The 126,470-nt window shown below is 37.3% G+C and overlaps 1 protein-coding gene across 3 annotated transcripts; it reads right to left on the bottom strand.

The window, feature by feature from the left end:
• Nucleotides 1-56,670: 56,670 nt before the first annotated feature.
• On the bottom strand, nucleotides 56,671-119,726 carry RAB28 (RAB28, member RAS oncogene family). 3 transcript variants are annotated; one of them, XM_088163157.1, is made up of 8 exons: nucleotides 119,294-119,726; nucleotides 112,207-112,303; nucleotides 106,938-107,026; nucleotides 98,372-98,501; nucleotides 66,330-66,433; nucleotides 63,513-63,590; nucleotides 58,224-58,321; nucleotides 56,671-57,347 (listed from the first exon to the last, which is right to left on the bottom strand). In XM_088163157.1, exons 1-7 carry the CDS (start codon nucleotides 119,369-119,371, stop codon nucleotides 58,229-58,231), a joined length of 669 nt encoding a protein of 222 aa, XP_088019283.1. In that variant the 5' UTR covers nucleotides 119,372-119,726; the 3' UTR covers nucleotides 56,671-57,347; nucleotides 58,224-58,228. The 3 variants fall into 3 exon arrangements, with proteins under 3 accessions (XP_088019283.1, XP_088019284.1, XP_014738684.1); XM_088163158.1 differs by lacking the exon at nucleotides 58,224-58,321 and having other exon boundaries at nucleotides 56,671-57,344; nucleotides 119,294-119,724; XM_014883198.2 differs by lacking the exon at nucleotides 58,224-58,321 and having other exon boundaries at nucleotides 119,294-119,724.
• Between the last annotated feature and the right edge of the window lie 6,744 nt (nucleotides 119,727-126,470).

Below are 126,470 nucleotides of genomic sequence, written 5' to 3' on the forward strand. Positions count from 1 at the left end.
TCAGTTACCATGCCAGAGTCATTTGAGGTTTCCATTGTCTCAAACCAATCCAAGGCTTCTCTCAGTCCTGTGTTGCCATCCCAGCTGTGTCAGATTTCTCCACAGAAATCATCCTGTTCTGCTGTTCTGCTGTTCTGCACTCATCTCTCAGCAATGTCCACGAGCATCCAGCACGTACAGGAGCCCACTGCACCTGGAACCCTGCAGATACACAGAGACAGAGCTGCCACTCAGATCCACCCTGAAATTCAGTAAGCTGTGTTAGTTCTTAGAAATGGCATTGCAGCAGTGCTCTAGGAACTGTCCTGACTACTTCCCCATTTCCAGAGTGAGCCAAGGTGGAAATGTTGATAGGTAAAGGCCCATGAGACTCATATTTCTCCCTTTGTCTTTTCTGAAGCTGTTGATGGCAGAAGTAACTCAAAGCAAAGTCTTGCTGCATATAAAAGAGAAGGTTTATCTAGTCACAGGGACATCCTTAATTTGCTTCTTGCCCCTGGACCAATATACCAGTCCATTCACTGGGAAGAGACTGGGATCTTATAGTGACTTTGTAACCACAAACAGCAGAGAAAGGTGCAGAAAAACTAAGACTCATATCCTTCTCAGTGATATTCTATTACAATTTTCCAAGTAGGACTCAGATTTCTAAGTTTCCCCTGGATTACATGTCCCTGAAAAAAAATCTCAGAAGCAAGAACAAGCAGAAAATTGGCTACAGTCTGAGAAGTAAAAGGGAGGAACTTTTATAGCCCTCTTCAGTTAAGGTGCAGACAGCAGTTAACCCAAAGTTTCTCTCCCCTTGCACATAAGGGGTCATGGGTAATCACTTATGACTAATTGCACACTTGTGTCAGGGAGATGCCTTTTCACATCTGGTTCAGATAATCCCACAGTCCTGAAACGTTCCACCAAATGTTGCAAAAAAATACAACCTGTGCAGTGGAACAGCTGGCGGATGACCTGAGCCTGCAGACTGACACCTAATAACACATTTGTACCCTGCAAGAAGATCTTATTACAGCATGGTCATTTTACATGATGAAGGATTATCATCTTCAGGATGAGAATTCCACCTTTAAAGTAGAGCCATAAACATTTGAGGAAATGCTGACTGCAAACTGACCAATGTGCTATAAAGCCAAATGCCAAATTTAGGGAGAGAGGTCAGGACAAAGAAAAGATCCTCATTAGGAAGTTTGAGTAGCAGCTTCCCAGTCAGGGGTCTGAACTTTTTGACACATCCACAGCTTCAAGCTGCCCATGATTTTTTTTGTAAAGCACTCCCTACCCACCTCAACTGCCTCCTTTCTAATCTCTTCACAAAAAGATTAAGAACAGTTAGATATGACATTCCAGATACATTAAAATGGTGACATTTTTTTACTCCAAAAGAACTTGTGTTGCAGATTTTCAAATGGCTTCACCAAGACATCCTATACTTCATTCACAAGCACTGACCACACTTTGCCAGTCCACCCTCAAAATGTTTTTAATTATTCATTAATTGTGAACTAATTAGCTCTCTCTAAAGTTTATTAACTTAGTGTTCCAGAAGTTTGATCCATATATGACTTCTGTATGTATAACACGAGTGGTATATAACATGGTTTGTGCCCAGTCACAGACTGCTGAGTTTCAGTTCATAGCACAACCTTGCACATATGACATTGAAGAAAAGTGTCTCTGCACCACCAGCACTCTTCCAGGACACTTCCAGGCACCTTTTGAGAAAAGGTAAAAAGAATTCCCTAACCTCCAAAGACACAAGCAACTAGCCTTCTCAACTTTAGAACACCTGTCTTCCAAGACAATAGTATATTCAAATATATATGAAGATTTTGTAGTGTATCAGAAAGAAAAACAACTGTGGGTTTTTTAACTCCAATGTCTCAAATGTTCAGTTTAATGATGTGGGATTTGTATATTCAGTGAACTAGAATCACAGTGGATGTCTAGAGCTACAGAAGTAGCTGCAGAAATGTTAGTATATACAGTTCTGTATTGCAGAGACATAGTGAGCCATAGAGTTCAAAGCTACTTCCTCTTTATTTGTGTGTTCTAAGAGTAAATTCAAGCTGACTTACAAAACTAATTGTTGACAATTCTGCAGCCAGGACTCCCGTCCTAGGCCTCAGTGTTTTAAATACTTTAAAAAGAGACTATAACAGCAGATGTATAAAATTGTATACTGGTCAAGAATCGTGGGTTTTGTGAAAGTGAGAGGAAATAATGTGCAAAGACTCTTGCACATTAATAATTAGTTAATAATAAGGTAACAATGATGAGTTTTAATAATGTTAAAATATAGGGAAAGACAAAAACTACATTCAATTCCAGAGAAAAGCTATAGCAGAGAGGAAATAGAAATTAAATAAATCACCAAAAGTGAGAAGATGTAATATTGTAGCCTTCAGTTCTCTCTACTACTCCTTTCACAAAACAGTCCTGCTGGTTACACAGATTTTGCTTGTGTCACGGATCAGGAAGGCACATATATAAAAATATACTGAATCCTGAAAGACAACCTTGTCCGACTTTAAGTACCCAAATTGTCAAGCTGTTCTTCAGAGCACTGCATCCTCTCTGTTTATGAGGTCAGCCTGGACACATTGGCTAAATGACCCATTTACCTCCCTGGTGTTCTTGTAGAAGCACCCCACGTCCAATTTATCTACCTGACATTGAGACATATGAGAGCAGCACAGGAGAGTTCTGACTGCAAAGCACCTGGCGGGTCCTCCCTCCAGAGAGGGACAAACTCAGGTCTGTGCTGACACATATCATAGCCCCAGGATGTGTCAGATCCCTCATCTGGCATGCACTGAGCCTGACTTCAGGCCACCCCAGTTCATGGGCTTGCATTCACACTGTTTGGAAAAAAGATATATTTGGGTTTGAGTCCAAAATAAAAAAATCAATAAAGTCAGCAAGACTGAAGTAAGCTTTGGAATAAGGTAAGATGTTCTACTCAAAGTTCTTTATTGCTTAAAGAAAAATTAAAAAAAAAAAAAAGGAAAAAAAAAGAAAAAACACATAAAAAACCCACACATGCAAAACAGAGGCAAGATTGACTCTTTTCCATTAAAAAGTATGGAATAAAGGCACAAAGTTTTGGTACTATTTTCTCTTTTCATGAGAGACCAATTAGATTTAAATGCAAAATGTTTCTGTTTGCTGTGCCAGATACTGTTTCATGGAAGTGGAAGGCCAGTCCTTCTAACCAGAGGAGAGGGATCAATATATGGTGAATGATGCTTCCTTTACAAGACCAATAATATGACTCTTGGAAAAAAAAAAGTGCCTTTTTTTTTATTAGTATAATCAAGAATAAATTCCACCATTTAAAAGACTTAATGTTAGAAGAGCCAAAATCATTGCAAAAACATTGCACAACATGGACAAAAGTAGATCTCCAACATACAAATGGAAACCTACATTAATGAAACCAGCTGGGAGTTCCATACATCCTCCAGCACATGGGCTGTATGTTCCACAAATCGTGAACTGCAGATGTAGGATAAGTCCTAAAAAGTTTATGTTAGGTGAGAGTCCACTTTATGGGTAGCACTGGCAAGACTCCACAAACCAAGTCAATTTTGCATAGTGAAATACACTCCTAGAAACAAAACCCAGCCCTAAAGCATAAACCATTTTGTCAGAGCTACACACTATAGACTGAGACAGAGAGCAACACCTCTTACATTTAACTAAGTTAAAAATATAACAAAAATTACTTTTAGAAAACAGTAAGGAAAATTAGGGAAAAAAACTATGTAGTAGTTATATAATGCAACAATAATTCCTGCAGTTGGGACCCTGTTCATAATCCCATCCCTTCAGCAGCTCTGCTAAGGCAGAACATGCTGGCAGCTCCAAAGAGCACACGTGTTTATTCACATCATATTGTGCACTCTACCTCTTATTCATGCTAGAATATTTTATGTCTGGAAAATAGAACCTAAAAGGCCATGAAGGGGGCAGCTCTTCAGGTTTTGTATAGCAGAAGGCTGCATGCAAACACACTAGGCACATTATCAGCACCTAGCTATTTCAAAGAGCGCCTTTAGAACTTTCATATTGAAATATGTCAGAGGTATAGGCACATCTTTTACTTACTAAGTTCTAAAAACACAACATATCACAAGATACACCAAGATTTAAAACACTATTTCTTTGACTGTTGTAAAATATTATTTTCCTTTTCTTCTGATCCTGGAAAGGCAAGGCAAGGGAAAAAATAGAAAAGCATAAAGTCACAGAAAGGTTTTTGTGTGAAGGGACCTTAAAAATCATCCAGTTCCAACATTCTGCTACATGTAGGCACACCTTCGGGTTGATCAAAGTTCCATCCAGCCTGGCCTTGGACACTCCCAGGGATGAGGCATCCACAACTTCTCTGCATTACTTGTTCCAATGCCTCACCAATACAGCAAAGATTTCTGCCTAATATCCAATCTAAGCCTGTCCTCTGTCAGTTTAAAGCCATTACTTGTCCTGTAACTACGTGCCCTTGTAAACAGCCCGTCTCCAGCCTTCTCACGAGTTCACTTTAAGTATTAGAAGGGGCTCAAAGTCCTTGGAGCCTTCTCTTCTCCAGGCTGATCAGCCTCAACTCTCTCAGCCTGTCATGCACCAGCCCCCTCACCACCCCCATGGCCTCGTCTATACTTCTTCAACACGTCTATGTCCCTCCTGTGTGAGACCAGACCTCAATGCAGCACTGCAGGTGGGGTCTCACCAGAGCAGAGAGGCAGAATCACTTCCCTTGCCCTGCTAGATGTACATCTTTTAATGCAGCTGGGCTATGGTTGGCTTTCTGGGCTGTGAGTGCACATTGCTGGGTCATGTTGAGCTTCTCATTAGCCAACACAACACCCCTGAATCAGTCTCCTCAGGGCTGCTGTCTATCCATTCTCCACCCAGCCTGTATTTGTGCAGCCCTGACTCAGGTGCAGGACCCGACACTTGGCCTTATTGAACTTCATGGGGTTCCCATGGGCCCAACTCTCAAGCCTGCCAAGATCCCTGTGGATCCCTAAGTCCAGTGTGTCAATTCCACCACACAGATTGGTGTCATTGGCCAACCTGCTAAGGGTGCACTCAACCCCACTGCCCATGTTTACAACAAAAAAAAATATTTCATGAAAAAGCTAATGATGGCTTAATACAAAATTATTACAACTGAGTGTCATTTTCTGGAACTATACAGGTAAATAATTCCATCACTCATTGTGCCCTTTTTATGCTGTGCTGATAAAGCAAAGGCAGCATAAATTTGCCTTGAGAAATTCCTAGATTTCAGGAGTGACAGAGAACCAGCACAGGCAGAGCCATGGTGCCATGTTGCATTGGCAAGCAGGGAGGATGCTGGTGCAAGTTGCCATTTCCTCAAACTGCTCTAATTTGTGCCATGGACTGGTCCTGACTCCAGTTCTGGCCTCAGGGTTTTTTTTGTCATGCTTGTCTCCCTGGAAATGGAAATCTTTGAACCCTTAATCAGCATTACCGACATTTTAGTTGGAACTAGGAACAACTTCTAAATCTCACCCATGTTTTCTCAATTTGGAATCACAAAAGGAAATTTTAAAAACCTTTATGAAAACCAGAGACAGGCTGGAAAACTTTTAAGAATATGTGTTAGTCCCAGTGGTGTTCTCTAGTTTTGTCTACAACCATGATATATAATTACATGAACAGTAAAATCCAGATTGACAAACCTCTCAGCCATAGGCTGCCTTGCTGAGGTAATCAGGTAAAATATGTATCCAGGTTCATGCTCATCCTTCAAGTTTTGCTTAGTGGTATTATTAAATAGGTTTAACATTGTTCCCCCACCCTTTGCCCTAAATTTTGGGTACTCTTGGCAGATAGATTGGGTTGCTGTGGGAATATTTGCAGTGGAAGACAGAATTTTTTCCTATATATTCCTGTTGAGACCTTCAATAAATTAAATTGGTGGTTTTGAAGTTTTTCTGCCTACTTGCTACCATAAGTCTCTAAATAGAGCCTCTATAGTTTTTTCTGTATAACCCATCTTAGTGTTTATAAGGTGGTAGAAGTTGTGGAACTTACCTGCAGGCTTGCCAAGGTCAGTGTATGAGCATAGCTCTGCTTTATTAGACTTTGGAAACATTCCCATTTAGAGGTTCATTTTCAAATGTATAAATCTCAGTTGGTAAAATACCATGACCTTCTAGCAGCTTCTAAGCAAAAACCTACACTCACCTCATACATCAGCATAAATCTAACTCATATCACCTTTTATTCCTCCTCCTTCCACAGCTGGTCCAGGGCTCAGTGGGAAACTGCTGAGTCTCACATCTCAAGGGAGCACTTTGCTTTGCAGTGGTTGCCACTGTACCAGTGTGGCAAGAGCCATTTTTATCTCTGTGGGTTCTTGCCAGAAAATAAAAAGATCCTAAAATTACTCTGAGCTCCCCAAAATAATTGCTATAGCAAATAATTCTGAGCTATAGAAAATGTGGAAAAGAATTCTTCTTCTTCCCCTTACAGCTGAAGGCAATGAGATTAATTTTTCTTTTGTGATTTCTGCAGAGCTGCTACACATACATTCAAAGAAACTTTGGGGGAAAAAAATCCAAGACCAGTTTTATTCCAGCAGGTGCAGGGAGAAACAGTTTGCACCTTCATGCATGATCCAGGACTACTGCCCTATGTGATGGATCTTCTCTCTGCCCCAAGAAAATCACACCACACTTCCCTTCTCCCCACACTTTAAAACTTCTTTGAACTCAGAATCATCCCCAAAGAAGCTCCAGAGCTACCCATAAATCTTCCTGGAGGATGTACAATACAAGCCTTGTCTACTGGTACCAGCCAGCTTGGCTTAGCTGATCCTTATCTGAGCCAATTCCACTAACTCCTTGAATGGTGGCAGTCTCCAGAGGAGGAAAGACTGCAGGCATCTGCATACTTACTCAGAAATTCACATTATGTAGAGGTCCATGTTGGTGGGTGTTCTTGTCAGGATCACGCTCAGCCAATTCATATCAAATGTGAGTGAAAATGTGAAAATTCTACCGTGTTGCCTCTTGGGCTTGGAATTTTTCCTCTTAAATCTTGAGGATTAGGTTAATTTACCTCCAATAATGGATTCTTTTATTCAATCAGTTCAAAACTGAATGCTTGCACCTTTTCCACTTCCACAAACAAACAAAAATAGAAAGAAAGAACAAAAGAAAGGCTAAGAAAAAAATAGTAGCTAAGCAATACAACTAAAATGTTGCATTTACAACCTCTTTATTGCCACCTATAACCCAACATTTCCTCCAGTCCTTGTGACTGAACCTGTTCATGACACACCATGGGCTATGTCCACTAATAGTATTGTTCAATGCAAAATATATTTTTTTATGGTCAATACAAATGTGAAAGAGGAACAAAAGACAAATGCATCTACTAACTTTTCAGTGTAGAAACCATTTTTATCATATTTTTCCACAGCATTCTTGTGGAATGTCTGCTTATATTACAAACTAAAAAATGTTGGGAAATAAAAGAGGAAGACAGGAGTAGAAGAAATATTTTAAAGAGGAGGAAGTAAGACAAAATAAAATAAATTGGAAGTGCAGAAACCTACAAAGCACAGGAAACCAAGGAAAGGAAAGCAAGAGGGAAAGAAGGCAAGCATTGCACAGGAACACTCACAGCCAGTGTAAAGACTGGTCAGTAAAAGTGTATGCAAAGATATTTCTAAGCCTTTTCATGTGCAGGGAGAGTAACACTGAAAGTGGTGATGAGCTGAGGGGACCCTCCATCAGCAAGAGCTCTTATTCCTCAGAGTGTGGAGTTTGGAGCAGGGGCTCCCCCAGCTCCTCACTGCACCCTGGAGCCCACCACCAGCACCCCCAGCCCAGCAGCCCCACACAGCACAGCTCCTGCTGGGGACCAGAGGAGTCCTGTGCACAGTCACACACACACAACCAGAGAGGGAAACTTGTAGTCAAGGCTGTTCAAAGCATTCTTTTCTGAAAAGCTTTTAATTTTAAAAAGTCACAGAAATCCTAGTCCCCTGCACTATTCTATTTCTTCTGCCTCCTATGAACACCAGCATACACTCAGTCAGTGTGCTGAGAAGTGCACTCCTACCATCTTGAATGAAAAGATTAATTTAAAGATCCCCAGAATTCCCTAAAATCAAAATACCTCTGACTATTAAGCTGTCGGAAACATTAGAGTCAATTGCTCAACAGCAGTATTATGGTTATAAAATAAATAGCATACTCTTTTAATTAGTTTAAAAAATGCCATGAACATTCTAGATGCTCAAAAAAGATCGTTTCCTACCCAAAGAATCTACTTCATGGCATCATGACAGCACACTGGGTCGAAATGAAAGTAAATTGAGAAAGCAAACTGCAAGAGAGGCACCATTAAAACACGAGACATTCTACATTGGCTAGGGATAAAGTGGGAGACAGAATAATAGGCCTCCTAGCACTGAATCTACACATCTCTTAAAAGAAAGGTTTTAATTTAAAGCCAGTTCAATTCACCATGGTTAAATCTCACTGAATTACGGATTCGTACAAGCCAGATATTTGTGCGCGTGCTGCTGCTTGTGTAATTTACACTCCAGCCCTAAGTGATTACTGGATCAGCCAGCTGACATATGGGAAATATTTGCACAGAGCTGTGACACGGGGAAGTTTGTGGTTTAAAAAAAAAGGGACACACACACACACACAAAAAAAAAAAAAAAAAGGTGCTGTTAGTACAGAGCCTGTGCCACTCCAGCTGAGTGAAGCCAAAGTTTCACTTGGAAGTTTTCCCATCAGAACTTCCATCCTCTCAACAGTGTTAGTTAGAAAAGTCTTTTGCATTCATAATGCTTTGCTTTCACAGGAAGAGAGACCTATTGCAGCAGAGTAGCAACTGCATCTCTCTCTAAAAACCTACCTATTCAAAGAAGTATTACCAACTGAAATATTACTAAATGAAAATAAGAGTTGTCAGGGGAACTCAGATGTTGAGCTCTACTTATGTTTGCGAGGTCTATTTAAGAGAAATCTCAGCTGCTCTCGCTCGCACTGCTGGTGACATATTCAGGTTTCTTTTCATTTTCTGCTAACTGTGCTACTCTGCCACGCTGCAGTGCCAGGGAGTGCCAAAGAAGAGCAGTGCTGCCTCTTAGCCAGGCTCAGGTTCCAGCTTATCCTAATCACTGGTCACTAACCACTCCAGATAATTTTTGCCACAAGTCACCTCAAGGTGCAAGTCATCTCTGAGCAAGCATTGTACAATTTCATTTCTCCCTCCTGCTGCTCTCTGAGCATCTTCAGATGGAGATGTTTGCTGTGCTCAGAGCCTGCCATGCTGCAATTTGCTGCTACACATTGAACTGATGCCACGTTTCAGGCCAGAGGTGGGAGGCTTTTCAGGCTTTCAGTTGTGGGAGAATTAACACATTGTATAAAAGAGCTAGGCTGTAAAGCCCTTTTAAGCCCACCTGAATGATAATTGCTTACATAGCAAAGGAGAGAGAGTTAATTTAGTTTGTCTTTTCTGTGTTATTACCCTAATGCTGGGTTATACTGCAGAAAAGGCACAATTTTGTACCCTGGAATACCAGCTCATTTACATGCTTTTGGCCTCATCCTGTCTCATTTATTCAGCTTACCTCAGGAGGGCAGGCACAGAGAGGGGCTACCAGCCCTTCAGGCTACATCTTTGCCAAATAGGATTTTGCCATTACTGAATTACTTCTAAGATACAGCTTCTACTCATATAACTAGCTTTTAGTAGGGAGAAAACTACTCAAAATTCTTCCAATGTTCCTCATGCTTTCAAAAAAAAAAAAAAAAAGGAGAGATTTGACACTTCATGCACGAGATGAACCAAACCAATTCATGGAAATGTACATCCCATAACTAGGGAAAGTATTTTGTTACCATTGGTGTTAGTAGCTTATGAGAACTGACAAGATCACAGCCCACAGTGGTGTGGCTAAATGCCTGCAGAAAGAAAAAGGCTTTTGTAAGTTTGTTGGAAAGGACCTACTTGCAGCCCTGACTTCTGACTGAAATGGAAGAAATATTCTACTTTCAAATGTGAATCAAAAAAATATTGCTAGCATATTTCTCTTCATCAGCCAAATGATTTGTCTTATAAATACGCTTTTTTGCTAATTCCTCAGAGGATGACAGCTGGGTGGTAGATTTATACAGCTAAGAAAAAAATCTTGAGAGGAGTCCAAGCATTTTGAGGCATCTGAACTTTTCCAAACTTCCAGACCTTTAGAGCTTCATTCCTCACTGCTAAACACACAGTAGATCCTCTAACCATGTCATTACAGCTTACCATGAATAAAACCACCCAAACCCTACATGTTTAGGAATGCAAATCAATAATATCTTGCAATTTTATCTGAGGTAAGACTCTACAATTAATTACTTCTGAACATTCAGTGGTTATTATCAAGACTATTCTTTCACGATTCAGGGAAAATATGGTAGAGGGGGAAAAAACATGGCATAATCTTTGACACTCTCATCCCCTTAATTTTTAAAAAATAAAAACACAGTAATTTTTTTCTTTTTACATTTTCCATTGGTTTCCTATAAGTAAGGGAGGAATAAATGGATAACATGCTGGTGGGAGGCAAAATTCAGTATTCATTAAATACTCAAATTCAAGCTTTTCATGCTGGATTCAGAACTTAGGAACAGCTATAAGTTAGCATTGGCAAGAGAGTTTTCAAAAAACAAACCAGGACATCTTCCTATAAACTGAACAATTGGGATAGAAGTGCACATATTTACACACAAGAAAGAGAAATAAAAACTGAGGAAAATATCACTGCATCTCTGGCCTCACTGAAAGAAATATAGATGTGGAAGAACCAAAAAATACCAGGATTTTCAAGTAAGAGCCACCTGCATTTAATCTGAGCAAATGCAAGCAAATAAATTTTGATTACAGGCAGAGATCACTCTGTAAAGGAGTTCCAAACCACCTGAGGAGGGCTGTGCTGAACAGTGTGCTCACAAGCACGAGCAGGACAGAGAGAGGGGTGCTCAGGTGATTCCTGCCTTGGGCACCAAGAGCAGCTGAACTCTGGAAGCACAGAACTTCAGGACAGGCTGTTCAAGCACAGCTGAGCATCAGGCTCTTCTCTGTGGTGTTTGGCCTTCATACTTTGTTGGCTACTGGTATCCAAACAGATTGATAAAATGAACAGGTTTCACCAGCAGTGCTACAATTGCTTCTTCAGGTTTGCCCAAGTTCAACTACTGGTCTGGATTACATTTCAGGTATGCACAATGAAAGTAGTTCAGCACCAAAAATAAATAAAAAAATAAATAATAAGGCAACCAGGGGAGAGCAAGAGAAGTCCCTTGACTAAGTGACTAAGGACTGATAACAGAACCGTTTTCTGCAAATTTGTTTCCTGGCTCTGAAGTCAAACAGCAAGGACAGACATTCATCAAAAAAGATGTAACCCACATTCCATAACGCTTATATTTTACATCCTTAAAAATATCCTGTAGTTTTTACCGCAAATATTAATTCCTGCCCTAAACACTCTGTAATCTTGCCCTGTGCTTTTAAACAGCAGCCATGTTTTGACACAGGATCGCTGTATTCCAAGGGTGAGAAAAATCAATGCACTACTGTTTAAGTGGTCTGTAGACTGCTTTGAGAACCAACCAGCAAAAGTGCCCTGCATTTATTTCATTATTTATTGTTATTGTGCAGAGGTGCCTATAAAGTCTGCTGGAATTCAGTCCTCATGTGTGTTTGATTGCTGGGCTCTGTACATGGACAGAGGGCACCTCTGTCCAATTAGGAGCTTTCCAAGGGAACATGGCAGAGGTATCCACTCCAGGGATTGTGTTTTATTTACTTTGCTTCTTAAACAGAAATATCAACCAGTTTTCCATTGCAGGACCAGACCTGACGATCCTCAGGCACACTGGAAGGCAAAAGAAGTATTTTTAAAAAAATATATCTGCTACACAAAGAAGTAAAATACGCAAAAGTTCCTCTTTGTTGATATCAGTAATACACATATTAAGAATGACAGAAACCATGTGCATTTCATAAGAATAATTAACACTTGGTTTCCTTAACAAATACATATCTTTCATGTAAATCTGGCCAGGGATACATGATGCTGAGAATGTATTAGATCTCATGGATTTATTAATAAAATATATATTCCAACTACTACATACTACACCAGGAGTTTTGAGTAACTTGTTGAAAATCCCACTTATATGTGTACTAGAGCTAGAAAATTAGCTCGTTTGCCCAAATTAAAGGCCCAGAATTTAGCTAAAGTGATCAGCTCTCTTTTACAGTGATAAACATTTGGAAAAGCAGATTGGATTCCATATCGTTCCATTCCATTTAATTTCAGAAATCAAATCTGTAAATCTTTATTTCTCTGTCTGCAAAGTGCAGCTGACAAAGAACATTTCAGACAACCACGTTTTTCATGGTCTAATACTCCAGAGAGCAGTGACAACTCTAGTGACAAACTGCTGTCATCTGACAGTCATCACCATCCTCTAGTATCTAAATATTAGCAAACTGCCTAGGAACTTGCCAAGAGATAGGCCACCAGTCAGCAGTAAAACAACTTGAATGAAGGATTCTAAGATTGCCTACTTACTATGTAGGAACCCTTTTAAAATGCAGGACTTCTGGAAAGAATTCCTGGACTCTTGCCTTTAGACTGGATAAACTTGTAAACTGTCTGACAGAAAGAGAGAAGCATCAAGAGATAAAAAGGATTATGAAATTTCAAGGTATTTTAAATTATTTCCTGTTATTTTTTTCCTCAAGAAATACTCTTATGTTCACAGATAGATGTTTTAAAAATAGCTGAGTGACTTCCTGGCTGAGGGAAACAGAGAGATACGATTTAGGGTTATTGGCTGCCTAGCAGACGTTACATTCTGGTTTTCTCTGTGCATTTGCACAAGTAGTTGCTGGTATGTACAGTCATAGAATTAGAGAATATGCTGAGTTGGAAGGGACCCATCAGGGTTATCAAGTCCAACTCCTATCCCTGCACAGGACACCACCAAGAATCACACCATGTGCCTGAGAATATTGTCCAAACACTTCCTGTATTCTGTTAGGCTTGGTGCTGTGTCACTTCCCTGCGGAGTTTGTTCCATTGCTAAACCACCCTCCAGGTGAAAAGCTTCTCCCTGATATCCAGCCTAAACTTCCCCCAACTCACCTTCCTGCTGTTTCCTCTAATCTTGCCACTGGTCATGGGCATGAAGAGATCAGTGCCTTCCTCTCTGCTTCAGCCCAAGATGTGAAGATATCTTCAAGTTAATGACAGGCTTGTTCAGTTATTTTGGTGCCCAGTGGTTTAAGGAAGCCATTGTATATTCCATCAAATCCTACCCACCTCTTCAGAAAAGTCACTACTTTAAATATTCAGATATTTTGCCACTCACAAGAGTAGAGGCTGAATCCATTGATTTCTGTTTCATTAGTATCCATTTATTGCTGCATCATATACAACATTTGTAACAAAAAGAGTGGCTTTTCTGTGCTTGGTTGGTTGGTTTTTTTAATACCACTGCCAGAGGACTTGGGAAACTGCTGACTTCAACCCCATGCAGTAATGTGCAAAAGAAATTTATGTACCTTCTATGGGCATTGGAAGAACACCTGTAGGAAAACCAGAAGAGCAGAGTATTTGAAACAGGCTGAAAAGGACAAACCTCCAGGACTTCATGTTGTGTTTAATGATATATTTGCATGTCAAGGTTACTCTGCTAGATGTGGCCACTGCTGATATTTGAGACATGGTGCAGAATCCATGCAAAATCCCACTGGGAAAGGGGACCAAATACCTGTTTTCTCTTCTCTGTGCTGCTTAGGCATTTTAACTTGGCTTGAAACAATCACGTAAATTAAACCAATTCTTCATCTCTGCCTCTGCCTTTACTCTTTATTCCCAAAGCTATGCCCAAAGCCAATTATATAGAATCCTATAAGGTAAATATCCCTGGTTGTACAAAAACAAACTCACTACATGTTGTTTATTTTTAAGAACTGCTAAGAATCACAAGAAAAGTTGTCTTCTCCAAACACACTCAAGAACAAAAAATGGCCTTATGAAATATTGGCAAAAAGCTGATACAAGAGAATAATTTAAATCAGTCACAGAGTTCATAAGGAAACAGATTTTACAAAAACATGACTTAGTCAATGTGTCCCAGATTTACATTCTCAAAGTAGCATTGTAATTAGTAGAATGTAATGCTAACAAGGAGCAGTCATAAAAAAAAAAAAAAGCCACTGGAATCTGAAGTTCTTTTGGTCACTCACAGTTAAATACCCTATTTGAACTCCTAATTCCTCAATTTTTACTCAGACAAAAGCAAGGATATGCCTCACTCTGAACCAGTTTTGTCAGGGATTATTCAATAAATGTTTATGCAATGGACATTAAGAGTTTTGAGGGAACTTTCACAACATTTGTTTCCTTCTTTTACCTCTGGAGGGAGACACCTCAAGTCAAATCCCAGAGCCAGGGAATACCAGAACCTGGATTTCACTTTGTTCTAGTAAAGCTGTGATGTTACATGAATTTCCTCAGAGCAGGGCTCACAGGGAAAGCATGTGTGGGGTCCCCCACTGCAAAGGAAAGAAATAGAAAATCTCCATTTGGAAGGCTCTTGTAGGCTCTAGGATCTCACATCCCAGTGAACGTGTCCAAGTGACCAAACTCACAGCTAGAAACAGTAACTTAATCCCCTCTTCCAAACACATTTTAGCAACATATGGAAGTCACTAAGTGGGTTGCAACAGATAAGTGACCACACATAACAAAATGAGGCTCTTCAAAATAGTTGCAACAGACTGAGGAAACAACAACAGAAACTGGAGCAAATAAAAGAAATTAACAGAATGAAAAGAAAGCATGTTAGACCAGGCCTAGAAGGTCAGAGTGAAATCCAGTTCACCATATTTATATAAAATTTTGTTTGAAAAAGGATGTCTGATTTCAGCAGACCCATCAACTTTTAAATGAGCGTGAAAAGGGTTTATAGGAAATAGGTAGTATCAGTGTCCAGAGTTGGTATCACAAATCCCAGTATTAGGGCAGAAAGCTTTCAGCTGGCAGGGAGACTGAAGGAAGTGAGTTCTTGAATGAGTAAATCCATGAATGAGTAATCTATCTTCTTAGTACTGATAGGAGTCAGTACAAGTAAGCAGAGAATCAAATCCATGCCTTTCTGAATCCAAATGATTTTCAGTAGAAACACAAACATTTATGGAAGTGAAAGAGTGACTCACTGCTTGCATGTAAGTTCGATTAGGAAATTATTGTCTTACTTGCAGAGTTACATTTTAAGTAGGTGGTCTCCCATTTTTGAATTAGTATTTGCTTCCTTTTTTTAAAGGCAGCTACACAGCCTATAAAATGCTAAAGCTTGTTTCAAAGTCTTGCCATTCTGTGCTGTTTAAATAGCACAGCTCTAGAAACCAACACATTTTGAACACATTACCCACCCACATTACCAGTCACCCCGGGAGCAGCTGTGTCCCAAAGTCTCACACAGACTGGAGGAGTTTGGAGATCCCAAAGACAGCGTGGGACCTGCTGACCCACACTGCTCCTCATCTGGTCACTCACACGGGAGATGAGGCCACTGTTTCAAACACAGCTCATCACCTCCCTTTGCTTCATTCTTTGTGCTTTCCACAGGGTGACCTTTTCAGTCACCTGCACATTTTAGTTTAGAGGTCTTTGTTTGTTTTCTGAATGGCTCATATTTGTGGCTCTCAAGCATGTGCCCTTTGACTCCATCTTCCCAAAGGACAGTCATTTTGGTCATACCTACTTGCTTTTCCTAAACCACAAAACAACACTCTGACTCTTCTGATAAGGTGGTTACTTCTCCAGACATACAGCTCTCTACATCTGTTGCTATTGTGTCAGATCTCTTTGGAGGTGTTTTATTTATCAATGCTGATTTTCTCTGAGCATAGCCAAGAAAGATTTCTTCCAGAACTGGTCAAATCAAAAGGACTTTTTGCTTTTTCTCACCTTAAGAATGTTTTCCTGATTGTTTTAACTGTTGGAAACTGCATAATTAATAAATGTTTGCTGGTATGATTTTGAGGTGAGGGTGTCACACAGTACTGAGTGCCACCAGAAATACCTTTGGGTATCCCCTGGTCTACAATAGGAGAGCTATGTCTTCCCAGGGACACATGAGACCTCCAAAACTTCTGTATGATGCCTGCCAGTCCCACAGAACTGTCACAGGCACACCCTAGGGAATCCTTACAACATGGGTGCCTGTGGCTGGGAGCAGAATTGACTTCTGTTACTTATATCAGGCTTTCAAAATGCCATGCAAACAAAATAGGCTCAGGAACCTTCATCCCAAAGAGTGCACAGCACTAGAATTTATAGCTGCAAGTCTAAGGTGTAATATATTTTGTATTTATACTCTGAAGATTACTGAAGGTGGAAACTGGCCAGGAAACAGCAGTCAATACAAACATTCAGAGAACAGAGAGAGCAGGCTCTAACCCAGAGAGGAAGACAATTCTTGACATGAGTGTGAATCTAAGGGAAAAATAAAGGAAACTTTCAGAGAGGCTGGATGGAGAGATTTCTAATAATTTAGAGGAAAGACAACAATCATCTGAGGTTAAATAAGTGTTTGCCACAACAACCTCCAGAGTTAGAAATCTCCCTGCAACTTGTGGATACTTCAGATTGAAAGATTGATTAACAAAGATGAGGGGTCTCCACGGTTTTATGTTCTATGTGTCATATGTAAACACACATATACAGACTATTTTTTCCTTTCTTTTAAGTTTCTTAAAAATCTCAATAGATAGAGATACATACAACAAACTAATAGCTGTTACAAGTTAGTTTTACACTGAATAAACCTATAGTAGAACATGAAACTGTACTCAAAAGCCTGAGTACCTGGCAAGTAGAATTTCTAAGCCCTAGACTAGAATAACCCATCTCCCTAATACTCCCTAATACTGTTTTTTTGCATAAGCACACACACATATGTCTAAAACATAGGACTGAAATATCAGAGCTCCGTTCTTAGCTGTGCCAAAGCTTTTCCACCTGACACTAAACATTAGTTCCAGATAGATTAAATCATCACAACTACATTGAAATCATTAATCCTTGTTAGCAATTATGTGTAGAATCTCCAGACATCAATTTATAGTAAGCATGCAAAGCTGAACTAAAAAAAAAAAAATTCATGTTCTGTGTCCATGTTTGACATAATAAGGTGCAATAATTTTTTTGCATTAAATAACACTCATGGGAGTTTTTAAATTATTAGGTTAAAGATTGTCACCTATCACCCTTGGTTTTTCAAACAAGCTGAGCATCTTTGGCTTGCACTGATTTCAACCAGAGCTGCACTCCCTTAGTTTGTATGAAAACTTCACACCCATGTAAACACAGGAGTAATAGAGAAAATAAGGATGAAGAAAGACACCTAAAAGGACATAAGTGAAATATCTATATATTAAAGTAATCTAAATTTGATCTTCTTTGTATTCAAATTGACATTGAGAGGGAAGTCTTGTTGTATTTTTGAAAATAGCTCTATTGGTAGCTGTAGAAAAGCTGTCAGAGGTACCTGGCCTTCTGCTGCTGGGTCACTCTTGCAGAAGATTTTTGAGCCAGTTCAGCCTCTCACTAATAACAAACAGATGTACTTAATGCTACTGAATGTAAATATTATTCTAACGCACTTTTGGCTAGTTTTCCATGAGGCCTTATTTTGAACTGCACATGCTTGTGAATCCCCCTGCCCAAGGGTTCTGCAGGTGGCCTATCTCACAGTGCCATTAGAAAGTTAATTACCTACAAGGGAAGTTTAAACAAGTTGTTCCAAAAGCAGTGGAACTAATAAAGCCTGGTTTCCTAGAGATTTGTGGCTTGCATCATTCCCAGCTCTGTAATGCTGCAGTCCAAGCCCCTTTTCCATACTCCTTTGATAAATTCCCCTCTCTGTGATCCACAATGCTCTCCTCCACCCCTCCTACATCCATCAGCTTCAGGTCAAGCAAAAGGCAATGTGCTTGTTTCTGAACACTGAGCATGCCAGTGGCTTGATCAGGACCCTGCTGAAAATTTTCCGTCCATCCATGTACAACTGTCTTTCCTAGCTCTAGTTTTCTCATAATAAAGAGGAACTTCACAGTTTTGAGAAAACATTGGCCCTTAAATTCAGTAAAAATTTCATTAGAATAAAAATATCTAATCATACTCAGTGAACGATTTTATTAGATATATTTCTTTAGAAATTCAGTCAAAACTGTTCCTTCCTCTCATATCATCTGTGTATATTTTCACATTGGTCATCTCTTAATCTTCTAAATGGTATCAAATCTTTAAGATCATTCCAATCAGTGTCTTCCTAATTTCAAAGATAATTAGGGCTACAGAAAGATAACTGCACACCTTTCAAAATTTATCAAGTAACATGTAATACTAAAATTAAAATGAGAATTTTAATTTCTTACTGCTGCAGGGAATGAGATTACAGTCTGAGCTACTCTCAGATACCTGAACTCTTCAAGGACCAAAGTGTTTTATTTCCTTTTGATAAGCCTGTCCCACAGCTCTCATAGCATCTTTTCTTCACTAAGCAATGGTCTAAAAGTGTAATTTTCTTGGACTTTCTACTCAGTCCTCCTTATGACTGTTGTGAATACCATGGGTCTGTAATCTATACAGTGCAGGTTTTCTAGCCCCTCACTCACACAGAGATTAGACTTTTACAAGAGAGACCTTTCTTAATAGCAAAAATAATAAATGTACCTCCTAAAATAACATCTGTGAATCTGGCCCAACTCACCCAAAGATATTTTTCTATCACCCAGTAACTATAACATGCATGCATATTACTATCCCTGAGCTCTCTGGGCCCGTTTTGATTAATCTTTCCCCAGGACACAGAGCCTTCCAAGCCATGAATCACTTTGCTTGATTTTGTCTGCACTTTTCCATGTCAGCAGTTTTGCTGCCCCACCACATGATGACAAGAGCAGCATGCAGCGTTTGTTGACTGCCAAGTGTTACACTCACTGTCACACAAGTAGAAAAGATCTGGAAACAGATCTGCTTTATTTAAAAATGAGCAGTGACTTTGAAGACATCTCTAGATTCATCTATCAATACACCAAACCTCTCTTCCAAAACAATCCCCAAGGTTCCCCACAGACCGTGTGAACATTTGAGGCAGAATTGCTTTATCACAGGTTGGTATGACACAGCCTACAGGAGCTCAAGTGGTCACTACACACTTGCAACACCCCAGGGGTAACTCCCATTTCTGTGGGCTGATTGCATCTGAAGATCCTGACCAGTAACACCAGAAATTCCCTGTGACACCCCTGCCCTCCCCAGCACACTTACATCTCTCTCTTTAATGAGCACAGAGCTGCCCAGCTTCTTTCCAGTGCCCACCAGGTTTCATATCAGCCTTGCCCTTTGAATCTCTCCTTGCCCCTGTTTTGATGTGTTGCTGACTCTGCAGCAAAGCTACACCCTTCTTTTGGTGGAGAATATGTTAAATACTTTTTCATTACAATAGTCATTAAAGATCTATCATGAGTCAAGCCTTTGGTCAAGGCTTTGTTTATTCTGCATGAGAGCTTCAATGGAACTTGTTCCAACTGTGTGCATTCATCTTACAGCTGATGAGAGACATAGGGAGAATTTTGTTTTGACCTTCCCAAACTAAACACTTTCAAGAAAAGAGATACAAAATAAATAGCAAAAAGACTGTAAAATATTGAGGAAACTTGGAATGTCTTAGAAGATTACATAGTGTCTTCCCATGTAAAGAGATTAATTTCTTTTCAAAATCCTCTTTAAACTGTAAATTATCAAATAAACATCTATTTCAGCCATTATTTAGAAATTTAAAAGCAGAAGGATGAAATTACTAGAGAAAACTATTAAAGGAAGAGGTTAAGGTTCTAATTCATTTTAAAATTGGTTCTAGCTGCAATCTCTGGCAGGATATTGTACAGAAACACATGGGCAGCAGCAGAAGAATCTAACCCTGTGCTCAGGGTCTGGGAGAAGACGAGTCCTGGGGTGGGCTGCAAGCCCCAGGCAGAGACACATTTACCCTGCACATCACAGTGCCCTGCTCTTGCCTGTGCTCAGGGAGTTCATCTGGCTCTGCCCCATGGCTTGGGACCCTGCAGGGAAAGGGAGTGAAGGTGTTTTCCCTTGCAGTTTTTCCCACTTCTTCAAGGAAAAAAAGAGAGGCTGAGGCGAGGAGGAGGTGGGAAGAGAAATGAACGCCTAGTTGTTCTCTGCAAGGGAGGCTATGAAGAAATAAACAACTCACATTACTCACAGGAGGGGGTGAAAGGAGTGGAGCCAGTCTGCAGGAGCTGGATTTTCCTGGCTCCAGGAAACCCCTGCTGGAGTAATATATTTGAGCCACCTCACACCCTTCATTCCCTTATCTGAAACAAACTGACCACTGGCAAGAAGCATTTTGCCTTCCCTTGCTGACCTGTCCCCAGCTGCTTCACACAGGTAAAGAAGCAGAGGAACCAAGAAGTGCAAGGCACAGCAGAGCCACAGGAGTCACAAGGAGCAGGAAATTCCAGTACCATCCAGGAAAGAGATGGGAACAGGCTACACTGTTTGCAGAGAGGTGTCCTGGCTGTAAAGGTGCCAGCTTTCCTTTTGACCTGCAACAGAGTCGGTGGTGAGGCTAGCACACAGCAGGGAAGCTGCACTGGGACTAAGGAAAGTAAAAACACACTTTTATTTACTGCACCAGATCTGAGATTTGGATGGCAGCATCAAATGGAACACACAGGGCATCTGCTGTAGCTTCTGCAGACACAAATTGTTTGAACATGCTTAATCCAAAACATTTTACCAGTTTTGAGGGGAAACTAAGAGAGGTAAAACACACATCTTCTTAGAGGCTTACATTTAAAATATACAGTTTCATGCACACGGGATATTCAGAACTCTACATATTTTCTTTGAAACCCATAGGTTAGATCATGCCCATGCTAGAGCTCAAAAAAATTTTTTAAACTTCTAACTTATTTTACATTCTCCTGCACTCAATACAATTTAAAATTATCTTTTCAACTCTCCCATTTTTTTCAGAAGGATTGCAGACTATCATCTATTTCTTTATACTTGCAGTAACTAACAAAATGAGATTGCATCCAAAGTCACAATTTGACATAACCCCCCAAAATTATGGAACGTACTGTGAGTAGTGGAAATTTCTGGGAAACATTGCTCTAATATGCAACCACCAGATGATTGCATAACATATTTGTAACTGTATTAGGAGAGTAACTTAAAATCTGAATATAACCATTCAGATGAATGATGGTATTTGAATTGTCTTAGAAGATAGATTTCTCTTCCACTGAAGATATATCATAGGGGAATGATTTATGGAATTCACTTTTCATTCAACCCCAGTTTTTCTTAAAGCAATACAGAGAAACAAACTCCAGGTCAGCCCTGAAAAGACTGCAACCCAGTGGAAAGCAGAGGCAATGCAAACTGAGCAGAGGACATACTGGGAGCAATGTTGGGAGCATTTTGCAAGGGCAGGACACTGTGCGACCCCCCTGCTCTCAGGTCACCTTGTGAGTACCTCTAACACCAGCCTCCCCCCCATAACCTCATTAGAGACTGCAAAACTAGGAATCCCACATCCAGCTCTCAGGCAGGAGCCAAATTACAGCCTGGTAGGCAAATGGACAAACCCATCTCTCAGTCACTTTCTTCAAACCTATCGTTTGGCACCTTTATTTAATGTCTGCAGTGGCTTCTGGCCCCTACCTTGAATTTGAAAATTTCTATTCCAAAGAGTAGAGCCCAAAAGTCAGGCACAGACAATGCACAGGAACTCTGAATCACCTCTTTACATTTGTTTATCAGTAGATAGATGATTTTGGTGTCCAGCTCCATTCTTTCAGATATAAATTAGACATCAAGAACCTCAAGATTCTCTGGTCTGCAATAAAGTTAGATCTAATCACCGCTGAGACTTTGAAAAATTAGTTAAGTTCCTTATCTCAGAATTGACTTTTATAAATTGTTTCCTTCAAGCCATTTTGGAGACAGGCACATGTCAGAGGACCAAGCTGAATGAACTGAATCAGCTCTGTGTGTGTGTCTCTGCAGAGCAGCATAGAGCAAACCCTCATTCTGTTAGAGATCCAGAGATTTCAGATCTCCTTTCCTGCGTGATCCATTATCTCTGCTAGTTACATTACAGCATGGTCAGATATCCCAATACTGACCAAGGCTCTTTGTCTAACATCGGGATCCCATGCAGGAGCTTCCCACTTGTTGGCCAAAATTTACAAGAGCAGGCTTTGACCCAACTCAGTCTAACATAATCCACTGCCTAGCAAATGTACAGACTTTATTAGTGGGCCCCAGTCTTTCATCACAATATTGCTGTGCTTCAGCTAACCAGAGTCCATGCTATGATCATCAACACTGTACTTTCCAGAAAGAAAATTTCCTGGGAGTCATCTTGCAGTCTAGGGCCAGGGATGAGGCAACTTGCAGTAGTAAAAAAGAAAGGCTGAAATGTAGCTCCACTGGAGCTGGCCAGTGACTGAAAACCTGAATATTCACAGACAAAATCCTGGCCCTGTTAAAGGCAATGAGCAAATTTTCACTGATTTCAGTAAGATCTGGATTTCTCCCAGATGTACTCAGAAAAATGTTCAAAAAATCAGCCTCGAGACTGAGTCAAGTATTCATATTCTTGCTTCTGTAAGGAACCAACATTCCCTCGACCCCCAGAGCATGAAAACCACCCCCATATCTAGTGTAATTGCTTTTATCTTCAAAAGCAGGGCAACTAGTCCAGAAAATGGATCAAGAGACTTGTTAAATGTTAAACAAGTTACACTCTTCTGTCTCTCCCCTATGTTTCCTCCTGTTTATTTTAAAAGGGAGCTTTATAATCCAAGAACCTAATTCCCATCCTGCAATGTTTCCAGCAAATGAGTTATGGGCATTACTAGGCCGATAAAATACTTACAGGATTTCAGAATTAGTTTTACCTTTTCTAAAATCATCAATTCTTAAAATAAAGTAAGAGGAATATCCGGTGGAAATGTGTTTTATCAAAAAGAAAAAGACTGCACCTATATTTAGTCCCATTCAATACAGAGAGTTTCAAAGGAGTACTGTAAGTAAAACTCTTAGACAACACTATATAAACACATTATTTAAGCTACATTCTGGATCTGATTAATTATAACAGGAGATCAAATGTTAACAACTTAAGAATCCTCACTCCCAACTATACATATGGAGTACTTTAAAAAGTACTATAATTTCAGAGTAATAAATAAGAGCTCTCACCTAAATTATATGGACATTATCTTTTGATTGCTTTAAGGTGAATACACAATACAGAGTTTTTATTGCAGGCTCATTTGGTAGAAGTTGCCCATATATGGCTGCTGAGAGAACCAAAGAGGAAAATTATGTCCTTTGTAAGAACATTTAATTCACATTCCTGTTCTGTTTTCTGTTCAACAGTTATGCTTATGACAGGTATGCATTCCTGCAGTACTTACAATGTGTTTTTATATGAAAAAGACATTCATATTCATCCTTAGCTGAGAACACGTCTTGCATTGCTCTGAGTGTTACAGTAATCCTGTTTCTTAAGAGAATAAGCCAGGCCAACTTTCTCAGTATTTAAAGTCCAAATTCAATTTGTATCCTTACCATTTTGCTTCCAGCTATTTTCTCAAATACTGGAAAACTTCCACTAAGCTCTACTTCTTACCAAAATATATTGAATGTTTATTGCCTGATAACAATTACAGCAATTTTCAGTATGATTAGAACCGCCACATCCTGTAGTCACCAATTTAAGTGAAAGGGAAAAACCAGCTCCAGTCCAAACCATAACACAGATAGTCCACGCTCAGTCCAGATGAGAGAGTGCAGAAACACAAGCATGTGATCCCAAGCTACCAATACAGGCTTTTATATGCCACGTATCACCTTATAAAATTCAGTAATGGAAGTGAATCCTTTATTTGAGGTTTCAGCTATTTTCCTTTTTCTTTCCCTTTTTCAGAAGCAGACATACTGGTCCAGAGTTTCATTTTGAATTAATAGTCAAAGTAGTCAACCTTAAGATGGAAGACTTACAAGGAAAGCAAGCCCAATTTTTGGGAAAATTACAGCTTTAAACTACAGCTGAAATCTACTTCCATGAGTTTTCCTGGTGCACAATCAGACTTTTGGGAGAAACACCTTTTGCTTAACATATATGAGTCTGGCATCAATCAGCAACCTACCCCTGTTGCAAGAGTTCAGCAGTAACCCAGGCCCTGAATTTGGATAACTTCAGGCCATGAAACATGGAAGGAGCAGGGGAACAGACACACAGCATTGCTTTTACTCTTGCTTCAATGTCACATTTGAATCAGAAGCAGGGAGGATTTGTACCAAGATGCCACAGCATTCTGGTAATTCCAAAGCTATGCCATCTTTATATGTCACTGTATCCACCCTCTCTTTAAAAATGGACACCAGAAACCAAACCTGGTCTTATGCATTCTGATGTTGTAATAAAAAACAAAGGATGTTCCAGAATTCAAAATGTTCACTTCCCTAGAATACCTATCACATCTTTATCCCATTCACCACAGGTAACTCAAAGAAAAAGTTTCACTTTTTTATTTGCTTTTCTTCAGAAAGCAGCAATTGTACAGGTCATGCTGTTTGCTGTTTGACTTGTTAAATATAAGAATTTTTTCACCACAGAATTCAACTAAAGTTTCAAAACAAGCTTACTATCTATTGGAAACATGCGGGGAAATAACTAAAAAAAGAAGACCCAATGTTTTATCTTGAAAATAGCTAAATAAGAAAAATGAAAGTATATTTCCTTACAATTGCACTACTTAAAGTAACCTTATTCTTTAGAGAAGTTCATTTGTTTTCCATTATATGCTGCTGTTTTCCAGTAATAAATGGATAAACAGAATCTATCTAAGGAGATGTAATTTTTATTTCCAGAACTGACAAAGGAAGAGTTTAGATATTTGATTGGTGTCTGAGCTCAAACGAGCAGTGACTCAACCAACTTCTGTCTCCTGAAATGAGACTCAAGCCATCAGCCCTGGGCTACTGTCCCACCCTCTCCTCTACCCTCCCCAAAACCATCCCATTGCACAGAGGAATCACCAGAGCCTCATCTCATCTGAAACATGACCTTTCATTTCAGCACCTCCATTATCTCCTTTGCTTCCTGAACCTTCTATTTCTCACCAATTCACTTTTGGTCCATGAGCATGCACCACGTTTTCTTTGGACATGAACCTAATGTTTCCTCATAAAGATGCAATGAAGAGAAACCTTCAGAAAGAAAGGAAGATGATATAATAAACCTCAGGAACCTGGGGTCTTTTGCATTCTTTATCTTACTGCTGGGAAAGGAAATTTGTTGTAGGTCTGAAGAGGCACTGTATTATTCCTTGGCCTTGACCAGCTAGGCACATAAAAATATTTCTGTATTGTATTATTTCTGTCTAGGTTATGCTTAATATTTAAAATGTTTATCACACGGTTAGGATGCTTTGTGTATAAAACAGATATGAAATGCTACAATGATGATGGCAGCATTAACTGCATGGAAAACTATCAGTTAATTTTTCCACATTAATCTTATTATTTTTCAATACTGTGTCAGAATGATTTACCACTTCAAAACAGCAAACGGATACTCCTGTAGATAAGCACTTTTTAGATTTCAGCTGCATGAACTTCATAAGAAAAAGGCAGTAAACCTTCCAAAATGTTAGGTGATGTTTCTAAAAACATCTTTGTTGTTAAGGAGCTTAAACATATACCTTTTGAACTTGCACTTAAGCAATTATGGAAAATATCATAAAGCAAATATGAAGAAATTGTGAAGTGTTGGAGTCTAACACCTGAACTAAGTTCAAGCCCTGTGGAATATGTTCATTCTTTTAAACTTAGCTCAGGATTAACAAGTAACACTAGTCAGAGCCAAGGTGAAATATGGAAACTGTCTTGTTGAGAGATGAATGCATAGTACAAGCTTACAGTAACAGGTCTGGACTTTTTGCTTATATAATAGGTCAACCAGACAAAAGCTGTAACTCCAGGTTAAAGGTACATATTTATGAAACAGGTGCCACTTTCCTCCTTTTCCCCTGGTCCCAGCGCATTTCTCACACAGTGGAGTTTTGTCTGCTGGTTTTCACTGCTGTGACACTGTAGTGACTTGAAGGATGGAGCTCTAATTCTTCAACCTGATGCAGAAACCTTTGGGAGAGAATCAGCCTCCCAGCTTTTTTTCTTATTTACTCCATACATGACTCATAGCTAATAACAACCCTGTTTTATTCTCCCTTCTCAATACTGTTCAGAAAAAAAGAGAGCATATTTCCTGTCCAGCTAAACCCTAAAAGAATTATAATCTCTTTGGCCTCCTTGAAATAGGACAGGGCAAGGAGTCCTTTGACTTTGAGGGTTTGTGAGTCTTGTCACAAAGACAACAAATCAGCTCAGAAGGTATAAGCAGTGGTGCTCTGTGTGCTGAGTAGTTTATCCAGGACTGGTGCCTGCCCTGAGACACTGGAACACGTGGCTGGCCCCTGGTCCAGGACAGCCTCAGAGTGCTGGGCTCGCAGGCTGGAAGCTCTTGTTCTGTCAGCTGCTGCACTGCCTCACCCCAGGATGTAGGAAAAGCAGGATCCCAGCCATGGTCAGCAGAAACAGGCTCACCCTGTTCATTTCAGCTGCAGCACACTGTCACAAATCCCACTCACCGTGTGCAGGTGGCCAAGTGCCTCTGAATGCATGACCTGCTGCAGCAAAAGGCAGAGCCCTGTCTGCAGCTGGAAACAGTGCCCCACGTCCCACAACTCAGCAACTCTGAGTACAAGGATGCTTGGGTTAGGTGAGATGATGAGTCTCCACCTTGGAGCACTTGCTGCTGTCTGTGTCCATGAAGGGGTTGGGTGATATTGTTAGACAAATAGCTTAAGTTCAAGGTTGCTCTGTGCAAAGATGAATTTGGACTCACTGATCTTAAGGGGTCCCTTTGAACTAAGGATGTTATTAATCCAAAGAGCTGGGACTGGGGTGACTTGGTGGTTATGGAAGAGATCTTATTCAGTGCTCTAGTCCATTAAGAGAGCTTCATATGATCCTTTCATGAGAGAGATGATTGACACAAACCCTGCAAGGTCTGTAATTTTTAAAAGCTGCTTTTAAAGGGAACAAACTGCTGAGAAGGAGAATCAGCTGGGACAATTGTGTCCCAATATAAATATTTTGCTATTATATGTGGACTGTCATTAACTTCTATATGAATGAAAGTTTCACAAACAGAGGTTCCACCTCCTTCAAAAAAATAAAAATAAACAACTCTGGGTGAGCCAGGGTAAAATTCACATTGTAAGCAACAGAGTTCAATGTGCTAAAAACCATTAATCATGCTGAGGTCAACCAGTGTTTTACATATTTCCTCCCCAAACTCTGTCTTGTGGGTGTCTGTCTCCTAACAGGTTTTGTATTGCTGAGTTGTAAAGCGTTCCTGATGAATTGTTTTTGGCACTCAATCCAAAGTCTTGAAAGCCCAAGTCCTTGAAAATAAAAAGCAGAACCTTTCTTTAACATCACTGTTGGACAGAGCACTGGAACACACTCTACACTGTGCATAACAGGAGAGGAGTCCATGGTTTGTGCATTGGTTTGTCTGTGATAGCAGGGAGGCACGAGGCTATCAGCAGTGTTATAAAGCAAAGCCACTGGAGAAATGAGAGCACATTTGAAAGAAAGCTATTGATATTAAATTTATTTCTCCTTTACCACAGTAACTCTGGGACTTGTTACTGCCTCTCTAACTCCCACCATCAGACAGTGATCCAATACATTCTTCCTGCTGCCCTGTTACTCTCCCTACCTTTCCTTAACCTCTCACTCTCATTAGTTTCCTCACACTTCTGACATAAATGTACCTTACTCTCCTTCACTCTTTGAAGCAGAAATGCACAAAACCCATTCTGGCTTCCATCCTTTTATCCTGCCTCTTCAACAGTTGCCATGAACAGTCATTCTGAATTCTTCCCCACTGACCTCATTCTTTACTCAGTCCAGTCTGACTTCTCCCTTGAAATTTCATACTTTAAGATACAGTGAAACACCTCCTACCTGAATCCAGATATTCCACCTTTACAGTCCCTCAACTTTCATCTCTTTGTCATGCTTCTAGTCACATCCAGCCTTCCTTTGCTATTTGTGTTTTGATTTGGCATTCAACACATCTCTTTCCTTTTCTTTCCGACTTTCAACAAAGAATCCAAACACTCCATCTTCTGCTCATGCCCTTTCTCTTTCAGTTTCCATACCTTCCATACCACCTTAAAATTGCAACTCACACAATTTTTTGAGCAGAATAATTTTATCAGCTGTATATTAAAGAGTCAAATTCATTACATTCAAAATAATTAGTACTGAATTCTGTCATTCTGTAAACAGCAATGTTCCTAGACTGCAGAGAAAGCAGAGCCCCTCTTTTTCTTTTTTTTCTCTTTCTATTATATAAAATTATTGTCTGAGAACTGCTATGGTATTTTTAAGCAATAAGTATCAAAGCAATACATAATTCACTGTCGTATGGCACTGTTATGGTATGCCATACAGTTATACCTCATCTACACATACTCTGTCATAATTTATTTTGTCCTTCAGAGGACCACTCAGAACTTCCTAAGTTACTCATAATTAATAATATAAAAGGACAACTCTTTTATTCTCAGAAAAATAAAACTTCAATTTATGTCCCCTTTCAGGTGTAAAAGTTATAGTACTAATGTGCCTTGTGGCTGGGGGTTTCAGTGGGTTTAACTATGCAGGATAATTTTTCATAAAGCTTGTAACTTGAATTGAAAGATCATTTCTCTTTTTGTTTTTACAAAGGTCAGTAGGAATCTATTCCTGGATTTCAGCAGAAACTTGATCAGACACCTGTTTTATGTGATACTCAGCTTCATTCATCGCTGTTATCTACTATTTATTCTGCACCACTTGACTAGGGTTGTGATTAAAACACAACTAAACTAAACAAGTCAAAGAAAGTTAAGAGACATTAAAAATCAGACAGCTTTAATTAAATAATAAATGCAAATAACTGTTTACAACATAAGAAAAATATAGTCTCCATAAGAATTAACAAACTGTAATGAAGAAAAGTTTAATGAAATTCTGCAGTTTTCATTCCAGCAGGAATTTGTCTAAATATGGCATACAAGCATTTTTAAAAAACAGTTATAGGCCGTTCAATGGGATTGAACTGTGAGTAAAAAAGCATATTAACATAGGGCTGTGAGGATCATCTCTTTCATTCATGTGATTACATTCACATAGTTATTCCACTTTTTGTTGGATTATTTCTCCATGTCATGTCTTGTCCTTTTCTACCATTAAATGCTCACTAATGGAATTTTCGACTCCTTGTTTATAAACAACCTAGCACAACAGGACCTCAACCCTGGTTATGAGATTCAGAAGCAATTCAACTTCTAATTATAGTGACTTCATCATTACTCGTGGCTGGCCACAAGAACAGTCTCATTTAACTCTGGTTAAATAGGTCTGCGAACAATATTGCTGTCAGCTCTTTGTTTTTGTGATAGAAGCTGTAGAATAAACAAATGAATGCTTTAAGAATTATCATTTTCCCTCTCATGTACAAGACAGCATGGTTTTATAGAGCTTCCTCTGTCAATAAACTGAATGTACCATTCAATTCTTCATGGAAATCAGTGATCGATGTTCCACCCTGAAATTGCTAAGGAGCACTGTGCTGGCCTCTAACCTCAGCTGCCCCAGTATCTGCTGGGGGTAAGTGGGTGCAGAAAAAATTCCTTGGTCCTTCGAGCTTGCCCGTGGTCTGATTTAAAGCAACCCACGCCACATCTGAGTAGCTGTGACCCCAGAGGGCTGCCTGCCAGCTGGGATCTGCCAGAACATCGTGTGCTTTGGACATTCCCCTGTTCCCACAGTAACGTTGCAGTCGGGGGCTGCAGGGAATGTGCTAAGCAATGAGAATACCCAGCTGAGGAGACACAGCAATTTTCCAGACATCTACAGTGTAGAATAAAGGAGCCCAGACTGACACACTCCAAAGCTGTTTGCAAAAGCAAACTCTCTTACTCCAGGATTGAAAGAGCACACCATGCCATCAGCCATGGCTCTGAATGGGAGAAGGGGCAATGTTGCCCATGAAGGCATTTCTATTTTAATTTATAGTATAGCTAAGATAAACACTGCAAAACTGCAGTTATATTCAGACAGAGAGCACTAAAATAAATCCAGACAACAAGGATTTGTGGTTTCAGGGCACTATTCTGTCTTGAAGCAGTATTATCTATCTTGTCCATGATTTTACATGTGTGTTTAAAACTGTCCATCCATGGAACTATAATTTTCATAAAATCAATGTATTTAAATAAATGAGATATATTAATGAAATAGTTTTGCACCCCACTGTTTTTGCAAGATACAATACATACTTGGGATGGGCCTAAACCAATAGCCATCAGCATGTTAAATTACATGTCTCTTAAAAATAACTTTTTTTTAATGAGGCTTAAAAGTAAGGCTCTAACTGCCAATAGCACTTAAAATCCCAACCCATTTCCAGTGAGGACTTAATCAACTACCTTGGCTCATGGTCTCCTGCTCGTTCCCTTCATGTCCCAATCGACTACCCAGAATTGCTCAAGAGCATTGGATGGTTATTGAATTCCCCTCCCATCGATCATGGTGCTCCAGTGCTGGGTTTCTGAAGCTGTGAATAGTTTTGCAAATCCCTGATGAAATGCAAAAAGCACTTTGGGGGAAAGTTGATAAATGAAAGCTCCATAGAACTTTTTTGTTTAGCACAAGAGCTTAATGGAGCATGATCGTGGTGGGTGGTGTGCACCTTCAATGGGGGGTGAAGGGCAAGCCAGAAAACAATCCTGCTGAGAAAAAGGAGGAGACAGAGACAGTAAACATGCAGCCATGGGCTTTGTAAGAGATGATTTTTGAAACAAGCATATTCCAGAATGCAACACATATTTTCTATTGCTTTGAAATTGCATCTGTTTTTTATAAGATTATTATGTAAGAAAAGCCTATTTGCCTGAATATGTGGTTACACATTTTCTACTGACTTTACAAATTGTTCAAATTTCAGTATTTGTTGGCTTCATTATAGACCAGTGTTATTACTGGCAGCTACTATGAGGTATTAAAAAAACTTTTTTTATTGTTACTATAGTGTGGCATTAAGGATCAGGAACTCATCTGAAATAAGTGAAAGCTGAAAGGGCAGGAGTCAATTTACATAGTATTACATTTTAATATCTTACTAAAATAAATTTTATTTTCCCAGAAGGTCAAGGTACAAACAGATCTCCCAGATGTGTGATGGCTTCTGAGGTGTCCTAAATAAGAGCATTCTGTTTCAAACCAAATCCTGCCTGATTATTCTGCTCAGTTGAAGAGGCTCCCTTTGACTGGCCTGTGTGCTTCAGCTCACTTCCTACCCAAGGCTCTTTCTGGACTCATGGAGAGTTGATCTTCCCCCCATACTTTCCTATTTTCTACTGGTTTTGATTTCATACTAACTGAGCACAGATTTTCCACCACAATCACCATAAACATAAGCAGTAAGGAGGAAGCCACAGTGTGATGATCCATGCACAGGGAAGCTGAAGGGTTGGCCTAAGTCAAATCAACAATAACCAGCCCTATTCTTGACAAATTGCCCACTGCTGGGTGAGATGTTTCAGTGTCACATTTCTGCCAGTGTGGCACACTCTAACAGGCAGAGGAACCAACAGATTTCAACCAATTACACATCTAAGTGGCTGCTAATCTAATTTAATTGCTCAACTAATTGCCCATGTGAGTGGCACCAAGCACCAGGCAATCCTGTGTCAGAAATGCAGGCTCCTCTGTAGCATCGGTGAGGGAACACATACAGCATTTTGAGGAAACAAGAAAATCAGAAAAAAACTCCATTCCCAAGTGAGATGGGTTAAATCTGTTCATTGTTATGTTTTTACTTTGTTTCATCAGTAAACTGAAACACACAAAAAAATTGGTTTATAAAATCTCCAATTATACACTCAGGTAATTGTTTTCCTTCAAAATACTAAAATAGAAATGTAGAAGCATGTAGAGCTTTAGGGCAGCAAACCTGTGCCTACATTCATCTTGATAAACTGAGACCACAGAATGCTCCTATATTAATTAACAAGCAGGAAAATTTCAGACTGAAAAGAAAAAACACACGTGTGAATGTTACACAAGCTGTTGATTTTGAAAACGCTACAAAAACATCAATTATTTTTCTGTCTTTGAAAGTGAAGTGCTCAAAGAACATGAGAATTGTTTATAATCTATATGCCCTGAGTATGTACAGGAGTTCCCTAACTTTTCAGTGACATGCCAAGTGCAGGGGCTGAACTATTTCACTTCACAGAGTTGCATTGAGTGCTAATGTCAGCAGAAGCCACTACACACCCCTGAGGGCAAAACTCATCAGGTCTGCTCTCAGGTCAAGACATTCAGAAAAATCAGGTTTAAGATCAGTCAAATGTGGTGGGACAAAAGGACAGAAAACAAAGCCAAGAAGCCAGCAAAATGAAGCTTTCATCTCAATTTATGGCAGTACTACATGCAGACTAGTAGAAAGCATACATGCAGTTTGCCAAGTTTTACTGGAGGAGAGGGAAGGTCAGCAGAGGAGTGCATGGCTTTCTGCAGCACTGCTAGCCTGAGTAAATGTCCAGTATCTACTGGTTTCACTAGATTTGACACAGCATCTGTAATGCAATCACTTACAGCTTTGCCACACTCGATAAACTGCCACAACCTCAGCTCCATTCTTGGGTAAGACACAACTCTCTCTCTGAGCCCACTCTTCATAAACGCTACACAAAAGAAAAGATGATCACTCACCCATCGGTGTCACACTGCAGTTGTACAAATGACAGGTTATTTTGACACCTACTGGCCAGCTCCACGTACAGCATTGTTAAATTCCCAAATTCCCAGGCTGTGAGAATGCCAAAAGAAGGCAGATGTTTAAGCCAGACCCAGTACAATAAAAACTCTTTTTATTTCCTTTTAGGCTTTTTTTTTTCTACTGGAAGTCAATGTGAGATTTGAAACTGTAAAGGCAGGACTGACTGCTAAATATCCTATGCTAGTCTGAATCAGTCAGGTTTACTTTAAAATAATTTGAGAAGATAAGGACAGGGAGAGGATAGGAAGGAAGAAGAGCACAGGGACTGGGAAGCAGAATGCTTCTTGGCAATGTAACATTTACTTTGTAAGCACCGGTGTGGTTAATGGCTCTAAAATAGCTCTTAGGCATTGAGGCATGAAATCCATTGCCAGGTCCAGGTGTTGAAAAAGGACTTTACTGATAAGAAAAGGCTGGCCAGATTTGAGAGCACTACCAATGATATAAACAGCTGTCATTTGGGGGGAAAAAGGATTAATCACCACTGGAAGCTAATCAGAACACCATTGCCCCTAAATACTGTTAGAGGATTATAGTATCAGGATCCATACAGAGAGAGGGTGCTGTTACATTAAAAGTCAGTTAAAATACATCATGAAAGTAAAACTTGTGGATTCAGGATGAAAAGATTAATGAACCTCACAAGATTTTGACACTGGGAGTCAAAAAGCATGGTTACTGTCAATCTATCCTGACAGGCTGACACAGGTAGAGGAGCCGTAGATGCAGACACAAAGTGATTATTCTGCTTAGGAATTTGGATCTACAAAATGGAGAAATTATTAAGGTCCAGAAATTATAATACTTTTTGAGAGAGGAACCGGGTGCATTCATTTAAGCACTGATCCCTGGATTCTCCAATCTTCTGTGCAAGAGCTTCCACACTCCATATTTCTCTGACTGCACCTGAACAAAAAAGGGATCCCACAGTCCAAAGCAAAGTTCAGAGAAATGATCAGTTGAAAGCACAACGAATTTTCCATCTTTCTGCTGTTCCCAGCCAGTCCTTTGGATTGAGCTACACTGTGGAAAGCTCAAGCAACAAGTCATACCATATTTTTTTGTAAGTAAGGAATACAAGCAACATAGAAGCAAGAAAACAAGACAAACATACTTTCCAATTATATGTTTTTAACCAATGAAATTTAATAATTAGCACTAGAGTCACCATGTAGCACATTATGCACCAAGGAGAGGTGAGAAATGGGCAAAATAAAAGATTCTAAAGTGTTGAGAGCTAATAATACCCCACCTTAGTCAGCCAGACTTGGACATGCATCAGCTGTTCAGTCGGAATACTGAAAAAGTAAATTAATGATAAGAGATGGAAAAGTTTTTCCAAGCTTAAAAGTTTGTGAAAAATCATCCTGGTGAACATAGATAGTAAGAGGGATCAGAGTCTTAAACATTTTTCTTCCCTCTCTTATTATGCTAAGGGCAATTTACTTTAGCTGTGCCATTAAATGGAAACTTGTCCCCCATGGATAAAGAAACTGATTTAGACCCAGCATGGTGATTGCCCATATAATACAGAGAGTGCAGGAATTTTCGTACAAATTTCTGCCCTTCCTAGTCCTATTTCTTTATCACTCTCAACTTCCATATTTTTTTTTTTTTAGACAGAAGCACTCCATTACCTTTTTTTTGCTCTATGTTTTCGCTGATTTTTTCCCTGCCCTTTTATCATATTCTTGAAAAGAAACATGAACCTAGTAATATTCAAGGTTGAGCTGAACATTGAAAGTGATGATTTCCGAACAGGTTTCAAATTAGACAAAATGAATTCTTCATTCAGTTGCTTAGGAAAAGATACTTGTTTAGAGAGATGTGGGGGCTCACATGTTTTCAAACAGCACAGAATGGTTTTACCAGAATTCTGTGCAGTATTTGGGATACTGAGTCATTGCAGAAGGATTTTCTACCCTACCACACAAAGGGGTCCTGTGTTGAGAGCACTCATACAGAGTTCATATTTTACACGGGACTCAGGGAATACAGCCACTTTTAGGCAATCAGTTTATCAGGTAATATCACCTCTGTATGGTTGCTATAAAAAAAAAAACAAAGCAAAGCCAAAATTGAAATACTATGATAAACTTTTTTGAAGCTTGTCCTTATCTGGCAAAATGTGTCTCCCCAGGCTGTTTATCCCACCGAGATGGGGAACATCTTTTTGCTCTCCTCTGAAAATTGTAGTCCCAGTAATGTAAAGCATTGCAGTGAGAGTGATACAAGCGGATACAAGAGGAATTACAGCCTGAGGATTTAGCCTGTGCCTGTAAGCAAGAGCAATCATCAGCATCTGCAGAGTAAGACGTGCTGACTGCAGTTCCTCAAGTGTTGTTAAACACATTTTTCTTTGTATTTGACTTTGCTGCAGAGAAAAAAGTGCTGGACATGGACATCAGTGTGTTAGGTGTAGCCTGACCCTGAGCAGAAGAACGACCTCCAGAAACATTGCAATTCCAGTATCAGACAAGAAGGTACAGAAACTGCAGATGCACAGTGAAAGAATAAAGAAAACTGAACAAGTCCTCTTGAAGGGCAGCAATCTCAGCTGCCAGATGATAATATTCTTTTTGTAGGCTTTTTGCGAAAACAGAATTCTAAGAACTGATACTTAAAATTCATCTGCATGTAAAGCCAGTGTCATTCTCTCCTACCCAATAAAACAACAAGACAAATTTTTGAGTTTATGCCCTCCAGCTAATTCAGCTAAGGAGCTAGAGGGAGCATCCATTGCATCTCATTTTAGCAGTGCAGAATCAAGGTTCTTGAAACTTTATACCATCAAATGATGAAGTTAAAAGTCTCTGGTAGCCATTGTGCCTGAGGTCAGATATTCCACAGCTGCACTCCAAACACAAAAAGAACTTTTATCTTAAGCCTCCCATGATACTTCAGATGCCTTAAGCAAAATTCTCCCCTTTCACATGCACACTGGGTTTCATCTCTACTGGTTTTTGCTCTCCTCCTGTGGGCAGATAGTGGGATTCCCACTTGAGCAGAGCAGGCAGAATAGCACAGACAAGATCTCTTGATTCCTCAGGGAAAAAAGTTTTTTTTTAACAAGGCTGTCCAAGAAGATCAGAAGGGAAATTATTATTATTATTGTTATTATTATTACTATTATTACTATTATTACTTTATTGACACATTCAGCTCCCTCCAGCATCAAGAATGCATGTACCCATTCCTGTTACATACATAGAAGAACAGAAATGTTGTGAAAAAATTTTATGGCTTCATTCCCCTACCTCACCAAGATTTTATCTCCTCATTATATCATTAACAAGCAAACACACCACACTTTTCCTGGATAAGGAAAGGTACTGCCCTGTATGTTAACACATACCTGAGTGTAATAGCTCAGAGATGGGCTAAGAATGACGCCTAAAATTACTTAATAAAGCCTTTACTTCCAAGGATGAAGGCTACATGCAGGTACTGAAGAAAATAAATACAGGGATGGCAAGGCTAGTGTAACACTAGCATTAGTGTTGTATGCTACTTGTTGTGCAGCTGTAGTTTGTCTAAGTAGAAAGAAGCCATGTGTCAAGAGAGGGGAGAGACTCAGTAGTTATCCAAACTAAGGCAATTTTGCATCAGTATGGGTTGCAGATATATATATGGGTAAAATGAAGGAAACCCCAGAGCCCACTTTTCCTTCCACTAACTATCTGGTCTTTGAACTGCGATCATCTGCTCCCCCTACAACTATGGTTCTCCTGGCTTGTTTGAGGATTTAATTTCAAATTATACATGTGCAAACCCAGACTGAAATCCCATTTTACCACTGGTTTGATCACTAGTGTCTAAACTGTAATTCTAAAATATAGTGACTGTAATGTAGTTATGTTTCTTGTTTGCTCTTTGTAGTATAATAAGATACAGAAGCCAGGAACCCACTGTGTCAAGCACTGTGCAAATATATCCCTGTACATTTCTTCCTCCATGAGTTTACAATTCAAATACACAAGGGTTGAACTATGTTAACACTACTGCTACTTCCCTTTTTTTTAACTAGGCTCTGAAAGAAACACCAAGTTGACTGTATATGTTATAAATATTTTCTAAACATTATTTACGCAAAAGGCAGGATAGCAGCTCTGAAAGTATAAGTACAATGTAGAGTCACTTAAGACACACACAGCTTTCCCATGCCTCTCCCTTGCAATCCATTTAACACAAACACCCACAACTGTTTTCTCCTAACACCTTTATGTTAAGTATTTCCACCAAAAAATGGAGCTTCCCTTTACCCTCAAGGCATCAATTGACAATCACCTCATTCCTTTGCCCAGACAGCAGTAGCTTCTAACTGCCCCGTTTCTGTCTGTGGCTTTTTTCCACACTGTCATAAGTTTAGCTGAACTTCCAACTAGACATGGCAGAATCCACTTAAAAATATTTCTGTTGCAAGCTAATTTCTCCTTGCTACATTCAATAGAGAGCAGTTTCTGTGCTGTGCTAGATTACCTTTTTTTCTTAGCTGATGCCCAAAGATGGCAGGTCCTGTAGGGCCTACGACTGAAAGGGCTCCAATGGACAGCTTGACTCGTGTTCTAAGACAGAAACAAAGCTGAAGTTTATGATAAATATAATGCCACCTTCACTTCTGAATTAATTCCATCTTCTTCTTCCCAAATATGTAACTGGAAAATCAATCCTTCCAGTGTATTTCCCAGTGCATATTCTCTTTCCACCTTTAAACACTAAACTGAATGAGCAAGGGAATGGTTCTGTTTTGTATCTCACACAGAACTGAGCAGTTCTGTAATTTGTGATGAATATGTGAAAGTGAACAAGGGAACATACCACCTGAACTTTCCATTGCAGACCACTGACTAAATTTGTACCCAGACATTAAATACTGATTTCCAGAACAGACTGGAATAGTTTCTCCTTCATGACCCACTAACAGACCTTTTGTAATTTAGCTTTTTTCTTTCAGGAATCATATTTAGACTCAAGGTATAACTAGTTGATTGAAGTTGCATAAATTTATGACCTTGATGGAGATTCTCATTTATTTTAAAAATATATCTTTTCTTGTCCTGTTAGAGACGCTATTGCAGTCACAAATTATTTAGAAGTCATTATAATTAAAGAATTCCTCAGAATTATCTTTCTGTCACATGTGCATTGCTCAGGAAAACTTTCCACATTTTAAGCAGTTTATCCTTATTGCCCTCAGTGGCTTCATCTTCATATATTGAATTTTAAATAACTGATTAAAAAGATCCAGAAATTTATTTAATGGACATTTATTTGCTGAAGAGGCTACCATTTTAAAGCTATTCATCATGTGTTAAGTGGTTTATTACGTGTAACTAGCCCATTCAAAATTCAAGGAGCTTTGATTTCACTAATATTAATATTTGTCCTAAGTTACTACTAATGATGGATACCAGTTTGAAACAATCTCTTTTCCTTTATATATATGACCTGCAACCACCCAAGCTGTGAGCCCACTGCAGATGCACCAAAGTATCCATCTTCTAGTTACAGTCATGCCTAGGTTTTCCTCTTTTCTAGAACTTATCAAAGCAGCTGTAGGAGTTTGGCAAGAAACGAGCAATCTGATTTTATTGTGTATTCTAAATAGTCGACTACTCAGCCAAAGTAAACTTTGGCCTTCTAGTAGCTTAAAGGCAGTATTGGCACATGTAAAACAAAACATACAACAATACATACCACGATGAGTGCCAGATGTTCATGGCTGAAAACACACAGCTGTTGGGCTTAGATCACCTGGACTCATTTTAAAGCCAAAGACACCGGTCACCTTTGTTGAGCTGTCAGATTAACAGAGGGACTGCAAAGACTGGAAGCAAGGGTGGGTCGTCTCAGTTACACTGAAGAATGTCAATTTATGCCTCATCAGCCAGCTGTCATGCAAAATTCCATATGATAGACAGAACTAAAAATAACCCGTTTGTCTTAAATGCACTGTTATGTACTTTGCAAATATCTAATTATAGCTACTCTTCTATCAGAAGTTGAATATTTCTCAAGTTAACTGTAAAACCCAATTGACTACAATTCTTCTGTTCTTCTATCCAGAAATATCAATGAGCAGTTCAGAGAGAACTTATTCAGGAAGAGTAAATATCAGCATGCCACGAATTACAAGCAAATGGACTGCCAACCCTGAATTCTATATAATAATAAAATAATAGCTAAGAATTACTATTATCCTGCATACTCAAGCTCAAGATAAATATTGGGGGATACATATCCCTGATATGGAGCTTCAATAAAGATTAATAGATTACAACAAACAATTAAACTATTAAAGGTGTAGTTACCCTACTGCTGAAAGAAACTCTGGCAAAACAAGTCCCCAGAAGAGCACTTCTCTTAAAAGGATATAGCTACAGGATTTTAAGTCATTTTGATGAAAAACAGTTGTAAGACTAAACACAATAGTTCACTCCCATTGCTGAATTACAGGAAAAGTAATAAATATTTTCCTCAATTTTCTGAGCCTTCAAACAACAGGACTGTGTATTCTATAAGGATTCAGGAGTTACAGAGTTTGGATCAGTGATCTAAAATTCTGCTAGCTTGCACAGACACAAACATAAACAATTTGCAAATTACAATAACAAGTGAATAGTCTATTTTTAAACTTATTTTTGTTGATATTTATCCTATGAATTTATCCTGTGAAAGACACCTAACAATCTGTTGTGTTTACACTTGTTTCAGTTCTTTCTCTGAAATTCAGTCGGGGCCAATTCCACACGTATGTTTATCTGTGTGTTTTATTTTCTCATCTTCTCACTACTTGACAAAATCTTCTTTTGCCCTTTTTGATTACATTAATACATAGAATAAAAATCCGTTTGGCAAGATATTCTTGCCCATAGTAAGTAAATATAAAGATGTGTTTCTGATTACATAAAGGAGCAAAGCTTGAACAAAAGCAATCCTAACTGGCTGCCATCATTCTACTAAAGACACGAGAGCACATCTGGGATGTTTTCTCTTACTGAAGACCAAATTAAAAGTCACAAGGTGCTAGCTCACTAAAGATTTGGCTCCTAGAGTCCTCACATTTAGTTCCTTCTTCTCAGTGTCCACATGCACATCCATGCTGAATTTCCCCAGGACAACTCTGTAAATGGTAAAATTATCCACTTAAGTTTTTCAATTTTGTGTCTCTTACTTAAGAGGACTTACTCTGACCTCACTCAGAACCAATATGCTCTAATACTGATACGCAAATTAGGTCATGGCAGAAAGTTCAGGATGTATTAAACATTTTCTGAGAAACTTAAATCAGCCTCTTTGGAAAGACTTTATGCAAAGAATCTATAAGGTCCATCTGCTTTCCATAGGGTATGAGAGCCCATGAGATTTTTATAGTTTCATATTCTGCTATTAGTTAAGGGCTTTATTGCTTCCTAAATAAATACAGCAATTCAATCCATAAACTTACCACTGTATAACATATTTGGTATGACAGGCCTGACATTACCCATCTGATCATGTGATTACCAAAAACAGGTGAACAATTCTTGCTTCAAAGCTCTGTATTTCTACATGCAATGAAAGAAACATCACAAATATCTTAAATATTTTCATTGCTGTAAAATCACTTGGGTGGTTTCATGGAAATACCCCCTTTTTATTAAGTCTAATAAATTCAATGCTTCCTGAAGTTGTACCCTCAACTGAAAAATTTAATTGCTATAATAGCACAAAACATTTATTCACACATCTGGTTGGAATTCCTTTTCTCTGACAAATTTAATCAGTATAATTATCTATTTGACAGACACATAGACAATGAGAAACCTCAACAAGATACATGCTTCAATTAACCTTTCCAAAAATTTGTATAATCTAACAGATGGATCAAACTTTAAGCAAGTATTTGATCAAAGGCTATAAATCAACAGTGACATGTTTTCTTTCAGGCAAAGAAATTAATATTGTTTCACAAAGTTAGACAAAGGAATTGTTAATCGTACATTGTTCCCTTCCTCATAAAACTATATACTACACAGAGAATATTAATGATACAGCTTTCTTAACCGTGGCAAAGAAAGGATAGGTTTAATATATGTTATTCTTGTTAAATCATTTTCTTTTATTAATGCAAAGAACTTCATAGCTTTGTGCTACAGCAAATTAATTCACAGTAACACTGATGAACAAACAGTAAAACTCTCCAAAGAGCAGACCCCACAGTCACCATCTAATGTCACAGCACTCTGTCAAAGCAGAGACACTGCTCTGGTTTCAAAGTTTTCATCGCATTTTTAAGAATGCAAAAAATTGTGATATGAAAATAAAATTTGACCAGGGAAGGTGGCAATATGCCAGGAAAAGCTCGGAAGGATGATTTGTGCCGTACAGGAGAGAGACCTGTGTCACTGCTGACCGTCCCCGTCACAGATGTCAGCACAGATGTCACCAGTCCTGCCTGTCCCTGGCAGGGAGGTTCTGCTGCTGCCGTGTCCAGAGCATTGGCACCACTGGGGCTCGGCACACCTGCACCCAGCTCTCTGCTCTGGCTCTATCAGCTGAAAGCCTCTCAGTCTAAACCAGCCTGGACCTCCCAAGCTGCCCTCAGAAGGAAAAGTAAACTCCCAGCTTCCCCCCCAGTAACCAAAACACAGAGCGGCTGAGGAGCCGCGGTCTGCACCAGGTCACCGTGTCACCACCCTCGCGGTCTCCGTGCCCCGTAACCCACCCGGCCACGCTGACAGCACCCACAGCAGCCCCTGCCATCCCCCTCAGGACTGACACACCAGACACACGGCACATCTCATCAGGGAACCGGGTCTATGATCAGAGCTGCTGCTGCCTTGTACACAGTTGCTGGGCGCTGGCATCTTCCTACAGAGCAGCTCAAGCAGCGTCAAACAAAGGGAAGAATTAAACCTGCAACTCTCTCCTGCTATGAGAGAGAGCACCATAGCTAGGAGGAATGCCAAATTCATTCATTACTTAGGCAACCTGCAAAACGAAGCCTTGTTCAGCAGCAGAGCATGCTACCACATTGCTGTCACAGTAGGCTTTAAGATTAGTACCTTGAAGTGGCAATACTTCTTACTCTTCTAAGCACAAGTGAGAAGCCATAGGAAGAAAGTTTTGTCTGGCATAAAAATATAGTCACTTGGTTATGACCTTCAGCATTCTGCTCTGTGAGAAGTAATAGGAGCTTTGACAGCAATTAAGAACTGGCAACATGCAGAGCAATCCAGACAGTGTAGTGTAGAATTGGGTGGGAGCAAGAATTTCATTTAAATCTTCCACTTGTTAAATACATCTTTCCATCTGTCTTTGAGTCAGCAGCATCCCCCTCAAGGCTGACACAAAGCTCAAGAGGAAACTAAACTGCTCCAAAATATTTTTGAACTTAACCTATCAAGCCAAAATTTAAAACCATCTGAGGTTCACTGACTCTAAAAGAGAGGGTGGGGGTATTCCTTTCTGAACCATGAGTGGACTTCAAAGGTATACTCTTTTCACTTCAATGTGAAAAGCAGACCTAGTCCTCTAAAGCTACAAAGCCCTAACGCCCTTGATGTCTTAAAGATTATTTCAAATCAAATCGAAATTAATACCAGATGGGGAGGGGCAAGAAGGCCAGAAAAAGTGAAAAAAAAAAATTAACTTTCTGTTTTATCTGCAGTTATTTTTGGCATTTCATAGAGGTACTTTAATTTCTTTACCCTTTAGTCTGCTATGACTAACTAATTCCAAGCTTAACTGGTAGTGACTATTGGCAATTTTGCTCACTTGTCAGATAATCACAGCAGTTAATTTTTCCAGATTTTTTTATTGAATAGTGCTAGGCAAATACATAAAAATTTATTTGCAAATACTATTCCCTCATCAATTATGTCTTCTGCTTTTTCATTGCACTGGTATTTGCAACCTGCTTCTTTACTTAGGCCCTGGATCCTGCTGGAGCTTGTGGACAGAACTTGATGCTCACATGGAGCCAGACGGTGGGATTGTGCATGAATCAAAAGCTATCTCATACAAACCATGAATACATGTGGTCAAACTTTACATTTAGGAAAAAAAAAAAAAACAAAACCAAAAAAAACCAGCAGAAAAACCCTCTTACTTCACAGTGTAGAAAATAGCTATTACAAATTCAACTTGGAAACAGTGAACAAGATAGCACGTTTTTCAGTCTTATGCTTTCCATAAGGAAACAAAAAGAATAATGTGCAAAACCAACAAATGATCCTATGGCATGAAAAACTTGCAGTAACCAGCATAAGAAAAAAACCCACAGACTAAAATTAATTTGCACGGATTACTGATGGAACTCTAAGAACATGAACTCATTCCCAACACAACCTGTTTGTGGTAACTTGGAAAAATCTTGAGGGATATATTTTAAGAAGATGAAAAGATCCCTTTTTACAATGTTGCTAGTTCAATCTAACTGAAAACCCAACAAAAACGTAAGATAATTTGCTTTAAAATCTACTAAACTTCTCTTGGCAGCCTTGGCTTCACCATAGCTTATTTATTTATGCATGTATATTATATCCAACATATATATTACATTATACTATATTATATTTATTATATTATATAATATAATAATCAAGAAAGCCAAAAGGAAAAACATTAAGGCTCCAAAACCAGAAACAGGAAAGTAAGCAAAAAAAGCAAGGTTGCCTGTTCCACCATAGTGCAGTCTGCTTATGCCTGTACATTTTGACACCGTCTCCCATTACACAGCTGCTTACTCTTTCTCCTAAAGAAACTCTCACCCAGATATTGGATATTTTCTCCCTCCCTCACCCAGAAAGGTGTGGCACATTCTGTTATTTACTGCCTGAAAGCCTTGCTGTGAGGGCAGGATTCATTTGCTCAGTGGTGGATGTGGTGTTGCACATCCCCATAGTAACTGACTGCTTCAACCACGTGTGTATTTTCACAACACCCCTGTCTCCATCCTCCACCACTCTGCTTGGTCCCAGTCCCTTTGGCAGCCAGACACCTTCCACAGTTTCATGCCCCAGTCACCCAATTCCTCACGCAATCTTGGTCTCAGCCACACCTAGAGTGAGGTTTCCATCCAAGTCATAACTCCAGCAAAAACAAGATTTAGAAAAGGTGGTTTAACTCTGACTTCCTTGAATTCCTTCTGATGAGCTCCTCTCCAACTCCTGCAGTCCCACTCCAGAGGGGAAACAACCCCAACAACCAATATTTAGCCAAATTTTTTAAAACCCTGTGCAGGGAATTGGAAGGGGAATTTAATATGGTGAATCATTACAGAAGTTGCAGCAGCTCTGCCAATAATTTTTATACAAGAAGAGACCAGTTTCTAGGAAAAATGAATTTGAACTGAGAAAAAAAGAAAGAGCACACAGGGTTAAAAACACCCCCTGGAGTAGAAGGAAGCACTCACAAACACCACTTATTAGGTGAGGTATACTTCACTCTGCACTACTTTAAGGGCTAGTTCTCAGCAGAACATGCCAAGGAGAAAAAAGGTAATTTTATAGAAAGCGGACAACATTAACAGTTGTAGTGAGAAGTGCTGTTTATGTGCATTTTCTAGTGCAAAAAAGCAAAATATATTACATTTCCTGAATTGACTCTTACTATCTTTTCAGATTTGGGTTTTTTTTTTTTTAAATAACAGTAATATGAAATTACACTTCATTACTGGATTTGTTGGGGGGCAGGAGTTATGTTTAAACACAATATTAAAACTTCTTGTCTCTACAGTAACTGGAAAAATTATTCTTGGAAACTTTTTCCCATTAAGATGCATTTCGGCGGTTAAATCAACACACTCATGAATGTTGAGGAACAACCTCTGTTGGTGAGTTGGTCACTCACAAACACAAATCCAGCTTCTCATTACTAATGCTGTGTTCCTCTGCATCCCTGCCAGCAGGCTCTCCTGGAACTGACAAACAAAGCTGCATTACAGGATGTGACCTGGGTAATTCAGGCAAACCAGGTGTGGCTGCACACCTGGGATCAAATATATCTCTTCTGCACTATTCCAAGGTTGAACTCAATGATCTTGGAGGCCTTTTCCAACCTTAATGACTCTACAATTCTATGATCTCTGAGCACCAGCTCCTAAGAGGAGACCATAGAGCCACATGGGAATGCTACACTAATTTTATATTTTACTGTCCTAAAACCCAATGGTCTGTCCTCTGTTGGCTTCTGAACAGATGCCTCCCCAACCCTCAGAGTATGACCCTGGTACTGTCTCTGCATGTCAGAGTTCCCAGTCTGAGTGCAGATGCTCAGGGCCAGGGCTGGTGGCCTTGGATCCAAGTGCTTGAGGCTGGAGGCTTTGCCTGCACCCCACGGGTCACTGCTGTCCCCTGGAGCTCCCCTGCTGAGGACAGCACTGCAGCTGAGCTCCGCGTACGCGCTCCCACGGCCAACACCAAAACATTTCCTTTTCTGTAGACTGAAAAATGTCACAGCAGCATAGACATACTGGCCTTTCACTGTGCAGTTTCAGCTCTGTAGAGCTCTGTAGGTAGAAAATCTCTGTTACAGGTAAGAACAAAACTAATCTTTTCTTTTATCAAACAATTTAGGCAAGAATTGCACCTGCAATGTCAGCTTCCAGAGAAATCGCAGCAATCAGGAGCATTCAGACTCTACAGGAAGCCTCCTCACCTCCAATCATCATAGAACAAAGCAGATAAATCTTTTCTACTTGCAGCTTTAAGAGCAAGTACAATATGTCAAGTAAAAAAAAAAAATAGCTGCATGCAGAAAAGAAATGGACTGGGGTTTATTTCAGTTTTATCAAATCCCAGTAAATTTCTAGAACATTTACTCAGCTGTTCTGGATAAAAAGTAATATCTTAAATATTTTGAAGTATCTTCAGATGTAAGACTCTCTCATAAATTACAAATTGAAAGGTCAATGACTCTGTGAGTGTAAATGGTAACCAATTAGAAATCAAAGGCAGCAGTCCAACTATTATGAAATCCATCTCCTGACTCTATTAAGTAGGAGATTAAGTACTCTCTAGCTCCATGGATAAACTCTTATCCTTTATGCATCTATTATTTATTAAAATTTAATAAATGTTTTGAAGGCCACATCACCTTAGTATAGAAACAACCTTGAATCAAGGAGCCTCTGCTTTTTGTCCATAATTATAATTAATACTTTATAATTGCTCATAGTTTTAACACTTTCTAAAAGAGGCACTCTGCAGGTGAGGGACATAAACCATCCTTAGGGTGGTGCCAGCCATCTCCTTGGGTTGTGATGTATTGATCTGAAGGAATGGAAAACTTGCAATCTCACTATACAACAGGTATGGATTTCCTGAGCCATTGCTGCATGTCTGTAACAGAACCAGGGGAAAGTCCAGACCTCCTGGCCCTGATCCGAGAGCTCTGCCCATGGCTCCCTTTTTAAGTGCCTGATGAACAGCATTGAACCAGAATTCCTTTCTGATGGGGATCTGCCTAGGTGCCACCATTAGCACTGAAGCAGGGATTTTTCAGTAACACACAAATTCCTGCACAGCCAAGGCACCCTCTGATCCTAGCAGTGATGGCTCAGGCAGTGTCACCAAACATGACAGTCATGTTCCTAGCTCTTACCTCCTACTCAGACAGTGGTGAAATGCCACCATGTAACTTCTTCACATTGAATATATAGTGACATTCCTACTCACACTGCACATGAATGTACCATTCTGAAAAGCAGGAATTTATGGACAGACTCCCTTTGCTTTCCCTGGGAATCCAAGAGGCCTTGTTTGGCCTCCACCTTGAGAGCTGGAAAGAGAAGGGCTATTCAACCTTTATCATCTGAATAAGCAATTTTAATGAGAAAATTCAATGTCAACAATTATCACAGATCAAAGAAGAGTGGGCTGTCTTTGTCAAAATCCAACCTATAGAACTTTTCATTTCCACCTATAAGGGTGCATCTGAACCTCTTTACCCTTATCTTTCTGCATCCATGTTTGGCTCCTGAGTCCTACTTACAATGTGAACTATGTAACAAGGCCATCATTTGTTTCTGCATTTGAACAGCATCAAGTTTTGCTCATTCCAGAACATTGGTGTTTTAGCACTTTTTGATAAAGATAACAAATAGATATTTTTCTGTTTCCCTAGCAAAGAAAAAAACCCTCCAAATCACAAAGAGGAATGTCTAGATTTGATTGACTTGACTAAATGTATATCATTGACATGGCATCTTCACCTATGTGGCACAAACATTTATATACATGACATACTCACATGGCAAATACAAATTAACAGGCTACTCCTAAGGATGATTCTCCCACGTGGTTGATCTTGATCCAGCAACAAAACTATACAAGAAAACTTCTAACCAGTATGGAGTCATATATGCTATAAACTTAGACTCCCTTCCTCAAGTCCCTTAGTCACCCTCAGATGGAAGAAGAGAATAGAAAGGTACACTGAAAACTGCAACTGTTCCTTTTGTGAAAAAAAGTGCCAGAAAACTCAGGGAGGAATGTAAAGCGTTTCTTTGCAATGGATTCCAGATAAGCTGAAAGGGGAATCTGTGCACTTCCTCTCTGTTTCTTCTCTGCTGTTTCAAGAAACCACTAGAGTTATATAAAAGGGGTAGGTCACTTTATGCTTAAGGTAATCATATTTCTTCATTGAAATTTATATTTAAAAAGAAAACACAAATTATTTTATATAGAAAGAAGTTAAAGATATCAATTTTCAAAACCTGAGGTAAGCCTAGCCCTGCAATCAGATGCTCAAGTACTCGTATTATTTTAGGCATCTGAAATATCTCCTATATGGAACACAGTCAGGCCTGTCTTTTGGTGCCAGATATTCTGTGATGAGGCAGCTGGTTAAAAAAAAAAAAAATCTTGAAAATCAAGATCTGTTCTGTTTATGCCATTAACAGCAACATGAAAAGGAAAACAATTGATGGTTTGAATATTTAGGAGCCCAGGAAAGGATGTGTTTGCAGACTGGCTTTCTGCAGGTGGAACTGATGTCAAGAGGAGGTCAGACAGTGATGAGCAGGATGAAAAAAAGGTCACTTGTCTTTACAACCTTTGGATGGCCTGAGGACAGCAGGTCATAAACAGTTATACACTTTCCCAGCTCTTTGATTTCATGAGTTGTCTTCACCTAAACACTGACCAGTGGTGCTTCTGTGCTCCAGTTCACTGTCACCTCAGCCATGCTTAAAGAATGCATGCCAGGCCACATTGATGCTGTCTTCTAATGCTCCTCTTTCACATTTTTTAAGCTGGATCATTTTCCTAGTCTAGATTATAACATAAATAATTGTGCTGCCTTAATGACAGTGGAGGGAGGATTTGAAATACTGTAGATTGATACTGCTGTGAACATTCAAGTGCTTTGGTGAAATGACAGAGTTGGTTTGCATTCCTATTCTCCAACCATCTTCCCATTGCCCCACTTCCCACTGCAGCTCTTATTGCACCATGTGAATAAAAGAAGGTGAGTCCAGGTATGCCATTTATGCTTATAAGCAACAATATTCCAGTGCTCTGCAAGGCTCCTTGGACCTGCTTTATTTATTGTATCAATGTAGTCAACATAGCTTAGAGACAGATATATCTAATCTTTATCACTAAATATTGGAGGTATTTCCAAGTTTTAGCCACGTAGTCTAATAAGTGCTTCTAGCAGTACTGAAACACTTGGCTTAAAAGAGTAGAGAGAGGTGAGGAGAGAACCCAACACCTAAAACTCTGCTAGCACCAACTACCAAGACACTCATTATGTGCCAAGTGTATGGAGGCTCACATATATTTACATACACAGATGTACAGGTGTGTGTGAGTAGTACAATGTCCTGCTTAAGCACGAAGGGATAGAAGAAACAGCTCAGAATGACTGCTGCTGAGGATAACTGCAGATGTGAAAGGCACAACAGAAACCACTGCTTCAATGAGTGGAACAGTAAAAGAAAAAGATATTTTTAAAAAGTAGTTTTGGTAACTTTTTGGTTTTTTACAAAAATAGTTAGGGAAAGGAACAGATCAGAAAAAAAGACTAATTTTTTCATTAATTTAAAAGAATCCCAAGACTGATTAAAGTGATTAAGGCACACTTAGGCAAAGCATTCATCTATCCCCAGGCTTTGCCAGAATGCCTCAGTGATCACTTGCATTAGCCTTCAGCTGCCAGTTACGTGTCTTCTGAGTAGAAATAGACAACATCTTTTAATGTTTATGACTTGCATTATGTAGTCAACTAACCTTGCTGGGATAACTTTAATAAACTTGTGACTATTTGTTACCTGAAATACATCTTGTCCAGGTCTGCTCCAAATATTTGGCTGTATGAGGGATACCATCAGACTGTACACTTGCACAATGGAAGCATTGACAAGAATCCTAGAAAATATTGCTTGATGCCTCCCATGCCTAAACAAGGAACCAGTCAAAGCTACCACTCCATCACAGTACACAAGCATAGGACATTCCCACAAATGCCCACAGCAGCCCTGCTGGATGGAGTACTGTGGTCAGCCTGCAAAGAGTTCCAAGACACAGACAGCTTAAGTGGTTTGTACAAATCACACAGGGAGAATTTGCAGCTGCTCCAACTCAGAGCCAAAGATTCTGCCAATTTCCATTGAAAATGCTGGTCTGCATGTCCAGTTCCAAATAAATTCAAAAACATTGTCATCTGAATTTCTTGATGAATAGGTGCCAATTAGACTAATAAGATCCTATAAACAGGCAAAAAAAAAAATTCACCAATTTTCATTGCCCAGCACTTCTACCATACTAGGGAGTTAAGAGTAGAGCAACAATCACAAAGACCAGAATTATCATGAGCTGCTTATAGCACCCCCTTTGAATGGATACTACAGCACCATACTGAATGCTCCTCAGAGAGTCAGCTAATGAAGTGCCTGCACAAGGATCTGCATTCAGACTTTCTCAAAGCTGCATCAAAAAGGACTGTCCAGTATCAGTATGGTTAGTGAGTCTGCACTGCAACAAGCTTCTCAACCAAAGAGGAAAGACTGCCCACAGCAGGAGGATGCAGAAACATCCAACCTGTTGCCACAACTAGAAAAACTACAGTAAGCTTACACCCACCTGAAAAAAATAATAGTAATTTTTAAAAAGTCAGTTGATGTCTTATCCAAAAAACAGGGAAAGACATTCAACTGCTGCTGACATGTACAAATCAAACTAATTGCATTTCAGCCAACTAACTTACACTTCCCCAGTTGCAGTATCTGGCTGAAGCTTGTCCAAGCTGCTCAGCTGCACTTCAGTGTCACCACTACCTGTCACCTCAGTCTCTGCTGCTGGGGACCTGGCTGGCACCAGGCGCCCTTGACACAGGAGACTGGGAAGCCACTTCATCAGTTCAGCAGCTGACCATATGGAAGCAGAGTTATATTCTGAACTTTCAAAAGTTGGTTGTTTATACAGGAAGATTAGCAGAACCACAGTAAAAATAAAAAAGATAGAGCACCCTCTTTAAGACTCCTGATTACATTCAAGCATAATTGGCACAAAAGTTGCACTTTTCAGAATGTATAACCTGCTGAGTACAGGTTTATGTGCATCCCTGAATTTCTGGGTGATAAAACCAGTAAAGAGGTTCAACTGAAAAACTTCCATTTCCTTTCTTACATCAGTGTGTGATTCCTGGGGGATATGATTCGTTTTCTTGTAGTTTATGCTAGGTTGTGAGCTCACTCCCTGTTATAAATGGGTTGTCTGTATAATTGTTACCAATTACATGCAAATTGCTCCTAAATGGCACAGACAGCCCATTTGTGCCAAACGTTGGTTTACACTTTGCTCTCTTTCCAAGACAGTGGAGAGATAAAAAAGCAATTGGATTGATGAGTGGGATGTCAACATTTCTCTCCAGTTTCCATTATGCAGTTAAACATTGCCTCACCATTCTTTGACAAATACTGGAGTATTTCCAGAAATCACACTTCATTTTTTCCAAGATGGTGATCAAATACCTCCCCAAATCCAAGTAAGAAGTACCAGCTCATGTTTATCCTCCATGTCAGATCTGCAATTCAGACACTACAAATGGGAACTTGATATGTTTTCCTGCACTATCAGTTGGAATTCAGTTTGCAATGAGACTTGTCAAGCGCCTCCAGATTCTTTTGTTTCTGGTTCATTATGGATCTCAGAAGCATTTGTTCCAAAAACAGCTACTTGCCCAATATCAAGTAAATGTTCTGCTGACAAAACTGAACCACATTTCAACTTCTTTTTTTTCAATTTCCGTATCATTCATGCTAGAGAAAATATCAGAGAAACAATTGATCACATGAGAAACATATATTTTCTTTTTTTTTTTCTTTTTAACTTGGGAGTGGCTTTAGTTTATACCCTTCATAATGGGTAGAAAATTTAAGAAACAACACTGAAATTCCTGAAAGAACTTTAGCCTCAAAGGCATTTATTTCAATGGAGCCAGAACTTCTGTGTCAGCAAAGTATGACAGAATGTATTTAGCTTCAAGTGTGTACTTAAACAGCAGAGACTTCAAGGGAACTTAAATACATGCTTAATTTTGAGCATATGCTTAAGTGTTTTTGGTGAATAGTATTGAACCACAGCATTCACCTCTTTTTTAAAGGAGAGAATGCTTTCCAAAGCAACATTTACTTTTCAGGGCACAGTGTGTGTCTTTTAAATCCTCCTTTGATGTTTCTTGGTCTACTTTGTTTTTAAAAGCTCACCAGAAATCAAAAAGGATTAGTAGGTCATGATCCTCCAAGCTACCTGGTATGGATCAGCCCAGGAAAGGACAGAAATGGAGTTTAGCTAGAAAAGAAAAAATGTTTGCCTGAAGCAGTTTGAAGGAGTTTTTCTGAGGCACAAATTAATTAAAACTGCTTTGACATATTGTCTTCTATTTATAATCATTCTCATTTTAAAGTATACTTTAAATAAAAAGTAGAAAGCAGAATATAGGATATTAAACATTATAACAACGAAATATGATAATTAATGTGTACTAAATATCTTCAACTATGCCAGTGATATTTCATTCAACAAGTTTTTTCACTCATCCTTAAAAGAAAAACTTTCACGAACCAAAGTATACTTACCACATTTTGTTTTTAAAATGGGGACCTGAATTAATATTTTTAAAAGCATTGATTGCTAGTATAACATTACAGAATACAAGCAGAGGAAGTTTTGAAAGCGATATTAAAAAAAGATCTGGATCCCTACTTCCTCCAGAATTCAGTGCTCTAAATGTGGTATCTGAGCAAACACAAGCTCTTGACCTCAAATCTATATTCTTCTCTGAGGTTCATCCACTAGGATAAGGACTGCTGTGTAGCAGTTAAATACAAAACAAACCTGAAATTTGTACCTTCTGAGGTTTGATTCTGACCAGCCTTTGAAACAAGATTGCTTTCAGTCAATCGGTTATTTCAGCACTTGACATCACCCCCACATAAAACAAGGCAAATGGCCAATTAGCTAACTGGAAGTTTTCCAGTTCAAAATGGTGCCAAAACGAATGAAGATGAAGTGGAGTAGAAAAAAAAAAGAGTTTAAATTGGCTGAACAGTCAGCTCTCTATGGGAAGCTGAAAATAGAAATCAGTTCATGGAACTCAGGAGCTTCACTATCTTCTATTTGGGGAAGATCAAACTTCGGCATTTGCAAGTTAAACAGGGATCCCCAAGGCTTCTAGAGAGTACTTTATAAAAAGAGGTTTTATACAAGACCTGTGTATTTTGCAAATAAAACTGCAGCACATTAAATTCTAATCATATTCTATTCATAGTACCTGAAATCAGAGTATAAATTTGCTTCCTACAGATAATTATCTGGACTGGAGTTTAAATCTTATACGTATGCCATTACCCCTATGCAAACATGGATAACTTTTGGCTTTTTCTTTTCAGCAACATTCAGCTATTTTGACATTTTAAGTGGTTATGAGGTGGTTTTAAATAAAGACAGCCTAAAGAAAGCAGATTATATGTTAAGCAGTAGTATTTGAACTGAGAAAGAAAAGAATACAGCATTGTAGAATAACATCTTTGCTTGGGAAATAATGTGCAAATTCCAGAAAGAAAAGTAGTTAATCATGCCAGCTTTGTAAATATAACTTCTATAAAAGTCAATGCTGTTTTAAATACATCTATCAGGCCCCTCATGCAAACTGTAAAGCTACATCAGAAATGCATGTAAGTATTCTAAATAGGAAAAATTCCCCTGCAGAAAATTTCCCATTATTATAAACTTGTTATGTTACAGAACAGTACTTTAATCTTCTGTCAAAACATTAGCAGCACAGTCCAAGTTAGATATACCAATGTTTACCTACTAAACAGTACTCTCTCTACTATGACTTTGTAAAAATGTCAAGAACATCACGAAGCAAAGAGAATAAATTTTTGTGAAAAAGCAACCATATTCCTGATATAAAATAAATGTAAAAAGGAAAAATACATCTGTAATTTATCTAAATTGCCATTCTCAAAAAAAAAAATAAAAAGCAAAATAACTAACTTCAACTATTACTATTATATTTTTCTTTACCAAATTATTATAAAGTTTTGGATATCAGACTGTCAGGTGCACCTGTTGACAGGCAAATTAGCTCTGCATTTAAAAGAAGCTGCGTGAAACAAAAGTGAAAATCTTTTTCTTCCAGTGAAAATCAAGCAGTGATTTAAGGAAAAGGGGGTTTTCAGATGCCTGATGGTGCAGAGAGATAGCACTGACAATTATCAAATTCCTCAAACGAGCACATTTCACATAATTTTATAGTGACCTTGTATATGTCTAAAATTTAAAAATAAAGTCTGGTTAAAAAGCAGCTTCAAGTGTTTTTATGACTTTTATGAACTGTCAATAGAACAATGTATTCAGTGAGACTGTGAACTCATCACAGGTTCTGGCACTCACTGCATCTGGTTGCAAGGGAAAATAACTTCACACTGTTGCTTGTGAAACAGATTCAATTTGACTCCACCAAACTTCAGAACCACAAAAGACAAGAAGTTGCATGAGTCTCACAATGCTTCAGATCCGTGTTTTAAAAAACACTGATACTCTACCATGCAGCCAGACACAATGAACCTACTGGTATCCACCACATCACAGAGACTGACCTCAGCAAGGAGCTGAACTTAGCAACAACCTTTAACTGCAGAGCTGTTACTGAAATGATTAGTTACAACAGCTCTGAGCAGGCAGATCACTTCACCAGTGTGCATCTGTGTAAGATCAGGGCCTGAACACATTTCTTCCCTTCATCTGGCCTCAGCTTCAGGAAAAAACATGTTTCGCTTGTCCCAGCCCACTCCCCATGTCAGTGGACATTAAGCACATGTCGCCTCACTTTTGGAGAGCATTGCATTTTTTTACTTCATAACTGCTTGCTGAATTGCCTTCCACCAGTTCTCACCTTGGAAAAAACTTTTTAAAGTGCATTAATATGGCACAATTCAACTCTATTATACATGAATCATGTGTATCAGTAGTAGTGGGACATTACTTACAGAACCAGACCCAGAGTCCTTACACAGTCCTTCTCTAACGAAATTTGTGTCTATTCCTCCAGTCACCAGAGTCCTTGCCTTCCCTGCAGAACACTATCTATTCCCTCTCTCCATACTGCTTAATCCTCCAGAATCATCTCTGACCTTTCTGCCCTGCCTGGAGGAACTTGTGCTGTAGCACCAGGAGCAGCAGTGCTGAATCTTCAGCCACAGCTGCAGCAGCACTTCAAAGGCAGCTACCACAGCCAAGGATTTAGACTGCAGCTGGAATTCCAAGGCTCAAGGTGGGGTCCCCATTCGAAGGCTGAGCAAAAAGAGCAAAAAGCTCATTTGTAAGGATTAAAGGGTGGACAGGTAATGGATCTCAATGAGGCAGGAAGGGGAGGGAAAAGCAGAGAGTGGAAGTCAGTATACAATACAAAAAGCTGAGGAGGTTAAGAGGGGCAGCAAAAGGAGGGGCTGAGGGCACAGAAGAGAGGAGATTCCTGGTTAGCATAAATAATATGCATGTGTGTTAGGGAGGAAGAATGAGGGCAGTCTGGAAACATAAACAAAAATATCTTCAGAGGAGGTAGGCCTTTAACATAGCAATTGGTGAAAAGATCAAGAGGAGTAAAATACAAAAGGATGTATAAGTCAAAGATAGCTAGAAAAATAGGCACTGAGAACAAAAAAAATTAATGAGACCGAGACATAAAATCCATCTGTAAAACAGCTTGGACTGGTACACGTATAACATCTTTCATATTGCAGGACACACAAAATGTAAGAGCAAATTTTTTTTATTCTTCAAGGTAATAATGGACTCTGCATATGAAGTTATGAAAAAGCATTTTCTTTTGAAAAGTAAAATTACATAAGTTTTCAAAAGAAAAAAAAATAATCCAAGAAGTTGGCTATTTATATTACTTGGGAAGAGGGACCATGAAGATGATACACATGGATTAGAGAAAGAGCACAGCCACCTGCCTGAGCCACTTTGTGCTCAGCTTCTCAGAAGGGACAGTTCTTGTCAATATTTGAACATATGAGCAGAGTTGAGGCCTCAAACACACCGAGAAATGTAGGGATTTAAAAATCTTTCCACCTCCCTTGGAGCCCATAAACTTCTGAAGTGAATAACTACTTAAGAAAAACTATTTGAAAAGAAGAGTTCTCATCTGGTGGTAGTGAAAGAGAGCTCTCCTTACAGATGCAGTTAACTATACAGTAAAGCAATGCAGTGGGACACAAATCTCATGGGAAGGAGCAAGAATACAGACTAGAATAAATAATTTACTGCAAATCACACCTATCTTAGTGTAGCATAATTTCTCAATATCTCAGCTTCTTAGAATTTCCCGCATCTGAATGCTAAACAATACACACTAAGTCATATCACAGTTATATAATTATGTGTTAAGCTAATAAATAGGATTTTTTGCCATCTGCAATCTTTAAGATAGTTAAAATAATTTAGCTATTTTGTTAAACTACTACTTGTTTAATTGTTCCAACTAATAAGCAATTGCTTGAACAGCTTAATAGTAACATTCACTTGAAGAACCTCATAATTTTCACTTATGATATACAAGCTTCATTCATAGCCTCTTTACTTTCTGAATCTCCCAATGTTTCCTTGTAATTATGAGAAAGTACATTCTAGAGGTTAAATAGGAAAAGATTTCTAGTTTGGGAATTGAGATGGCTTAATTTTTTTTCTTTCCTTAGCTTTCTGTTCTGCCAGCAGAGAACTGTGTGCACTGCTAGAAAAGCAACAGGGGAGAAGTGCGAAGATCACAGAGCACACAGCTTTTTATTTGTTATTTACTCTAAATTCAAAAGAAAAGAGTACAAGGCCAAAAGTCATTCTGTTAGATATTTAAAGTGACTGATGCTAATTGATCTTATCAACAGTTTCTAATGCATGTTGAATATATCACTCATAATTTACAGACCAAACTGTTGACTGAGATTCATCCGTATTTATGAAGACATATAAGCCTATCTCTTACTGTAAGAAGTAATGCTCATGTGGTAATAAAAATACACAAAAACACTAGCATCTTTTACAGCATCCACGGAGGCAATTTGAGACTTCAGAAAAATAACTATTTTTATAACAACATCTTTATTTCAAGCACTGTTTCTCACGGGATACAATTTATACATTTTGTGCTAAGTGTATATATATTAATGGAACACTTTCAAAATTATCCCTAGATAAAATATATATTATGTGTTTAAAATTATTCCAACAACAACTTTTCCAAGTAACATTTTGCTGAGTGTTAGTTCAAATGACTGGAGGAAAAAAAAACTAAAATGCTTTGGCAAAATACCCTTCCACGGTGATGTCTTTAAAAGCATTTTGAATGCAGGGCTTCCTCATCCATGTTTATTCTGCTATCAGTCAAATAGAGAGGAGGAAACATAAACACAGTTATTCAGTTTCATTTAAATATAATTTAAAAGAAAATAGACCTTAATTTTTCAAGTGTATGGTCTCAAGTTTGCATTTCAGCCAGTCAAAAAACTGCCTGCTGCTTTTGAACGGACAATGGTGCAACATGTTTCTGAAACCTCTAATTGCATTGTTGTGCTGGTCCCTGCTAAAGCAGAGCTCCTGGTGATCCCAGAGCCTGCATCGAGGCAGGAGGACTGCAAAGGTATCAAACCAGAAGAGAACAGCGTGGTCACTGAACTGCACACATGGAGCTTCTGGGAGGATTAATGCTTCTGGTCACAGGCTCCTGACTGTAGTTGACAATATCTGCCTTCACCACCTTCTGTCATGAAAGAAAACATAGTAACAGTCAGAAAATATAAACTTCATGCTGGCAAAGCATTCAACAGATTTTTATGAAAGACAAAGGCAAAAATAACAAACAAACCAGGTTTTTTTACAGGAAGCCTTATCAGGTGCTAATTCTCGTTTTCATTCTAGGTATTCATGCTAAGCAGAAGCAAGAGCCTTGGTAGGTAATCACAACACTACAAAAGGAATAGATTTTTTTGCTAAAGCAGTGAATACAATTTTGCTTCCATGAAAATCGTTCTGTTTGAGCAATAAAACAGAATTTATTTCCAAAAGCTGTGCAGTTCATTCTTTAATAATAACTGCCTAAATTGTAACTGTAAATTGTACCTAAGTTTGTCTTTACTCCAAGCATTTAATCAGAAAATATGGAGAGAATTCAAAGCAAATTTTAAATACAGCCATATTTTTAAAAAGCTTTGATAGGCATACTGGCTAAAGATTACATTAACATAAAAAGAAGCTCTCCGTACTGTATTTATTCTGTAATACAGATTAACAGATATTACGTATTCCCAAAGCATTTGATAAAACTGATGCTCTCTCCCACGTGAGGAGACAGACTTGTACAATTTTGCATCCATTTCCATCTGAGACAGCTATGTTTTGAATGTACAGTACTGAATACAGTAACAATGGAGCATTTCAAAGTTTCTACAAACTATCTGATTATTAGCAACACTATGTAATTAATTGTACATAGAGTTCCAAAATAATATGTTGAGTATTCCATGTACTTACACATACAAAATACAATCTCCCAAAAGAACTTACTTTAAAAGTTGTTACTTCATGTAAAAGCAATGCAGCTTATAAAAAAGAAATAAACCAAGTCTTCCATCAATACCTGAACTACTGCATTGAGCAGACTTTGCTCTGGCAGTTGGAAGTGTGATGTTGGTTATCTTCTTCAGGATATTTCACTAGTTCTGCCCTGACAACATTCTGTTAACCATGTATCAACATGATGGATGGAGGGCAAGGAGAAGAATGTAAAAAGAAAAGAGAAGGAAAACAATGGAGAGATTAATCAGTAGTTGAAAAGAATGAATGGATAACATAAGATTGTGCAGAAGCAAAATGAAAGTGAATTTTCAGGCCTTAGGCAGATATAAGAGCAACATGTTTGGCTGAAAGCAGCACTCTCAGCACCAGGGCTGCTTCTCCAGCTTTTTCCAGGACATGCCCTTTCAAAGCACTGAAGTGAAAGGCTCATACATGCAATCAGCAAAAGCGTATTAAAGTTAGAGAAGGGACAGAATAAAAAGGCAGGGAATTCAGTGGAAGAAAAGATGACAGTGGCCTATTCCTCCTTTAAGTCAAAGATATTTAAATATTAAATACTACATTTTCAGCTTGCAACAACTGCATTAGCTGTGCATATGCATCTTTTCCATTATATAACTACCACACTACATCTAAATATATAATCCAAAAGCAGTGACCAAATTAACAACCTTATATCAAAATGCTGTATATTTTGTTTTTTCTTTGTTTCATTTAAAAATAAAAAGTTCCCATTTTCCCCCTTAAAGACAAACAAAACTGTTTTCTTATTATTAATACAGGTAATGGATACAGGGTTCTCATTACTAATACAGGGTCAATACAGGGTTCATTGCAAAGGGAAGTAAAATTCATGGAATCATTTCAGCAAAGAAGCAGCAGAGGAGATAAGTCTGCTATGAAAGATACCCTAAACCACTTTAATATTTTTCTTAAATATTTCAACTTTCCTACAATATATTTTCAAAGTTAAAATGAATTAATAAATAACTGAATTCTATTATTTTAAAGGACACAATAGATAAACTGGATTAGGAATATATAAACAGTATATGCTAAAGATTACTTCTGTAAATAAAACCTGTATGTCAAACAAGTAACAATAATTGAATAGGCTGGCAAAGGACCTGGATTTATTAGCTGCTGAAGTACTCTTCTTGAGCTTAATTGATCACATTCATATTATCTTATCTAGTGGACAACACTCATGATTTACTGGACTCCTGGCCTGATGTTATCAAGAGAAAGGTTGCCAAATCCCATGTAGGGCAGTAGTAGGAGTTTTAGCATTAAACAGCATTATCTGACCTCACGGGACTCAGTTTCTTCATACCAATCTTTTGACTAGAGCTGAGAGAAAAAAAAGAAAAAAGAAAAAAAAAAAGGTCCTGCAACCAGTAGGCAATTAATTGTTCCTCAAACATTGGTCTAAATCCCATCCTGTAAACACAGGCAGGTTAGTGACCTATGCTTAGGTACACTGTAGCAAAAAACTGATGATCACAAATTACTTGGATTTTCTAATGGAATTTAATCCAAATAAGAGTTAAAAGCTATCATTCCAACATTTCTTTTATTAACTTCATGGTAATTAAAAACTTTGGCCTCTTTGCATCAGATTCTACATCAAGCATATCATTGCCATGGTTCAAATCACTGTCAATAATGAGAAATAACCTTTCTTGGTCCAGGTGCTCTGTATTCCAGATCTGACTTATCTGCCAAACATTTTATTGTACAAAGCTGGCACACACACACACTGATCTGCTGAACTGGCATTTAGTTAGAGAGAAAACTACACATCACTTACAAAAATGCTAGTTCTTGCCAATGCCAAGGAACAAAGCTGTACCCCATGCAGTTTTGACACTATGGTTGAAAGTAAAAAATGCAGAAAGAAAAACATTTGATTAATAAAGGAGCTATTTCCTCAAATTTCATCAGACCCTTGCAATTTAAAAGGGAGAGAATTTTGAGGACTGAAAATAATTCAGAAACTGCCATTTTCTTATTTTGGAACTGTTCCATTTCAAAAAACATGCTCTACTTTCCAGTCACGCATGAAGAGTAATCTAGTTCTTTGTTTCACCACAGTTTTGTCCAAATAAAGGTTTGATTAACAGTCATCTCAGCATGTTAACAGACAAGGTTTAGTAGCTCTAGCTGAGATAGTTTAAAAACTTACCACCCCCAAATGTCTGTCCTATTCCTCTGCTGGAGATCACTGCTGCCAAAGGAGAGCTGGTGGAATGTAGTGTGTACTTGCACCTCATCCACTTCAGCACAAAGTCTGGCAGCTTCTCTTTAAAATAACTTTCAGCAGCAGTTTAAGCTAAGCTGCTCAACTTCACCCTGATGTGGCCAAAGCACATGATCACCTTCCATTTTCTGATTCTGATGTGGGAGCAACATATTCCAACAAAAGGGCAGTAGCAAATAGCTTGGGCTGCATTCATATCTTAAACTGCTGCAGCTGTTTTCTGAAACAATGCAGAGTAAATATAATTCAATCTCTAAGGCTTTTTCTTGCAGTTAATTAACAGATGTTGTGCTGCTAAAATTGAAAGCTCTCAAGAATCTTACATACTTTTCACAAGAGTTTCTGCAGTTCTGCCAGTCATCAAAGCTCAAAAGTCATGAGCCCCACAAATACATATAAGTTAAAATAATGTATTTGGGATTCCTATTACTTATTTCTATCCACCTATGAGTCACATCTAAGATCTTTCTGCAAAGAAGACTGCGACAATCATAATTGACTTGAAATAAACACAAGAAATAAGAACTTCAGGCAAAAAATCAAGTGCTAGAAATAATTTTAAAGCATATTCCCAATACTAGACAACAAAAAATACACATATAGCATTTGACTGTTGGCATTTTACACAAATTTAGTATTTAATCTTATATTTTGTTACAGCCTAGACTGAATGAACATATCTGATGTTCTCTGACAAACAGATTCAAGTTAGAACTATCTCAGTTTTCAAAATGAGGAAATCCCTCATTACACAAAATAAGGAAAACTGAAATTTATAATCCAGTGTGTAAATAGTGCACATTTGTAAAAACTACAATGGCTTTTACTCCTTATTTAAAGATTAAATACAAGTCAACATCTGTATACTTTAGGGATGAGTCACATATACTATTGTATATATTTATTGGATTCTTTATAGCATTTATCTAGCACCCATCTATCCACTGATCTAATTTTATAGCCCAGTAGCTAGAGTATTCAATGCCCAAAAATTTTAAGGAACACACATCATATAATTGTCCCATAAATTAATGAAGTCGTGTGCTCATTTAAGAGATGGAAGAGGGAAAATTTCCCACCAGCACCACCACACTGAAGGGACCTGCACCTGTCATACAAGAGTCTAAACAGAAACCCAATAATGGCATCATCCTCTAACACCACCTCCTTCCAGCCAAGAGACCAGCTCCATGCTTTTGGGAAGCAGCATCTGCACATCACTTCCATTAGGCTTTTCCACTGCAGATGAATGAATTTCTCTCAAGAGAATTTATCTTCCTGAGAATATGAAAGTTCAAGTTTTTGCTCTCCAGATTATGTAGAGACTTTCCCTTTTCTATTCTTATGAAGTGATGGGGGTATTTGGTTCCATCCAACGAGCCTTAAGATACAGCTAACAGACATTCCGATACAATTCTCATTGGTTTCTGACTCACACTGGGGAAACTCTTACAGCCCCTTTAAAATAACACTCTCAAAAGAAGTAAAGTTTTACTGATAACAAAGAGCTATTGCTTGTTTGGAGATTGAAATTATGCTCCATAAACAGAATTTTACAAATTAAGCATCTCACACTCTTTAGCTACATGAACAGTGTTGCACCATGTAGTGATTTCTGCTGAAAGGCAACAGTAAAGTTTATTTTCTGTCCAAATTCATTTACTGGCTTTGTTTCTGCATTTGTTGGTTTTTTTGTCAGTGATGGTGGTTTTTCAGAGATATTTTTACCTTTTTTTGATCATTAGAGCCTGGATTCACATCAGCAGTAATGTATGCCACAGTATTTAATTTATATAAATTAATTATTTATTGGCTATTGCTAATGCAACTCGTATAGTATCAACTTTGTCTGACCCATATATTGCCTATTCCATTGATCTACTCAATAAAATTAAAAGCCAGTTACAATACTAAAGTAGAAGGAAGCCTACTTAAATCTGACACCAATTTGATGCAGAAAGTTATGTACTTTTGAAATGGGGATGTATGGAGCTTCTTACTTTAAAAACAACCTAAATTCAAACCCTTTCTTTAGAAGGATAGAATTTTCCATATAACCTTATTATCAGTCTTCTTTAAATTTAAGGTATTTGCACACCTTTCTACAATCTTTCACCTGAGTTACAGAATACAACTCACAGCACAGGGAGGTCTAGGACTGATATTCCAGTGCTGGTTAAACAACCAAAGAAAAACAGAAAAACTCGGTGTGCTCAAATATTTATAGGCAAATAATCACAGAGCTCAAAATAATAGATGGATGGTGCCCTGGTAGCAAAAGAACATTGAAAAGACATACTTCATATTTCTCTGCCTATAAACTACAGCTCTTTAAAACTAATATGTTTGGTAAGTATGCTCTGTAAGTACAGTTTACAATTTTGCTGTTTGCAATACAGTTTTCTAGTTAGCCACTTCAAAACAGATTGCAAACACTGCTGTGGCAAAGCACTTTCAGAAATTACATATTTATTGTATATTTCAAAAAGAAGGAGACCAAGCTGTACATAAGAAATGCTTTGCCATTCATTTTAAATAAACTTATTGACTTATTTTGTGGTACTTGTTTAACACTGGTATTGAAAAGCAGTTTCAGAATATTACACCACTAGAATAGCAACATTTGGGTTCATTAAGTAAATTTACATAATTGTAATCTCAAATGTCATTACACAGGGTTGCCTTAGAAGTATAACTATCTTTCTTTTCGAAGTTTCTGAAACTGGGTTGTAGAAAAAATTTTCAGTTTAAATCCATGCATATAATATCATTAATATCTTCCATGCTACTTGTAGATGCCTACATATTTAATTTCTAAACTAATCTTAAGTGCTATTTTTAAAAAAGCATCCTTATAACTAAAGTTTTTTTCTTCATTTTTGAACATGTTTTTTCTTGTTTCAGAGAGTTGATCATGATGGATAAATAAGGAATTATCATATTTCAAAAAAGCTGTTGTGAAATTGAATAATTATCTTCAGAACAAGAGATGAACACTGATTTAAAGAACAGTTATAAATCCACAACATGATCACTTTTAATACTAATAAAATACTAAAAAAAAAATCCCATGTATTTGTGGAAAATCACCTGTGATTGTTCCAATTCTGCTTTGTTTAATTTGATGCCGAGTATGTCAGCAGCAATTCTCTGAAAACACAGGAAAACCTACGGAAAAAAAATAAATTGCATTTAAATGATTAAAAACAGACATCCTTGAGGTTCTATCAAATATATCAAACCATTCTTGAACAGTAAACAATGATATACAAAATTATGACCTGTGCAAAACAGATCTGAAAATAACCTCATCTGGTACTTTCAATTTTGTTTAAAAATTTGAGAAAATAATTCAACAATGGTACAAGGAATGAACAGTATGCTAGATTGTTAAGTAACACTTCTACTCTGCCTCCAGAGACCTAAGTTTAAACAAGCTTTTACACAACCCACCTCTCAAATACTACTCTCTGTGCTAGAAAATATGAATAAGGGTATTCACTAATGTTTAGCACAAAAATGCATTAGCAGTGTATTGTGAAATAAGAGATGTAGGTTCTGAAAAGAACTGTGTATCAATATAACCAAAATCTCTACTACATACGCCCAAAAAATAGCAGTATGAAAGAGTTCTGAAGAATCTTACAAAACATACACTGAATAGAAGTATCTAGGAACAAGCAGGATGTTGTACAGCCTGCAGCAACAGCCTGGCAAAGTTAGACTTTGGACATGGTTTAACACATAATACTGGGTGGCAATGCTGTCTTAAATAATTCCTTTAATTTATCTCAAGACAGTCCACCTATCTTACTGTTTAGGCAAAACCACATTTTAAAAGTGGTTAAAAAATATGACATGTTCAAGAGGAGTAGCTTAAGCATGCACTGCTGCTGAAGACTGCATTTCCAAGCTCCACATTATATTTTATTTACAGGGCTGTTTGTCTGAGCTCACCATCTAGATTCTAACAAACATTGGTTTGCATCATGCAGCTGCCACCCACGAAAAAAAATCTCCCAGTCATTTTCGGTGAAAATTGAGAAAAATACTATTTACAGAATCTCTTCTAACACCCGAGATGGAAACCTGAAACAAATTAGTAGCACAACCAATGAAGTGTGGCAGCTTCCAAAACAATTGCTCTTTCTCTCAATTCCTTGGTGTAATACTGATGTGTCCTACCAACATCTCCACAACAAGAAAGGGCACACTGAACAGAGTTTCTGAGGCTCGGGGACCTAGTTTAACCTACACCAGGCTCCCAGGTGCTCTGAGCTACATCACCTGTCCTGAGGATGCTGTGCAAAAAACATCAAGCACAAGTGCAATGCTTCAGCTGTGTGATTTGATGGACAGTAATAAAGTTAGTTATAATGAATATTCGATGAATTTCTTTTGCCCCTGAGACATTTCTGAATTTTCTTGGTACACAAAATCATCTTTTGCAAACAAGTCTGTTGAAAAGATCTGATGTAAACAAATCATTTACTGAGTAAGACTTCTCTAGTCTACAGTCACAGTAGTGATGGATATCCTCTTCCAAAATCACTGTCTAGGATACACTGTCCATCTTGTGAATGATCAGTGTGCAGCAACAGTGAACGAGCTAATTCAAATATATATTGAAACTAAAAATGAACTATTGAAACTACTTCTTTTGTTAGCAGTTTTTTAGGCAGAGATTTCCTGATAATGTTTTCGAGGCATGTTCAGATTTACTTTTGTTTTGAAACAGCAAGCTAGGAAAAGTACTATCGGTATCTATAGTGGAATGCTGGTGTAACTAATGACTTATTTAAAAATCTGCAATAAAGATTCCATCATAATTGGCAATGATAAATGTATAAATTATAAAATGGTGGTCTCCTTGAGAAAAGAATACATTTTATCAGATGCACATTTTACTAAGTGTAGTATTATGATTTTTTCTTCTGTTTCTAGCATAAAAAACCCATATTTTCACACTTTAAACAAAAAAAAATGCCAAGGATTTAACATAAAGAGAATCAGGATTCACTGAATTTGTAACAGCACTATGGCTACACTTTACAGAAAAACTACTATCTTACAAAATCAGGCAGTTCACTGCACAAGATTCATCAAAGACTTTAACAAGCAATTATATTTATGGACAATACTTCCATGTACTTTAACATGGTCTTACTATTCAATAACATAAAAATAAAGTAAACTTTCTAGTCAACAGTAATATTAAGGAGACAGATACAAGACTGTTTTATGGGAATGACAAACTCATTAGGCATGAGACAGAAATCAAGCAAAACAATACAAAATTATTTAATTTGACTGATAGTGTCAACTGAAAAAGAACCTTTTCTTTCATACACTTCCAACTAAAACAAATAACCCAGTTAGCTCAGAGTCAAAAGATTGTTCAAAAATGTACTCTGCAAAGCATCTGGTACAAATGTCAGAATGTTCAGATTTCAATGGACCTGCAAAGGGAATGTCTCTCATGGCTCAGGACTCATATTAAAACCTTTTATTGCAACAGGGTCTTGTCACATTATTTACTAATTGTTGGAAATTTCTATATTGATGGTTTATAGATGGGACTCCACCTGGAATGAAGAAGTATATTTAACTACAGGCTGACAGCAAACAGAGATTTAGCTGGTCTCAGTTCTCACGCTGATGTATAAGCCAGACCATTTCCATTAAAATCTGTACCTCAAACTGAAAATCAGATGAGAAACCACTGTAATTTAATAAGAATAATATGCACTCATACAAAGATCTACTTTTCATGCACCTAAGGAAGGCAAAAAAGGGCCTGCAGCACTGAGTTCTTAACAGTTTGTTATGTGAAGTATAATAAAACTACTGCATCTTGAAAAAAACCAACAGATATCTACAAGTTTGGGTTGTTTTTTTTTTACTTACAGAATCTCCTGTCTTGGCTGACACAAAATGGCTACTGAGATTGTTTTCCTGACAAAATCGCTGGTGCTTGTCAGCTTTCACTGTGCGAATATGCTCCAAGTCAACTAAAAATAAGTTGAAGAAATGAAAAATTATTACACTGGAGCCCATTTAGTTACCCACCTTAGAAATTATTCATTGGAAACACATCAGATATAATACCTTCCTTTACAGCTGTATGCAAATGCAAGTTTCTTTCTCTCTATAATAATTTACTAAAATAAAAGCAATGAATTACATCAGACTAATTTTATTTGCAAAACTAAATTGAAGCCACAATTAAAATTTTATGGCAAAATGTAACAAATTTATATCTCAAAGTACACATTTATTTCTGGATACACTCAAATACTGTGTAATAACTCTACTGCTAGCTACATACTAAAACAAGACAGAATTAATATTCAATATTCTGTTTGCAAGCAAGATCCATATTGAGGATTCCAGTGTAACCTGAAGACTTTTACAAAATAAATTCACCAAGCACATCTGAATCGACATATTTTTCCAATGTAAAAATGTAAATAATTTATATAGAATTTTATTGCAGAACATGGCAAAGCAAAAACATTCACTATAATAAAAAAATTGACTGAGTAAAAGCAGTGATGCTTAGTTACTTACATATGAGGCTTTCAATTCCACAAAGGTGTGGTTCAGAAAATTTTAAAAAGTAAAATGCACATTTCAAGACACACATGTATATTCATTTTTATCACTTTACAACCATTGGAAGCAGAGTAAAGCTTTCAAATAGTATTTTATGCTGAAAAGGACTGGTTGCTTCCAAAATCTCAAAGAACTCAAGTCTTGTGCAGGTTTTATTGTGTACATTCCAGTTTCTCCAATCTGATCCTAAGGTAATTGGAAACTATATTGAACAATTTCTCTTTTTTTTATTGCACTACGGTTCCTATAAGGGTGTTGACTCAATGTAGTCAAATTATAAGGCAAATATATTCAGAAGGATTTAAAGACAAGCAGGCTCTTTGAGTTAATACAGGAAAAAAAAACTTCAACTGATTTCCTGAGGAAGGGACCCAACTGACTTGTAAAAACTTGTAAATTTGCAAATCTAGTAAGCCTGTATAATAGTGTTATTTGATTATCAGCTGAAAAAATGCTCTCCTACTACATAAAAGGCTTTATTTTTAAATGATATTGGAGGTCTTTAATTTGTAGGCTCTGGAGATTTTCTCTTGGAGATTTTTAGCCTAACAGGGGATTCCTACACCCCATTTATACTGCTTACCTTGGTTAATGTGGAGTTTTTGACACGTATTACTGTTCCTTGCACATCAGTAAGGCCTTGTTTGTAAGAACAGGCCTAAAATCATCCAGTTACCACAGACATTAATTTGTGAAGGACTAAAATACTAAGCTATTAACACTAATGTTTCTAGTATAGTTTTTCCATAATACTAAACATCCACTAAATAATAAAGTTTCATTAAAAAGGGAAGAACAAATACATTTACAAAAATAAAGCCCAAAGTCAATAACAATGTTGCTTAAAACTCATGTATGTAATTTTTTTCTCTGAAAAGTAACTACCAAGATAAAAGATAGACTCTTTTGAAATTCCTTTAAGAATAAAACACAATATATTGTCTAATATTGCCTAAAACATTTCACTATTAACTATTATTTTTATGCTTCACATATTAGTTTTAAGTGCAGCTTGGAAAAATCAACCTTGAGATTACTCTTTTGGGAAAAATAAAAACGTATTTTCTTTATTTTTGTTTCATGAACTTTTAAAGGAACTTCAACCCCACCTCCAGATTTCACTCACTGTATTTCTCTGATTATACCTGAACTCCAAACACCTACACAAAATTACAATACAACTAAACAGATAGATAGGCAGACAGCATTTACACTATATTCCTTTAAAATACCACAACATGCTTACATAAATACATAAAAACAAGTTCACTAGTTACAATTTCTCAAACTTTTTTTCCCAGGAAGGAAATAATAGAGTGTACAAAGAAAGTAACAGGCTAAAAGGCTGATGAATTTCCAGGAAGAAAATGCCACAGGCATATTGGAAATCATATCCTCAAATGTCTCTTATTTTCTATGAAGAAACCTCAATAATAATATATGGTCAGTGGAATGTGTACTTTGCTACAGAAGAGAAATTAAAGCACACAAGATCATAGAAACAAATAGACTGAAAGCTAAAAATCAAGGCGTAATTACATTTTTGTACTTTGAGTACTTCTCAAGTCTTTCTCCCCATTCACAAGTATTTCACTTTCTGCCTCCTGAATTTCAGGCTGTCTGCTCTGAGCTGTACAGGCACTGTCATGCCAGGGAACTGCCAGGTGACAGTCCATGTATGCATTCAGAGTCCACAAAAAATGCCAGGCGATTCATGTTACATTAGTTCTTGGTGAAAAAGGGCACATTTTTAGTACAAGAAGAGTTTCAAGTGTTAATAAATATTTAACTACCCAAAACTGCAGTTTGAAGTCAGTGAAGGGCAATGATCCTAAGTCCAATTCCTTTGCATTGCCCACAGGCCAAGGGCATAAACACAGAGTTACTGAAGATCAGCTAAAGTCAGTGAGCAGTTGCCCTCCAGTCCTTTTTCTTTAACATCTGACATTGGTCAGCTCAACAGGCAGAATTCTTAGCACACCGGGAGATAAGTCTTGTCCAGCTTTTATTTAGACATCACAGCAAAAAGACTTTAAGGAGAGCTTAGGAAGAGAAAAAAGATTTTCTAAAAAGATGTTTATAAGAAATGCAGGGACTTTCTAGAAATAAAACTAACAGCTGGCCAATGTGGGCTCATATGATGAGCCAATTAACAGCAGGAATAGGTATCTTGGGATGAAGAATGATACGAGAATGCACTTAAGCCATGAAAAGTTTAACAGCAAAGACAAATAAGTTTTGGATAGAAAGAAAGTAAGATACATAAATACAGTTTGATTTTATAAACCAGGAAAATGATCTTGCAGAATATTCTAAATGACTAGATAACATAGCAATGGCCAAGAAAAAGGAATTATTGAAATTTAGATACAAAATGAGAACATTTTAACTCTGGTAATGGCTATGCTAGGCCATATCTAACAAAGGTCTCAAAGAAGGAATCTACAAGATTTGGCCACACATCAAACACAAACATTTAGAGAAAGGCTCAAAGTGAAGTTTACGTGCCAGATGGTACAGTCATCCTCCTCATCTTTAGGGAATGAAAAAGAGGGTAACAACAGGGCAAAATTAATAGCTTCATTTTTACCAAGTAGAATATGAACTGGAGGTTAGAGATTCACAATGGGATGTATAAAGGAGACAAAAGAACACCAGACACAAGTTTGAATAGTAAAAAGAGATTTAATTATTTGCAAACAGTGACTCCCTACAGCCTCCAAAGTATATTCAAAGTCCCTTTCAAAGAAAAGGCATCCACAATATAGGCTGTTGCAGCTTTGGTCATTTTTATGCCTGAAATACACCCTAAAAGCCTCAAGTGACAACTACAAAAAATGCATGGCTGCCAGATATTCTCCAAAATTTATCTCCATTGCCTTGCTTATCCTATGAAGAAGCCATCTTGTTGATTCTCTAAAATAAGACTAAACATTCATATTTAAGCTTTTCTAGTATGAAAAGTCATTTCAGTTACAAGATAAATTGCTGCTCCGTAACAGGTCGATACACATCTGTATGTACAGGTATCCCATAAAGATACCAGAACAACAAAAACAGATTAGAAACTCTGGGAATTCAGACACAGCAAGGCAAACAGATCCAAGTGAAAATCTCCCCTTAGAGATTGAGCAAGCATTGATCAACATCTGCTGTAGCAAAAGTAGGTAAGACTTACTAAAATGCTTGCTTCTCATGAATTCCAGGGAGTTCCATTTTGATTTATAGGTGAGATTAAACAGAGATCTACTGAGGTGAAAAGAGAAAACAGAATCTAGAAGAAAAGTATTGAACTCCCACAGAAATCTCAAGGATACTCCCTCTAAGACATTTGGCATTCCTGAAGATTTCTTGGAAGAAAACCAACTATCCCAGCCAAAACTAGCACTGGACAAAAAAATAAATTAAAAAAATAAAAAAAAATAAAAAAACAAAACAAACAAAAAAACAAACCAAAACAAACAAAAAAGTAAGAACAAAATAACATTTCTGTGGAGAGCAAGTGACATTTCAAAGAAGATAAGGGCAAAATAGTAATTTTAAGTTATAACCAGAGAGATTTGTTTAGGTTACATCTTCAGGTGAACTATAAAAAGATTTTCAATAATAACCCTTCAGATTGCTATTATACATCAATTATTTGTAGTGAACATCTCATGGACAATGCTAAATCAAAATGGGAAAGGAAACCATACTTTAAAATAACTGCAAGGCAAGATATCTACCCTATGACTAAAAAATTCTGAGGAAACACTTGAGACAGCATAAGTTGTTCTTCTAAGTCAAAAGTCTATACGAATTTACTTGAGAAATTAAGAGTAAGTCACTGAAATTTTAGTTTATTGGGCTGTGGCAAGGGAATGGAAATACCTTAAAAAGTACTAGATAAAACCCAAATTAGTGCTTTACAATCTACCCACACCCAGCCATTCAACAGCAATTCCATCTTGCTTGAATAGCTCTGCTGCTTTTGACTCTGAAACCACTAATGTTAAATAAATTAATGTCAAAATTGTTTCTTTCCACTATTTAGATGTTTGCATCACTCCCTAAGTTAAGAAATGGCCTGCAATGAGCCACACAGGACCACCATACACAGACTATCATTTCCATTCCACTACACTCCAGATATGGTGCAGCAGCTTAAACACTACTTTAACTCAACTGCTTCTCTAAAATACAGGAGCTAGGACCAATATAATTAGCTCAGCAGAGTTTGCTGCAAGGAATGAAGTGTGGTATCAGATCCCAGAATTGTGTTGTCTTAAAATTAAGACAATAATAAAATACATGTAACAATTTACCCAATACAACTGGTACCGAGTCAAAGCCAGGAAGTACTTCAAAATATGTAGCATCAGTCAGAAGAATGATAAATGTTCTGGTTTTATAATCTTTCAAAACCATATAAGCAAATAGCTGCACGTACTCTAAAAAGACTACAGAGCATCATTTTTGCAGAATGTAAAGGCTACTACTCATTTTATCTCTCTTTCCTCCAGGACTGCCAGTTTCTTCTTTCATAACATCACTGGAGAAGAGCTCCATGTAAAATTACAGGGGTTTTTTTAAGCAGGAAGACATTCATTTTGCATGAATCTTCCTTTCAGGTAATTCTGGAAGAAACACAAAAAGGTAACTTGTACAGGTCCTTCCAAGCAGCTGAGAAACTATTGACAAGCCTGGCTGCTGTGGGTAGTACAGACAAATGAGTAGAATGCATGTGAAGCAAGTGTGAGTGTTTAATAAATAGTTTGTTGGCATTTCCCTTGGATTGTGAGATTACACTTGCAAACTTTAAGCTGTTTTCAATGATTATACTGATGATAACTAACCTATCCACTTTCTAAACCATATATATGGAAAGAAACATGAGAGACAGTTTAGAGTTTCAGTAAAGGGATGCCTCTCCACCCAAATCTGACAATCTTTCACTATCAGACATGAAATTGTAAAAACTGCAAGGGATTCCATTGCATTTTTCTTTAAGATGAACTTTTTTAAAACTGATAATAGTATTTTCCATTAAAACCGGAAATAATAGATAAGTTACAACTCTCTGGTTTTTTTAGTTGTCTTACACATTATAGCTATTTCATATTTCAATATAACTAAGAGTAGTTTTAAAGTTATGAGTAAACATCTTTATTAATCCATGGTACCACACAAAAATATATTCTTTTATAGTACACTCTGAAAAAATGAAATATAAATCTTTCTGCAAAGTATTTGCAGCTGTGCACACAAGGTATACAATTACATAATGTTGAAATAATGAGCTATCACGATTAGCCCACACAGACATGACAAGTAAAATGCTTTAATAATTTATTAATTTGATTTACATGTGCTTAAAATTATGTACACATTTTCTCTTCTGAAAATACTCCAGGGTCATAAAAAAGGGGCCTGTATACGACAATGTCTTTTTCATCCTATTTTTTGGTATAATTTCTGACTGATTTCTTAAGAAGAAAGCTAGCTTGGGCACCTGAAAGCTTAGAAGACTGAGGACAGCAATACTATTATACAGCACTGTCCTCACGCAGTGCATGCTGCTCAACAAGTACAGCCAGTTTGATTCCAGATTGTGATGCTTCTGCTTCCTCCATAAGTGTGCAAACGTGTATGAAAAAGAGAATTAAAAGAGGGATTTCTCCAAGAGGTGCCAAATATCCACTATACTAAAAATAAACCAGAAATCAAACTAAACACTGACAACAACATTCTAGACAACATGATTTAATTTCCAGTTTATCAGACCTCTATCTTGTAGCATGTCAACAGAGAATCGCTTAGCATGGCCCATTGCTCTGGCCAGAAGGAACCCCCTGTCAAGCCTCTTCTGCCATAAGCAGCATTACCTGTATTTAATCCTAATTCTACCATCAATCCAAAGAAAGAAGTGAAATTTTATAAAAGGGCAACAAAAAAACCCCTCCCTAGTTTATTGCACAGTTTACCAGAAACCTACTGCTTTCCCAGTAAAACACTGAGCTATTTCCTTATGTCTTAGATTTTAAAGAGTACTTCAATAAGTTACTTAGAATTTCAGGCAACTGCACTTTCATTTTCTATTTAGACACAACGGTTCTTTCTGTGGAAATAAAAAAAAATCATTTCATATCTAATTATAATTACTCAATATAACCAGATTTATACAGAAACAACAGTAACTTAATTTGCCAATGAACTGTACCAGGTCTGCACCACTACCAGACTTTGTGTATCAGATAGCTTTTTGAAAATCTATTTTGATTTGGTACTTCTAAATTACTACAGCACACATTCTCAAATATTCAATCCCAAACGTCAGAGTGCAAACTACAGCTTTTCGTAGTTAATTTTCTGTTAATACTTTCAATCTTTTTCTCACACTAAAATTGTATAACTGCCAAGAAAACTCTTTCATGGAAGTCCTGAAAACTATGCCCCTACTCTGATTTAAGGAAGCTCAAAACGAAATATAAATATAGTTCCAGTACAGATTTTCTCAGTAATTTTTTTAGGTTATCAAGAAAACATCTAGAGTGTTGATCTGGTTATACTCATGTCAGACAAACTACATGTCACATTAACTACCTCCAGGAAGTTATTCCAAACACAAAATAAACTGTTTATGCCACTTCTCAGATAGATAGCATGACAGATTGTTATTAATTGAAGACAGATGAAATACATTAATTTGATTGCAAGCATGTGTTTACTTTCTCACTGTCATGTACACTCTACTGCTGATGCTTTCCTATGAGGACATAGTAACAAATCAAATGTATTAGAAAACTTGCTAAGGCAGAATAATAGCTGGTGCTGCACTTTAATACTTAAAAAACTACACTTAACATTTCCAGTTACAACAGGAAATCACTGGTTTCAGAAAGTTAAAAAAAAGATAGCTTAAAAACTCTTGTACAAAACACTGTAACACTTGCTCCTCTAAAAAAATTAAAACTATAAGTGAATATGCTTCTCAATTACAATAAAGAAAAATACAGCTTTCTAAACAACGAATCTATGATCTGAGTGCCTTCCAAGAGACAAATTCCTACAGATACAAGACATGAAAATGTATGCCTAATATGGGAAAGGAAAGGTGAACAATTCCTACGTCTCTGGTAAAAAACAGAAAGCCATTATGCCTGTGAATGAGGTTTGCCTGGTTCTGTGCACACCTCTCATATAGGCCTCCACTTATTTGTACAAAGCTTATGTGAAATTATCTTTCTTGTCCAAAAAATGTCACACAAAGACACAAAATCTGAGCTTCTTGGAATATTTCACACATTAAAATCAAATTGATGAGGCTGACAGTTTGTTCTAACACAGGAAATAATAAAAAAGAATGTTTGCCACAACAAGTTCTCTGGCATTTATGAAAGTAGCTGCAGTTATTACATTAACTTCTTTTTACCAAAAATATCCCATATTAAATGAGACTTTCAAATACTGTTAAACAATAAACAATTACAGCACTTCTGCTAAAGCTCTAAAACACAGTGGTTCTTGAGCATCTTAGGTGAATGAGGCTAACACTTGCAAGATTTAAAATAGGTTTCAAGAGAAAACAAGAAGAGCAGCCAGAAGTAAATGACTCCATCTCAGCACACCAAGCTAACTAAAGAGGACACAGTGTGACAGGATTCTTGCCTAATAACAAGCATGTTTAATGTCTGGTAGATGGCAGGTCATTTTTAAGATGATGTTAACCTTTGCAAATACAAACAGCAGGCATCTTTTCATACAAAAGTAAAATTTCTTATGAAGGAAAAAAACAATACACTCAAGTTTCTTTTCAAAACTAGGATGACAGACGACTGGATTACACAGTTTGTAGAGACAGTTAAAGAGAAAATAAGTATAAGGTTTTTTTCCCAGCTAGACATTTCCCATTTTCATTTTTAATAAATTCTTGGCAGAAATTCTTGCAACCATTTCTCATATGACTGAATAGACTAAGATTACACTGACAGCTGGAATCTGATCCCTTCTGTTAGGTACCTGTACCACTTATCCCTTCCCCTAATGCTGACATTTTTGGAAACAAGTATTCAGAAAAGATTATATTATTAAACTAATACAAATTTAAGTCACCTTGAATATTATTTTAGGATTAAAACATAACTGGAACTACTCTACTTTTGGGTTTTTTTGGAAGGGTATCATAAGGCCACAGAAAGCAAGAAAGGTGGATGAAAGGCATTGTTGACTGTCTTCTTCCCACCCTGCAACTCAAGTGGCTAAGTACACTGAAGATCTATTGAGGCAGCAGACAGTGAACTCAGAACTCATTAACTGAGGCACAAGGAGTTTAGATGTGGTGCACACACCTCTGTGCAGATGATTTTATGACATACCTCTGTTTACTAGTGTATAGACCTAAACAAACACATCCTTAGGGTAAGCTTAACAAATCAAGTGGGGCTGTGAATAAAAGAACGTGAAGCATTTGTGTGCATTCTGGTATGGAGAATAAACAGCCTGGCTTTAGAAAACTAATGCAACTCTATCAAAAGTATCATCTCATAAGACTTTAATGTTCTCTCATTTTACACCTTTGGTTAATTAATTTTTATTTTCCATACAGAAACATATCCTAATAATACAAGCTCCTCCTGGAGAGAAGACAATTTGTTCACTGTTGCTTTTTATCCAATCTGTCAGATTCCTATATGGCCCTAGTGCCAATTAAAAAACCTTTTACAATCAGTAACAGAGCATTTGCTGACTAATTTGCTTTCCAGTAAATTAGGTAAATACCATTCTTGTTTTCACAAAGGGAAAATGAAATACATATGAAAGATAAATTTAATGCCTCGCTAAGACTACAGGAAATTTCACTGACCCATCAATTTACTACTTTGTGCACTAAATCATCTTTCATCTTTTACACTTGTGTTCAGGCTTCCTAATCTTTGTGCCAATGAGAAATTTAAGTTATTAAGTAAAGTTAAAGGTGTTAATCTAGACTCAAATATATTTATGAGTAGCTATCTCCTAGAGACAAGGGCAAATGAGAAAAAGCCTAGGACAGGAGAACACACCCTAGTTGAATTTTTCTTGCTATATTAGCTCAATTATAAAAATCACAGGGCAGGCACAGTGACTAGCACATGACAGGAACACATTTGAAAATGTTTATTGAATGATGCTGAGAAAGCAAAGCAAAGAAAAATAAGCTGTGTTCACACACACCATAATCCCTAATGCCCAATACCAAGTAGATTAATTCCAGTCCCCACAGGCACACTAAAACACCGGCATTAGACAAGGATATTTTTAATGAAATTATAAATTATACAGCAAAAGCATTAGTGCAATCATCTCTGAGAAACAGAAATTCTTGTCAATGAAGAACCATAACTCAAATATTAGAGCATGAAAATATGTAATAATTCTTTTGTATCTCTGAAACCCTAGTTGCAGCATTTCTTATCACATTCTTAAAATTTTCTGTAAGTAATACATATGGTATTTCACTTTTTGGATCCAGCATCCTTCATAAGCACAGTAATTAAGCATACACACAGAAAAAAAAAAAAAAAATCAAGTTTCAAGTGAGACATCACTTTCTAATTGCTAACATTTTAACAATACCAACAACAAAAAAAGTTATACCATTTAGAATGAAGATTTTCGTTCACCAGTGTAAGACTACCCTTTATAGAGCAGCATATAAGAGACACAGAAATATTTGATTCATAATCTTTTCACAGTATTTTTAACACTGCAATGGCTGCAACATATTTTTTAAATATTCATATGCACTTCTATGGACAAATTCATTTCTGTGTGCCTAACTTCAAAACCCACAGTTTTCTTTAGATTAGACATTACTGGGTTTGATAATAGTTTCCAAAGTTCCCTGTAATGAACTTCAATGACTGCCCCAGGACTTTAAAACAAGACTTGCTGACAGAAAGAAAAAGAAACTCTTCTCTGATTCTACATGAAACTATTTTTATCAGAATTAATGAAAGTTTAAAAAACATGCTTAGATTGATTTAGCTGAGCTACTAGTGAAAAACTGCTAGGTTCAATAGCTTTTTTCAAAAATAAATTTCCTCCTTATATTTTTAAAGGTATGTTTTAGGACAGAGGCTAAAAAAGGGTAAAAAACAAAAAGCCTATTTTCCTACTAATCCAGATAGAGCTATCCATTGTTTTGGTTGAATTTAACAATTCCATAACATCAACAGAATGTAAAAAAATATATTATAGTAATGCAATTTCTGAGACTCCAAGTTGAATATTATTTTAAGTGTTCTTCAGTGCATTATTGAAGACATGAAGTTGCAATGTACTAAACATTCAGAAGATGGTGCTAGTCCAATATATCCACAAGCAATGGATGGATCAGCTTTTCTTTATCTCTTTCAAATATTTTCTCTAATTTTCATGTATCTACTACATCATCACTGAATTTGTCAATACCAGGACAAGGTATAGTCATCATCAGTTAAGTACTCAGAGGACTACTAAATGATATCATTCTAAAATTCATGACTGTTTACAGGATTGATAGACATAAAATATAAAGCTCACTATAATTTCATAAACTAAGGGTCTTGGGATATTTATGAAAACATATACAACATTTCTTACATCCCGTCTTCAGTCACTCACATCTGTCTCCTGTAGTCACAGTTGCAAGACGTACTGATGCCAGCAGTTTGGAAAGTTTGGAAAGTCTCACCTGTCCCATTCCTGGCTCTTCATCCCCACCTTCATGCCATAGTAAGTATTCTCTCCTCACTTACTTAGGAGGCCATGCAACTCTTGTGAGCTTAGGAAACTCCGTGAGCTGATCCATGTTAAAAAGAGCCATTTCTTTTTGACTGCCCTGTTTAACCCAGATCAAGTCTCAGATCCAATTTCCCATGGAGCAGAGGTGGCAACTTCAAACTGTAAACGGGCTTCACCACAAGGCCAACCAACTGTGGAACTGCAGCCTCCCTGGGCTTGCAAGGGCTGAATTCCTTCTCAGCACTGAAAAGGGCTGGCAAGTTAACAAAGTCAGTCTCAGTACTGCATATGAAAAACTAATTTTTTCATATTATTAAAGTAGATATCTATTTATTAAGATATGAGATTCAGTCTGTAGTTTTGCTTTCTGTCTATAGCTAATTCCATCTGCCCTCCCCCCACCAAAGCCCTACAAGATCTTGGAACCCATTTCCAGTTCTGCCTATAATTCAAACATTATACAGCCCTTTCCAGACTAAGTACAGTTGGACAAGTACTTTCTTCCAAAAAATAGTAAATCTGGACATATTAAAACATCAAGGTCTTATTCTTACCTAGCAGTTCCTAAAACAGTGTTTTCCAAATAATGCACAGGAACATATCTCAGAGTAATATATTTCATGAAGCCATGGAAGTGAACTATTAATACCAAACTTACTTCTATGAAAAGCATTTACCTAATAAATAACAATTCCTCAGAGGACCCTCCCAGCATTCTTGATGGCCACTGCTGCATCCATCTACACAGACTGTTTCCACAGGTATGCTTCTGTTGACTTCAGGCCAACAGCTATGTTTGGCTGTCCTCTCCAGTGTAATGCTTTTATCTAATACTCTGAATTACTTGCTCCCACCAGAACCAACCCAGGTCAACTCCAGGGCCCTTCCATGCCTGATTCCTTTGTGGTTCCAGCAGATGTAATAAGGAGTTGGAGACTCTTAGTGCTTCTCCTACATATTCCTCTGGGAGCTCTCCCACAACAAAAATTATAAATGAATGTGAAATCATTCACTGGGATATAAAAGCAAGCCTTAAATGTTCAAAGATCAGGCCAAGTCAGTATTACTGTTATTACAATAAACCTCCAGCATTAAGTAATTTCAAACATCAGTTCTTCTTCCAAAATTTTTCAGTGTAGAGACAAGATTGGCACATATCTGAGAGAAATTACTCTGGTACTAGGCAATTTATTACTGCTTAACTGTTCCATGTGTATCAAATCCTGTTTAACAGCAGCCCAGTTTTTCTTCCATTTGGAAGCTTTTGTAACTAATTATTACTAAGCCAAACTGATTTCAACTGGCAGTTAAAAAATTAATAGTGCAACTAAACTCTTTACTAAATGACTTTCTGTAAGAAAAAAAGTGAGGCTGCTTAGTAAATAAATATAACATACTTCAATTAACTATAAAGGAAGAAATTAAACCTAACCACATTCAGATCAATGACAGCAAATGTATCAACTAATTCTTAAACTGAGCCACAGCATTTCAAAGACTACAAAGAACTGAATTCAAACTATTTATACTTAACAATACAATGATTTCAGAGCAGACAGTAGAAATGGAAAAGTACAAACCTCTTAGCATTTGCCAACTCACATATTTCATTATCACAATCTAGTCACCTAGGCAAAAAAACCCACCTGAATTTTAATCAATACATCAATTGGTTCATTACTGTCTTGAAGAACTGTTCTTGCCTCCAAGCAGAGTGAGCATATAGCTCATTTCTCCCTAACATAAATTTCTACTATAATGTGAACATGTGGTCCAGAACTTCATTAGCTTAACAGAAAGTTATTACTGACTCAGATATTGAGGAAAAGCTACAAAAGCCTTTTCTCAAACAGACTTAAAACATCAAATAGTGGACACACTAAGACGGATTTTACTAATATTGTAACTTTACTGTATTAACCAGTCTCAGATGAGCAGAAGGAACCAAGTCATCAGGCTAGCTATAAGGGACTGAACAAAAATCATTAACAACCTTGTCTAAGACTTTAAAAGCTATATAATGCATAAAGGAACCAAGAGAATAAGAAAAGTACTTTATACACAATTTGTTACAAATGAGAGCCCATACTCAGAGCTAACCCAGCCACCTGCCTAGGCAAAGCAATCCAATTCCCTCTTTCTGTTTCTCTCTCACACAAAAAAAAAAAAAAAAAAAAAAAAAAAAAAAAAAAAAAAAAAAAAAAAAATCAATCTGACACCAAAAAGACTTTCATCAAGAAAGCAGATGGTTCAGCAGAAGAGGCAGGCCTGAAATCAGTTAGAAAAATAACCATTTCTTTAGCAATTTAAGCTAACACAATTACAAATCAAAGAGATGGTCCTGGCTTTTCCTGGGCTACTAGTTGAGCACTTCCAAAGCGTCTCATGTGATAGCACCACTGCAGAAGAAAAGGAACCCACATGTTCATTCAAAGAAGAACTCCTCTTTGTTCTGTTCATTTGAGGCTGGATTAGTGAACAGAACTCACTCTGTGCAGTCCTACCATGACTGCAGATGACAAAAGCCAAAGTGGGTGAAGTCAGTCACAAAACCACCTCAAACCAGGTTGTGTTGTGGGAAATACATCACTGATAACAGCTAAATTTGAACACATGTCTGCACTTCATAACTTTTTGTCAGGATTCATTTTGATTTGAAAATATTAAGCAAGAAAGTTAGGGGTCAGCTGGAGCTTCTTTTCTAAAACTTCTTAAAACCAAAGGTGATTTTAAGAGTTTCTGCTTCATTCCATTTTTGTTTAACTTACACAAATCAGTTACATCTGACTTAAAGCAGAACTTAGTTGCTGAAAGTGTACTTTCCCAGACTATTTGGTCAGTCATGACCTCAAACAGTGAAACAAACCCAATCTACTTTTTATAGTCTGGAATAATCAAGGATCAGTAGTACTTCCCTTGCTAGGTTTGAAAAAGAAAATAAGAATTTGCGTCAAGAAGTTAACAAGTCCCCTGTAAATAACCCCAAGATATTATCTGCTAAAATTATCTGCTAAAAACAGCTCTGCTTATGACCTAATTTCTTTGTGACGTAGAATACTCTTCCTCTTCCAATATACATTAAGAGTTTCCACAGGCACAATCTCCATGGGTGAAGTGCTCTAAATTAGGATAGTAAAGAAAACTTTTTTTTAACTATTAAAAAATAGTAAATGGTTAATGGTTTAATGTTTAATCGCTAAACATTTGTTTAGGTCATCACTGACCACTCTTTGACAAATTCATATCAACACCAAAATTCAATTTAAAACATATTAATAAAAATATATTAAACAACACATTAGATTCGAACTTTTCAGTATCACAACTTTTTCAACATAGTCTAGGCAAGAAACAGGTTTTTCAGAAGAGTCTGTGAGATTCACACAGTTGAACTGGTTAAGAGCAGATACTTTAAAGAAAGACCTTGAAGGCCTAAAATTAATCACCAGGGACTACTGAGTACTCAGTACTTCTCTTTGTCCCCTAGATTTCTTAATTACTTTATCCAAAGACGACTGAATTGAAAAATAAATAAGACTGTGGGGCAAACACCAGAATCCAGATCACAGTCTCTCACCTGCACTGTTCCAACCAACCAGCTAGAAAGTAATACACATAAATATAGCTACACAACCTAAGGCATAGAGGTCAAAATTGCAAGGATGTGTGGAGGTGTTTTGTTCACTGTCCTAGAGGGTTTTTTGGAGCTTGGAGTTGGAGAGAAGGAGTTGTAACAACTTGAGAGAGTGAATTTGTTTTTTTTTTCAAATCTGGTAGTTGAAGGTCTGATACAGTCCACACCAGCAATTTCCCTTAAAGACCATTCAGCAGCAGATACTGAGGCAGGAAAATAAGAAACAGTAAAACTACAGTGATCACTCCTTGATACACACCCCACCTTGAGGCAGCCCAGGTTCCTCAGCCTGACACTCCATCTCCAGGTTGCCCGGAATAAAGCTGAAATGTTTTATAGCCACTGGAGGGCCAGCCTTCCACAAGTCTCTGTGGTTCCTTTCTGAAGCCATGAGCACTTCTGTCTTCTACAATGAATAGGACTTCCACAATTTAGTTGTTCACAATGTAGAAAAGTAGTTTAATCTATTTAAAGATTGCTGCTTAATAAAAAGGCATGAGATTTCCTTGAGTTTGTATTGAAAAGATGCCATGTAATTGTTCTCTACCATCTTTTCATGGTTTTATACACCCATTTGTCTTTTTCTGACTTCTAGGAAACTCAATCTATTTTGTCCCTCCTCATATAAAATCTTTTTCATTACTCTGGTCATCACTGCTCTCCTGTGTAAACTGGGATCACCTAAATTTTCCTCAATTCTCGAAGATAATTCTGAGATTCATACCCAAAATTCTAATCTTAGTCTTATCAGAGCTTTGAAGTTTGGCACCAGAGATACACATTGCGTTAGAAGGAGATTACTCACCTGGCATTTTGCTTGTCCTACTTGTTTCTTCTTTTCAGGAATGACAATAGGAAATTTGACAATGACAGTAGGGAATTCAAACTGAACATAAAAATGAGACATCCAACAAACTGGAAGTGATAAACAGGCTTTTTAGGTTCTTGCTTTCTAATAATATGAAGCAACAACAGACATATAAGGAGAAAACAATGACCAAGTAACTTTAAAAGAATTTACATTGCAACCCAACCCATCTTCACCAGCTGTCCACTCAAAGCAAACAAGGGCATATTGTAAAGACAGATATGTTAAATGAATACCACACCAAACCTTTGAACACAAGATATTTGGCTGCACACCACAGGCCACACTATTGGGAGCAAAAGTGATCCTGAAGGTATTTCCACAGTGTGGAAACCCCAACACAGCAAAGCAACAAGTACCAAGACCAATGACAGCACCAGTTATGACAGGCTGTAATATGCTATGACTAAAAGTCAACAGACACCTCAACAACCACAATTTTAAAAAATTGAAAGAAAATTGCAGCTTTGATGAAACTTCAGTAGCATCTCTGCCACACAAAACATTCAATGACTACAGCCATGTACCTGACATGCTCCCTAACTGTCTGAAGACAATTCCACATCCAGATGTGTGCTTTGAACGAGCACAGACACAGTAAGCTCGAGCTAAGTGAACTCAGTATGGCCCTAACACAGGGTAACCTGGTGGGACACAGGTGTCACACCTGCTCCAAGTGCCACCAGATATCTGGAAAGGCCTTGCAGTGACCATGGATTGCTTATGGAATAGACCAGGCAGGACAGGATCAAAAAGAATTGCTCAAACAAATTCCAGAGATATGTATACATGGATATTAGGTCACAGAGCATTTTACACTCTAGACCTACGACCCCCCAGTAAAGACAAAGTGTTCTTGAAGGAAGTACTTTTTGTTTTTTCTCTTTCAGAAGGTGGATTGAACAAGGAATAGTCTAAATCTTGACTCTTGCTTTTAAATATTTAACATCTGATAAACTCTCTGCCTGTTTCTGTCCAACTGATTTTAATCAGATTTAGTAACCTGGACTAAAAAAGAGAAATCCCATGATTACCTCAAAATACTTAAATCATGAGCAGGACTATAATGCCTGCAAAATGTGGCACAAGGGAAGTATTCTGTTTAGTCTTGGAACTTGGGAATTTCAATGAACAAGATCCCTTATTAGAATCAAATGGGGACAGATGTACTTACAGATGTGGGTGGGCATGGGTGGACATCAGCCACTCCAACCTCTCTAATGAGCAATTTCCTCAGATTCAAAGAAAAATTTCATAAAAAGTTAAAGAGAAATGGCAACTTGCCTCCTATTACCACTGGCCTAACTGCTTGGGCTGTTGGTTCTATAAAAAAAGGGTTTTTTTCAAAGAAAATTATCGTTAAAACCATTTGGCTGAAAGTGAAGAGCTATTGAAAAGTACAGTCAAACTGGCAGCTTGCTCTTAAAATTCCCCCCACCACTTTTATAAGTATCGTTTTGCTTGTGGCTTTTAACAGCTGTTCACACACGTCTAAGCTAGATGTGAACTTTTATTTTCCCAAAACTAAATGGGAAGCTTTAAACAACATCTGATTTAATTTTTTTTTAATTAAAAGTAGAGGTTAAAAGGACTGTGGAAATGGAAGATGCAGCTGTGCTGATGCTAGGGAAAAGAATTCCAGAATAAGAAGTGAGGTAGAGTAAACACACAAAATAAGTTTCCCTACACTAAGTGCATACCACACTCAAGTGATTTTATTAGCTAAAGAGAAGTTAACTCTATGTTTCTTCAGAAACATTTTCCAAAATTAAACTAGATTGTATTTTGCAAATATAATAGAATTGTGAGGTCTGCTATGCTTTTCCCTCAGAACAATCCTAAAATTAATTCCACAATGATGTAGCTTCACAGGTTCCAATGTAATTCACAAATTCATTTAGAAACACAGAAAACTCAGGCACTCAAGTCAGAACTAGCTCATTAATATTGCCATATATTTACTGGTTTGGTTATCAAAAGAATTGAACTTCCCCTGCATTTAGAGGTCTTCTTGGAAGAATTAAACATTTAGAGTCACATTTGCAATGAGAGACTGAAAGATGAAAGCATGCATTCCTAGGGGCACTTTTTAAAGTACCAAAGCAACTACTGGGCAACTAGGCATGGTTTAAGCTCATTTGAAAACCCCACCAGACATCAGTCTATATTTTTAATCACCAGCATGCTCACAAAAATTCTGCCTTCTTAGCCTAATTACTTAATACACAGCACTAAATACTAATTTTTAACCAAAAAAAATCCCACAGAAAGAATAAAGATGCCACAGTTTATTTCTACTTGTACATGTTAAGTACATGTTAAGTAGAAAAGCACGCTATGACAATATAACAATTCTGGATATCGACACATATTTAAAGGTCTATTCTACTAAAGTTCTTACAGAAAACATAAAAGCAGCTCTAAGGCAGAAAACTCACAAGATTTTGAAGGAAATGCCACATTAATTCATGTGGATTATGTACCCTGTAGACTGTAACAGCTCCAAAAGAAATCTTCTTCAGTACACTAGTAGAACTACCACTTAAACCAAAATAATTTAGTAATTCATCCATCAAGTTTATTCAAAGAAGCTGTTAGAACTTGTATAAGATCTCTAATAGAGTAAAAAAGTATGCAACAAGAAAAGTAAGTCATACTTCTCAAAATGTAAGTATTAAAAAAGAAAAAGAAAAGAAAAATAAAAAAAACCAAAAACCTGGTACATTGGGCTAATGAAACAACACTTCCTGGTCATCTACAGATTAAAAGAAAACCAACAACATGATGAGCATTCCCTTTGCACCAAGCACAAGGGACAAGGTATAAAGAGTGTGAAGATGAAAAAGTGGAAGAAGACAGAAAAGTAATCCAGCCTGGACAGCAGAGCCTAACAGAGAGAGGCAGATGGAAAATTACAGTTATGCAGTCATTTGTTTGCCTCCCTTGTCCACCCACATACAAGAGGCTCACTATAAATATGAAAATCTGAGCTAATCAAAACCAGAAATCCAGAACATTCTAGTCAGGTCCAACAAAAAATATTGCAACCTGGATCCCTTCCTGGGTTTCCTCTGGGATAATATCCTCTGGGATATTGTCTTTGATGATATGAAGCCTTGATTTCTGTTGGGTTTGCTCCTTGCTAAATCCAGGGCACAAATCAAGTCAAACAAATGAGACATCAGTCACAGGTGAAACATTTTATGCAGATGCATATAAATTACATTTGCACTTTAACAAACCAAACGTAGAAAATAAAACTTCACCATAGGTAAACACAATGATATAGCAAAATATAGCATTAATGTTTCTGACCTGCTATTAAAAAAAACCCATGCTTTAAGAACTGACATTAATATACTGTACACCACTTGCAGATAAAATTATTCAGAGTGCACCAATTCACAAGTTTTGCATTAGACAGAACAGAAAGGAAACTTAATTTCCAGAGCTGTGAAATTATTATAAGTTACTTTTTGCTTTAGGTCCTAATAGTACTGTCCTCAGAACTACAAATAAACTAGTTGTAAGAGTATCACCCAGTGGAAAGACAGAAGGAAGATCAATGACCAACATACATTTTGCTGAAATATACAGTTTCTTAATATTCCACAAGTGAGCTGGAGAAAAAACTGGCCAAGCAACTTCAGAAATGGATACACACCACCAACATGAGATTCACCCATGCTATAAAATGCTCCAAAATGGATGGCACAGTAACAGAAAATGCCTTTCTACGACAAGACATTTCTTTGTCCAAAGGATAGCATATATGCTTTCTTTTCCCTATTGTCAGTTCGTATGAGTCTAAATGTATGAGAATGTAGTTCCCAAAAGGTAAACAGAAATTTTCCTGTCCTGAGAATTCTTTGCTGGAAGTGTTCCCCTCAGATTAAACAACTACAAAAGCATGTGGTTTTGCAACCTAACAAATAAGGCATAACACAGTGAAAGTAATCAAATTCAAATGAAAAGAAAGCATTCAAATGAAAAGTAACCATTTCCATCAGTAAAGCAATATAATCTGTTTAGGACAAGGAAAGTGGTTTTATTGCACGTTTGCTCAGTATTCCTTCTACACATTGGTTTCCTAATCGCAGACTTTGTCAAGAACCTGACTTTGTTCACTAATAGCAGCAGGGCTTAGGATGTTAGCAGTCTGTACTGCTTTAGAGAAAAACTGATGGCCTGTCAAAATTATCTGCTCTAGTTCAGTCTGAATTACTGGACATGGAAGCAAGAGGCAGAGAACAAAATATTATGACCTGTGCTGTGCAGACCAAGCCTGATTATGAAACAAAGCTTGTGGCTAAAATCTCTGAAACAAATCTTGGTCACACTGATGTCAAAAGCCAGACAGTACCACTCACAATGGAACTATACACTCAGTTTTAAATTTATGATTTTTCAGTTCCCTCTCAAAGTAGATCAGATCTTATCCTTCTCATATCTGTCAATGTGACAAAAAGTGTAGGATACTATTCCATGTAAACATCACAATTAAAATAATCCTTCTATGATCATTTATTTCAAAATTAAGAGATAAGGAGAGTTAACAGTTGTTTTGGTGACTGTGGAAGACCAAAACAGTGGATCTGTAAGTATGCTTCAATTTAAGAGAAACAATGTACAAGATATTTTTCTGTCCAGTTTGCTCTCTAGTGTCCTGCTTCCATTATTAGTTCGTTGCCATGCTCTAAGCTTAAAAATATGGAGAAACTGAAGTTTTGTTTCAGTGCCTTTGAAGGCAATGAGACTGCTTGGAACAAGTGAGGGTAAGTGTATATGGTGGGATTGTGACGTTGCTATAGTACTCTTTCATGAATAGTAATTACTCTGCAAGTGTGTAAAGCAGACAGGCCCAGTTGCATGAGGCTCAATGCAAGTTTTATGAACTGCAGAAAAGCATGATTAGTATGGGGGGAAAAACATGTTTCACACTTTTATTGTAAAGAACATGAGAATCTCACAGAAACTGCCAGAACAGATGTTCATAAATTGGGCCCTTAATCTGCAGCACTTTCCAGGTTTTAAGCTATATCCACTGGTCTGTAGAACATATTCCTCTCTTTTTAATATAATTCTTCTGTTTAGTTTTTTTAATAAATAAGTTTATGACTTTAGTAGTGTTGCCAGCTGTTCAATTTTGATTTACTGTCAGAGTCTGCTTTAATATATAGTGGCTTTGTGGCTTACCCATATAGATTACATTTTAAGCTTCAAGATATCACTATAAAGCAGCTGGAAAAAGTGCTGGCTGTGCTCAGAAACCAGCATTATTGCCCTAGTGATCAACCACTGAAACATGCAACTAGACCAGTAACCATTCCCTAATAAACTTTTGTATACACCATTCCCAAAATAAAACTCCAAAACTTACAGTGTAAAAGCAGGTCATCTTAACACGTGTACTTTAAGAAGTCAGTCCAATAAAATTGCTAAATTATTGATTAGGCAGTATATTAGTTGGCAATAGAGATCTCTACAATGACAGCTCTTTATTCTTCCTTTATATTGTTTCCTTTACTTCTACTGTACAGCTTGAGACAATTTAAGAAATAAAAGACTTTAGAACCGCTTTATATAGTACTTTCTAAAAATTTTCTTTAAAGAAGTACTGAATATTACTGGGAAAGAATTGTCAGTACTCTTCACACTGAACCATTTTTAACCCTACAGAATTACAATACAACCACGCTAGGCTTCTTTTATCCAGCATCTGCAAGTACACAGGGTAATGTTATTAAAATAAACTACCACAACAGTATACTTAGAATTAAGCAATGAATTAAACGAAAAAACTCTGGAAATTCTCTACAGCTGAACTAGTTCAGAATCAACAGTTAGAACTACTAGGGCTCTTTTATTACACTGAAAATTACTTTCCTGCTCAAAAATATTTCTTTTTTTCATATAAAACTAACTCTGTAAAAAAAAATTCTGACCAAGAGAACCAAACAGTTTGATTCAGAACAATCACTATGGTGCCTTGTGAGAGGGATTTTTTTTGCTTGTCTTACATTTTTATTTTCTCCCAAGTTTAGATTTGCCAGTTGTACAGTATCCATGCTGCATTTCCCTCACAAAGTCCTATCATACCTAAGGGGAAGGCAGACCTACATCATGGAAGATACAATGGGAAAAATAAAAACTAAACGAGCCTTCCTATACCAGGAGAAAAGTCTGCAGGAGAATGAAGAATGAAGAGAAGCACAAAAATTAACATCCCATGAGACACTGCAGTGGCATCTCCAAAATAAAATATGCCTAGCTTTTTCATAATGCTTTGGAAGGGAGATTAAGAAGTAGACTCCAAAATGCCACCATTTTTTACCTTATGAGCAGAACATAAAAATATTTTTGAAACAGTTCAGCTTAACAGCATGACCAACAACACCTACACACTGCTTTATTCTGCATGCCTAAACCAAATTACTTTCCAAAGTCTCCAGTAAATGTATGAAGCAAGGTTTTAGGAACTGAGGGTCTCTCTTTCTGTCCACGGTATCAAAAGTGTGCTATCTGTACAAATGTTGGTTTTTCCAGCCTTCATGTTAAATTATCTACCACAAAAAAAGATATGCTTGGTTGCAAAATCCAACAATTGAAAGTTGTCCTCAATACACATCATTATTATATCCCTGGATTTTTCCAAAGCAAGCCTTTCCCAAGACATTTTACTGTTCTGCATGTTCCATTCAACTGTTTAAGCTGTAGCTTTTCTTGAATTACTTCTTGTTTAGCATATGAAACAAAAAGCAATAGTCCTGATAGCAGTTTTTAAATAGTATGACCTAGGTATGATTGAGTTCTCCAGCCAAAGTCAGAAAGAGTTAATGTTATTCCTCTTTCTGTACACATATTTTAAAACTTTAATGAATTCTGCCATCACATACTAGCATTATACCAGTATGATATATTCCTATTACACATAATTAGGTAAATATATTGGACAATATTTACAACCAAAGAAAACCCTCATAGTATACAGATTAAAAAATGTAATCCAGAAGAATATTATAGATTAGGGGCTAGCATGAAAACACCAGAGTAAACTTGGAGTAGCTCACTAAACAAGCTCTAAATTTACACCCATGTCAATAACAAAAATTTTTATATTAAGCACTCTTTCTGGAAAAAAAAATAGAAACTATGTGCAATGTACATAAAAGCCTCCTCTTTTATGACCTTATTTTAAATAAATTAGATTACTAATTTACCATTCATCATCACTGTACTCCACCCTCCTTAACCAAGGCATTTTGGTAAATCTTAGTTGATTTTTAACTTAATTTAATGCTAAGTCTTAGTTCTCTCCTTCGAAAACAAGCATACTTTGAACTTATCCTCCAAACCACAATGGCTAGAAGCACAGAGTGTAAATAACAACAGTAACATTTAACTCTCTGCATTTAACCAACAGGTTAAATTTATCTCACTGCATTTATCTCAGTTATCTCTTTGATACTGGCTTAGTAGTTACTCCCATGGTAACATCTTCATAGTCTCATATTACACACACATAAGTAATGACATATCTTTTTTTACCTTTTTTTTTTTTCAAATACCATTTTTCCTGTCCAAAAATATGATCTATAAAATACACCAAAATAGAATGCAGAAAGAAACAGCGGCACAATTGGTACCTAATCAAGACGTACCTTCTCAAATACTGGAACAATGAAGAACTCATAACCGTAAGTGCTTAATATGCTTAAAGCTCTGTGAAAAAAGCCACACATTTAGCAGAGTACACATGTTCCTGTACTGAAATAGGTATCATAAACCCACAATGCCTCAGGAATGGAGCTCTAACTGTGGGCTAAACCCAAAATGATACCATTTATTTCCCCTTCTCTTGCAAAACCCCAATAAACATGATGATGTCCTGGCAATTACACCATTTAAAAATATACATACAATGTATTCTCTGTAATTTTACTTCTTTGTTCTTAAATCCGCATGCACATCTTTCACTCTATACCACAGAGTGAAGGTTACTATTATGATTATTCCCCATATTAGCATAGACTATCCCTCATTCTCTAAATTGGAGTAATACTTGCTTACTTACAATAAAAGTCCTAAATTTTTTTTTTTTGTTCATTGAAATCAGTAGAAAAAGCTGAAGTTTTCCCTGCTGATTAGGAATAAATTTCTCTTCCATGCTTTCTGCCCATACAGAGCATTAAATATATTCAACTACTACACACATTTCAGTTGAAGTTGCAGAGTACACATAAACATTGTATAACTGTTACTATATTTATGTCTGACTCTGAAACTCTGAAGCTTTAAAAAAATATTAGTTTACTGATTATCTAGCTTTTAAACAGAAAATAATGCTACAATAGTATTTGTCCTTTTGTCTATTTTGTCCAAAATCCAATACTAATGCCCTATTCACACTCGAAATTTGGTTATCCTCTCTCATCAACTTCCTTCAACAATATTATATGAGAATATATTTCCAAAGTAGCTAATGGAGACATTCCTACAAATCAATGTGCTGCAGTGATACAGAAATAAAAGCTTACTTCACTGTAATGATGCTTCCAGACTTCCCTCAAGTCAGGTGGTTAGTTGCAGTTAATGACCTGTGACATACCACACAAGTAGTCCTAAAAAGACTTATTATCCACTGCATGTGCAACAATATTTGCTTTATGGATGGCTAAATGAATGAAGACATTCAATGTAACTGTAAAAGTAAAATCAAAAGAAAACTTACAAGTAACATGTTTTCTTTGAGTAAAAGAGCTGTGAACATTTTCCATTAATACTTAACCTTTTGCTGGAGCAGTGCAACCACATATAATGCTTGAATCCATAAAGCCCAAGAGCTGCTCAGGGTTAACACTGATTAACTACCCCCAATCAGATATTATAACTTTTAAAAATATCAGAGAGTTTCTCTCCACTAATGAAATCAGAATTGCATTTATGTCGTGTGGCAAAGGTAGGAGCAGGACAACTGGTAAAGAAAAGAATTTCTGTCCTGTTTTAAAAATAGGTATCTTTTTTCAATCCAATAAAACAGACATGAATTTGACTGGGTTTTAAAACTATGTATACTATGCTCCACTGACTTCTATTAATATACTAATAGAAAAGAATAGCAAATTAATCTAAAATAAGCTCCAATCCAACAGCACAATATCTCCCATGACTCTCAGACTGTGCAGACATTCACACATTTTCTGTTTATAATTTTTTTCATTTACTAGACTCAGCTTTTGTCCACCATATGTCCACCGTAGATTAACTATTCCCTTAGGTACAATTAAGGGCTTTCCATTTGTTGTAAGAAGACCTAAGTATGAAGGACGCAGCCAGAAAAAACATTTCTACCTAAACCAAAAACAGAAGCACATTCAGCCTGAACTATAGTTTATGCAGCATCTTTTTTATTGGGCGTATGTCTACATTGCTAAATAAACCACAGACAAAATCCATGGAAACAGTAAGAGATCTCTCAGCATTTCATTTGTGTATTATTATAAAAATATGATACATATACTGTTCTAACTTTTGTATTTAAACAGTTTACTTCTATTTGCATTTTTAGATGACATCTCTACAGGTTTTTCTCAATTTAAGCATAACTGTTAGGGAATGAGAATATATTCACTGGCACTTCTGTAGCACTGGTGTTTGAGTCCAACTAACTAACAACTGTCTACCAGGTCCTTGAACTGGGTTGTGGCTCTTGGTTAGTCAAAGCAGGCAAAACTCAAGTTTTGTTTCACAAAACAAAAACCTCAACTGAAGCCTTAAGGTTTTACATGTAGGAAGAAGAAACAAGTTTATTCATTGTCACTAAAATTTTAAAAAGTGTAGCATAAGAACTGTATATTTGTTGGAATAGTTCATGACTATTCTCACTTTCTTGTTAAAGCACTGTATGACCCAAATGAGAGAACATTATTTTCTGCAGATAGTTTACACAGATCTAAACTGCCCTGGTTCAAATAAATGCAAATTCATTGATTTTCATTGATTTCATAGAACTACACCTGTTTATGACAGGGCTCTGTCTAGCTGTACAAATCTCAAACTCAGACAAGTGGTACAACAGTAACATATCTTCTGTGTGCAAGCTGCATATATTGTTCAGCTTCAACCCTGTAAGGAACCCCAGACTGCAGAAGAACACAAATGAAAAAGCAAGCTCACTACTAACTAATGCTACCTGTGCTTAACACAGGCATTTAATACGGATTATTAATTATCTTTTGAGCAGCATGAGAGAAAGGATTCACCACCAAAAAAATATACTGTATACATGCTTCAATAATGGCTGCAGCACTCTAAGGAAGTCGAAAAGTCTAAAAATTTGCCTTTAACCAGGTTGCTTATCAGCTTCTATGTCCACTGCCTTCTCATCCAATAGATCATTTTGTGAAGGATTCTGAAAGAAGGATCGAAGTAAAACATGGGCTGATTTGCAACCCTTTGCAGCAGAATGGAATACACACGCACAGATCCTTGTAATCTTTCCTGCCAGGTGTTTTCCCTTCACAGACAATACAATATGGCAAGGTAAATACTACACAAGAGCAATAAACTTTCCTTCATTTGTTCTGTATAATGTTCTGTAAGCTCAGACCCTTTCCAAAGAACCGCACTTGAGGCTCAAGTTCTGTCTACTAATCACAGTTTAGACTTGTCCACATGGCAATTTAACAGACATCATTAAATAGATCGCTTCAGCATGGATGGTACCCAGAACTATCAATGTTAAGCTAAGAATTATTTAGGATCAAAATATTGCAAGATTTTGCTTGCAGACAAGCCAGGTAATTTTCTCACTCGAAAATGTGTGTGCTCCTAGGTTACTCCCACTGCTAAAGTAATACAGAGTACATTGAGACACTGGTTTGGACATACAATATAATGGTGAATAAAAGATCATTTTCACATGTGGTTTTCCCTTCCATTAATTTAAGTTTCTTGTTAAAAGTAATTTTTAATAAAGTTACCGGACCATTGAAACAAATAAATCCATAAGACTGCAATTTTCTATTAATCTTACAAGCTGGTTGAGACAAACATTCTGTATATGTTTTAAAACAGGGTATCATTCTACATTTATTCAAATGAGTTGGTAAACTGACCGTAGCACAGGACAAGGTTTTCTTTTTAAGGGAGCCTCTGCATGTAAGTAGTTTACTCTCCAATCCCAAGAGCATGTATAAGGCTCAATGACCAGACCTGCTGTTGGGTACATAGGAACTTTAGTTTAATCAGGCATAAGACTCTAAAGAGCAGGGGTCTTTGCATTAGCTGCTCTACACTTGCCTTAATTACAGGTGAAGGACTTTTGAAGGGCAAGCCCACAGGAAGCAGAAGAACAGAAAAGGCAGGGAGGTCGGGAGAGACAAGAGAATGATTACATAGCTCTGAATTTAAATAAATCAGATTATCAAAGTGAGTATTGATGAAGACATTTTCTGAGTACAACAGAGGAGACTAAGTATATAATGCAGCAACATCTAAAAGCATACTAGGCAAGTGCCATGACCAGCCAGATTCACATTAGTACACAGTACACCAAATGTTAATTTGCATCTGGGCTGGAAAATGTTTCTTTCTGTGCTCAGATAAGATAGGTAAAAACATTTTATGTTGTATGTAAGGGCAAGTTAAAGGGTACACTAAAATGTAACCTTTAAACTTCACAATGCAACAGCATACCACTTCCTGTTCAGAGATAGCACTCCAAGATCAATTAATCATGGCTAAGACGAACAAACGGTCAACATTCTTAATTAGTGTTGATGCATTCTCCTCTGTGCCCTCATCTGTCATGAAGATTGTTTAAAAATCTGAGTTATTAGTCTTTATTGAGGAGTGGATCTGGTTAATATCTCTAAGAACAGAAATCATTCATCTAGCCACTATACACCGGTACCTGATAATTCCTACCCCTTATATAAGCTACAGATAACCACCGCCCTAAGACCATCTTGGTAGCTATAAATCAAAATGAGTATAGCTCCCATGCAACCTGGGTTAATTTTTGTTTACAATATATCCACTGAAAATGCTGGTATGACACTTGAGGAGACTGCTTATAGATTAGTGCAGAAGAAAATATATAAAGCAGTCAAGGTAGAAAGGAAGAAAACACATCAGTCATACAAAACATGGTAACCCTCTCTAATTCACACTTAATGACTAGAAGATCCATTGTGATCACTGAACTTTATCAATACCCAACTTAAGCAAAGATCCTAAGTGCACAAAACACAAATCATTCACTTGATAACTAGAGTTTCATTTATACCATACAAATCAAAGTATTTGACAGCAACATATATACAAAAGTTTTGAGTTGCTGTATAGAAACTCTAAAACATAAGTTAAAATTAACAGTAAGGTTAACTCCCCAATTAGCAGTGCAAAGCAAGTGGCACTAGCAACACAGATATAAGCACACTTCAAAATATACTTTATATTCAATAAGAATAAAATAACATAATGTAAGTTACTAAGAAAGTCAAATTTAAGATTCAATATCAGCTGTAAAGTTCAGGATTATTAAGATCTTATGACTTATAACTAACAGGAAAAAATAGTTCTACATTAAATTTTGTAATTCCTTCTGTTGTTCACCAAATGCACAGACAAAAATCTGTGGAAAGACAATTGATAGTTGAACATAGGTGCAGAAAGCAGTTCTGGGCAAGATCTTGATTCAGTTTTTTATTCTCTCTGAACAAATGTGTAGGACAAACTATGGAAAAGAAGAAAAAAGGTACAGGAAGGAAAAAGGAATGAAAATTGAAACTAAGCACCCAGGAGGAACCCAGACAGCTTAAATAAAGTACTAATTTTACAACGGAGATCTGCATCTCTGAAGCTCTTGCTCTCCCATTAATTTTTAATAACTTAGTGGCCAATGACAGTCCTTCATTTTAGCTACTACTGAATAACAAAAAATAAATAAATAAAAAAGAAAGAAAGAAAAAAAAAACAACAAAAAAAACCAAACAAATAAACAAGAAAAAATGAAAAAGAAAAAAAAAAAAAAGAGACGTGGCAAGGCCCAGAATTCCAGAGTTTAGGTGTCAATTCATACTGCTCTATTATTTTCAAATAAATCTCTGATAGATGAGATACCAGCAAATGACTGGAGCTTTTTAAGTAGAAATTATCTTTCTTTCCAATGTTTCATGAGTAAATCTTAACCTCTTACAATCACAACAGGACATTTTAATAGCTTGATACCATTCTGAAGCTAATTATCACGCTTTAAACAGACACAGCAGCTTACTGTGTTCATGCTGCTACTCTATTGCAAGGCACAATAAACCAGAAGAGTGAAAACAAGTACTGATTCATTTAAATCAGCTCTGAACAATTTCTTCAAGTTTTATGGTATACTAGAGAAATCCCTGCAAACTTAAAATTTAACAGAATGACTACAAATTGATAATAGAAACCACTAATAAATTATCTGTAAAACTGCACGACTTAACAGCAGTGAACAATTATGCACCATATACTGCTATGTATCAAATAATTTGTTTTCAGTGACAAAATTGCCCAGGGAAATTATTTTCATTTAATAGAATTCAAGTGTACAGTTTTCTGTATCATATTGTATAGAAAAATATTTTTGTTTTCTTCCAAACTATAGCTTCATCCCTACAGAGAATCCAGGTATAGTTCCCCCAAAACCGAAAAAAATGCACATGTATTTTAGACAGTATTAGTAAGAGAAAACAGACAAAGGACAGTCCAGTTAAGTAACTAACTTTAAGCCAAAGTTTCAAAACAGAGGCTGACCTTCCAAATTCTTATCAAGGTATGTAAAGACTGGCCCAAAGCTTTCCAGTTGCTATAAATGAGAATAACTGCATTCTTGGCAAATTTTAAAAGCTTTTATCAGAAAGAAAGTTAAGTGTGAGAATAACTTGCCTGTAGATATTGACATTTCTAGTCTTCCAGTGAGCTTACCTGGATATTTTCCTAAAAGACATGCACAGCTCAAAAAATCCAAGTACAATCCTGAGACAGAAACCACTCACTAGAGTATTTCTCCTGAATGATGCATGAGGTCAAGAAAGTTCATCAATTCATCAAATGGCTTTTCCTGGCTCTTAACCTATTATTGCTCTTACATTGCATATGAGTGTTTTATCACTTACTAAGTAAAGAAGTTGAACAGAGTGATTCCTCCTTAATAATTTGTTAGTACTAGTAGTTTTATCTCTTCATAATACATGAGAGTCAACACCATGCTTCTATATAAACACCTTGTTTTCAGTTTATGTAAGCAGAAGCCTCGTTACACTTTCACAAACTATTAACTTCTTAGTATTGGGGTGGAAGCCCTCCTAGATATTGTTATCCTACTATAGAATTCAAAAAAGGAATATATTTTCAAAGTCTAATTTTTAGCATGCTGAAATAAGGCAAAAAATCCCCTCTGTAAACAGGATCCCCTGTATGCTCAATATGTGCAACAGCAACAAACATTCTTTGCATCACATGAAATCAATATTTTGCTGCTTTTCTTCATACACAGCTTCTGAATGAAAAAAAGGCAGCAAGCACAGTTCCTTCAGCTGCTATTTTCATAAAATGAAAGTCCTATCACTAGTCAGTCAGTCTTTATCTGAAAACTCACCTAGGAAACCACATTCTATTTACAGATGCTCTCAAGAAAACACCTGGATATTAAGATTTGCAGGCATGTGTACGTGGAAAAATAAAGGAAACAAAATGCCTCCAAAATGAAACAATGTATCATTTTCTATAGCCTATTGTGCCAGTTCAGCAAAGGAACATTTTTTTATGCTATGTTACAGTGTATCTTACTGCAAATAGTAAGATTTGCAAAACTCCATCTCGAAGTCCAATTTTGAGGCAAAATAGAAACCAGTGAAAAATATTTTTCATTTGAATTTCAACAGAATCTGTATTATTGACTCTGGTCTGCTAGAGTACAACACTGTCAGTGTTACACTTTCAGAAGTGCTATTTATATATTGTAACTCTAAGACGTTCTCTGTTTTCTTCACAGGAAATTAGTCTTTCATAATTAATGTCATAAAATGTTACAGCATCACTGTAGCAAATACTACAATTAATGGTTCTGAATGAAAGTGTTGTCTCTATATTGTTTTCAAATGATTTTAAAGAATTCTAATCTGTTGGATAAGGTCCTTTACTCGGATTTATTCATGATATGGTCACTGTAACATAGAAACAAATTATTTGGAAAGTGAAAAAAAACCAAATCTTTTTCTGTTGTTCAAACAAATTAATTTATACTGTTTTAAAATTACGTACCTGCTTCAACCATTTGTTTCTAAAATTTGTATATGTTGCTTTAATCATCTTCAACATTAAAAGGGGTAAGAAAGCCAGGATCAAGACATCAGATATGCTAATAAGGATGTTTGTGTCAGACTTTTTAGTTGGAAATGGGGAAATCTGGAATTCATCTAATTAGGAAAATATTGAAGTGATGATTACATAAAGCGACAAATTTTGGTGGTCAAAAGAAAACCATTATATCACACTTACGTGATCACAAACAGGTTTAAAAAAATCCCAAAACAACACAAAGTAAGTCACCTGATATGCACAACTACAGATAACATAAAAAAAAAAAGTCTGAAAAGCAACTCCTAAGTATATACCTAATGCATAGTATAGTTTTTTTAACATATACCAGTGGTTAATCCAGCAGTCTCTTAACATACAGAACCACGAAATATACCTTTTACTACCTCCAGATATGCTCCCCCAGGTCTCCATGCCTCTATCCTGGAGCCCTATCAAACTCAAACATGGGCGAGTGATCTCTACTCCTGCACGCTGCTCTCCAAGCAAAGAGCACACAGGGAGAGAGGCTGCAGGCTAGGCAAAGCAGAATGCAGCAAGTCCTATAATATAACCAATCTGCCCAGAGCCAGAATCCTGAAGTAACCCAAATATGTCATCTGTACACAGCAAAAACACACAAAATAGTATTTAGTTCCATTTTGCTAAACATATATACCTTATGTAATTTCTTTAATAGCAAACCACATCCAGAGTATTTCAATTAATATGTAAATATGAGTAACTTACTTTTATTTCCAACCAAGGCCACAAGTGGCTGTCTTTCTGATTCTTCATTCACTTTTTTTACCACATTATACCAGTCTTCCAAATTTTCAAAACTCTGGCCATTGGTAATATCATAAACCAAGAGAATACCCTAAATAAAAAGATATGTTTAAAATGTTACAGATTGTAAAAGACTTGAATATGGTAAGATTTGCATCAGTCTAAGTTATTATTGTCATAAAATAGAGCATTAACAAATAATAGCATCATATCTTTCAAGCATCAGTTAAAAGGAATTATAAATTTCTATACCATACACGATATTACAGTATTACTCCTGCATGTGTTCCAAATTCACATTTCGGAAAAAAAAAATGGCAGCAGAGTCAAGGTGACAATTAGTTATATCAGAAATATTACAAATTGTATATATTTTATGATAAACCCAAAATAGCATTTCACACTAATAAGATAAAAATTACACTGGAGAAGGATTTTTATTTTAACTAATATTAGTTGCAGTTTCAATGTTCCCTAAAGGCCAGATTCCATTCCTTCAGTGTCGTAGAAGATAAGTAAAAAGTATTGGCAAGCTTTAAACTTTCAAAAGAGAACGCAAAGACATGGTGAGAACTCAAAAAAGATTCCCATATATTTCAGAGGTTTTGGGCCAAGCTACAGGTGACAAATACTCAAAAGTAGACACTGCTGATGATTCCTCAGCAGAACAATATCCAATATTATAAAGCACAGCCTGTTAACAGACCAAATATCCCCATCCCCCCCACAATTCTACAATCAGCTCTCAGATCCTACTGAGCCTTCTGCCCCTGCTTTCCACTACACCCTAATAAAGTCAGAATTGGCTTCAGTCACACTTGTTCTCATGGAGCTCACATCTGCCAAAAAAACCCTACATCTGCACACTGTTTCTCACATGAAATATTCACAAATATTCTGAAAAAACAATAAGATTCATACAAAAATAGCTGGGTCAATGACCTACTGTCAATAGAAAAGATTTTTTAATTTTTTTCAGGCATTTTTCAAGGCCCGGTTTTAACTGATTGCTAAAAGGAGTGCCTTAGATCACAAAACAGAGTGTGCAATTACTTGATAATTTCACATTTCACAATAAACTAGTATAGGCTGCAAGACTATTTGAGGAAGAGTTTAGATTTTATGATGACAGTGTAAAAATAATAAGATGCAATTAATTAAATACCATGGCAAGTTCAAAGGAAGCAAGAATCTAGTGCACAATAGGAAGCATCTGGCTTTGTAGCAGGTTCCATAGAATAGGATCAAGGAGTTGCAGCTCACAGCTGAGTATGTGAAGCTTATTTTGCAAATATCACACTGGTATAAAACATTCCAGGTGAAATAATGCATCCATCTTTGGACACTTGAATGTCAAAAAAGGGTACACCAGAAGAAACCAGTAACCATGTCATAGGTTTGAAAAACATGACTGATATGACAAAAGTGGAAAAAAAAAACCTGACTGCTTCAACAAGCGCATGACTTATGGCAGGCATGATGATGTTGGTACAAGTTTTAAGAGAAGATAAAAGGAGTTCTCTTTGTATAAGCTTTTATACATAGTTTGCAGAAGCCACTAAACTGGGAAGACCAGCCAATGTTCCCGAGGGCAGGGTTACCACAAAGGGGTATGCAGACATGCTCAAGGAATGGGTGAACAGGAACCTTTCAACATTCAACAAGGATAAGTGCAAAGCCCTGCAGCTGGAAGGAATGAATACAGGCTGAGGCGAGCAATACATGACTGGCTTGGGAGCAACTGGAAACGACCTGCAGGTCTTGTCAGAGAGCAGGCCAATTTCGAGCCAGCAACATACCCTGGCAGCAAGGATGGACAACATGATCCTGGGCTGCATTAGCAGAAGTACAGCCACCAGTCCAGGGAACTTCTCTACTCAGCACTTTTTGGTTCATATCTAAAAGAATACATCCAGTAAGAACACATCTTTAGGCTCCTCAAGACATCAGAAAAGTGGAGTAACTTCAGCAGACCAGCAAGATGATCAGAGGCTGGAGCACTTGTTTTATGAGGAAGAGATGAACAAACTCAAAGTCTCCAGTATGGAGAGGAAGCGGCCCTGGGAGGACCTAAAAGCAGCCTTCCCATACCCATGAGGAAGCAATGAAAGAGATGGAGCCAGGCTCTTCACAGTAGTGCATAGCAGGATAAAACCCAGTGGGCATAAGCTGAAATAAGACAAATTCAAACCATATCTAATGAAAAGCATTTTCATCATGAGGAAAATAAAGCAGGTTGACCAGAGGTTGCTCAGTCTCCATCCTGAGAAGTTTACATAGCAGGAACTCGATACATCCTTGAGCAGCCTAGTTCCTTCTCTCAGTTGACCCTACTTCGAGAGTGTTTTACTACCGACCTCCTGGCACCCTTCCACCCTGAACTTTCTTACAAACCTGGGATCAATACAATATCTAGCGATAGGTTTAACTCACAGCAAGAAGATTACAGCAAGAGTACATACTAAAAACAAGCAAACAAAACAAAAAATGGAGACTGTAAGAATAGCAAAGCTCTGAAATACACCATCTAAAACAGTTACCAAGACTGAAAAATTTTTCAAGGTTACTAAAAGTCATTACACAAGGATAGCTTTGAAGGAGGGCAACAGATCCTACTGAGATCCCCCCCCAATTCCTAGTTTCTTATGACAGCAATACCAATCTATCTCATTTCCTGCAATGTTATAAACTCCTTGGCAAATCTGAGTTTTTGTTCCTTATATTTATATAGTTACTATTAATTTCTAAGGAACAGCTTTCATCAATTCCTTCACGGATACTAAGAATTATGACACTCAACCCCTTGCTATCTTTCCTTCTTTACCAATCAAATCTAATATTAAACATTCACTTCCCTCCTCCAATTTTGGTACCATTTATTCCTTAATATTTTGCATCTCTAAGTTAATCTTAGTTAATTTTTCCTATTTTTATAACTACCCAAATGCCTGGGCACATATATAATTGTCTCACAATCTAAGTTTTGCTCTAGGAAGGACATACTTGTGTTATTAAATTCTCAGTGGAAAAGAAATTCAATCTAAAGGATAGGTATGGTACAGGTTAAAAAAAAAAAAACAGCCATAATGCAGAAAGTTGTAAATGAGAAAAGAGCACACGGCAATACTTCTTTCACCAGCTCAGTTCTCTCACGAACTTGCAGAAGAGCAGATTATCTAAACCATCTTCAGCACTAATCAGAGTTTGATGGAGAAAAAATAAGTGTGAGCATTTAAGGTTAGTCAACTCTTTCTAACCAATTCTCCATCAAAATTCTACTCTGCTTCATGTCCTCTAGACAATTATAGACTACCTACCCCTTTGGATGAAAGGGTATTCACAGTGGATTTACCAGCAAAGAAATCATTTAACAAAGCTGGCAACTAGAGCTGACTTAACTTCCTTTTGGTTCCTTTCTCTGTGATCTAAAACACTGCTTCTAAAGACATTCTTTTCTTAAACATTTTTTTTAGTCTTGTCAATATTTGCTGCACTTAACAAACAAAGATGGAGTTATAACATCATAGAGATGCAAAAAAAGGCAGCATGGCATGCAGGTCATAAAGAATACTTTGTGCTTAGATTTTCACAACAGCACTTTCTACAAGCAACTTACATACAATAGTATGCTATAGATAATTAATGAAGTCATTACTTAGTCACAACTCCATGGCTAAAATTTATTTCACCTCTCTTTTATTTAATAGAGAAATCCATAATTGCTTTAAAAAAAAAACTATTATTTTCCACAAATTTACAGTATATGGAGTACAGACCAAAGAGACAACATAAAAGCTGTTGTTTCCCTATTATGTGTGAGGAATTAAGGAGGAAAATTAACACTGGCATTTTTACACAAAAGTACTGTATTTCCCTGCCATGAAAAAGGTTTGAAACACATGGTGGACGACATGCCAAGAACAGCACATTGATTCTCTAGTCTCCAGCAACATGGCAAATAGTCCCTGCTTGCATAATTACACTCTAGTATGAGAGACATTTTGCCTACATTATTGCATATGTGAGTGCTTTTTGTTTTGGAATTATAGAGCATTTTCAAAAATAGGTCACTGGAAACTGAGAATATTGCAGAAATTATTTGCTGCTCCCTGGAGAAAGCAGAGTCTGCAGTACTCCCATTAACAAGCCAATTTATGATGTAACATATGCCAGATCTTAAAGATAATTTAAACTAGATATGTGGGTAGGGGCAGCAATTACAGGTAAGATATGGGAGTGCTTCTGAAAGATTTACCACGCAAACAGCAGCAGCATTATTTCAAAACTGAAGTGCTAGTATGGAAGTGTTGTAACCAGGCTATATATTCATACGGATAATCAAAATTTAAGACGTGCCAAATCTATGTCAAGATCTGTCACAACAAAAGGAAGCTAGAGAAAACTATAACTAAAAACATATGTTTTCTTCTTCATTTATCCTCAGCTACCCTCCATCCTATGACTAACATTTTCATCAAGGAACTGAACTTTTGTATTTTCCTTAGAAGTCAGGCCAAAATTCTAGAGTATTTTTTCTAGTCACAGAATATTAATTTAGTAAAGACAAACTTAATTGTTGCAGAAATGTGCAATGAAAACAGAGGTTTTTGCAAATGAAAGCACCTTACAGTCCACACATACTTAACCACTGCTGTCTTTGCTGATACTGAGGACATGGTCACTCGGATACATGCGATTAAGTTGCCCTAATTGATTGATTTACTCTTTATCAGTACAGCTCTGGCAACTGACTACACAAAGCATCTCTTAACTGTGAGATAAATGTGGTAGTTTAAAATAGCTTTTAGTCCGTGTTGATTATTAGCATCTTTTATTCATTAAGAACAGAGGCCTCTTCTTTTCCCCACACCTTGCAGAGTCTTTCTGCCTCACCAGTGAAATTCAGCCACCAAGGTGGGATGTAGCAACTACATTGTTCTAAATGAGCAATATCAGAGGAAAAAATGAAAAATGTGCAGGTGGGAAGCAACTGCTTCAAGACAGAAGTGAATTGCAATTTCTCCAGCTGTAACCAACACAAGTTCTCATGCTCAAATCCACCATTCTTATTTTAAAACATGGCACAAGAAATATGGGATCTCAATCAAAATATAGCATCTTAGCAGTAACCTAATCAAAAGATCTATCCTAGAGAATTGATTCATCTCTCATTAGAGAGAAAGAAACCTCCAGTGGCAAGTTTTTGCAGTGAAGTATAGATGGATGTTCCTCTTACTATTGCTGATATCCTGATCAAATTTCAACCAAGATCAGGTGAACTGTAGACCATAATCTTTTCAGTTGCTGGAGATTCTCTAAACTTCCATCTCCAGCTGGCCATAGGACTTTAGAAGTAGGCCTACCATACACATAGATTTCTGAGCACAAAAATAAGAATCCAGGAGCTTACGATTTCTGAATCTCACAGTGATCAAATAGATGGAAATCTACACAAGGCTATGGATATCTGCAAATACTCGATACAGACACAGCACATACCATAAGTATGCTACAAACAATTCCATGCATGTACCTTAAATCTGAATTATTTAGATTTGAAGAATAAATAGACAAACACAATTGCTGTGACAGATCCAAATAATCTGCTTTATCTGTATCTGTACCACTTGTGTACGTTATAAACAAGATATTTAAAATCCCAGCTGCACCACACATGCTGACCAAGAGCAACACACTACAGGCACATACACTTTTTTTGTAGCAACCTTCACTCAAGTTATTTCAATATTTTAAAGGCTCTCTTGCACTAGGGAACCCCATACTAAACACAGAACTCCAAACGTAGTCTCAAAAATGTCAGAGAGCATGATATTCACTTTCCTTGGTTTAAATACTTCATTCTTACTAACACAGCTCAGTACTCAATTAGCTTTTACTGTTGCAAGGATGCATTGCAAACTCCTATTCAACTGTTTTTTACCTCAATAAGACATCCATCCAAGAGCTTTTTCCTCCAAAGTCATTTCACAGAATAACTGAGGTTGGAAGGGACTTCTAGAAGTCATTTGATTCAATGCTTCTGTTCAAGCAGTGTCACTCAGTCAGCTGCCCAAGACCATGTCCAGATGGCATTTGAGTATCTCTGGGGATGGAGACTCTACAACCTCTCTGGTCAACTTGTGCCAGCTCTTAGTCATCCCCACTGTAGAAAACATGTTCCCTGGTGTTCAGAAGGAATTGCCTGTGTTTCAGTTTGTGCCCATTGCTCTGGTCCTATCAATAGACACTAAACAAAAAATCCTGGTTCTCTCTTCATTGCATCCTTCCTGCATAGTGTATATATATTGATTAGCCTTCTATTCTCCAGGCTCAGCAGTCACAGCTCTCTCAGCCTTTGCTCATTAGAGAAATGTTCCAGACCATTAATCACTTTTGTGGCCCTTCACTGCACACTCTCCAGTTGATTCTCAACTACATAAGATTATTCTGTACCAGGTGCAGGACTTGGCATCTGTCATCAGTTGAACCTCACAAGGTTTCTGTTGGGCCACTCCTTCAGTTGGTCATGGTCTCTCTCAGCTTTACCCTCCAGCACAGTGACCATTTCTCCCCAGTTTGGTGCTATTCATAAACTTACAAACAATGTTTTGTTCCATTATTAAAAAAAATTAGTAAAAGACACAACTCCAGTACCAATCTTTAAGAAATAACTTATAATCAGGCATCAGTAAGACACTGAGCTACAGACCTTTAAATCCAGCTGTCCATTCAGATGTTCAGTAAATTTACAGTCCAATCATGGCACCTGCATCTCTACATATTTTAATAATATTATGGAAGATTGTCAAAGGCCCTGCTGAAGTGAAGATAAATTACATCCACTGCTCTCCTGTCCACAGAGCTAACCATCTAACCACAGACAGCAATCAAGTTGGCTGTACACATTTTACCCTCACCAACTCCATGATACCTCTTCCCAATTACTTTCTTGCTGTTTTGCTGTCCATCCACAGGAATTTTTATCCATATTTAAAAGGATTTTCCTTTATAAATACACTACTTCTTCTACTTTGTCTTTCCTCTTTTTCTTATAAAAAGCTACAGATGTTCAACATGAAATAAGTTTATGCCTAGAAATAAGCTGAAAGCAGTGCCTTTCCAAACTATTCATGGCATTTCACGAGTAGATGAAAATAGAGACAGTTTTATGCATCTTTAATAGATGCTATTACAAAGCTAATAAAAAAGTGTGTTAGAACTCCACTTGGATGATAAGAAGCCTCTTGCAGACACTGGCAATGCATGCCAACACCGGGAGAGAAAAAACACTAGTCAATTTAAGAAATTAAGGTTAAAATGAGGACTGGAGGAAGATTAAAGACAAAGAGATTGGACAAAGGGGTTTTTTGTTAATGTGTTCTGAATGACTAAAAAAAAAATCATACTTTAGTCTTATTGATATCAACTGTTTATGCACTTTTGGGCCCTGATACTAACTTTTTGAAATGTTATTTTTGGTAAGAAACTCCTAAGCTTATCACCAAATTCAATACAGACAAAGCTAATAGCCTTTTATTTCCTTCATTAAATTTACTTTGGACATATGGCAACAATTTGTGATTAATCAAATTCCCTCTGTCATGGAAGCCACTTTCTCCTATTGCTCGGTAAATCTGTAACAGGTCAGCTACTCGGTTTTTATTAAAAAAAAATGCCATAAAACAGATGCAACAGCTAAAAATGTTGACTTTTTTTGAAAGTGACAAAATGTTATATTGACAAGTTTCTTTTTATCTAGTTAACTAATAAATCCAAATCTCTCCTGTGTTGTATAACATTATCTAATAGCACATTATGCCTATTGCTCTCATTACAAACTCCAAATTAAGGAACAGAGTACATTTTAGGACCACTTACACTAAGAAGTTTGGCATTTATAATACATCCTCCTAAATCATCTCATGACTCAAGACAGAGTTATAATGCTTAGTTCTTAATCCTACCATCCACTTTAAGTTGCTTAGTTAACCTGAAGATAAACTTAATTTTCATTAGACAGGAGTTCTGCAAAAATATTTAGCTACCTGGTTTCTCTCCTTTTGTTTGCCCTCTTATAACCACAGTTGCATGTATGAGTTTAATGGTGTAGGATTGCTCTTAATTTCCTCCTTCTACCTTTCCCCCCCCAGGAGGCAGCTGCTCTGAAAGCAGCCACTCTATCTACCATGTGGATACCTAAATAGCCTTTACTATTTACTGTGATTGCTTTTCTTAACTCAAGACACAAAGCCTGGAAACAACCATCTGTTCTTGGGAGTTATTCAGTTCTATAAATGCACACACTTGCTTTGCTTTTTATGTCAGCTCTAAAAAATTAGCTACACACAAAAATTATAGTAGAGTATTAATATCAATTAAGTTTAGATTAAACAGACACTCAACATTTTTGAGATTTACGAAACAATCAACTAAAAGCTATATATAATGTATGTATAATTTTAAGAACAAAGTTTCAATTAATTTTATATCATTGCTATAGATACAATTATCAGCATTTATACTGTACCTGAGCTCCATAAATATATTTATCCAGCATTTTGCCTCCTATCGTTTGTCCCCCTACATCCCACACTTGAAGAGTAACATTCAAATTTCCTGGAAAAAAAATTATACAGACATTGTGTAACCTGAAATATTTAGATACAAATATATTCAACAACAATAGCTTTTAAGAAGTAGACAAGATATAGGAACTAAATTTCAAAACAAAAATGATTGTATCATCTGGGAAAAAAGTAATTTGTGTCCAGCTAAGTCATTAAAATACAGTAAAACTACAGCTAGTTATTAACATATCTAATATAAACAGAAAATAACTGGAATTGCATAAAGTATAACACTCCTGACTAGAAACTATGTAACCTATTCCACTGGCAAAACATGTAAAACTGCACAAAGAATGTTCTATAGTGTAGTACTTGGAACTGAAAAGTAACACAATGCCAACTTATCCACGTTGTTTCATACCTCCCTTCTTCACCCCCTGTCCAAATCTTCCTTACAGATGAAGAAGCAAGGAAAATCTTCATAACTTCATTTTGGTAGTGGTGCTGATAGTAGTATACAGAACTATATAGCTGACAGAGTAAAAAAATGGAAATACTGACACACATCTTGAGGATGCAAACTATGATAACTTCCTCTACTCACCCTCTTAAGGCATGAATCTAAATTGGACATGATTTACATAATTTCATTTTCAAATAATTGACACCAAGGATAGACCTTCCTTTCTACTCTAAACCATTTTTAAGCTATGTTGAAATGATTAATAGGTATTAAAAAAACCTAACAAAAAAATCAGTGCTAATACTGAATATTTAATATCCTACAAATCATACATATTCTGCAAGACAACTCAGCAGCTCACAGATCAAAAACTACACACAGAAAGGTACGGTACCATATACATACAAACATATTAAAGTATAATTTCTCACATTTTGCACGGTAAGAACTGTTTTCAGAACTGTACTGATTACCTGGGAGCACCAAGTACTAGCAGAGTAAGGATCAACAAAATTTTTTCTAATCCACATACTACTCACATAACATTTACATGTTAATACAAATTCTACATACTCACAAATAATCACAACAGCCTATCAATTTTACTTTAAAAATTTTTAAAAATTTTTAAAAAATGCAACGAATTTCACATCACAACAATTGCAAAGCGAGTGAAAACGAACACACTATTTTTGCTTGCTAAGAAAGATATATTCTTAATTCAATTATTTTACGTAGTTGACAATCTGATTTGACACCATATGATCCATTCAGCTGTAAATTCATAACTGACATGCTTGCATTGGTTATACAAGGGAACGTGCTCCATGGAAATGTATCAGAGCAGCAGGTGAAAATGACCAGCAAATTATAACTATATAGCTGAATATATGCTACTCGTGGTTTTACATATACCGTATCATATTTTCATAATGCACCTTGCTTTCATCTGGTTAAAAGAGCAGATTTCCAAAACTGCTACCTTGGTCTCAAAAATACAGAGATAAGTGTGAAACAGTACTATTAAGCTACACTGAGTTTTATGTAATACCAAGAGAACTTCTACATAGAGCATAGAAAATACATCATAAACACCCCAGCTCAAAAAAGGCAATCTTTTATAATCAACAAAAAGATTACTTGTTTTGATAGTTCATATACTATATATTATTTAATTAATTATTTTAAAAGCTTAGAAGAGAAATGATCACAAACAATGCAGGAAAGTATTCCATAAAGCATCTGGCATGGATAAACTAGTGCATGCACAGTCTGAAAAGATTATACATCCTCAGTGGGTCAATGAACTAAGCAAGCTCAAAGGCTCACTGTGCTACAGTATTCTACCCCTATGTATTCTAGTGGAAAATCCCTGTGCCATTCATGTCAGATATTTGGGGGGGGGGGGAACAAAAAAACCCCACATTTATAAATAATATCACTTTCAGATGTCTAATTTTGTGTTCAAGTGTTCTAAAAAGTTTCAACTTGATTTTTCCTCCTAAATAAATAATTATGCATAGCAAACTGGACTTAGTATCTGGATGAGATAATGGAATGACCTGAGAAATTTTAGTGCAGTAAGTTAAATAGTCTAACTGTAATTGTCCAACTACAAAAAAAAGAAAACTCCAAATACAAATTATTTACCCTGCTTCATTAACAACAGAAAAAAAGAAACGGGGGAAAAAAAAGATTGGTACGTTCATTTAAGGTGAACTGTATAATTAGGACCTCACTAACTATGAAATTCACGCTGATCATCTCCTGTGAAAAATGCTCCATTTTCCCTTTTTTTCAGTTAGGTTCTATAATATTTTCTTTGTGCTCAGATTTATTCTGGGGAAGAACGAAGGATGTTAGGATTATTCTTACAAAAGGAAAAGCTGCAGGCAATTTACCTAGCAAGTATTTAATTAACAACTGGGATAGTAACACGTGAAGTTTTCTGCAAAAACTTTGAAATCTTTTATTTTTTCAATTTAACAGGAACATAAAAACTAGAGACTTACAAGAAAACAAAAAGAAACCACACATAATAAGACAGTTCTTAGAAACAGTCTTAGCACTCCAATAAAAATAACAGAAGAATCCCATCAATAGAAAACTATTAAGGAATAAAAAATACCCAGCACTCCTTTACTCTGTAGAAAATGCACACAAAGTGCAAAACTGAAATACATGAGGCAGCACAGTGCAGGTGTGTAGACTGCTTCTGGTCTGAACTGAAAGCACTGGGCTGCTGCAGCAGTGACCCTGCAGGAGGACACTTGGTGTACTGGTTAACCTTACTTAAAGTGCTGCACAGTCAAGATGGAACTAAAAACACAAGTCTGACCACTTGTTACACCACCGATTTAAAAAAAAATCCTTTTAACAGAAGAATCCTGTTTACTGAACTGCACCCACAACCTCCCAAAAAGTATACAAGTATGGCTCTTAAGAATCTCTATCAGCTGACCCTCTGACTAACAGATACACTATTTAAGCACTAAAACCTACACCATGGTTGCATCCAGACTATACAAGATTCTGCATCAATAAATACAGTGAAACGGATTTGTACTTTAAAAAAATGTATTTTGAACAAACTGCATGAAGTGAATTTGTCATTTTGAACACCAGACACATGCTGAACAACACTGAACACATTCAAAAATTTCTGATTTGTATTAAACTATATTGTTTTACCATGCAAAACAGTTACAATTTTCACTGCAAAACTGCACTAGTTACTAAAACAATCGGAGACAAATGCCGCTTTTGTCTTAAAAAATAATTAAAAAAAATTTTAAATAAAATAAAACCAGAAAAACAGTACTTTATTTTGTAAGTTATATTTCAATGAAGCCTAATGCAAACTTCTGTGTAATTCTAGAAATCTGTTATTTTAATTTCTGGAATCTTTGCTTACATTGAAGAAGAAAAAAATGAATTACTGAACCAGAGTTGTTCATCAATTCTCCTGCTGAATAAGAGAAATCAAGTCTTTTTTCCTACTGATGCACACATAATTTCTGTGCAGTGGTATCAATTAACCTTTCAAGTAAACATAGAAGCTCTGCAAACCCAGAACTAATCAAGAAATTAGAAAAATCCACTTACTAAAGTAATGCTTCCCATTCCAGTATTTAGAAATGTTACCTCCCTCCCTCTCACTCCCCACGACTAGTCCAGTTTACCTATAAAATAGAGAGCCACATATACCTGAACACATATATAGGCATAAGCAAAACCAGAATGACAACCTACAGAAAAATGCTGTCTGCTGAATATGAATACAAATGCTACTGTTTTGAGGAAAACAGATGGACAGACTTTTTTGGTGCTATTTTTATCTGCATTCTGTTTTTATTACAAAATAAACTATGAATGAATGAAATTCACACACAAAATAAACTACGAACAAAAATGAATGAAGCAATAGTTGATAATTTTCCAAATTTCCTACTCAACAAGGATATTTAGAACCCCAGTAATGTTTCTGTATGCTTAACAGCTGGAAAAAAACCTTGCAAAATACAAGTTCTCAGCATGCACACTGCATGATTTGTGTACACATTGCAAGTATTGCTGTTAAGTACTATACACACTGGTATTTTTAGAGGCATGAGCAGGACAATAAAAAAATTATTCTGTTGATTTTATGGAGAAATAAGCACTGGAATATGGTACTTTATCACTCACCAGATACTAAAAACGTACAGCAAAATGCCCAAACCAAAATAGTAAACACGGGAATAGTCTGAAAATATTATTCTATTTCACTTAAGAAAATATATAAACATAATCAAGAAATTATTTGCAATATAATTTTTTTAAAAAGAAGTTCAAGAACTGTATACATTTTCTTATAACTTCAGGTTACAGATAAAATGCTTCATTTCTGGGTTTGCTTCCTTCCTCACCTTTCACAAGGAGAAGACAGAACTACAGAACTTGCAACAACTTTATCAAATCTCACTGCAGCTTTTAATAATTACACAAACTTTTTCTAACTTCTGATTTCTGAATCCAGAAGTAAATGTTTTTAATTAAATACTTACGTACTTAGAATATGAGCACACACAAATCAGTGAAAAGACATATTTTAAACCCCAATTGTTCAGAGACAAACTTAACCAGCAATTATTCTTTCTTAATTATTTCTCTGCATTTTCCATGCAGTGTGCTGCAACTGGCATCTAAATAGTTTCTTTGCCGTCTGAAGTGAAACATCTTGAATGCTCAAACTGTATTTTTATGAGTGCCGAGGGACCCTAAATTTTAGTGGTCTATTAAATGCCAGCAATTTCATGCTGCCTTGCATAAAACAGCATTCACATATTAGAGCACTGAGTCCATAGCTGCATTATGCTTCTCTCACACACTACTCAAATATGAGCTGTGTATTTCACTAAAAATATGTATTTTTTTCAAAACACATACACTTTTTCAATTAATATGTTTAAAGTTCTATTTCATTGTTGTGTATTACACTATCCACACGGACAGTGAGTGTACTCAAGCAGGAGTAATAAAATTCATCAATACAGATAGCATTCCTTTTATTTGAATTCAGTGTTTTACCTAGATATGTAACTTGCAAATGCATAATTCTTTGACATCTGGCAAGAATGTATGAACAAAATATTCTCCAAACAACCTAATTTACTTTGCCATAAAAATCACTGCACTAAGCTTATTTAGTACACATTACTCTGAAGAATCTGTTTCTGCAGGTCTTGCTGCCACCCAACTTTCAGTGTTAGTTTTTGTTCTCTTACCTGGCAATAATATCCTTTTCAAGAAGAAGTCCAGTCCTATGGTTTGTTTGTACTGTTTTCCAAACGTTTCTTGAGCAAAACGTGTAGCTAAGGATGTCTAAAACAGAACAGTATCAAATTAAGTTGTCATTTTTAACAGCAACAAACTTTATGTTAACCCAGAAGTATGAAATACAGTTAAGCACTTTTTAAAATCAATGAATGCTAACAGTGTTCATGGATTTGGATTGACAAGCAGTCCAGTCAGTTTCAACATAATAACAGGAGGTGGCAAAGGCTACTAATTTATGCAAAAAGAAGCAAGGTGCATATTTGCTTTGATTTCAAAACAAACTCTAACGGTCCTATTACAAAATATTACACAGATTTGAAGGAGGTATTATTTGTATGCTCAAACCGACAAAAATCTAGGTGACACTATCTGTACCTGAAGATCTTAGTATCTTTAAAAAGCATTCATTTCCAAAACAAGGGTCATCCCCTGGTAAAGAACACCATGATCCCAGACCAACTTTCTGGGAGGGAATAGAGATCTGCACCCTGCAGAACTCACAGAGGGCTCCTAAGTGTGGCAAGATTTCTGCCACTGTACATCAATTTCAGGATCAGGGATTACAGGAACTCTAAGATGGGAAGAGTACTTCCTTGCACACAGAAAAAAAAAAGTTACTCATATTAAGAATGCACATTTACAGAATCGTTCCTTTCAGCAGAACTTTGAAAATTTATTTCTTCAATTAGCATTCTGTGGATTTATAAAAACAAACCAATACACTGTTGACCTAATAATAAGTTTTTACTATATACAGCTGAAAGGATACACAACTAACCTAGGCAAACTACTGAAGAAGGGCATTTATATTCTGTCAGTAGCAATTTAGTAGCAATTTAAGATCTCCTTTCAAGACAAAAAAAGGGGTGGGGGTAGGAAGGGAAACAAATAAAGAAAGAAGGCCACAAAAAAGTAATGGAGAAAATAGTGGTACAATCATAAATAATACAAAAGTTTGTATTGTGAAAAAAATAATACTAAATATTAAAAATTATAAAATACAACAAACATCAAATTAGTGTACACTCAAAAATCTCTTGATGACATGACATTTGTAAATAAAAATACAAATTAACTACAGAAAAAGAAAATCTAAATATTTATTTACCTATTTAGTGAAGGAAAAATACTAAGAGGCTCACAAAACCCTTACACTGTCTAAGAAAAGTCAAAACAGGCCAGAAGGATTTTTTCTTGTCAGTTTTCCATTCATCAGGACCTCAAGAGATGAGTCACACTAACTGTTATCAGAAATTACTGTTAAGAGCACATTTAGTAAAAAATGCAAGAGCAAAATAATATCAATAGCTCTGAAATATAAGAATAGGCAAGGTACATTAACGGAAGGTTATAACAAAGACCTAAATTATGCTAATGTCAAATGTACACAGAAAAAAAAGTCCTTTTTTTTTTTGCATTAAAACATGAGCACAGAACTCCAGCATTAACGCTCCAGTATGAATAGGCAAATATTTATTCAACTATTAGATTTGCTACTAAGTAAATAAACCAAGATTTATTGTTTTCATGTTTCTATATCATATTTATATTCCTATCACTGCCATATATATAATGAATTATATTTGGATACCAGAAGATATGTTTAGGAAACAATCCAATAAGACAGTTAGCCTATGGAAACATTTTCATTTACTTCACTGAACTCAAGCCCCAAGAGGACTAAAAATAAAAAACAAATGGAGAAAAAAGCAAGTAAACTAGAAATAGCATGAGTATGCTTACATATTTATATTCCTGTGGAAAAGGGGAAGACCACAGAGGATGAATCGTGGTAAGATTTTTCTGCCTTCAGCTATGTGACAGTAATACTAACAACACACACAAAGTAAAATTCAATACAGATTCAGCCTATAGCATTGAAAGAGTCAGAAAAACTGATTCATTTAATCCCAATAGTTAGCATGTCAAGATTACAATGACATCTTTAATCTGTCATGACCTTAAAGGTGCAAATGAGAATAAGACAACTGCAGGAATCCACCGCAGTCTTCTTGAAATTCTACTTCTTGGAAAAGTAACTAGCACCTAGAGTACAGATTCAAGTATCATCTGACTATATCATAATATTCTATATTCTCCAACACACTAATTTAGATCCTCATTAAATAAGTAACCACTCCCTTCTTGTTTCAAATGCTCAGTAAATATTAGTTCATCATTCTGTGACACTCAATATTCCCTGAGGACTTCTAGGGCTGTTAGTAAAAAGAAACTACACACATTCAATTAATGGCCAAACTATAAGAGCAGTAAGTAATCAACAGCATGGCAAAGTCCTCTTAAACAGTTTTTCTCCACTCTTGAAGGCAAAGGAATTTATAGCACACAATCATTGACTAACTCCTTTTTAAATTTTTTCCTAATAAATGTTAGAGCTCAAGGAAGGCATTGAATTACCAGTCTAGGGTCCTCTATTTATTCACAAAACAAGCATTTATCCACAAAATGCTAAGAGCAACAGTTCAAACTTCTTTACAACAATAAACAAAGAAGTTATGTTAATGCATATTCAAGTGCCTCTACAATGCAAATACTCCCTTCAAATCCCAGAAGTGCTCACCGCCATGCTTGCCAGAAAAGATTTTGCTCAACAGTTTCACCTGAGGATATGCTAATACTATCTATATAGGAATTAAAGTCAAATAATGGCTCAGTACAACTCTAGTTGTAAAAATAAATAAATTTTTTAGAAAGTTTGCATTCCATCCAATTCCACCCCTTAATGCCAAGGTCAGACAACAGTATGACAGCATGAAGGCCTTTGTTCCTTTGCAGCTCTACCAAGCCAACCACGCCACCAGCTTGCATAGCAGAATTTCTAGCCAAAATTCCATCAGCTTGGAAGGTTCACACACCTGCCTTAAATACTTCAAAGTGAATGTCGACATCCTATTCTAAATAGCAATACTCTACTGAAGGTGTTAAAAAGTCCCTACTAAAAACAAGAAAACATTTTTGGGCTCTAATTTACAGCAACCAAGATAGCAGTTAAAAAAAAAGAAAAGTACAGTATTCTAAGTTCAAAATACAATAGGATATTTGGGAAGGGTTTTTTTTAATTGGAAGAAGCAAAGATGGAATTTAACCTTACATGTAAAGCACGACAGTTCCTTGCTTTTATTTTCCAATGTCAATAATTCAGTATAAACTGCTGACATGCTGTTTCTAAAGACCTCCATAATAAGGAAAGAGGAAAAAAGCAAACACTATCTATGAAATAAACTAAAAAGTCAATAAATTGAACAAGCAATGATAGCCAGCTCTGGCAACGACTACTCACCAGGGCAACCAGAAACTTATAGGGAAAACCTCACCAATGATAATGCTTTGAGTAAAATCCTATAGAATTAAGTTTTGAGATAGCAGTACCAAAGCATAGTATCATAGTTGTAAGAAAGAAAATGAAACCCAAAAGTTCAATTAGATGCAAGCACGTAGTTCTGAAGCCATTAATATCCATTCACACGCAAACTTTAGCACTAATTGAAAATCTACTTTCCAAAAACCACATGCATCTATCCCTTCCCTCACTCCCTTCTAGAACATCAATGCCATTATCCAAGCACAGCTACACTCATCCCTCAGTCACGTCCTATCCGGCTGGTAAGAATTTTAGGACAAACAAAACTAAAACAAACACTAGGCTAAATAATGAAATGCTTTAACTACCATAAAAATACATAACTGTCCGAGCTAATGTCCTTCCATCCCACTGCTAACTACTGATGCAACTTTGTTCACTGAAAAAGAGAAAGTTATCATAACTTCTTGACATTTGACGTAGATCTATTTGATGCAGCTGGGCCAATCTGTACAATCTTCACTCAGTTTTCCACCTGCAAGACTCAGCAGTGACAACAATATTTTTGTCACTATCAATGAAGCCCGAGTGTAACAAGACAATTCAGAATACGCACAATGCTTAAAAATCTGGTATCTTAAAAAATCCAAAAGTAATCAGGACATTTTATGCCAGCCTATGTTTTAGCTCCTGCAAACTCCCATACCAGCTTGAGCATTCATTCGTTCATTTTCATTATTTATTGTTAACAGAAGGAGAAGGTAGGATGCTTCTGCTACCATACTCTAGTTCCAGCTACAACAGAGATAGCAAATAAACAGAACTTTGACACACCTATTTTTCAGGACTTCCCTTCCCATTAACAGCTCTGAGATTTGCTTCCAGAGGCCCAAAACCTTTTCAACAGTAGTAAATCATAATATTCTATCTCAAATCAGCACCCTTGTACATTTCAGTATTAAGCCAATCTTTCCCCAAAAGAGTAGAAATATCTGGATCATAACATCATTTTTTTTCAATCCATACTAATAAGGCTGGTTTATTTTAATGGAAAATCATTTTGGCTCAGGAAGAGTGGGTTGATTTAAAACCTAGACACATAAGGCAGCTGTGTGTGTATATATGTCCTTCCTATACTCAAAATCAAAGAACCAACTGCTATTAATAATTTCCGCTTTTTTTAATCTCACATTGTCCCCACTTCTGATTGCTTTTCAGATTGTTCTCCTAGTTTGCCTAATTCATGAAAATCATTCTCTATTGTCTTCTGACTAGCCAGTCTTGCTTCCCTCAATTTTGCTTTTCCACAGTACACCATTACCTTACCATCTCTATTTTACCCTAAGAGTTTTACAGATTTTACTCTATCTCACTTCTCTTATGCCGTCTTCCACTTTTCTCTACTTTAGTTTGCTCCAGCAGTGCTTATTGCTATCCTTAAAATTCTAACTATCCATCCATTCAACCACCTCAAAACAAATTAATAGAAGCACAACATCCCTCCCTTGCCTCATGAAGAGAGCAATTCCTAGCTAGTGTAAGTACAAACATTACCTTTAGCTTCAACAGACACTCATTTGCTTTTAAGCTGCTACCAATCCTTGCAAAGAACCCGAGTCACATAGCTTCTAAGCAATGGGTAAGGAAAACAGTAAGTTTCCACCTGACCCACAACAACAATTTTGGGGTTTTTTTGGAAAAGAGGGGGCAAAAGAAACCAAATGTGAACACCTCACACTAAATACAAGATACAGTATTTCAATATATTCCATCATTTTCTACACACCTCCTGCCTCATGATCCCACAGTGACAGAAAGAGAAAAAGCAACACCTTGCATAGTAAAAGAGATATAAATATGCATGTGTGTAAAGACCAGCTGTGAACCAGATGTGAGAGCCAGGTAATTTAGAGCTGAAAACACACAGACATACACAGGTTTCAACAAGTAAGCAGAACGAGTAGACAACAAAAGAGAGGAACCTCAACAATTTAGTCTTCTGAGGGGCTTGAAATAGCACTAGGTACATTATATCCTTCCATTCCATGACCCAATTGCTTCTTTATTTTTACAAGACCTTACAATAAACCTGTGTGTGCTGCCAGGCCATTGGGATGGTGGGAAGGAGCCTCTATTACAGCATCATCTAGGGGGGACGGGAGGAAAAGCAGCCCACCAGAGCATTGCTGCTGCTCATGCCCAATAACCTGCTGTGGAAGCATGAGATGCAGAGTGGCAGCTCCTGTGAGAGAGGTAGGAACCAACAGGAATATACATCAAAACTCAAGAATGCTGGAAAATCCATGTCTGGCGAGAGCTCTTGCCACAAGCTGCTCAACAGCAGTAGTGAAAGGATTCTTCAGTTTGAATGGAAAACTCCAGGGAAATGCTACCCGTGAAGCAGCACTTCAGCTGTCAATGCTGTGCATTTATTATGCTCTCATCACACAGCTGGTTCGAATTGCCCATACACTGACTCATGAACACAATACCACTTCAGACTGGGTTTGGAATCGCTGAAGACAAAAAAATGTTTTGTTTCTTCATAGAGTTCTGAATAATTAAGTGAGCAAAACCACATGTACTTTCACTAAAAGCTTATACCTATTAATGTAAGGCAGTTCATTTAAAGCTCTACGAACATTTCCACTTCTCAAATGAACTGAGAAGCAAGCAGAATTTTTTCCCTGTAGTTTCAAAAGTTAACGACAGAGGAAAAAGCTGCATACTTAATACAACATATTTACTATTTTCAGGTGTATCTCACAAAATTATTCACGCTATATATGACAATAGGTATCGTTAAGATCAGTGGCTATTTTAAACAGTTAAGAAAGCAGCCTCTCTTTTGCCTTCTTTGCTTTCTCCTTGTCAAAATTTCTCTTTTACAAAGAGAAATGTGATGGGTTATTGTTAGATCGTTTTGATTATTTTTTGATTACTGTTGATAAATAAACTTTTATAAACAGGATTTCATTATGGTTATTACAGACAGGGGAAAAAAATACCCAAAACCATAAAAATTACAAACGAAAACTAAATAGACCCAGCAGTGCTTTTCCAAACTCTGGAACAGTAACTCCACTAGATGCAAACTGTTCTCTGCAGCTCGGGAGGTTGGCAGCTCTGTATCCGAAACGAAGGGCGCCTGCAGACCCAGCTAAGCCACCTTCCCTGATCGTCGCTTTCCAGAGGAACCGTGAACCCACGTGCTCGGCCTCGGTCCCGACCCCAGCCCTGCACGCCCGGGGCACTGCAGCCACCGAGAACGACTTTGGGCGATTCCAGCGACTCCAGCCGGGCAACTCCTGCCTCGATCGGCAGCGCAGGGGATCAGTGGGACACTCCGTCAGCACCACAGGAATTACGTTATTCGCCGCTCCTTCTCTTACGGCTCAAGAAAATTGGATTACAGGCGTGTACGTCTACTTGTTGACGATACCTCCTCGGGTGCGGAAGCCCTGTCAGAGAGTTTGGCTGCCGGGCACGGCGCGGACAGCGGAGGGAAGAGCCCGCGTCTCGCGTGCAGGGCCTGGAGCCGAGGAGGAACAGGCAGCCAGGTATCGCGACAGCGGCTGCGCGACAGACTGCAAGCCGCCGCGAGCTGCCCCCTCCTCAGCAGCAGAGCCAGGGGCAGCGACAGGGCGAAGGTCGGGAAGGGGCTTGGGGCACCGCGGCGAGGGAGAGGAGCTGCCGGCAGGGCCGGCACTGACCTTGCCAGTGGTGCCGTCCCCCAGCACCACCAGCTTGAGCTGGTGGTCCGGACTCTCCTCCTCCTCCGAGTCCGACATGATCTCTACGGCCCTGGCGAGAAAGAAGAGGCTGAGAGCAGCCGGGAGGAGCCGGGTGCAGGAGCGAGGACGAGACAGGGGGAAGAGCGAGCGCGGCGCTCACGAAGCCGGCAGCAACGGACGAGCCAGCACCGCCATCTTCCTTCGGCGCGCCCTCCGTCGCTATGGTCCGCGCGGGGCGAAACCACGACAGCGCTGAGGGAAGGGGGGGAAGCGGTAAATAGCGGGTGGGAGCTCTAGCAACAAGTCCAGCCACTGCTTCGAGACACGCTCACTTCTGCCCCCACAGGGTCGGGAAATGGTTCGGCCCGGCTGCCGGCCGCACGCCGCGGTGGCTCGGGCCCCTCAGTGACGCCCTGCGCGGTAACCAAGCAACGGGGGCGGGGCGGGGGCGGGGCTACGGCCCGGGCTCCCCCGCTGAGGGACGGGGCCGCCCCTGTGGGCCGGCCGGGAGGGGCAACGAGGTTTGGTGTGGCAGCTACAGATGGCGACTAAATCAAGTGTTATGGAAGCCAAATCATAGAGTCACTGAATGGTTTGGATTGGAAGGGACTTTAAACATCATCTCATTGCAACACCCCTGCCATGGGCAGGGTCATCTTCCACTAGTGCTCAAAGCCCGTCCAGGCTGGCCTTGAACGCTGCCAGGGATGGGTCATCCACAGCTTCTCTGGGCGACCTGTGCCTCACCACCCTCACAGTGAAGAATTTCTTCGTGATATCTAATGTAACTGCACTCTTTCAGTTTAAAGCCATCCTCCCTTGTTCTATTGCTACATGAGGTCCATTTCTGGCTCTCATACCCCGGTTAGGGCCTGTACAGTAATGTCACTCTGGAGCCTTCTTTTCTGCTTGACTGAGCAATCCCAATTCTAGGGACTCCACCACTTTCTTACACAGTCTCAGAACTTTCTATCCATATAGGCAATCAGTAAGAAAACTTGTCAAGGTAGTCCTAGCTGAATTTTAGACCATTACTTTATCACATCCCATGGCCAGGGACAACAGGCTATAACCTACTGTTTTGCATCAGCTTTCCCTGAGTCTGAAAACCACCAGCGTCCCTTCAGCCTGTCATCTTTCCCATAGACTAAACAACTCCTCTTCAGTCAGTCTTTCCCTTGGTTGTCTTTTCTAGACTTCTGATTATTCTTGTTGCTTTCCTTTGGCCCCTTTCCACTTTCTTGCAGTACTGTGCCAAAAACTGGATACAGTACTTCTGTTGAGGCCCTGGGAATACTGAGTAGAGTGGAAGTATTACTTCATGTGACTTGCATATGAGGCTTCTGTTTATATATCCCAGTATGATGTTTGTTTTCTTGACGGTATGACATTGCTGACTCATACCAATCCTGATTTACTAAAAAAGCCTCTGGATGCTCTCTTGTTATTGGTATTTCACACATGTTGAAGTTTTATTTCTGTTTAACTGTAGTGCTTTTCCCCATTGAATTTAATCCTATGTTTCAGGCTACTTGGAACATTTGTCAATGTAATTTTATTTATAATGTTGTCCTCCAAAATGCATGCCAACCATCCCAACTTGCTTATGTGTGGAAGTCTAACAACCATACTCTCTATTCAAAAGTCATTATTAATGATATCAAAGAGTACCAAATCTCTTAAAGCGTCTATTTGACATATTTTTCCAATATGAGTGACAAAAATTCTTTGAGCATTGCTCAAAGACAATTTGAACAGAGACATCTGGAACTCTTTAAAGGATAGATGTATTTTATTTTAATGGATCCAATAACAAGCTAAGAATTTTTAGGACAACTTTGTATAGTGCCTGAATAGCAGTCATACCTGTTTCAGTCTCTTTCAAGTTTTCTTTATGAAATGTATGTCTGAAATTTCCAATATTAAAAGTACACTGTTTTACTCAATCCTCAGCAGGATCAAGAAGGTTCCTTGTTGATCATGTATTCATGTGTTTGCACAATTGAGGCTAAATGCTTTTCCAATTATATTCTGGGGGGGAGGAAAAAAAAAAAAAAGAAGAGGGGGGCAGATACACCGTAAAGTACATTGAATTCTAATGGGAAACAAGACACACACCTTTGTCACTCCATACTTTGAATCAAATTAAACATGTTGTTCATTATTTTCCACTTCAGATCATCTTTTAGCCTAATTGTACTGCAAGTTCTCTTAACTTGGCACTTCAGCAGGATGAGCATCAGGGCTCAGCTGAACAGCATTTCTTGGAGGGAAGAGCAATAGGGACAAACATGGAATTTTCCTTTATGATTTCTGACATACTGAATAGTTGTACAGTTAGCATTAGACATTTAAAAGTTCCACAGCTCACCCCAGGGTAGACACATGATTGATAAACCACTGTTGGTGGAATTGCTCATATTTCTGAAATTCTGCCTTGGTCACATTAAGAAAAAAATATAAAAGGTTAATTTAAAGCTTTCTGATGCTTTTGAGGAGAAGCAAGTCCTGTTTAACCCACAAGATGAGAAGCTGCATGTGCAAAAGCAGGATGATGGGAGAGCAAGGTGCTCCAGGTGTCCAGACTATGTGTATTTTCATTTGAAATACCACAAAGAAATGCATGTGTTATAATAAACATCCCAAAATTTAATTTACTTCTTCTCTTTCATTCTTCAATGTGGTATTCACAGGCTTAAATTTGTCTTGAGCCTGCGTATCTGATCTGTTTAAATAAGCAGTTATATATTAAAGCATAATTTTGGAAATACAGTGAATACTTGGTGTGGATAAACATGCATGTTTGCTATTGTCTACTAAGAAAAATGAATGGAAACTACCCCAGGAGATGGCATAGTAACACAATTGGACAACTCAGCTCCCAAAAACCTCCATGCTTAAGTCTATAATACTACAATAATACTATCAAACAATAATACTACCAAAAAGTGTTGTTTACCATTATTTAACTTTAGTAGCATAACAGGGCAAAAAATCTGACTGCAAATCTTTACATAACTTGCTTGTGATGTTCAGCAAGTGCATTAACAGCACGGTGTGATAATTTTACACAGAGTGGTACAAGTTTTTGCTACCAACATGTCTCCTCTGGGAGGCTTTCAAATTGAACTATTTTTGTCATTGCCATCTTTACTAAATATGGATAGCATTTTATAGAGGAAAGGAAGCTAGTCTCACAGTATTTGATACTTCATGGTTAAAGGAAATATATGCACTGTGTTGAAAAGCACTGAAATTAACAAACAGAACACTGAAGTAAAAAAATCACTGATGGCAGCATAGAAATAATTTGAAACTCTTATGCATTTTTAAAATACTAAGAAAAAATCCTTGAGCGGTTACTTTGAATGGAGTTTTCATTGCAAAGTGCCTGGGTCACCCAGTAACACAGAAAATAAATATATATTGTTAAATAAATATATATTATTTGACATTTTGTCTATATTTTCATATTTGCTCTTTTAGGTTTTTATCAGACTTTCTATATACTTTATGTTGTTTATGATGAAAATTCACTGCTAATCCACTGGTAATTGAGAATATTGTGAATAATAACTGAGATGACAACAATTTTAAAATTCCTGTATTTCATTAAGGCTACAAACAATAAAATAATTGCATCCTCATTCTCTGTCAAGTTTTGTCCTATTACTGTACTTGATCATTTTCTGCTGAGTTAAATCAACTTCTTAATATGTGAAACAAATGGTATAAATAGTTTTCTCTATCTGTACTACAAAAAAAGCGAGGGAAGAGCTACATGACTCCATTTCAATTCCCTTCATTTCAATAATTCTTGATCAGTGGAGCTGTGAGTGTTTGAAAACACCTCTCAGGAGTCCATGGAAGGTTGCTGAGAAAAGTAAACCCAGAAGACTTAGATTTAGATGTTCGCTTTCACTTGAGGACTTTGAAGAGTCTGTAAGATCGATTGTTGCTGCTGCTCAGTGCCATTACTAGATCTTCCACCTTTATCAGCTGGGCAATGAGTTTAATACATGTTTTCACTTGGTTTGGTTCTTCAGAATATCACTGAAGTTGTTTAAGTTCAGTTTTAGTTGCAAAGGCTCAACTATTTAAAGGCTTGGTAAGCCTTCCTAAGTAGAATCACTGCAACTGCTGAATGAGTTTTTGGGAGACAGAGGTAATAGAGTGTGATAGGGTGGGCCAGAGATATTTAGGAGAGGAGACAGGCAGGAGTGGAGGAGTCAGAGCTTATACGTAGGTAGGAAAGGAGGCTGGAAAGGGAAATCTCTGGAAATTTCTGAGGGTCAGAGACAAGTGTGGGAGATTTTAGTATTCACTCTTCACAGTCACATTTTTATGTAACATCTTTGTCATCTCAAGAGACAGAGCCAGGTACCCAGCTCACCTCATCTAGGTTTAAAGGAATTTTCCTTCCTGGCCCCGGTGAATTTTTGTGCTGCTCTTGGATGCCACTTGTTCCCTTCTTCACATTTTCCCCTATAAACCCCGGTTAAATTTGTTGGTGCAAGCCATTGATTTTCATTTCTGCTCAAGTTTTGAGCTGACAGTCAGAAATACTCTCTTTTTTTCTCCTGTCATTTTGTTCCAGTTTAATTAGAAAACCATTTTTGGTAATCAGTTTCAGTTTGAAGAAGAAATAGCACAGTTCCAGTTTTGGTTCCTTTGTCCCCTTGTTCTTAAGTTACCCTTACTAAGCAATTGTGGCATACGCAGTCAACCATATTTGCAAATGCAAACTATGCAAATGCAAACTAGACCTCTGAATTTGGGAGGGTTTTTTTTAGGATGTAGTATAAGGTTGCATTCCCTAATGCAAGTATCTACAAAAGCACCAAATTCATTGCTTACATAGGAAATAGATGTATGCTTCTCCCAAGCTCTGAGAAAATGTGTGAATCAAGCTGAATGAGGTGGAATCTGCACTGAGAGAAAAGGGAATAGCATGTGTGAGAGCCTTCAACCTTTTTGCCATCCTCTTCAGGAATGCAGGGTCATTAGCTACCAAGTCATCTGTGCTGTCCTTACAGTGCTTGATGGAAACAACACATTTCTCAGAGATATTGACACGAGCTGTGGCCTCTGTTACAAATATAAGACATTCTTTTAACTTTTGTCCTGCTTTTTCTGCACATGCTTACACAACAATAGTCATTCTGAGTTTCATTCATACCAATTTTTCTATTTCAAGTCTCTGTAGCTGGGATCTGTAGATGCTCCCCTTCTTCAAGGTGGAAATTGACATTGCATTTGTTGAATCAGGAAAGTGTCCTTGAAAAGAAAAGCAAAATTGTTGACAAAAAAGTGGAGTGTGCATTTAAAAAGAAAATATATTTACTTCCATTATAATGTTGGGTTTGCCACTCATCTCTGGAGCAGAGTAGAGAGCAGCTGTTGGTTTTAACTGCACTACAGATTTGCAAATAAAACCCAAATTGTTTCTACATCATTAGTATCATCTCTAATGTCTTTACCAGACAGTGTTTTCTTCTGCAGTGCTTGATGAATGTGCCTAGAGTGAAACTCAGTGATTAATGTGCCTGACTAGACGGACAACTGAGTGGAAATGGTAAATAATGACTTGTTTTTATACACGTAAAAACCAGTTCCTACTCAAGTTGGAAATCCTTGCTTTTGGAAGGGCATTCTTCCATTTTGCTTCCTGCTAACCTAAGGTCACTTAAGGAGTAACTGTTTTTAATGCTCTTGATTACAGTGATGTAAACGTCTCTGGCCCAGACACTGCAGTGAACAAGACTTTCCACACTGGAATATGGTTAAGCTGAAGGCCACAACTTTTATGAATTACATTGCCTAATAAAACAGGGAAGAACCACTAGCCAGCTGTTCCCCACAAACTACCCAGTAAAACAGGGCAAGTGAGGTTCACCAAGCACAAGGCTGTGGAGGCCAAGCTAAATGTTTAAGAGAAAGCTGACCGCATCCTCCCTCTGGCAAAAGTGACGATGGTAATGTGGTTCCACTGAAACTATCTTCTCCTACATTGTTTGTGCTGGGGAGGGGAGAGAAATGTCAGCAGTAACTTTTTAATTTGTATAAGGCGCTACCTTTTTCCTTTTTCCCTGTATTGTGGAAAAGGAAATAGCTCACTGACACCTGGCTAGTATTTAAGACATGAGCAATAATTCTAGCCACAGCTGACATGAAAAACCCACACTGGAAACCTTCTCTCCAGTTGTGTGAATGAACAAACAAGTTCTCTTGTCTTTCCACTAGCTGAATTGACTAATAAAGCCACACCACATTTTCAGTGTGGTAAACACTTTTTCTCATTAAAGCACGCTATGTAACTCAGAGTGTGAAGTCCGGCAACAGCCAGGCTAACAACAACAGTAACAGAAAAGAAGGGGTCTAAAAGACCTACAGAATAAGAACTAATTTATAAAGGAAGTACATTTAACTTCTACTGAGATGGTCATGCAAATTTGGAATTTCCCACATGAGCACAGAGGGTCACTGGGAACTCCTGTTTCTTGTCCCTAAACAGCAATGTTTGTTGGAATAATGGAGAAAGCTGTCTTTCTTACAGTCTTGATCTCTTACCAGTTTTTAAAAAGCCTTTTTTTTCCTTTTTATAACAACATTGAAAATCTAGAATTATTTTCTACCCTGTGTGCTGCTTTAGAAGGACCCACCTGAATCACTGCTGTCCTGTTGTTGAATTCTTGAAGGAAATCATCAAGTTCCATCACAAAAGCAGGAAAGACATTTGCCCTCACCACTGTTCTTGGAAGTTTGTTCTCGGGCCTTGTGATTTCATTCCATATTATGGTTTACCCTTCCAATTCTTTCCCCAGTCCTACTGATAGTGGAGTGTGCAAGCAGTTCCATGGGGCTTGGTTACCAGCTGGGGTAAACTACAACATGCCACCAGAGAAGCTTCCACCCAATTACTTGTTGCTCCTCCCTCAGCAGTAGCAGGGAGAGAATCAGAAAGACAAAAACAAGAGATGAAGGTTGAGATAATCACAGTTTAATAAGTGAAACAAGGCTACACACACATGCTTTTTTTTTTCAAGAGAATTAATTTTCTACTTCCCATCAGCAGGCAGATTAGATGCTTCCTGGAAGGCAGAGCCTTAGCATCCTATTTGGGAAGATAAGTGCAATAATCTCAAATGTCCACTTT

The sequence above is a fragment of the Sturnus vulgaris genome, chromosome 4 (genome assembly GCF_052056855.1).
Source record: "Sturnus vulgaris isolate bStuVul1 chromosome 4, bStuVul1.hap1, whole genome shotgun sequence".
NCBI lineage: Eukaryota > Metazoa > Chordata > Aves > Passeriformes > Sturnidae > Sturnus > Sturnus vulgaris.

Excerpts from the sequence above, each read along its gene's own strand:
- RAB28 (XM_088163157.1), bottom strand. The coding sequence starts at position 119,371 with ATGTCGGACTCGGAGGAGGAGGAGAGTCCGGACCACCAGCTCAAGCTG. Across the intron at positions 112,304-119,293 it reads GGGACGGCACCACTGGCAAG|ACATCCTTAGCTACACGTTT; the intron begins GTCAGTGCCGGC and ends GTTCTGTTTTAG. Across the intron at positions 107,027-112,206 it reads GAAAAGGATATTATTGCCAG|GAAATTTGAATGTTACTCTT; the intron begins GTAAGAGAACAA and ends TTTTTTTTCCAG.